Source organism: Ostrinia nubilalis, chromosome 18 (assembly GCF_963855985.1).
Source record: "Ostrinia nubilalis chromosome 18, ilOstNubi1.1, whole genome shotgun sequence".
Taxonomy (NCBI): domain Eukaryota; kingdom Metazoa; phylum Arthropoda; class Insecta; order Lepidoptera; family Crambidae; genus Ostrinia; species Ostrinia nubilalis.
The window spans coordinates 6,446,134-6,590,312 of record NC_087105.1 but is presented as its reverse complement, the minus strand read 5'-3'; the positions used below and the strand labels follow the sequence as shown (position 1 = coordinate 6,590,312).

At 37.1% G+C, this 144,179-nt stretch overlaps 1 protein-coding gene across 1 annotated transcript; it reads left to right on the top strand.

Moving 5' to 3' along the window:
* Positions 1–30,959: 30,959 nt before the first annotated feature.
* LOC135080870 (cell adhesion molecule Dscam2-like) lies at positions 30,960–130,323 on the top strand. The gene is made up of 27 exons (XM_063975598.1): positions 30,960–31,120; positions 39,113–39,154; positions 67,697–67,769; positions 80,311–80,366; positions 83,211–83,316; positions 84,261–84,313; positions 87,875–87,956; positions 93,949–94,046; positions 114,540–114,614; positions 115,380–115,524; positions 116,916–117,253; positions 119,237–119,327; positions 120,241–120,391; positions 120,948–121,112; positions 121,508–121,643; positions 122,395–122,514; positions 122,810–122,974; positions 123,070–123,214; positions 123,721–123,869; positions 124,034–124,244; positions 124,677–124,872; positions 127,336–127,502; positions 127,576–127,658; positions 127,995–128,132; positions 129,326–129,529; positions 129,791–129,920; positions 130,095–130,323. Exons 2-27 carry the CDS (start codon positions 39,124–39,126, stop codon positions 130,321–130,323), a joined length of 3,537 nt encoding a protein of 1,178 aa, XP_063831668.1. The 5' UTR covers positions 30,960–31,120; positions 39,113–39,123.
* Positions 130,324–144,179: the final 13,856 nt, after the last annotated feature.

Here is a 144,179-nt window from a genome sequence, read left to right as displayed (position 1 = left end):
AATTCTTGACAATAAATAGTTTTATTAGCAACTAGCGGCCGCCCGCGACTTCGTACGCGTGGATCCCGTTTTACCCCCTTCATCTATCTTACGCGGTTTAGATTTTTTCGTTCAAATGTTTTTTCCCGTTCACGTGGGAATTTTGCAATATCCTGTTGTAACTAAGCTTTAAGTTTATTAAGATACCTACATGTCAAATTTCAAGCGTCTAACTAAAGCGGTTTAGATTTTTCATACAAAGGGATTTTCCCACGAATTCCAGTTCCCGTGGGAATTAGTTTACTAAAGTACCTACGTGCGAAATTTAAAGCGTCTAACTTAAGCGGTTTAGATTTTTCATACAAAAGGATTTTCCCGCTAATTCCTGTTCCCGTGGGAATTCCTAAGTATACTATAACCTGCCCAGGAGTATGAAGAATAATTGTACCAAGTTTCGTTAAAATCTGTCGAGTAGTTTTTGTTTCTATAAGGAACATACAGACAGACAGACAGACAAAAATTTTACTGATTGCATTTTTGGCATCAGTATCACCCCCTGATAGTTATTTTGAAAATATATTTCATGTACAGAGTTGACCTCTCTACAGATTTATTATAAGTACCTACCTATAGAAGATAGAAAATGGAAATGTACTTCTGTTATGCTAATAACCTCAAAATCTGAAGCATTTTTCCTATTGTAACGAATCTCCCGCTTATCCGTGCTTTAAGTATCTACACTAATATTATAAAGAGGAAAACTTTGTTTGTTTGGTTGTAATGAATAGACTCAAAAACTATTGGACCGTTTTTATTAAATTCTTTCACCATTCGAAAGCTACATTATCCACGAGTAACAGGCTAAATTTTATTTTGGAAAATAATAGGGTTCCGTAAAATATGTAGGTACCTAATGTAGGCCACGCGCGCGAAGCCGCGAGCGAAAAGCTAGTGGAGTATAAGGTGACAATCGTTAAGTAATTTCACATATAAAAATCATTATTTCATTGCTTGGGGGTCTTGGGGCGAACGATGTATGGACGCAGAACAATATCCTTTATTTTCAAATTTAAGCAAAAAGCATTCTGTGGTTATAAAATACCTATGCTTATTTGCACCTAGTTTATCAATCACCATGTTAATTCCATGCTTTCTATCCAGTCGACTGCTCTAACGACAAGGGTGGGCAGTCGTTGAGATGACAGCGCGAAAATCGTCGGCATCCACTAATTATGACCCTTATGTACCACTATATTGACAAAGTTCTCTGTCTTCGTACGCGATATTGGAAATTTGGCATCTACCATCGGCTGATCTGACATTAGGCGTAGTCTGGCTTTGATATTCAATTTTCAACTGTATTACCTTGACAATCAGTTCAAAATTGATTACTAGAAAATTATTTGACAGACGATTTCTACTCTCGACAAATGCATTTGAATTAGCCCACAGGCTACGTAGAAATAATGGCGCGTTTTAATCCAACGGCGCGAATTAATTACTGGTTTATGAAACTGGTTCATGCCTTATTTACTCGTACAGAGCACGTAAAAACGTATGTTAACCAAAACCAGTATATTAACCTAATAACTCATGGACCTCTAAATGGTAGCATGAGACCACGGTAACAATTGATTTCTATTGTGTCTAGATTCTCTGGTACCTACTTGAAGGGCTACTAGTGACTGAGGCTGAGTTGCACCAATTCATTTTAACCGTTTGACCGTAAATTCTACGATAACCGGTGCTTTTTGTATGGAGTTTGACAGATTTTTGACATTTGTCAAAGTTAAAATAAGATGGTGCAACCCAGCATTAGTGTTAATGCTATCTAGTTAGTTACTGAAAATATGGATCGCCTTAAGCACCGATAAGAGTTAACTTAATTGAAATGGATTTAAAATCAGCTTTAACTGTAGTAAACAAACTCGCTGAAAACCCCGAAGTCTAAGTTTAATTAACACTGAAAGAATGCATTATAAAACCCCGGGCGGGAGCGAAGAGGTCCGGCGTTCTTGCTTCGTGGGCTTTTTACTAAGTCGCGCATAGAAACAGATTGTAAGCACTGTGGCTACAACTAATGATACCATGTTTTTAGTTTTGGTAGGAATAATTACAGGTTTTATGATTTCTATTCAATAAACTTGTTTTTAATGACTAGATTTTATTAAGGTCAATTTTTAAGGTTGTGGCTTGGCTTGAAGAATCGAGCATGGTTTGACGTTTATTTATTCTTCTTTGACCGCTTTGGGCGGTGGCGGAGTGGCGTAGCAAAGGAAATTAATATTTTGCTATGTAAATAATGTTATGAATAGTGAGATTTAAATATTTTGTTTCCGTATGATCGTTTTCTGCCCTAATTTAATTTTAGATAGAAACAAAAAAAGATAAAACGTACTTAGATGAGGTGCCTAACGTGTAGAGTCACTACCAAGTGCTTGTTTTTCAAAGAATTTGTACCTACCGTACCCTTACACCGCTTAATTAAGGTCAACGAACCCGGCATGAATGACGGACACTCGAATATGCGTTTTCTCTTTTCATGTCATTCGTTAGCGGTTTTCGGTGTTGTTTTGCTCGGCGGCGAATTTGTTGGTGACATCTTGGATTTGGATAGTTCGCTTTTTCATTTTAAATTTCGTATGTCCAGGATAATGAATAGTCCAAGCAGCGATCGATACGGTTTCTTACGTCATCTAGTTACTAGATGAGGCCACCTTCCCCGAAAAGTAGAGCTAAAATAGGTAAGAAAAATGTTTTTCTGCCGGGGCTCAGCCTGGGGGAAACTGGACAACAAACAAAAAATATTGACGTGGAATATTAATGCAAAAAAGGGATAAATAGAATTATCTTTCCAGACATAACGTCCCTGACAACGATCCACCTCGCCACTTCATAACTATAGGTCTTGCCTAGCTTTCAAAAGAAATCAAATGTAAGAATTTCTATTCGCTAAATTGGAAAAGATAGTCACATTGAAATCTGCATTTTGTAGCGCCATCTTATTGTACTTTTAGATCACTAAGATTCCTTTCGCGAGCACTCAAAGAACTTGCAGTAAAGCAAATCCTCTGAACCATGTCAGCTTTTAAATAAATCAAGCAGTACGACAGTGACAGGGCACTCTGGATATTTCTCTCGGAAGATTGAATTTCATTCGGCCAGTGTATGAATAAATCAAAGGAACACTCCGATACGAACTTAAAACACTGTTTGGACTAGAAACGTAGAAACTGAATGACCCATTTCGCACATTGGTTGGGATTTCGGCTACTATACTACCTACGGCAGAGGTGGCAGGTTCGATTCGACAGTATTTTGAATGTGTAAAAATTGTAATTAAAAAAGTATTAAGATACATAGATAGGTAAGTGTCATATCAGCTGCCTGGGACCCATAGTTGAAACTTTGCTTTATTATGGACTAAATGGGGAAGAATAACCTTTTTTTGTAAAGTTCAAAGCCTAGTTCAGAAATTAAAATTGGAAGTAAAATTATTTTAGTTAATCCCATGTAATTATCTCTATGTAGCTTCTACCTGTTTTTCAAGAGTTAGTATACTTTTACTGTGTGGTTTTATATTTGTTTTAGTTGTTTTTGTTCCCTGAAATAACCCTAGTAAGGAGGTAATAAAAGTCAGCGGCCTCTGTTAGTTGCTCAGCGTGTTCCTGGAACAAGAACCTTTACTTAACCCTGAGAAGCTTGTAGAGTTCGCAAGGTAATGGCAAGAAAACAAAATTGATATCTTAACGTGTCTTTTCAAGCATGTAGTTATATTTTACAGGTAATCATATTTTACAGGTAATGGGATTGGTTACATATGTCATTTAAAAATAAAACGAAAAAAATGTAGTTCAACAAACTTTTAAAACAAAGCGATTGTTAATTTCTATGTGTGTGTAATCCAACCCTGACCAGGCACAAACCTCTACAAGTCAAGGGTCATTATATTAAAAAAATACAGTCTCGGTAAGTAAGTTAAGATAGTTGCTTGATTAATTTAGTTACGGCATCTTTCGAGCACCCCCTGAAAAGTATCCCCAAAATACTTTTAACAATCAATAAACAAACAAGTAAGATTTAACTTCGTCTATCAACAGCTTAAATAATGAAGTTTCTTCTGCTGCTGACGGCGCGGCAGTAACATCTAGACAAATTAAGTGAGAGTGATAAGTGGCTGCTCGGCGGTGATAAAACGCGGCGACTCTGGCGGCCGTAAAACTATTGCGGGCCTGGGAAGGGATTACAGTCCAATACGGACTACTCGAGGTATAAAGAAGAAAAGACGTAAAACGAATCTAAATATACGAGTATACATAACTCAAAGGTGACTAACTGACAGAATGACTATATAACTGACATAGTGATCTATCAACGCACAGCCCAAACCACTTGACGGATTGGGCTGAAATTTGCATGCAGGTAGATGTTATGACGTAGACATCCGCTAAGAAAGGATTTTACGAAACTCCACCCCTAAGGGGGTAAAACGGGATCCACGCGTACGAAGTCGCGGGCAGCCGCTAGTTTAAAATGAGACGTACGATACGAGCTGTGGGAAGCGTAGGTTTTTTAGATGAGGAGTAAGTATAGTGGAATGTTTTAGACTTTAGGCATTTTTAATTAAAGCTAGAGACTGCAATTCGATGCTTGTTGCTCTTTCCCGAACACTATGATCCGGGCCTTTCCAAGGCGAGAGTGAACAAGCACTTACAGGGAACGTAAATGTACCATCCTAGACTGCACCTCGCTTAACATCATAACATCAGGTGCGATTGCGGTCAAATAGGTTCACCTGCCTTAAAAGTTCAATTTTTACTTAAGGCTGTAGATTTTATAAGTGAAACATTATGTTATATCTACTTACTAGAAACTAGATCAACCATGTAACATATTATTATTCTGGTAATAAATATACTCGCATTTGAAATTAAAGAGCGTGGTAACTTTAGCAAGTTTCAACCCAGTTCAACACGGCTTTTCTTTTTTCTACTTTTCCATACAAAGAGAAACTCATGATATTTACAGTCATTATGACTTTAATTTCAACTGCAGGTTACAGTTACAGTTGTGGTTTAAACGATTTCTTTTGTCCGACTCAACAGTTAAAAACTTGCATTTTTGTGCATAAGTCCAGGGCTTTGATTTTTTTTAAATGAAATTTTTGGTAAATAATCTTTTCAGAAAACACAAGCAGCTAGAAAATTTCTAAAATTCAATTGTTATTTTACAACTATTGTTAACGCCTGTATTCACAAACGATGCTTGCTTAAGTGAAGCAGCAAATCGAACGTACAGTGTTGAATAGAGCTCTGTGTGATTAGTTTATATGCATATATGTCACCCTGTGCGTTCACACACACTGTGAGACCTCATAGTAATGTCTAAATCAACGTACTTAGGTATACATACTTACATGCAGACGATTGTTGATATCTGTATTATCGAGAATCACTTTAAAAAACAAATACGAGTACCTACATATTACCAGCAGTTTTTAAGAACCTCAAGAAACTTAAAATACTTAACCATTGTACTTAATGAAAACTTTTGTTCTATATCAGTGAAACTTCATGATATCTTTCCTAACAACCAACGTAAGTGAGATAAGGTTTTTCCTGTTAGAATAAACTTCTGTAATATTTATAACTACTAGAATCAAGAAAGTTCCCATTATTATTATACAGTGTGAGTCACGTTAAAGTGTACATATGAAAATAGATGAAACTAGACCTATTTTTATCGACAAAAAAGAGGTCAAAAATTTTTTGAGATTTTTTTTAATTTTTTATAGAATTTCTTTTCTTCCAATTACTTATTGTAAAGAAAACGTAATAACTTTTAAACCAAGCGGTATATCCTGATAAAATAAAAACAGTAATAATGCTAAATAATAGGCGATACTAAAAAAATACATAAAATACACAAAAAATGCCAACAAATACTAAAAAATGATACTTTTCGAAAAAAATCTGCTTTAAAATTCGTGTTTTTTTGGTTATTTGATAAATTTCTCCAAAAAATGCCCCTATAACAGGTGGTTTTTATTACTTTTTATTATTCTCTATCGTATTATCTTTGTAAAACCAAAAATCGCATGTCTCTATCCCTATCACAACATTTGCTATGAACGTTTGAACAAAGGCCTGCCACAACATTATTCTCCGCTACAGGTAGAGACAATTTTAATTTTAACTAAAATGCTTATTTTTCTTCGAAATCTTTTGTTTTTATTTGAAATCTAACTTGTCTTTATCAAAATTACAAATCGAGAGCCATTTTCAGTTTCGTTGATAACGAAGCTTTGAATGGCGCGCACGGAGAGGCTTAGTTCAAACGATCATTGCAAACGTTGTGATAGGGATAGAGACATGCGATTTTTGGTTTTACGAAGGTAATACGATAGAGAATAATACAAAGTAATAAAAACCACCGGTTATAGGGGCATTTTTTGGAGAAATTTATCAAATAACCAAAAAAACACGAAATTTAAAGCAGATTTTTTTCAAAAAGTATCATTTTTTATTATTTGTTGGCCTTTTTTGTGTATTTTATGTATTTTTTTAGTATTGCCTGTTATTTAGCATTATTACTGTTTTTATTTTATCAGGATATACCGCTTAGTTTAAAAGTTATTACGTTTTCTTTACAATAAGTAATTGGAAGAAAAAAAATTCTATAATTTTTTTTTAAAAAATCTCAAAAAATTTTTGACCTCTTTTTTGTCGATAAAAATAGGTCTAGTTTCATCTATTTTCATATGTCCACTTTAACGTGACTCACACTGTATTTAACCGAACCAAACCAATTACTTTATTTTTATTGGAGCTCGGTCACGATTTCCTTTCTTTTGTTATCGCGTGGTCTCCAGTCTCAAATTCAATAAGTCAACTGGAAGAAATCGCTTCCCCACTCAGGGGACAGGGTAAACAGAATTGTGTGATATCGCGCGGTCAGATTTAGTTTAAGTTTAGACTCGAGCTAGTGTTGTAAGGTTTTTCACTAACAGTTTTACTTAAGTGTCTAAAATAATAATAGGTACCTATTACTGAAGTTAGGTATTACATTTATAATTTTAATTTGGTGATAAAATCCAATTTTGGAGCGTCTCTCGTTGTCGACCAGACACACAATAAGTAATAATTTTAGAATGAATGGTAATTAATTTGTAAATGCTTTATTCTGATTTCATTGGATTTCCAATTTACCATTTGGCAGACAGGCGTTTTAACGAGTAATAAAAAGCCCTTTGAAAATTGTAATAAGAAATATTAATTTGGTCTTTGTTACTTATTACACTTGTACAGCATGTTAAAAATAGCTAATTCAAAGGTCATTTTAGTGCACCAATTCAACTTTTTATACATAACATAGAAAACTCGGAAAGACTTTCAGCTTGTCGATATCTTGTCGATATCGATAGTTTACTACACATCACTACTACTGAATACAACTCGTAAGTGTTTTAGTGCTGGGCGGTAACCGAGGAAAAATGCTTTCGACCCACGACTTATGAGCCTGTTTGTTCCCAGCCAAGTTCCACGAAATAAGCGGCCCTAATAGTTATTTGCGAGGACTGAAACATATAGTTACTGTTTTTTCTTACATTAGTGAACAAAATATGTACTTAGTTATGAGGCTTCCGATGTTCAGTTGCTAAAACACGATAAGCTACTTTTTAGTAAGGGTTCCTTCTCAGGACTAAAAACGGGACTATTTCTACCTCTCGTTCCCACTGTTGTAACTCCTGTGTAGCTATGATCTACAGCTTGACCGTTAAAAATCCAACCAGTAAAGTTCAAGTGTGTCCCGGTTTATATTTTTTTATTAAAGGTTACTCTTTATCTTTGTTTAGCACTGGAGAGAAGTTGAATCTTAACTTCCAATCCCACTCCTCCTATTTTCTTCTGTTGAGAAAAAAATAAAAATGATCTTGGGCAGTCGTCCTACGAAGTACATACTACGTAGGTACCTTTATTTATTGTTGAATAAAATATTTTGCCTGAGCCAGACTGTAGTCATAACAAAACCCCAGCTCACGTCACACCCGACATAAAAGTCACCGTGTCACTGCAGCATTATTTCATTACGCAAATTGAATAGTTAATCCTTTTATTCGAAATGAAATTGAAACATTTAATAAGGGACCACAAACCAAAGGCTATTAATCTCGGACCTTTTAAAGGGCTTTAGATTAAAATCGTAATGAATTAAGTAATTCGAGTGAAGCGACGCGGGAAATGACAAGTGCCTGATTGCGGGGAATGTCCGCATTTAATGGCTTGTGATGAGCAGAGCAGCGCAAGTTAAAAGGGAAAACGGGTAGTGCCCAGGGAAGTATCGGAGTGACTATTAAAGAAGGGCAAAGTGGAACTGAAACTCGTTATAGTAGCCGATGTCTTCCTTGGTATTATGGTCTGGGTTTCTTAAAAGTAAGAGTGGACGAAAACTGGGCGAGGATGTTTTGTATCATCATATGTATATCTGCGCTTATTTATAAATACCGATGAACAGTGAATGTTTTTAGAGCGAACAGGTCATATACAATACTGCATTCGGCACACACGGTAACCGGTATGATGGACAATCTATTTTTATTTTAAAACTTGATCGCCATTACAAAAACTCAAGACATTAATGTTGATAAACATTAATTAACGAATTGTCATGTTTATTTAGCGTTTGCCCATATGGATTACCTTCAGTGCAACTTATTTTGTGTCTATCAAAAATTTATCTTCTTTAAAAAAACTCACTCAAATACATTATTTTAAAGTGTTAAGTGTTGCATCCGCAGCTTGGACGATGTGCCGTAGTCATCATACTTAGTTAGATAGTTACATACACATTTTTTTGTCACATTTGTTCACTGCACAAGCTCGTAGTTGGGCAGAACGTGACAAACAAACGTTGAACATAAAACCTGTTTCAGAATACCCGCTCGGACCAGCCATCCAATTTGGAAGTTGTGCTCTGCTTAGCTACAAAGTTGCATGCCTTGTCGAGAGCTGCCTGATTTTTTATTCGCACGTAAAACGCGACTGTATGTAAGTAGATATGAATGAAGTAAGCTCACATGTAACTTTCTGGTACCACCCAAGTCGATCGACGACCTCATAAAGGTAGCAGGAAGGCGCTGGATGCAGGCCGCCACCAACCGGCCATTGTAGTAATCATTGGCCATTGTAGTATCAATCATGTAGTAATCATCATACAGCCTATGTTCAGCAGTGGACGTCGTATGGCTGAAATGATAATGATGATGACATGCAACTTATAGGTAGGTACTAGTAGACTCTACAGTTTATGCACATTTGCACAATCACTCTTTCTACTACACACGTACACTCTCGCTAACAAGTTATTTTTAGAAACGACACGGTTAAGATTTGCAGAAAGAAAATTTTTATCAAATCAAAAATACTTTATTCATCACTGGTGGCACTATTAATGAACGTCAAAATACAGTAAAAATAAGGTAGTCTTTTAGCGGAACTTTACATGTCTCCTTATCTTTTGGGCCCTACCGGCGCTTCGAGACAAACATATGGCAAGTGCCTATGAAGCCTATTTCTAATGAAATAGGTATTAATTTTATTACCAAACTGCAAGTAAAGTTTACAGCACAAGTTACAATGTGCGTATTTTATCTAGTTTTTAATAAGTATACAGTAGATATTCTTTACCTTCGTTTACTAAAATTAATTTACATGGCGGTGATCCTACTCTATCATAGACTATTGTAGGTAGTAGCAGTTAAATATTCGCTGAAGTTCAAGCTTTTATGATATTACGAGGATTTGGTGTGAATGTAAATACTTATTTGGGGCATAAATCATATTTTGTAATAGGTACGTTTGATGAAGAAGACGTAAAATCTGGGTAATACGAGTATAATAATATGTGAGTGCTTGTTTGACCCTTTGTTCTCATTTGAAAGAAAATCTTATAATAATCAATTTGATACAAAGTCTGCCTTTTACAATGTTTTTCGTAAAATGTAGGTAGGTAAGTATTTACTACGGCAATTTTCAATTTAGCCATTACATTATGTTACGAGTCTAAGGCTGGGTTGCACCATCTTACTTTAACTGTGACAAACGTCAAAAATCTGTCAAACTCCATACAAAAATCACCGGTTATCGTCATAGTTACCATCAAAATTAGGTGGTGCAACCCACCCTAAAAGGTTAAAAGGTGGTCTTAAGTTTCCATATTTGGTTGGATACAAAAACGCATCTCATTATGAAATATTCGCCAAAAGATTTTGTAATAAGTAATTATTATTCATTTCTCAATACAATATGTGCAGTTACGGCGTCAATTAAAAACTATTTTAGCATTAAACATGTGTAGGAATCAGGCGAGTTATAAACGACCTTTCTCTTTCTTTCTTAAGTTTATAGTGCAGTGATAATGTTGAGTTCCCGGCGGCGGGCGGGTTAATAAATAACACCGTAACCGCCGCCCGCCCTCGCGAATAAATCTCATTCTACAGGTAACTAATCCTTTTCAGAAGCTAGATATAATGTTTTCAGGAATTCTTTAAGCTACTTCTCCTATTGTGTAGGATGATAGTGCTCTTCCCACTAGGGAATCAATTCTAGTGTCTGAAGAGCTTATTTCTTTCGTCACTTTTAAGAGAATTCAGTTCTTTACCTGAACTTATTTAGCTGGTTTTACTTTAGATTCTACCTACATTCAGTCCTAATTAAACAACTGAACAAATTCCTGTTAAAATATCATCCTTGGAACTCTTGGAAGCATGTTTTTCATGTTCAAGTACTCGCAGTATGTTGCAAACAATTCATCGCAGCTTTCGTGTGTTTGTTTTAAAAATAAAATTCTCCATAAAAACGTGGCCGCTCAACTGCGAACAGCTTCTCTTGTGCAGACGACAGCACATTAGACTATACAGTTTTGGTGTAAAATCACCCCTATTACGAAGAAATAAGATACTATAGTATTTAAGCTCGATGTGCCCGGTACCCCAGTACCAAGGTATTCCCGGGAGCGAAGCTTAAAACAGAAAATGTTTACTCTTCAAGTAAGTTTGGCTTCTAAAAAGAACTTAGACTAGGAAGATTTAAAATCGTGTTAGGTGCTGTAAAAAACGTAAAAAGCGCTTGGCCAGTTTCAGTGGTAGCGTGTGTTTAATAATGCAGAATTAATCTTTGTTCAAGTTTCAAACATAAAAAACTTATGAGTAGTGAAAATTGAAGCAATTTTTGCGTTCTAAAGTTATTTTATGTTGAAGAGTGTTTTTAAGTAAAACATGTAGACTCAGTGAAAACTTGGAGCTTGCCTCTAATGGATTTCAACCGTATAAATACAGACAAAAACATGGGAAAGTAATCCATTATTCTTAAAGTTATATAAGTTATATTGGCTACTTACTTGTATCAAAATATTGGGCCACAAAGATCAATCTTTGCTTATCAATAATTCAGAACATTAACGAAACATCGAAAGAACACGCTTTATTTACCTTTGTCTTCAAACAAAGTTATTATTTTCGGATGGGAAACGATAAAAGCATATAGAAACCTCCATTCAAAAGATTATTATTTTAAATAGTTGTTCTTGTTCTTATACATATTGCTCTATTATTGTATGGACATTTAAATTTATTAGTACATAGATACTGAAACAGCCATTAAGCTTCACGGTTGAATTACTAAATCGGGGTGTATTGTAATAACTCGTAACTACATAGATATAAAAAATAAAAATAGGAATAGGTACCAAATAGTAATCTAAATTTTTCTGTACTGATATTGGAGGAAATCCTTTAATGTCGGTACAGAAAAATTTAGTTGGCCCTTGATTTACAAATATGTTAATAGCACAATCTATCTTTTGGCATTTCAAGAAACATCTTTAAGAAAAGAGCATTGTTCGTATTTGACTTGTATTTTAGTCGGATGATTTTTCAGATAATCGATGATCCTTACAGTAAGGATAAGATTAAGGTATTTCTGAAAGTATTTCCTAATAAGCACCCCTCAGGCAAACCTATTAGCAAAATGCGGGCCCCACTCCGCGCGATTGCTTCTCGCGCTCCCGAGAAATCATTTGTATTGAATCTCAGAAACACCTTTGACTTTCAAAGGTGTAATAGATTCTCAGAAAATTTCCAATAGAAATACTTTCGATTGGGAAATTCGTTCGAAATTTGAAATAGGTACTTTCAATTAAATTTTTAAATAAGATGCAATTTAATTAGGTTTCACATTTAGAGTTTTAACAATTGGGACAAAAATGAGGGCTGAATAATTAAGAAAGAAACAAGTATGCTTATTGTCCCGAAGCAGTAAACCCTAGTTAAAGTTTATACGTGTACAACCCTACGATAGCGAGGTGTGCATGGGAAAATGAAAGATATTTTACAGGCAATAGCATCATTTATTGAGATTCAAAGCTAAGCTATGTGATGAACCTAGTTGAACCTAGCTGAACCTGGGTGGGCATACATGTGGGAAACGGAACGTTGATGAGTGAGTGAAAGGTTTGAATGAATGAAAGAATGGAATGAATGGATATAAATTCAAATAATCTAAGATGGCGAGACTCTGATTTTTACTGTAAAGACGAGCGTGTGGTTTTTCAAATAAAAGACGATATTTTCCAAAATCAAGTGTTCATATTTCGTTCACAAGATCCCACAACATTTTTGGGGGCTCGTCCGGGATCTCTCAAGAATATTGGCGACGGTATTCCTTGAGCGTGAACGAAAAATACGTGAACAACTTGTGCACGACGACGACGGCCGGCACGTGGCGCGAGTCATCGCGAGATTTTCACCGTGGCTACCAAGAGGACGCTCGATTTTCTGCTGCGACGGGTATCCGGCGACTTCCTTACGATTAAAGACGACGACGACGACGACGAATGCAAGGAGGAACCTGTTTCAAGTCGGAGCAGTGAAACCGACCACGAGGACGACCACGCGCACGACAGTTACGACGATTACGACGATCACCAGACGACGATTAGTAAGCAGACGACGACGCCAAGCAAAATGAATTCAGGTGCAGTAAATCTAATGTTCGTGGAAGAAGCCATTCCGAAATTCTGTGGCACCGACAAAACCTACTCTGTCTCAAGATGGGCGCAGGAGATTGAAGACAATACCGAAATATTCGGATTGACGTCAACACAGCAGCTTCTGATTGCTAGAAGGTCGCTCACTGGCACGGCGGCAACGTGGCTACGATCAGAAAAACCCTTCAAAACCTACGATGACCTGAAAACGGCGCTAACCAGAGAATTTCCAGACACCACGAACACTAAAGAGATCCACGAATTAATGGCGAGTAGAAAGAAGAGGAAGGATGAAAAGTGCTACGATTACATGCTTGACATGAAAGCTATTGGGAAAAAAGGCAAGCTGGCCGATTATGTTGCAATCCAGTACATAATCGAAGGTATAGTAGATTCAGAGTCGAACAAAATCATGCTATACGGAGTCAAGACGTACTCAGAGCTGAAAGAGAAGCTACAGCTGTACGAAGCCTTCAAGGAGAAGTCTCGAAACAACTACGCGGCAAATAGACGTCAAGAAGAGCGAAATAGGAACGCAACACCAAGAAGAGGGCCGAGTGTACGCTGTTTCAACTGTGGCGAGTGGGATCATACATCGAGTGCGTGTCCTCATCGTTCAAAAGGACTCAAGTGTTTCCGTTGTAATTCGTACGGACATATTGCTGCGCAGTGTAATAGCAACGACGTGAACATAAGTGCAAGTGCCAAAGTTAAACGTCCGGCAGGTGGCGCTGATGACGGCGGAAACCGCAGCCATCTTCGTGACGGTCGAGAAATGTCGGCAAAGCAGTATTGCGTATCGACCAATGGCGGCGCGGGCGCGATTGTCTATGACGGAATGACAGCTACAATGACAGATGACAGGAAGATGGCGTCCGGCACCCAAAATTGTGTCGATGTAAACAACAATTTAAAGACTCTAGTTATTCAAGGTTTAACTTTTAAAAGTTTGGTTGATAGTGGTAGTGATGTAAATTTAATAACATGTAAAGTATTTTTCAGTTTAGGAATTACGAAGTTTACCCAAGAAAATGTAACGTTTACTGGGCTCGGAAAGAAACAAGTAAGTTCTTTTGGCAAATTCACTGCACCAATTGAGGTAGACGATCATAAATTTCAATGCTTATTTCACATTATTCCCGATGACGTAATACCCTACGATGTAATTTTAGGGCAAGAGTTCTTGAGAGACGTAATAGTGGTTATGAATAAGGGGTCAATCAAGGTTTTTTCCTCAGCTGAAAGTAACTCTGACGATTGGTTAGGGCAAATATCGTGTGTTGTAGGTTACGAATCCCCATGCTATGCTTCTAACCCACAGGTCAAACAGGAAGTTGATGATTTGGTAAACAGTTATGTCCCAGTGCAATCCAAGGAGGCACCCATCGAGATGAAGATCATACTTAAGGACGACATTCCAGTTGCTCAGCGACCGAGACGATTATCTGTGATGGAGACCAAGGAAGTGGACAACCAAATAGGTGAGTGGCTCAACGATGGGATAATAAGACCTAGTTTTTCAGAATATGCTAGCCCGCTTGTTTTGGTAAAGAAGAAAGATGGTGGGGTAAGAGTTTGCGTAGATTATCGTAAAATTAACAGTAAAATTGTAAAAGATGAATTCCCTTTACCTGTGATAGAGGATCACATCGATAAGTTGGCCCACACTAAAGTATTTAGTAAAATAGATTTAAAAAACGCATTTTTTCATTTGAACATTAGTGAAGACTCAATTAAGTACACATCTTTTGTAACACCATCGGGCCAATACGAATTTTTGAAAGCTCCCTTCGGTTTATCGATATGTCCAAAATATTTCACCCGTTTTATCAATATAATCTTCAGAGACCTCATATCTAAAGGATTTCTTTTAATATTTATCGACGATTTGCTGATTTTATCTGACAGCTATCAGCAGGGATTAGAGCGCTTAAGAGAAGTTTTGAAAGTTGCTAGCGAGTATGGATTGGTAATTAATTGGAAGAAATGTGAGTTACTTACCACTAAAGTCGAGTACTTAGGTCATGTGATTGAGAATGGTCAAGTCACACCAACACCTGACAAGATTAAAGCCGTAGCTAACTACCCCGAACCAAAGACGCTGAAACAATTGCATTCTTTTATAGGACTTACCTCTTATTTCAGGAAGTACATCGAGAACTTCGCATTAATTGCTGCACCACTGACGACGTTACTCCGGAAAGACCAACATTTTGAATTTACTGAAAAGGAAAGAGAAGCATTTCATATCCTGAAACAAAAGTTGTGTGAGAAGCCAGTACTGAAGATCTACAACCCAGAAGCACCAACAGAACTGCATACAGATGCATCAATGCATGCATATGCAGCCATACTAATGCAACTATGCCCAGACGACGGAAAGATGCATCCAGTTTATTATTCCAGCTGCAAGACTACTGACAGTGAGAAGAAGTACACCAGTTACGAGTTGGAAGCATTGGCAGTTGTTCAAGGAGTGAAGAAGTTCCGCAAATACTTGCTTGGGATTCCCTTCAAGATTGTCACCGACTGTGCTGCTTTTGAGATGACCCTAAAGAAGAAAGATCTGGTCACTAGAGTCGCACGCTGGGTACTGCTGCTACAAGAGTATGATTACACAGTGGAGCACCGACCTGGAACTAAAATGAGGCATGTGGACGCATTGAGTAGAGTGCAGTACTTCACAGGAATGATAACAAGACAACTACACGAGCGAATCAAGAGAGCACAAGAAAATGATGAAGGGCTGAAGGCCATCATTGAAGTATCGAAGAAGGAACCTTACTTAGACTATTTTATAGAGAATGACTTACTCTATAAAACACAACAAAAGCTGCTAGTTATACCAAAAGATATGGAAACTGAAATTATCAGCAAAGCACATAGTATTGGACATTTTGGCAAAAGAAAGATGATTGATTACATAAGCAAAGACTACTACATAAAAGACTTGACAAAAAAGATAGAAGACTTTATTTTAACTTGCATACCATGCATTTTAGCTACGAAGAAGGAAGGTAAACAAGAAGGTTTCCTTAATCCTATCCACAAAGAAGGTATACCATTGTCTACATTGCACATAGATCACATAGGACCGTTCACTGAAACAAAGAAGCAGTACAACTACATTTTGACAGTCATCGACGCTTTCACGAAGTTTGTATGGATCTATCCTGTAAAAAGTACGACAACAAAAGAAACTTTAGACAAGCTCAAGATTCACCAGCAATGTTTTGGCAACCCCTCGAGAATTATAAGCGACAGAGGTACCGCCTTTACGAGCAATGACTTCAAGGACTACTGTGACGCAGAGAACATTCAACATGTGACCATCACAACAGGAGTTCCACGAGGAAATGGGCAAGTAGAGAGGGTACATCGAGTAATTGTGTCTGTACTTACCAAACTGTGCATTGAAGAGCCAGGGCATTGGTACAAGCATGTTAGTAAGTTGCAAAGAGCATTAAACTGTACTTACCAGAGAAGTATTTCCACCACCCCATTTGAACTGATGACTGGCACGAAAATGAAGATGAAAGAAGATGCACAGATAATAGAATTGTTGGAAAAAGAAAATCATGAAGAATTTATCAAGCAAAGAGAAGACTTAAGAGATGCTGCGAAGATACAAATTTTGAAAATTCAGGAAGAAAATATGCGAAGCTACAATAGAAAGAGGAAGCAGAGCAAGAAGTATCAGGTAGGAGACCTAGTTGCTATTAAGAGAACCCAGTTTGGTACGCATTCTAAATTAAAGTCCAAGTTTTTAGGACCTTACAAGGTGGTAAGTATCAAGGGTAGGGATCGTTATGATGTCTCAAAGTTGCATAGCATGGTGGAGGGTCCCCACAACACTTCTAGTTCAGCAGACTTTATGAAACCGTGGCCAGAACCTTGATTGATTCTTTTTTTCATATTCGCAGGTATCTTTTTGATTTAACTTAACTTAAACAAGACTTAGAATTATTTTATGTTAAACTAAAGCGTTATTTATATATTTCTCCATAACAACAGTGGTAAGAGTAAAATATCTATGTTTGTATAATTTAATAAAATAGCATAATGATGTGTCAAGTGATACTTATCTTGTAATATTTCTACATTTGATAAAATGTTGTTGTTAGTATTGTATACTGAATTAAAGTCGTTTTCGATTTGAAAGATGGTAATTTACCAAAGTTATTGTATGAACTTACTAATTTTAGTTAATCAAAGTATAATGTAACAGTGCGCAGTAGTAGCACTTGAAAGTAAAGTTTAGTACAATAAGTGTTTAATATTGTATAATTGCATTATAGCTTCATAAGCATTCTGTAATTGTTTTAAGTGTGAAAGACGATGATGAATGACCTGGTATGACTGAGGACAGTCAGCGAGCAGGATGGCCGAATGTGGGAAACGGAACGTTGATGAGTGAGTGAAAGGTTTGAATGAATGAAAGAATGGAATGAATGGATATAAATTCAAATAATCTAAGATGGCGAGACTCTGATTTTTACTGTAAAGACGAGCGTGTGGTTTTTCAAATAAAAGACGATATTTTCCAAAATCAAGTGTTCATATTTCGTTCACAAGATCCCACATACATTTCCAGGAGGTATATAAAGCCAGGAAAAAAACAAATGTTAGCGCGAGCTAAAGGAGCACAGCGCCATCTGTTATCCCAAATAGAAAATAGATTTTACTTACGATTGTTCTTGATGGACTTGCTTTTCACTTGACACTCAAACTTATACATACCGCCCACCAAAAACAATTTACAACATTGTTTTTCCATAAATGTTAAGATTTTGTTCAAAGTTTATTTACAAATTACCCGCCTGACTTTACCTAAATGTTTCCCTAACTTAACTAATGCCGCCCACCGTGAAAAAGTACAATACAATGTTTTGCTTAGATGTAACACCTTAAAATAAGAATAACTATACAACCCATGAACATTTTAACCCAGTATTACATCCGTACCCTTACCAAAAGATCAAATTAAAACCATAACAAACAAAATAATTCCCATACTTGTGAAAATCATAAACTTTACCATAAACAATTACAATACGACTTTCCTTTAAAATATTTACCTACATATAAATACAATTATTTTTCCGTGACAAAGTTCACAACTTGGAAACCGATCCTTTATAAAATTACATTATATTTTGCTCTAAGAGTGACAACCCTCGTGATTTCGTCAACCCTAGATGTTTCAGTGATTTTACCTATTAACAAACGCCCTAAACAAATTGCTCCATAACCTTCGCAACATCTTGGGGTGTCTACCCTACGAGAACTTAAATGAAGAAAATGTACTTACAAAATATAAAAACGAAAGTTGTAAACCAAGCCCGTTCCGCCAAACTAAACTACGGAAAGTCGCGATAAAACCCTGTGCAGTGAAATCAATTTTAGTGTCTCCAAAAGAACTGCACGAGTACCCAGCCCACTACAGTAAGTAACCCATTCTTTATTTATATCAGCACGACCGTGTTCGTACCAATCTAAACCCGTTAACCTAAAGAATCTAACAGTCTTGCCTCTGATAATATTTTCATTTTTGTTACAGATTCCCTTAGCTCCTAAAGATTCACCGATTATCTAAATCATCTTGTATCCGATCCCAGGTAAGTCCGTCCCTGTCCCTTCACTATTTTATTTAAAACTTCATCTTTGTTCTACTTCTACATTTTCTTGATACAAATCCTCCTTTCATTAGTAGTTCATTCATTCCCTTGTAAATTTCTACCGCTTCTTCTACTTTGTCACAACCTGTCATACGATCATCTTTAAATACTGGATCTTTCATCATCAAATCATTTATCATTATCCCATCCTTTCCTTTACATGAACTGTCGCACACAACCCGTACTCGTGTGCTGTCCCTATCTTCCTGTCTTTTTACCGCGTTCCTATACAACTCTTCACATTTCATTTCTTAATCATTCATCCACCTTTCATTCCTTTTCTTTTGTTCGTTCTTCAATTTCCAAACTCTCTTCTTCAAAGTCTCATTATGATCAACCAGTGAATGCATCACTACCATGCTATTCGACTGCTTCTTTAAATCAGTTACTGTACCCGAAATGATCCACCCTAAACTGGTAGCTTGTGCAATTACTCCACCCGGTATACTCTTCCTAAACCCGTCTTGCAGAACCTGCCCGTACACATCCGCGCCTAACAACATGTCGATTTTGTTGGGTGTATGGTATTCAGGATCAGCCAAGATAATCCCTGTTAAGTCTAATCCGTTTAAATCAACAACTTTTTTAATTGGAAGAAAAGCTGTGATTTTACTCAACACGTAAGCCTTAACCGAGATTTTGATTTGAGGATCGACCCGTGATTCCAAGTTGATAGTAACCGTAGAATTTGTGATAACCTTTTTGTTCCCACCCAAACCTGATACAACGTTATTTGCCCTTGGCTTTTTTAATCCCAATAATTGTACCGTTGATTCGGTCACAAATGACGCCTGCGATCCCTGATCTAACAAAGCGCGTACCGATTGCCGTGTCTCGTTGTTAGCCTCAACCTTCACCACAGCTGTAGCTAACAATACCTGTTTACCCGTTTCCGCCGAAAAACAAGAAGTGATGTTTCCCTCCCCACCTACTGCCTGTTCAGTAAGTGTGCAACCGACCACTGCTGCTGACGACCCTTGCTCCCTATCCTCACCTGACCTTCCCGACCTTTCCGTAATTTTGTTTTTTGTTTCAGATGAAGAACCCGCCAGATGCAGCAAAGTGTGATGGAGTCTCCTACAGATTTTGCAACGTGTGTTATTTTTACAATCCCTAGCCAAATGACCCAACCCCAAACAATTGAAGCATAACTAACCGTTTTTGCCGCACAAAATCACGACGATCATCAACACTTACTTTCATGAATTGTGAGCAATAATTTAGTTTATGTTCCTGTCCGCAATAAATACAACTCTGTTTTGAAACATGAAAAGTGTTTAATTTTCCCTGATTATTTTCAACCTGTACATTTCTGTGATATTTATTTGGTTCTATGAATTCTAAAGCCCTGTATCTTTGGGTAATAAAACATTTAAACTGTTCATATGTTGGCAAACAATCGCTACTCACATTACTACTGACATGTAACTCCCATTGTTTTTTAGTTTCCGGATCTAACTTCAACGACAAAATGTGTATTACCAATATATCCCAGTTACTGACATCAATATTTAAATTCCTTAACCCATCCAGACAATCGGTTGTTGTGTCAATCAAATCCTTCAAACCTGAAGATACTTCGTTACTGAGGTTTCTTTGACTCAGCAACCGTTTGATTATACAATTTGACATATACTTTTTATTGTTGAACCGCTCATTTAGCAGAGTCCAGGCGCGCACATAATTATCAGCCGACACTGGAATCTGTCGAATGAGTTGCTCAGCTTCCCCCGTTACATAACCTTTCAAATAATGAAGCTTTTCCACATTACCCAAACTATCATTACAATGAATCAAAGACATGAACATATCTTTGAAAGTTTGCCATTCGGAATATTTTCCTGAGAATTGAGGAATACAGATTTTTGGCCGCTTCACTGTAATTACTATTACCATTACTAGCCGTTACAATTACTGGTTTCCCCGATTCTGATGACACTGGTGGACTCAACTTACTTAATGCAAACCTCAACACACTCTTAAACTCTATGTAAGTGTCCTCCGTGTTTTCATAGATATCCTCATCAGCATAGAGTTTGTAAAGTTCATTGTCAGAGTCGGCTTGCCTTACTATTGCCGCGTGATTATTGATGAAAATTTTCCATTGTTGTTCGAGATTTTCTAACCGAGTCTGACAGTAAGCTTCACTTAACCTCTCCTTTGGAGATTTCTTGAAATTAACTAGTCCCCTTGAAATTTGACTTCTAATATCAGATTGCAATCTTATTAATTCCTCCATTATTGCGCAAAAAGTTAAAGTCCAAAATGTTCCAATAGAATTTACAAAATTATTCTGTCTTAAAAATTTTCACAAAATTATTCTAAGTGTTTGAACTTAATTAAATCCTGATTGAAATCCGGCATGGATTCCCCGTTCCCTCGTTTTTCATAAAATTATTCTAAGTCCTAAACTAAATTCTACAAATTTTTCTAAGTCCCAATTTTCTTCAAATTCTAAGTCCCCGAAGTTAATTGAATTTACTAAGTCCCGTGACACTTGATTCCAAATCTTCAAACACAACACTATTTCCCGTTACATAGATATTTGACCGTACTCACAGTTTTCCCGCACTTTTCACCTCACTACCGAATCCCGCCGGCACCACACCTTCCCGAAGCCGCACGCCGTAACACGTGCTGCTGCTGCAGCGCGCCGTCGCTCCGACTGCGCCGCTGCCGCTGATGATGCAGCGTCTCCTCGTAGACGCCGCTCCGATGTGGGCTGGACCCGATGAACCGACTGCGCCACGTGCAGTCGCCGTAGACACCAGATGGACGGACGACCCGCCGTCGTCGTCCACTACGGTGATGCGCTCCAACCAGGAACGCTGTAACCGGAGAAAGTACTGTTATAGTACATCCGGCTCGAAGGACCATGTACAACCCTACGATAGCGAGGTGTGCATGGGAAAATGAAAGCTATTTTACAGGCAATAGCATCATTTATTGAGATTCAAAGCTAAGCTATGTGATGAACCTAGTTGAACCTAGCTGAACCTGGGTGGGCATACATTTCCAGGAGGTATATAAAGCCAGGAAAAAAACAAATGTTAGCGCGAGCTAAAGGAGCACAGCGCCATCTGTTATCCCAAATAGAAAATAGATTTTACTTACGATTGTTCTTGATGGACTTGCTTTTCACTTGACACTCAAACTTATACAATACGCGGACGTGTAAAGCCTGTTTGCAGAAAATAATAAAATACTTTTATTACTCTTTATTTTATAACCCATTCTGGGCTAAAAATTCGGAGTTTATAAATAAATAAAATAAAAAGTTTTTATTTCGAACAACTCATAGTTCATAGTGTGGTTAGTAAACACACCTTAAATGCTAATGTAATAATAATCATTATCATGTCAGTTTATGTCATACCCATTTCCAAAATATTAATATGTCACGTGCATTAAAAATATTCTTTCAAAAACATTAATATCTGAATAACGTGAAAGCGGGAAATGAGTGCCTTTCACACCATCAATCGAGAGCTTACTTATCCCTTCCGAAAAACACGTTTTCCCCTAATGGTTTCAATTTGACGCAAAGTGTGCTCCCAACAAAATCAGACCGGGAGAGTTCGAGGTCATCGCTCCTGTATTTTCGAACAAAGTGAATAGAAAAAATGTAAGTTTCCGTTACGTCATAGCGTACGGGATAATGCAGTAAGGTAACACTGTAAAAGTCCTTATAGAGTATCCAATAGATTGATGATCAGTGTGTCCAATTTTTGGTCTTGGATTCTTGGAGCAGCTATTTAAAACGGCACTTATACGTCTTCATCCTTATCAATATCAATATGTTATGTTTCTACGTTTGCCAATGTCATGTGAGCTAAGTCATTATTTAGGTACATGACATACCTACGTAGATCTCTTTTGGGTCGTGGTTACGTTGAGACGTCCATGTCGATTGTAGAGGCGGATACAGCTCTCCGCACGATCACCTGCCACCTCTCCCTGGTGGTAGACTACCTGGTCCAGTCACCTCTTTGCCGTTAAAAATACTCTACCTATTTCTTTTATGTTGATACAAACCCCGACCTTGACGCCTGCTTAACTTAAAATGCTTGATAGGTTTCGGCAAAACGTCAAGAAGAATCGATTCCAGATGAATAATGTGGAATACCTTCGGATGCCGGTTACTAACGTAGGTAACATCGAACGTCAGTGATAAACTTTTTCAATTATCACATCAATTCATCATGATGAGTGAAGACTTTTTAAATGAAGCCACTACCAGCTACGAATATACCAGATTCTTAACTTCGTCAGTTTATCAACCACCGATAAATAAATATCCTAGTCCCAAAATAGTACAGCTTGAATATTGTAGATAAAACAAAATCAATCATCATAGATGTTTTAATAAAGGTGATGTCCCAAAATGTATGGAAGCTTGGCCCAGAACCTGTACACCTACGAAAAGAAACTCATAAAATGGAGTCACTATTCCTATATAAATCAAATAGATAGTTTGGCTGTCATGTACACGAAGCTTCTAGAACTAATTCGGCTGTCCCTTGACGGCTCCCGACAGCAATGTCAATACAGCTGGCAGGCCGACGGTCGAATAGGCCATGGCCACACTACCAGTACTGCCACGCAGCCAAGTGTGACCTGTTCCTTATTTACATGGCTACTACTGTAACATTACCTACTGACAGCATACGTGTACTAAAACGAACTGTACCTCTAGTAGGAAAAACTTTCGAGTTCGTTTCGTTGCGTATTCAAAGTGTCATCGAAAAATTTTGTATGAAAAATTAAACAGCGCCCCCTATATTATAGCCGCCCTAGGGGGCGCTGTTTAATTTTTCATACAAAATTTTTCGATGACACTTTGAATACGCAACGAAACGAACTCGAAAGTTTTTCCTACTAGAGGTACTGTCTATGCGTCATTCGTATACGTATCGAAAAAAAGTTCAAAAACTTTCGAAAATGATATGCATCCCACATGTTTGTAAAAATAGCAAAGTAGTTGTTTCAGGCTATTCAATGTGAGAGAAATCTTTTTCCATGACGATTAAGGTACACAAAGAGTAATCGAAACACAACACGGACAAAGGAGAAATATTTATGATGGCAGTCACAAAAGAAATTTCAGGTGAATGAGACATAAAAGATTCAATTTGGCTATCGTGATGAGTGAGTAATAAGATACATTTGTCGGAGGGCCGTTATTTATAACCCGCATTTGTTATGCAGAGTCGATGGCGCGAGATTCGGCTGTCTCTGTTCCATGATTAGAGTTTGTAGCCCCGGGACTGTCTCAACATCCCGGGACTTTTTGGGTCTCAACTTAATTGATGCCTATTTAAATTATGATTAGTTGATTATTATTAAAGTTATTAAATAAAAATGTGTTGCGTATGAAAAATAGCAGACCCGAAAAATAAATAAAAAATAAACTGAAATAACTACAACAATTTGCGATCTGTAAAAACAACCCACATTCGCAATATTTAATATGATTTCACAAAAAATAACCTACGTCGTTTTAGACTTGGGTCATACCTATTCACATTTTTTTATTAAAAGTTTTTGTATATAAATAATACTTTAGATTGATAACCTATTTAATCTAGCGTGCCGTCCAATAAACAGAGAATAATGACTGTGTTCATATTTCTGAATTAATTGGAAATTGGTGGAATGATTTTTCTACGAGAATTGTATTTACATATAAGTATTATTATGTAATATGATGAACAATTTAATAAAATATTGTAGTTGGTTAGTATTACAGGGACGTGTAAAAGTGCTTTTTAAGCCTACTTGCAAAAATAAAATGTTTTATGAGATTTTTTTGAATAATTATTATTTTTAATAACAACATTTCGAAAAGTTTTTTCCGGAAGTTATTTTTAAAATAATGCAATTCCGAGATTGTAACATTTTTTGAACAGCGTGATACTGACATTTACTATTCTTATCTAGAAGATGGATTGGTTTAAATAATATTCTTATCGCTTTACATAGGTAAGGCAGCAAATAAATACTGGATAGAGGTGACAATTAAAACTTGGTCCTGTTATTAATGATTAGTAATTACTTACCTATACCTTTACCCGAGCAGAGTAGGTATATAATTAAGCTTGATCGATTCCTGCAAACTTGACCTGACCTGAAAGTAAGGTAAGGTCATTTGAAGATTCAAAACTTGACTAAAGCAGCTGTATTTCGCATGATTAATTAGACCAATTAATTACCAAATGAAAAACAGACGATGGCGGAGATGAGATGACTATGACTAGTATGACTGTGTTTGTTTTTTTTATGTTACAGGAGGCAAACGAGCAGACGGATCACCTGACTGTTGACCTGTTGACTGGTACAACAATAAAAATTTTCAAAACACGGAAGCTATACAAAAAGTTTTTGTATAAATTTTTAAATGTTAAAGGTAGATATATGGCTACATACATTCGACTTGGATATTCTAGTAAATCAACCACGCGTAGTAGGTACAGAACAAAGCTTTTATATGGAACTTTTGCCCGAAATACGAGAATGTTTGAACAAAAACTATTTCTGCTAGATTGCACAGTGCAATTTATCCGCTCACACCTACTACCTACGTATACATACATACAAAAGTAATAACAAAAAAGTTTATAGTTTTTTGCATGCACGTAATATTGAAAAACTTAGTACGAATAAAATCAAATGTTGGAAGTAGGTAATTGACTTTATATTATTTAATAATAGCGCGTCAAAAAATGACATTAAATGTATGACGGATTGTACAGCGCCCCTAGCGGAAACGTTCAAGAACTAAAATTGTCATACATTTTTTAACGCGCTCACTAGTGAGGACGTTTAATGTAAACTCACACTCAGCCCACTGTTTCATGTAGTCTCACACCAGGTTTTTAGTTAGTTCTCATATCGATACTTTTTGGATATATCCGTACAAGTTTCCCGTCTCTTTTTGTATAATCGAATGAACGCTGAACACGAAATATTCCTGTAACTTATTTGTAGGTCACATAACTCGTTATAATCGCATTAAATCATCTCGCAAATTAATAAACTCGTATCGGAAATCGATGGCGTATGGAGAGGCTTGTAATAAAGTGTTAACTAAGTGGCTTATGTTCGTAGCTATATTTTTTATCGTACATGATTTTTCTTCAGGTTTGTTTGTTTCGCCATTGTAGACGTTATAGTAATTATTATAGGTATGTCATTCTGTCATCTATGCTATTGTTTTTGAAGTTAAAGGTACATTTAATAGAGTAGGGATCTACTACTACTTAGGGATTAATTGAGTTACAAGTAGGTTTTAAGAATGTATTTAATGAGAGGCAGATGTTCTGTAAGTAATTATAATTATTATTTTCTTTGTTATGCGTCATTCCTCATGCAGCACAAGTAATGAATGTCCCAAATGCCGAATATTCCAGTGTGCAAATTGGAATCTAAAATAATCAGGTTTTAATTGGTGCTGCCAAAGGGCTGCAATACCAGACTCGTGCGGTGGCCACACAATGTGCTAGTGCGGGTCTGAAGTGCCATTCGCTATGAAGCCTTTTGGTGCGGTCCGCATTCCAGCAAACAGTCAGCAGTCAAGAATTGAAATCGAACGCCACAGTGGCGAACGTTTGCGTAATTAGCGCATACGAGTACGTTTGGTTTAATGGATGTACAGTCACAAGCACAAAAATGGGTAAAGGCATGTTATTTACTCAGGTACTTATAGGTAGCAAAGATTAAATTACAATGAAAAAGTAAAAATCTTTTTCGTGATCGTGACAAGTATTCGTAAATAATTTCTGTCGTAAAAATCAAACTGCCTAAATACCAATTACCCTAAGCTACAGGGTGACAAACCTAAAAATCAAAATTTGGTCCTTTTTCCCGGAATTCTTTGCACAGAATTCATAGTAAAATTAAAACACTGTAAAACGTGGGATGTTCATTGTACAGCACGTATAAAGCTTTGACGTCAGCAGAACGTGCTGACTAATGTTTTTTCAAAGATCTATGGTAAAATATGGCGAAAACAAAAAGCTATCACTAATCAGTAATCACTGAATTAGTTTGTCAGTCCACGTTAACGTTCTGCGACCCCCAGCCAGCCTCGGCAGTCGTAAATTTGAAATGACACTGTTGACAGCACGCTGCGACCGGTGACCATAAATCTTGTTTATGGTTCATGTAACCTTTCATCAAAAAAGTATATTGACCAGTAAACATGGTTACAAAACTTTTGACGTTTTTGCATCTACTCGTAACTTTACTACACACCGTACGCAGTTATGTTTTAAAGCAGAAAAATCGGAAATCATTTCCCCCAGGATATTTTCGAATGTGAAATTTCGGGTTTATTTTCATATTAACTATCATTTTCGAAGAATTTATGAATGAATTAAAATCATATTTAAGAATGAATTAAGCTTTGGTACCTAAGAAATCTATCCCGATAGACCGACGACTTCCAGATGATAGGCAGGCAGTGGTTGAATTCAAACAGCGGGACATCGTTGGGCTTTCGTTCGGTAGTGGACTGTCCATTAGCTTGACAATCATGAAGAAATCAATTAATTCTTGAGACGCGACAAAGAGTTTCTGTGACATATCAAACACTCAAGCTAAATTTTATTGTGGGCAATAGGGTTTAAAAGGTTTTGACGCCACAGCCTCCTCCTCCCCCATTTTGCCTCCTGTTCAATAAAAAAAAACACCACCGAACCAGTGAATACGCTATGCTATTCTATTGGTAAGTATGTATTTTTGGATGCACTAAATCATCCACTTCCATTACGGTTGCCGCGGCTAATCCTTGAAGGCGTGTTGTCAGCAGTTCCCATCCCGTTGCGCGGTGCATTTAAGAATTTTAAAAAGCTTAATTAAGATAAGCTTGCTAGCGGAATTTTATCTTAATGGAATTGAGATTGCTTAGTGCATAACTTTCAAGAAAGCTTCATATAGGTAAGTTTGTATGTGTTAGAACGTATTGCTGCTACATTTGACATAAATATGAAAATTTTGTTTGAAAAATAACTCAGCCTGGTTATAAAAAAATAGTTTTGTATAAAGTTAAAAACAAACCAAAGTGAATTTAATTATTGTAAACATAAAGATATTTTTTTGAAAATATTAAAACATTTACGTTTAATTTAAATTCGCTTCTATCACAACGGCATAAGATGCCACAATGTTAAGTTTAAGCTGAAATAAAATAAAAAACGACTCACTGCCTACTCAAGTTACTTCATACCGGACCTTCATATCAATATGAAGGTGTCCCATATCTAAATCAATGTTTGCTATTAAGATAGGGATTGTAAGGGTCGAGCCATAGGGTCTCATGGAGGTTACGCCGGATAGTTTCCATATTTCCCCGTGAGCCTCTCCTTCAGGACCCATTTGTTCACGTATACATTTGTCTTGTTGTCTTCTCAATGCTGTAATATTGGCACAATTGTTTATGAGCTTCTACATACGAATATATCATTGTAGTATATACCATGATCGATAGCTTGGCTGTGTTGCTCCCATTACTATTTTTTATTTATCTCTTGGTATTTATAGGTTTAATATTGATAAAAACTAGCACCACAGAATAAATAATAGCACATTAGTACGTTTTATTTTGTACAACAAATTATCAGGATCTTTACGAAGGTAATAACTGAAGTCTAGTTAAAAAAGAGTTTCATGTATTTCCTTTTACATTTTTTTTCTTGTTTTTCCTATGATGCTAAATAGTTAAAAAAATAAATTACTCAGTACAAGACTGTAATCTACCTACCCTAGAATACGTTTCCTTCCAAGTAATTGATGGTGGGTCTAGTTTAGCAGCAAAAAGGTACACTTGTAAGACGTTTGAAAGCGGAGTAATTACTGGTAACAAAACGAAACGGGTAGCAGACAAAAAATAGCAAGCGGACTGGGCGGGCGGCGCCTTCAGAGGGCGCAGTCGGGCGGCGCCCACACTCGGAAGCACGTGTAACTTACAGATATGGCTTCTAAACTGTTGACACGAAATAAGTACGTATGATTTTTTTTTAGAGAGTTATGTTTAGCAGTGGATGTCCTTTGGCTGAAATGATGACGATGATGATGGCGATATTTTGTAGCTTATATTTAAATATTTCAATGGTAAAATTAAACAAATTAACGAAACACAAAATAAACAATAGCAATTTTTTTAATGAAATAAATATACTTAACAATCAATTTTATCTCTTATAGCTAGAGCTATGACTTAGAAGTCATGTTTGAATTCCTGTTTGAATTGAAAAAACCTACTGTTTAATTTTATTTCCTTTCTTATTTTGCATCTTACATGCACGAAGTCAGAATGATGATACCTGCGTATTGTTGAGAACATAATAACTTGTAATTAGTTGGAAATCTGTATTTGTCTTTGAGAAATCTTAGCCGTGTTCACTAGTGGGTAAGTGTGGAAAGTTTTATCACTTCGCTAACTTTGAGAACAGTGGGTATCTAGGTAGGTACCATCGAAATACTCAGAGGATGAATGAAGCCGGATAACGAATTTTTCTTTGAACTGAAGCTTTTGTTGTGGAAAACATTTCTAAACTGCACTAACTTTGTTGAAGTTACTTAGTTAGTATCTTTGCTTTGTTAAAATAATCTTAATTTCGTAGTATTATAGAAGATACTTTGGATGCTTCTACATTTGTTTAAGGAAGGACATTATTTTTTCTCGCATACAATGAAAACTGTGATAAAAAAAGTAGAAAACCTGAAAAATATGTTTGTCGTGCTCTGTTTCCTAGAAACTTTTCTAAGATCATAAGACGTGCATGTTTTCACAAACTTGCGTTTAATGCTTGACAAAAGTTCTAAAATACAGCTAAGTTATTTACAATAATTAAAGACTTACGCATGGTTAGAACTGCAGCGAAAAATTATCTATATAAAATCTGTTTTTGCAGCTTCTATCACACATTGCATAGAGGAATGAATTTAAATACATCCATATTTATTAAGTGCTAACACCAAATTGCAAATGTAGTTACGGAATTGCATTAACCTGTAAAAAGACGTAATAAAAGCAGTTCTAACGCACCGATATATCACGTACCAGGGGTTTATCACAAACTATCTGTAGCGTATTGCGTTTATGTCCCAGGAAGATGGATGGAGATGGATTGCTGCTGTTTCTTTAGATAACGTTTTCTACTAGAACACTCTTCAAACTTTCCAAGTTTTCCTGCTGGTAATAAAAGTTTATTAAAGGTAAGGGATTAAGAAGGTAGAAAAGTTATGAGAAGTAGAATTAAAGCAAAAATTGGTACTAAGACACAAGTTACTTGTGTATTTGTCTTCTAATCGTACTCGATTTTCTCAAAAGCTTCAAAATCAACAAGCGGTAAGTCAGGCATTATCTGGACTGGATTATTTTATTAATACTTAATATCTCTCTAAGTTTCAACTCGTAGTCGTAAAGATAACTAAAGGGAAATTTAAATTAAAAGATATCGACAAATGGATATATCTAAAATAACAATTATTTGTATCACAAAAAGGCGTAAACAAGACCACTTAGTGAAAATGGGAAACTGACTCCGTGATGGATGGCGCCATTAATTATGAACGTTACCAAGTAGAGATAATCCGTATCTATTGGGTACATTTTAATGCGATGAAGGCTTCTAAGCTTTTGTTTTGAGTGTGTCACTAGCAAATCTTCCAATTCCATTGGTAGATTTTTTATTGGGGACATAAAAAAATGTTCTCAATGAAAAAAAAAAGGATTTCATAGAGCGCTCTTATGCGAATTGCGGTAGTCAATATCATCAGATGAAAAGCACTAGAAACACAAATTAGGACTCATCCGTTTCGCCAAAGAGCCAGCCTGCTTTCAGTGCCCACTTCACCGCAATAGCGATCCACCGAAATTGATAAAACCCCAACCGAAAAAATATTACACACAAAAACGAGACTCATAAATCGAAACGAAATATTTCGCGGTGCGGCATTCACAGCATTGCGTTCAACTACACAGCGAAATAGTAGAAAGGAAAGGTATAAAAGCTTTACCCTTTCTAAAACACGTAAATAGAGGTGCGGGGCGTTCGGTTCGAATGGTGGCACACACACACTGCCCGCGCCTCACATACGGCGAATAAACGACGTGAAATGGGAAAAAAGTTAAATATGTATGAGTGCGGGTAAATATATAAATCGGTATATAGAGGCGTTTATGTATTGAGGAAGAGCGCTCGGCAGCCGTCCTCAGTCAGTCGCGCGCGAACCACTGGCCCCGGTGGACCGGCGTCGCTGCCGTCTCGACTCAGATTTGGCGCGATGCATCCCGAAAGTGCAAAAAGTAGTTCAAAAACCATTTAAACTGGAAAAGAACAATGTAGATCCAGTGTTTGTGATATGACTCGAATTTTGATTGTTATTGGAAGTGGTTCGGAAGTTTGTCGAACGCGGTAAGTGTTCAAAACTTTTAAAAAGTTGTTTTAAATAACATAAAACCCACACTATTCGAATACCTTTTATTGAGATTATAAATTGCTCATGTAAATTATTTCTCTCGACACTTTTATGTCGAGGAAATTGACACATGAAAAAGTACACGTTATTTCGTTCTCAAATAACTTTTTGTCGATAAAAAGTAGCGTTTTTTACTTAGAGGGTTTCCCCTGATTTACATTAGATCAGAAATAAATTTAAAATCGTAATATGAGTATTAAAACAACGTGATTCATTTTTATTACTAGGTACTATGTGGTTTAGGCCATAAAGTATTTTACTGATATTTACTCACAAACTACATTAATTTGACTTTAAAATATTCTGTCTGGTTACTCTTTGGTCTTTGTCACTTCTTGTTGTTCCATGGTGGTGTCCAATGACAAGCCGTAAAACCGCGGTATTGTTCCTTGGGCACGTGCGATGTCTTAAAGTTAACACCTGTTTTATCATTCAATTGAGGATTCCCAAACATTAGTTTGTGGTAATTCCAAGTTGTTTATAATTATTTCTTGTACTAAAGAGCTGTAAGAATCAGGTTTAAGGCATCCTAAATGATAAATAAAAAGAAAACAAAATCTTTTGAAAGATAAAGTCTGTAGAATGAATATCGCGAAGTAACTGACTAACTACGCAGATTATTCTAAACAAAAAAGTGAGCTCAATACAGAAATAGACCTTGTACAATGTTATCTCTTGATTTCGCGAAACTTTGATAAATTGACTGACTTATAACTTTGTTTTGGTAAAATCATGCAAATTTTAAACTGATTTAGTGAAACTTACTGAAGTACCTACAAAATGTTTCTGTTTTAGAGTTTCCACAAAAAATACAAAGTTTTATTTTATCGACTAAACTTAAACCAACTATTCAACATTAAGTTTGAGTAACAAAATAACTAGTTAAACGATTTATTTTAACATTTCTACTAAAAATTTTACGTTAAAACGTCTTCTATTTGCGGTCCGTAGACAGTCGTAGCAGCATACCGTAGTTCGTAGCACCAAAATAGCTACGAAGTGCTACGAGCCGGCTCTATTGATTGCTACCGAAATAACATGGCATTCTGAAGTCTTCCCGCTAACATAGGAGATAATATTTCCGCTTATAAGGCAAAACGATATATTGGAGCAATTTGTTTGCCCCGGACGCAATTTTCGCCTGACAGTTAAATTAGTCGAGCCTCAACAAATGAAATGTCTGTTGCTGAAGCCCGAACCTACACCAACATGCTTATTAGGGGAGTTTTTGGGGCGCTTATGTTTCAATTTTAACAAGCCCCCGTTGGTTGCGGAATGATTGTTAAATGAAACATGTGGCATTGCTGAGGAAGTAATGGCCAAGTGAAGGAAATTTTGTGCGCTTGTAATTACATGTTTGAAATAGAGGAATAAACACACGAGTGTTTAAATAAATGAGCAGCCTTCGCCGATTTCAGGTGGAGGTTTTATTTTTTAATGTGTGAAATTCGCCGTTTTAACAAGAGATGGCGTGATCTATACATTAGATTGCGATATGGTTCGGGTTGTTGAAATACACTGTTTATGATTTTGAGATAGCCGGTAAAATACAATCCATTAATAACGGTTCTAAGGATTTTAAAAGGGAATTAACTAATTACATTTATGATAATATTAAATTTGCATCTGCGAACTACGGACGATTCATCGCTGCCACTCTAACTGCACAGTGCACGCGTTTCACAGTGCTGTATATTAAAATATTGCACGTTTTGTCCGAGCTCGCATAATCCGACGACAAATAAAGTCACCTATCTCCTGTGGGACCACGGCATATTGTCTGGATACAATGAGGAGAGTCAGGTGTAAAAATATGTGCATGTTTCAACTCCGCCTGGACAAAGAGTTTTCATTTAACCGCCGTATTTTGTATCGAGCAGGATTTTACCGTAATCCCGTCATTATGCGTCGTGCTTGGTAAATTGTAATATTTATCATATTTTAAGTATTTAACGTAATAATTTGATATAAATCTGAATATCGCTGAATAAATTTAATGTAAGCGCTTTATAATTCACTTATTTTATTGAACAAAATTTTCTTTTAACGTAAACATTAATAATTGAAAAAGAAAATTCAATTTTGTTAATTTAAATGATGCGTTAAAAGATTTAATTTCAAATGTAAGGGCGAATATTAGTGGTATTTTTCTTATAATGTGCAGGTTTAAATAAAACTGAGCAAAAGTATTTTTTCAGACGAAAAAGTTGACGTAAAGTTTACGTTTACGTCGTAAACCAATCTTAAATAAGTTATGAACACAAAGTAATTTTACACTATGTGTGATTCACCTGGAAATAGAACTCTCCTCTGGGTCATCAAAGTTCATCGCTCTGCTCACGAAAGCTTTGTAGAAGAAATTAATATGTTAGTTATTGAAAATGAGTCCTCAGTTACATAAAATAAATAAAAAATAAATATCCTTGGACATTTTACACCGCGCCGCTAGTCCCAAACTAAGCAAAGCTTGTACTATGGGTACTGGACAACGGATATAAACGTACTTAAATACTTTTTTTTTGTAAATACATACATATTATACATAGAAAACACCCAGACCCGTCACAGAAATTAAAATTCATCATTTCAATTTCTGCCCGGCCGGGAATCGAACCCGGGACCTCTCGGCATAGTAGTCCGTTCTGAACCACTACTCCAAACGGCCGACAAATACATAATAATAATAACATGAATAATACGGCGTAACAAATAATACATGAATAATAATTAATATTTTTCCCGATTTTGCCCTTGGCTTCACCCACAGAAATCCTTTATTGCGCGCGTTCCTGATTAAAAAACCGGGATAAACTATCCTTTGTTCTTTCCCGTGACTCAAACTATCTCTATGCCAAATTCCATCAAAATCAGTTCAGTGGTTTAGGCGGGAAAGCGTGACACCCAGACAGAATTACTATCGCATTTATAATATTACTAATTCTAAGGCTTCCTTTGGTTAGTGAAGCAAAATAATTGGTTGAGTTCTTTTAGTGAGGTTTCAAAGTCTTTTCTAAAAGCAAATATACCTACAGGGTATGTAATTATGCTCACATAAATTATGGCTCGTATCACGGCAGACCAGTCACTTAGATTGCCTTTTGTTTCTGGATACCCGGCTTATTGCCACAGCCTGCTTAGCATAATTGAATGTGGTTGCCGCTTAGAGCCTTGTACCTCTAATCTCTGTAAGCTGCGTGATGCACCGGTTAGGGCATTTCTACCTGTCAGGGTATGGAGTACGGTTTTGTAACAAGGCCTTTTAGTATGCTTTATTCATAGTCATTTATCGCATCCTAGGTATGAGTGTAGCTACAGGTGGCAAGATATTTTACAGATTATTATTATAAGTTCGCCGGGTCAGATAATGTAAACACAGCTGACCCGGCGAACTTCATACCTCCTTCTTTGAAAATATTTTATAGCCTATGTTCATCAGCGATAATGTAGAAACCCAAAGGTAAAAGATTTTTTAAATCGGTCCAGTACAAAGAAAGAATTGTTTCAATACAAAGAAACAATCGAATCTTTCCTCTTTATAATATTAGTGGAGATTAAAATAAAATTGAATCTTAACCAGAAACATGATCAAAGTATTGGATTAAAATTGATAACATGTGATAGTACGTAAGTCTGCCTTAAACACACAAGCACTTAATCTTAAGGGTTCCTTTTTTCAAAAGGTGTACTGAACCCTAAAATGTGAGGACAACCGGACAATGGCCGTATTGATTGCCTATGGCAATAAAAAATCTATCGCCGTGCTCCACATATAATAATGGCAATTGTGAGAGTTCTATTCATTTTTATCTATATCTGTATATGTAGTATGATACGAGTAGGTAGTTAGTAGTACTTGTAGCGGAGTTCTGAAGTAGGTAAGAACGTCCTACACATACACTTAAAAAGGATTTACTTACAGTAATATTTTATAGGCAAGGCAAAATATTTTTTTTTACAATATTAGCGTTATGTAATTGACTTGACTAAATAAGATTATAGATAGTAGAATTTTAATTTTCGCAACTAAGGCTGGGTTGCACCATCTTACTTCAACTTTTGCAAACGTCAAAAATCTGTCAAACTCCATACAAAAAGCACCGGTTATCGTTACAGTTACCGTGAAAGTGAGGTGGTGCAACCCAGCATAAGTTTTTGTATTATTAACATTAACGGAAACATGAATACTTAAGCTGAGTTGCACTAACTTAATTTAACGGTAACTATAACTGATGCTTTTTATATGTCGTTTGATAGATTTTTGACGTTTGTTAAACATGGTGCAACCCAGCCTTAGTTATCCAGTACTAAACCTCCACAGGGCTTTAGATAATTGTGCTCATGATACCAACCCAAAAATAGTAAACATTCCTAACGACTGCTATCAACTATTTACATAACACGTTAGGCGTGAACCCAAAATAAATTTTATCGTAACTACCGTTCCAGGCAGATGAATCATTCCCCGAAGATACCCTTCCTTAATATTAAATTTAACGACGTATATTAAGGGAAAATATTCAATATCGGGAATGGACTCCGTGAACGTATTCTAATGAGCCCGACTCTGAGGTTTTATTACAAGTTATTATAATATTCGTACGATTATATTTTATTTCGTCATTATTTTATTCCTTTTCTCCATTTTTTCTACGTACGGGTTATGTGCCATCGAATAACATTCGTTTATTTCGATGTTATCGTGTTCTTTTATTTGGCATCGAAAACGTGACATCGCCATGTTTCAAAATCTTTAACAACGGATTTATAAAAAAAACTAGGTAGGTATTTCACAAAAATTACGCGTAGCTGTATTTTTTAATTATTGAACATCTTCCAAAAGCATAGGGAAATTGCTAACTATGACTTATGTGAGATTCTTATCTAATAATAGAAAATATTTTAACAATGAAAAGAGGGATCTTAAACTAGGTATATTAGGTTTGAAAACAATTGAATTATTCAATCCTACTAAATTAATGATACAAAAAAGTTTCAGAAAAAGTGAAAATATTACTAAACTTAACTTACAAAATTATTTTAAGGCAATAAATCTTACTTGCAAGAGATTGCTAAATTATTCATGTTAAAAGAATTGTTTCCAAAATACACTAGAAAAACCTGAAGTTTTTTAAATAATAAGTTTCCAACCACAGCAGTTAACTGTGAAGTTGTTCATCGCTCTATTATAAGTACAAGAGATGGCCACCACCGGTCCAAGAAGTTCGAGTGGCACGAAACTAAAACTTTGAGGCATTGGACGGTTTTAATTAACTCTCAAATTATCGAGTTCAAATGTTTATTTAACGATAGTAATAAAATCTGAAGTTCGAGTGTAATTAACGATTCGAGTAAGTGCTCACAATGAACTGGCTCGATAACGAATTTTCAATTCTTGAAATAAAGGGTTAATGACTTATTTGCAAACAAAGTGGATATTAAATTTTATGGATTAATTCTTGAGCTTTCAATATTAGGTACGAAAGAGTGAACGATTTACGTGAAAAGTTTTATTAACAATGGGATATCGTTACAAATTACTTTTTGAAACTGAATGAATTAAAGTACATACCTACTTTAAATACTTCTCAGTACGGCTAGCACGAAAAACTTTCGAGTTCAAATCGTTTGCGTACTCGAATCGCCATCAAAAGATTTAGTAAGAAAACTACAACAGCGCCCTTCTGAACGTGTCGTAAAGTGAACTTAGTATGAAATGTGGTTGCACGAAACTTATTCTGAGAATCAAAATTATCACTTTATCGTTTCATTCGAAGATTGAGTATCGAATTTTATCGAATACGCAAACGATTCGAAAACGAAAGTTGTTCATGCTAGAGGTACAGGAGACTTTTTATAGGTATAAACAAATTAACTTTTTCCGAACGAATTAACTTTGTCCGTCTGATTTAGCTCAGTTATGATAGGCAGCTATTTATGATATTTATCCTAACAAAAAAAAAGTATTTTAAAAAAATGAGTACTTCAGGCTTAACTTGAGGTGCTGTCGTCTCTACATACTAGGTCTCAGAAAGTAGTTAAACAATCCATTCGTATGAACTTCTGGTCTGCAAACACTAAAGACATGCCATTTTGTTTGAACTACCCGGAGCTGACTCGGGGACCTTCCATATTAAGCACACAATATCAAAACTAGTGTAACCTGAACAAAACACACCATTTTGGACTCTATTTTTACTGGCATATGGCCACCTAAAACGATTTGTCGCCTAGCAAAACTAGCTAGCGTAACTGTAGTTTTAAGTTCTCTGCTAATTATTTTTAACCGACTCAGCTAAATAGTTTGTGTGGCATTTAATTCTGAGTAATTTTAATTACATAAAACTTAAAGCGCATTAACTTTTATTTGTGAGTACCATGGCTCGCCGTAGATAACACAAAATTCCACTAAAAACATTTTCATTTAAAATATTGCGAAGACACTGTCAAAAAGTTATCAGATCTCATGTAGAGCCAAGCTTCTAACTCTACACGACCTAACTCTATAAGCCCCTAACTTCACAAACTCTACTCCTTAGTCAAAATATGTGACCCGGCCGTTTTACTACCGTGGTAGGCGATGATGAAAAATTTATTCTCTTTACTGTAATACCTATAATAATTCTTGTATAGCCCGACCAGGAACATAAAAACCCTCGCCATGTTGCGGAAAACTAATGGTACTAATTTCTTTTAATGGCAACAGTAACTGAAAACTTCATTGACATGTCACCTTGCATGTCAGTCTATTGCTGTCAAAGTGTAAACAAACTTTATTTTAAATGTGCGCAATTGATTTTGTGAATTAAATTGCTAAAATCTTTTTATAGTCGTGAAAGAAAAGTGGTTCACAATGTGTTAAAGTATTTGTCGAAGAGAAATACTAAGGGTTTGGGCAATATTTTCATTGAATAATGTTTCCGACAAAGGTTGTCAAATTGACTGACATGTTTATCGCATAGTACAGTCCACTATGAAAATTAGCTGTGGTTTGTTTCAACTACCTATTTTAAAAATGTTTGTCACTTTCTAAGTGTTGAATTTTATGGAATTGGGAAAGAAGTACCGAGTTTGAAGCGTTCATGAGCAAACATTGCAGTTGAATATTCAAGTTCTGAATTTGATTATTGATGAATAATAAAATAAATCCTACTAGCTCGATTGATGGTTTCATTTAATTTATTTAAACCAGGTTACCTATAATAATATTTTTTCGTTAATTTATGAAAATATCAAATTAGCCCGTACTAATCCTGAATCCTGATACATAAAGTTAGCCTATTAATTTAACACAGGTACGACTGTACTCAGTGTTGCACTATCAAATGCAATTGACGCACCTCTATGCCAGGGTTTTTATGTTCCTGGTCAGGCTATAGTAACTTGTTTATTATACATGTACAGTCGACAGCACATCAAGTTATAAATTTTTGTTGCAAAATAGCCTGTGTTACAACGAGATAAGATGCCACTGTGTTTAGGTTGATGTGCTGTCGTTCGTACATAAAGTATAATAGCTTAATTATACAATGTTCAGGCTCTTATTGGAATATGTTTGTATGTCTTAGGGTAGATTTGATCAAACAAGAGCAAATATTAATCTCAGAATAAATCGTTAATTATTCGACATTTTGACATATTTCCCATAATACCTACTGAAACTATCAATGTGCTAGTTATATACCACAGAATAATAATAAGTACTACGTTATACTAGGAGTTATAATCGGATAAAAGTTTGGTCGAATCGGGCCTTAATGGTCTATCTATACTCTTTTTCATTTGTTTATTTCTGTTTCTTTATCTCACCTATCACAACTACGAGTACTTAAGGTGCTAGTGAGATCTTTATGTCCGAAGTATTTATCATTATGCCTTCCTTCATACACATCTGCAACCTTATCAAAACTGATTATCATTTTTATTTCCAGATCCGGACAAGATGGTGCCGATTATATTCGCAGTGATATTAGGTGAGTGTCAATTTGATTCACGCTCGCTTGTCTCAGACGGCTCATGCGTGTGAAACGCTTACTTACGCTCATGTAATTCCGTCATATATGTATATAGAAGACGAATATCTAGATGTAATAATTACATCTTGGAATTTCGGTCTTCGAGTTTCATTTACTTGAGTGATTGGCTGGTCTTGTCACTAAATGTAATAAATATTAATTAAGTATATTTATATTGTTTACGTAAATAAAACTGAATTTATGTAGGTAATATAAGAGTAAATAGGCAGAGAAGACGTAAGGAGACTTGTAACAGAGGTGAGTCGTTACAAAGCTGATTTTTCTCTGCACGTTTGATGGTTGACAGTTTCACACAAACTGTGACATGTCGAAAGAGCAACGAATTCACGAAGTTGTTAGCTCGATAAACTTTCATAGGTTCTGAGAAATTGACTTTGATAGAACTCAAACTCTGTCTACAGTGTTCTAAAGCTCGGTCTACAGTGCTAAATATGCAATATTACAAATGGATTTATCAAACCAATATTAAATTTTTGGCGTGAATGTAATAAACATCCATGCATCTACAATCTTTTGCGTTAATAATATACGAGTAAGTTCAGATACTTAGCTTTCATTTAAAACGGGCCGGATATAATGAACCTTATTAAATCTTATACCTTTCACAATCACATTTCAAGATGAAAATGTTCTCAATAATCCAGCAAAAGATCTGTACAGACAATCACAATAAGCTTAACACAGTAGCATCTTATGGTAGTTGGAATAATCGCCATATTGGAACAAAAATGTCAATGACAAAAGGACGGCTGCCGATGACAGAGTAGGGACGGGCAATTATTCCCGCCTCGCGATAATGAGATCACATATCACTTGTAGCCTAATTAAGGTAATGGACATTGTAGCACTGTAGCTATGCAAGTTGGTATTGATATATTAAGGTCAATAAGGCGCTACCCTTGTCCGTTTTTCTTTTGTGTATGACAAAGGAGCCTGAAAGCCTTTCGGCTCGGCATTTATCTAGGTAGGTATTTTTACTCGTATACTAAACAATGAACGCCTCAGATGTCTTATGATTAGAGTTGGACTGTATCGATTAATTACTGAAGCTCCTTGGTTAGATTCACACACATAAGAACATCTCTATTATCAAGTAAATATGACTAGCCATGATTTAGAAGTCGCGTTCAAGAAACTAGGTTCCATTGCCAATCCTATTTACCATTGTTGACACATTAGAACATAATTGTTACAAAATTGCACATAAAGACTGCATTGCTTCGTCGTTTGCAGTATATCCAAGAAAAATAAATAATAACAAGTATTTATAACACGAATGAATGCACAATTCTTTTTTATTTATAGCTAAAAGATAGCGTTGGACAAAAGCTCAAAAGCGTTTCTAAAATCTGAAAACGACTATGCATTTAAATAACAAGACTTAGTTTCAAAGAGATATGAAAATATTATTTGTGAGGAGATTTTCAGTCGTCCACAGTCCGTTGAACAAAAAGAATGAAGAGAGTCGAAAGAAAAAAAAAGATGTGAATGAGGTTTCGTTTGCTCAAGGTATGTAGGTGCTGTAGCCAAGTATTGAGCTTGAAACACTTATGCGTCTTATTATAGGGGCTATTTTAGAACAAAGTGTAGTCCTATGTACCTACTCTTGATTAACCTGTCTCCTACTTTCAGACGCATTTAGGAATCCAAAAGGGGTGTGGTGCAGGACTAATAGGTATAGACAGTACATAGTATTTCATGTTGTTATATCTTTATTTATGAGAATAATGCCCCTTTTCACTATCAATCCCTAATTTTTAAGTGACCCCTATGGGTAACATAATAGAAATTTTGTTTTTATAGGGGTCACTTAAAAATTAGGGATTGATGGTGAAAACGTAACTGTTTAAAGCTGTACATGTACACCGTTTAGGAGGAAATCGTTAATCGTCGATACTTATCTAATTTTAATTTATTGCATTGTCACATTCTTTTTGTCGATGTGTGAGGTAATGTAAAATGTTACATCACCCTAACTACCTCAGAATTCATAACCTACTGATCTCTAAAATTAGGTCTTGCAAATATTGGGTTATTCCGTACCAAACACTTATTTGTTTGCACTCGCCTCCAGCCGTCTGAGGCGCGCGGGTAGTTAACGAGAGGCAGGCAAACACATCCAAGCCCGACTCGAGATTCAATCACAGGATTTAATTCCAGATGGAGGGTTTTTAGACGAAATCGTTTTTTTATTCTGTTTGAAGATTTCGATGGAAACTATGTTAGTCTACGGTTACGTCAGTGGGAAATAGAAATTGTCTTCAAATTGCGTGGGATGTCATTTAATGAATGATGCTTGGGTTAAAGAAATGATGTTGAGGTTACCTGAAGAGACTAGAACATTTTCTCGAGCATTTGTATGTAATGTAACGTTCTTGCGAATGGTACAATATGGTAAAATGTACGACGTTTGGTTCATAAAAGGGTGACACTAGAACATATCATAATATGTTCTAGTTTGTACATGATATGTTAGTATGTTGAGTTTATCTCTTACTATAATTTTTTGTAATTATGTGACACATTAAGGTGACTATAAACTAGAACATTTACTTGTAAGAGATAAAATGCAATGAATGAAACCCTAATAATATATGCAATAAACATATATGACTATGACTAGGACTATGACTAATGAAATGAAAGCCTAAAGTAAAGGAAAAGTAAAAGAAATTAAACATTTCGGTTTTTCAAAGTCGTATTACATCTCCTGTATCTAAGTATACGATGTAATTTACTCGTAGTACCGTAGCAAAGCGAACATGATCTTGAAGAGTTTTCTAAAGCGGAACAAAGAAAGCTTTGCAGAGTACAGAAAATAACAATAACTGACTCATCCTATTCAGTGAATAACTTTGGAAAGGTCAATTTGTATAGCTCGAGAATTTTTAATTATTATTTTAATAAACGAAGAGTGGAGTTTTAAAAATCCCGGAATATTTTTCTTCTGTGTTATTTTAACGTCGAAGCCCGAAATTGCGGGGGCATGGTATTACGTAGAATTCTTGGGAGCACAGAAATGCTACATGACGTAAAAAATTCAGCGGCTCTCTACTAACATGAATAGGATATAGAACGGTCTATGGCAGGAGAGTTGACTTTAGAATAACAATATCATTCAGCCAGTCCAGAATGAATAAGAAAATAGATGTGACAATAGAACATTTGCAAGTTTTCGTATTTGGTTGACCCAATTGGTTAGGTATTAAGACTCTATCTATTCTATTATCAGCTCTTGTGAATTTTAGATAACTCTTAAGCAGTCTATATGAAAATGTTAAGATGGAAGTTATTTTCAGGTGCACAAAGTTAAATTAATATAGTTTTTTATAAATATGATGCGACATGAATATTATAGGAAAGTTTGGATCAACTAATAAGTTGATCTAGCAGATTGTATTATGTCCAAATAACTAAATGAGTTCATACGATAAAAACACTTTAATGTTTCCCGAATCCCAATTTTCCGGGTAATGTTTCCAATTTTACTTGGCCCGAATACCTTATTCAGACTATTACGAGCGTTATTTGTTTTGAATTACCAAATCGTATCAGCGACTTGAAACGGTTACTCTTTCCTACTACAGAATACAAATTTACAGCCGTGTAATAGATAAGTAGTGTGTGTGTTTAAAGCCTAAATTGATATTAATAGCTTGAAGATTTAAGTTAATAAGAAAACGCTCTACCAACATAATGCATAATAACACGAAAATGCTTCTGGCTATTAAAGTGAGAGATATCAGTGCTCAAACAAAGCTCCATAATAACATAATAATAGTTCCGCGGAGGTAAACAGTTTCATTGTCAACAATTAATATAAACCGCCGCCCCGAGTGGCAATTTGTCGCCACTGATCGTTCAGGAGTCGACAAAGCGAGCGATGCCGTGGGCCTTATTGCACCACTTAATAAGGTCCAATTTGCTCTGTAACGATGATCGCGAGGATAGTCTTGCCTGACGGGGGTGTAATTAATCAGAGGTCAGAAGCAGAAGAGTCAGTTCTTGCAAGTGAGGAGCGTGTGTGACGTTGCTTAGGTGTTTATTTTTATTTTTTAATGTATTCTCGAATGTAGAGAATAGGGCCGGTACTTATTTTGAAACGGCGCTAAAGTTTTTAGATCTACATACATAAATCAAGCTAACCACTGCTTCAAGTTTCAATCACGTTTTGGGTGTTTCGTAATTCGTCGACGAAATCGTTTTCAATCAACAACACTTGGGTCTGACTTCTGAATGACTTCTACTGTAATCACATCTAAGGTTGTGCAGAAGTTACTCTGTATCATTGCGTTGGTTTCGCGATGTTTCGTTAAAATCCACTTACAAATTGCCACGGCCAAACATGTGTCACAGTATCCCACAATCTTTCTTTCTGAAAACAGATAAGTTAAGAGAAACTGGGGCGCTCTAGCACCGATGACAAATTATGTCCTCTAGTTTTCTGTTTCTAGGAAAATGGCGGTCGCAGTTTCGTGTTCATCTATTCCGGGCGCTTTGACGGACCAGCTTCCCGTTTCGGACGTGGAGAAATTATTACTGGCTGGGTTGTGGTACATAGAGAAAGCGTAAGCGGGGCGGGTTAGATTTATGTTATAAGGTCGTTTATACACGGCCGTAGCGCGTCTTTAGCAGTTACGTGAGCAAATCGGTATCTCATATGCATTCTTGATGTCTCAGAAACACAATGTAGGTGGGTCATAGCCAAAACAAAACAAAATACATGAGAAACGTTGCAGTTTATTAGAATGTAAAATACTTAGTATGACATGGAAAAGTATTCTCGGATTCCTAATATTTAGTTTTGAAATAGTTGAATAGTCTTTTTGATTAATCGCCACGTGTGATATTCGACTGACAGGCCGCATGGGATTTACGCTACATCGGAAACGATTCTGCCGCACTCCCAACCCGCTCTCGCTTTATGCGTGTGCCATGCTTTAAAACGGCATATTTTAGTGATAATACTAGCTTTTAAAATTGCATTTGGTTTAATTTATAGGTCAAATGTTGCATTTTAGAATCAACCTTCTAATTAAACGAATGAGCAAATCGAGTGAATTTCCACATTGTAAAACTTATGAGATATAAATAACTAAGTTTGACCAATACTTATTACATTTCGTTAGCCCTGAAAAATCGATAAGTACGACTTTCTAAACAACCGTAAATTGTCAAAATTATTGCTTTACTTGGCTAAGTACTAATACAGTTGATTATTATTTCTTTAATTACTTCGTTCCTTTGAAGGAAGCTAGTAAATATCGTCATCAAAATTCCAATTTTCCTCAAACAAAATAATATATCATTTCCAATTATTATAATGTTCCGAGGGGACTAATCGGTTGGGGGGTGAGGCGAAAACAAATTTTGCAACACGTCAAATTCCCCGTTATTCTGAAATATTGCGAAAGTTAATCAATAAACTAATCCGAACTTGGCGTGCTCGCTACCGAGCCGGATCGGGTTAATTTCAGTAATTGACGTGCATAATACTGGACTGATCCAGGACAAGTTTCGCTGAAAGTGGTTTTGGTTAGCTTTGGGATTGGGTGGTACTTTTTCTGCTCGAAATCAATCTACCCTTCGACTCGTGTTGGAAAAAAAAGTTTTGAAAGCACATTGATATGCGTAAAATTGAAGTCTTTCTTACATAAGTCCACTTAAATTGTACGAGTGATAAAGCTTCTGTATAAATACATATAAAAGCAATACTATCGATCTAAATTCGATCATAACATCAAGACCTTGTTGAAGATGGAATCATTAATATTTTAAGAAATCAAAATTAATAATTTTGCTCTAAATTGCTGACCCTAACATAGCAACATCTAGCCAACCTACCTTGGACACTGCCTGCATATCGACGATGAATGGTCAAACTAATCTACATAAGTAGACACTACTTGAGATGACCTGATTTTCTCCCATTTGGGTGAGAAGTCTTAAAGAATATTATTTCTCACGTTACGCTACGTTTTATGGGTACTTTTAAAACCGTAAAAAGTTGATGTTAAACTATCTCCACACGAGAGCAGCATACACGTAATAGTTTTCATATTGTGAGGAAAATATTAAAAATCCTCTGATATTTTTTTTTTATTCAAAATACTTCGTATCTCGTATTTCATATAGGTATCAATTATTTCGTTTATTGTGCCCCTTATTTCAAAGTCAGAGAAAAATCATCACCAGACCCACTAAATTATTTCTCACAATTAAGTTTGGCTTTATAACTAGAAATTGTCTGCAGACCAACTATAATTTTGGATAGCGAAAGCGTATTTAACCGTTGTTCTAAAATAAATTAATGTAGCACCGAACATGTTTCGAAAAGGTTTCGAATTTCACTATCAATCCATTTATCCTACACTAAATTAGTTGTTGCTCGTATAGGTCTGTGCCCCTTAATTATACATACTATCCGTGCGCAGAATAGTAGGGATGTCACATTCAACATCAAAATCAAACTTATTACAAAAACGCTACCAATCGATCAACATGGAAAGCATTGGGGGAGGCCTATGTTCAGCAGTGGACGTCCTATGGCTGAAATGAGAATGATGATGATGATGACAAAAATACTCACATCACGATACAGCTTTCCAATAATTTTATCTTACTTTCAACTATTGAATTTAAATAAATGTTTCCTAGTTAATTCAAGTTCATTAAATCGCGGTGTAAACGACAAACCATGCCATCTAGCGACAAAAGTTATAAACTAAATACGCATTACAACGCACATAAAATACTACTGAAAATCTTTAAGTACAAAATGTATATTTTTAAAACCGTTCAAAAAACTAAATCTGTGTTCTTCCGTAAAATCCGTTTAGTCCAAAATCCATTATTTATTCACATCCCTAATTTGCAGTCTCCTAATTAAGCTTGCAATTAATTTCGTGCAGGTAAGTCTCGAGGATACTTTGTCACCGCTTGACCCCACTCCTGTGTCTGACACCTGATAGACAGATTACAGTAAAGAGTTGGGAAAATATACGACCAACGCAATTTTAATTAACAAGTCGTGTTGAGCTTGAGCACCTGATGAGGTGATGATATGTAAATATCTACTGGTTTAGTTTTAGTTTAAAATACAAAACTAAATATAAATTGTGAGCAGTGGTGGAGGTATAGTGTTCCTGTATTTCATCATCATCAGCCACAGGACGTCCACTGCTGAACATAGGCCTCACCAATGATTTCCACATCGCCCGGTTGGTAATTGCCTGCATCCAGTTTGTAGACCATAGACAATTGTAATAAACCTTTCAAAGTCAAAGTCAAAATTTCTTTATTTGTATAGACTATTAAATAGTGCTTACAAATCGTCAAATATTTTGCTCTTTATGAGCAAATGAGGTTGACTACATTTACTTATTATTAAAATGAAATAAGTACGAATATAGATACTAAACTAAATTATCTAAGTCTAAGGAGTTCTATCGCAAAGAATCACAATTTGATGAGTACGAGAGAAAAAACAGAAAAGAGTAGCTTGAACTGTGGCCTAATGTACTTTTTAAAACTAAACAGAATTAATCTTTCAGTAGTAGTTAGTAACAGATTTATAAAAGCACAATGTTGTTAAGTTATCTCGAAAAGTTTGCCCTCGATACTACTTTAGGAGACTTCCTGAAACAATTGCGCCCTTCAGTCGTATCGAGATAAAATTTCCGACGAAGCCTCTCACGGAGATAAAGCAATTAGAAGCGACACCGACCCTTAAAAGATTCCATTTCAGTAATTTCCGAGTGTGTTACGCTTACACGGAATTTTTGGTCTTTGGATTAAGCGGCGAATTTCTCAAAACCTGCAGATTAATCCATGTTTCTCCGGGTTAAAACTCAATTAAAGTTAATTTTCATACTATAGTAAAATCAATCTTATAATCAATCAATGATATGCTTCTAGTTAGAGACAGTTTCTGGTAGATTTGCCTTGCTGATCATGTAGTAAATACTGACTGACTACAGTAACTAAGTTTATTTTACTACGAGTAACGATACCTATTAGATTACCTCCCCTGTGTTTGTAGGATTTAAGAGGATTTAGAAGTCAAATAGGTGTTATTTACCGGAATTCAGTGTTTGTCTCGAATGAAGTTTGAGGAAACTCTTAAATTAATATTTTAGGTCTTATCTAGTAGAAATAAGGTCGTGTAAAGCGAACAGTCATTCATCCCATTTAAGTTGATGGGCGGCTTTACAGCGTGCTCTTAATGGAAAGATAATAACTGTTTAGTGGAGGCTTAATATTTTGCACCGATACTTGCTATCAAATGACAATCCGAATGGCATTGGAATAAAGCCTGTTAGATTTTGATATCGTACTCTAGTAATTGCTGGCATTAAGTTTTATTGACCTAATTAAGTTTGATTCAGATAGAGTAGAGACAAAACCAGCTATACTGGTTGGAATGTAATTGATTGCCTATAAAGGTACAACTATTTTTTGGACAACAGAATCTAAATTTTATTTATAAATTTTTCGAAACATTTTATAGCACTTTTAGTAAGATACTTTAACTTCATAAATTATAAAAACATAAGTAAAATGTGAAAAGTTCAAATCATGTGAAAATGTGGTGTCATAAAGCTCGTCGCTGAAGTTTCTCTCATAGGCCTCAGCCTCCAACTTAGCGGGCAGCGGGGCGGGAGCGGCGTCGGCGCTGGAGCGGGGCGGGCAACGCAGACCCGTTCTCGAAACAAGCGGGCAGCTCGCGCGGCGCTTTAGCGGCGAAGTGTTGTGTTTGGGGTTGTGTTGTCGAGATATTTGTTTTTATTCGCAAACGAAATGTCTGAACAACGGCGACAATTTTATTTCGATTCAAATTTATTCCTAACGCTCGATTTATTGTGGGCAAAAGAAGGAGTGCGCTGCCCGCTCGTTGCCCGCTCCCTCGCCGCTGCCCGCTCGTTGCCCGCTCCGGCGCCGCTCCCGCGCCGCTGTTTTCGAGAACCGGTCTATTTGATTTTACGCATAAGATCCTGCCGCTCCCGAGCCGCCGCCGCCGCCGCCCCGCTGCCCGCTAAGTTCGAGGCTGAGGCCATAAACTTGTAAGGAGCCATTCACGCTGTGTTTGGTATTAGTAAATATGCTAACCAAGAACAAAATGTTTCAATTAGAACGCGAATAGTTTAGCATAATATCGGTTAAACTTATTTTAGACGAATCTAACTAATAACGGCTTTATGGTATTATTACTCGTAGTTGAACCAGCAAACGTTGTTTTGCACTAAAGATATGAAAACAGTTAACGTCCTTTTCTCAGACCTAGTTAATAAACACAAAATTTCATAAGAATCGGTCAAGCTTCGGAGGAGTTACAAACACTGTGACTCGCCAGTAACGATTATGTACCTATGGTTGATTGGTAATGACAATAAAAACTGAAAAGAAAAAGAAACCTTAGTAATCTACGTAATGTTGAATAACTAAGTACACTATTGAAATGATTTCTGAATCGATACAAATCTCCCTTGCTTCGGGCAGGCTAAAAATAATTTTTCATGAGGATCTACGAGGAACACTCATTGTTAAAACAAAAGAATGATCTATACTATAATCCTCCGTTCTAATTACGGATACTTGTTCCGAAAATTTCAGCGTTCCCGTAAAATTCAGCACTCCATAAAAAGTTGGAAAATTGCGGTCTGAGGTTTATCTTTGGTGAATTGGTTTTTACGATCGCCGTGCTTCCCCGAATATCTTCATTATCTTTTATTGTAAGAGACTGGCACCTGGGCCGAGGCCTCGAGAGCCGTTTCGGAGGGTACGGAGGGCGTTAACAATTATGTAGTGCTCCTCTTTGTTACTTCCCCGTATTAGTATTTTAGAGGTGTGAATGTTTTGTTAGCGATTAGAGAGTTGGGAGCTTTTGAATTCACGATTGGGGCATAATTATGAAGTTGGCAGGCTTGAATAAACCTGATTGTAGTTCCGAAAGATGATTTCAAGCCTTTCAGCTTCTAATCCTATATTGTTGTATAACCGTAGGGCATATGTGATGGATGACTATTATTGACTATATCCATTAAAATATGTAGGCTATGTGCAAATGACTAATATTTCATTGACTCTAGACTATTTTTTATTGATTTTCATTTGTCATAAAAATTGATTTCAATGATTAGGTACACTACTGTAAAAATGCAACAAATATGTAGGTAGCGATTTCGAAGATGCATAAAAAAGATACAATATTTCCGAGTAAAACGTTCCAAGCTACGCTAACGCGTAGCAAATAGCGAAACTTGGAAGAAAAATAAAACGGCCCTATTGAAGATTTATGATATACAGTCGTTTACAAAGTTTTTTCGCTCGGTTGGTGTTTGGCCCTAATTGTCTGGCGTTCGACATTTGTTTTGATCCAAAGAATACGCGGCCTTGAGCTATACCCCAAGCACGAACAACTCTCTTAGGGCTGTGTTACCATAGTCGGATAACTTTTAACTGAATAATAAACATGTAATTTTTTGACATGATTCCCATACTGAAACTGTCAATGTGCCAGTTATACCAGGAGTTATTCTCGCATAAAGTTTGGTCGAATCGAGCCTAAAACGTATAGTAGTCATAGAATTATATCCGTTTGTCACGACAAGTACAGCTCTACGATTGCTTTATTTACGAGAGTTGTTCGTGCTTGGGGTACTGTTGTTTTGGCAGTAAATTTTGTCCAGCCAGCATTACCACGGAATGATTTACGTCGACACCAATTTCGTGTAATTGGGTGACAGCAGATGAAAAAGGATAAGCCTTTAGTTTTCAATTGGGTCTGTGTTGTGGTTGGCACATCTCCATATAATTGCCATTTATTTATAAGCCGCTAACCGAAAGTAGATAGTACAGGCGAGGTTCCTTTAGTGTAGAAAGATCAGTAAAGTTTATTTGTTCAGAGGTTAATGTGATAAAACTTACATCGACTTAAATATGTATATTCGGAACATTTGTAACAGCAACTGTTTCCTAAATTAATTAAATACAAATAATATCTCGGATAAAAGTTTCTAAGTATAATACGTTTATACTACTTAGTCATATATTGTATTGAGCGTAGTCTGCTGCAGATATGTGAGAAAATACATAACATTAACCATGTAGTTTTATGATCAGTTTACTAAACAGCTGTAATTTGAAACTACTACATGTATAACTTCAAAGTACGCACAAGGCTGACCCCATACTGTTTTTATTCAATCCTCTTTACAACCGACTTTATGACATCTTACATGACTCTTGTAACGACCCCTGCCAGAGGCAGTACCCGGGAACGGGCAACAAAACAACTTCCTTATCCCATGAGTCGAATATCACGATATTATGTCTATGATGTGCTAAATAATGAAAATGGAAATGTTAGATTCAGAACGGTATTGTTGTGACCTTATTGACTTAGGTATATGAATTATAAAAGAAGAGATGTCTCTTATTTTTGAAGGAATAAAGTTGACATTGCGTCTAATAGGCCAGTAGAATTAAACACAAAAATTGATTAAATCGGAAATAATTCCTACAAAAGATTTTTTTGCTTTAATGTCTTCATTGGTTGCCCATTAAGACTCTCCTAAGTTTTCGACTTCGACGGAGTTGTGCTTAAGTGGTGGGGGCCCCCGAAAGCGGCGTTTTTTCGGTTTTCCGGTTATACCGCGTAAAGGACTTACCCTATCGAAAAGTGGTCTTCCTGACGGTTAAAGGGCACTTAATCCTGCATTGAATAAGACCAAATTCATATGTTTTGGACAAACCGTTCTCGCGCTAAAGTTCGGCAAAGTAGAAAATATACGTATAATTAATGACCCTCTCCACGTCCAATGGCTTGTTACCCACATGCTTCCAAGCCTTGTAAAGGGTCGCCTTAATCAGTGTAACCCTAACAAGGCTCACGAGTTTGATTCGCTTATCCTTGTTCGTCCCAGCCGTTCCTTAACTGCGGTTGCTGCACCTCTTCCTGACACTCTCCTGAACGACTCTGTGTTACCTAATGTGGCTGCCTCTCTTCCTTGTACCCTCCTGTACGATTGCATTGCTTAGCTATATGCCTGGTCCAAGGTTCGACGCCACAAAATCAACTTTGTACGCGTGAAAATAGTTTAAATACTATTTTCCGTGCTTGCAACATTTTTCTTTACTGCTTCGCCTCTATTAGTCGTAGAGTGATTGTATATATCCTATAGCCTTCTTCAATGTACGAGCTATTTAACACAAAAATAATTATTTCAATCAAACTAGTAATTCTTAAGATTAGCGCGTTCAAACAAACAAACAAAAAACTCTTCAGCGTTTTAATATGAACTTGTTGTTGTTGATTTTTGGCGTCGAACCTTAGACCAGGCATACGGCTAGGCAACGTAGTCATGCAGGAGGATACAAGGAAGAGGGGCAGCCACAGTAGGTAACACAGAGTCATTCAGGTGAGTGCCAGGAAGAGGTGCAGCAACCGCAGTTAAGGAACGGCTGGGACGAACAAGGATAGGCGCATCAAGCTCGTAAGCCTTGATAGGGTTACACTGGTTGAGGTGGCCCTTTTCAAGACTTGGAAGCCTGTGGGTAACAAACCATTGGACGTGGAGAGGGTCATTAATTATACGTATATTTTCTACTTTGCCGAACATTAGCTCGAGAACGGTTTGTCCAAAACATATGAATTTGGTCTTATTCAATGCAGGATTAAGTGCCCTTCAACCGTCATGAAGACCACTTTTTGATAGGGTAAGTCCTTTACGCGGTATAACCGGAAAACCGAAAAAATGCCTCTTTCGGGGGCCCCCACCACTGAAGCACAACTCCGTCGAAGTCGAAAACTTAGGAGAGTCTTAATGGGCAACCAATGAAGCCATTAAAACAATAAAATCTTTTGTAGGAATTATTTCCGATTTAAAAGCTAATTCTACTGGACTATAAAGTTAGTAAACACTTTCTTGACCTTTCTTATCGGTCTCTTTGGTTTTCACACGCCTGTCATTGCCAAGAGCAGACTCCAAGCGATTTTATTACTCTCTAACACAATAAGAGTACCTAACTAGTTGTCGAAGTAAATCACAAAATGTAGGTACGGCACGTTTCGGAATATTTCGATTGAATGCCTAGACGCCTCATTTATGTTACGACTGCCGTCTTCGTGGAAGCAATTAGCTTTTGATCTAAACATGTGTTTCGAAATTCAAACGCGTATGTGACGTTACGTAAAAGAAAATTGGGAAAAATATAGGCAAAAATTCAGCCCAAGAGCACTGTGTATAGCGCTACGAATCCAATTTGGAGGCGCAATAAAAGAACAAGTTGCAGCGGAAATTCGGCCCGTTTTTCCCGGGGACCTCATCACAGCACTGGCTGTACATACATACGGCATATCAAGTTAAACACCGTACCTTATGCAGTTGTAAAAGGGTAAATTTTGGTACAAAATTGTGTAGTCTGATGACGGTACACTGTACAAGGAACAGTACCGCGACACCTTAAGTTATGCCGGTAATACGTCATATGCAAAACAGTTTTACACGAGTCTTGTATAACCTGCTTGAGCAAAGCCCCGAGATTAGCGTCAGTCGTTCTTCCGAGATAGGACAAATGAATTTGTACACAATTTTCGTGAAGTAGACTTGCAGTCTCGTTTTATAAAAAGTATTTTTCTGCTCATATTCTTACGAGCCGAAGCGTAAATAATTAGAATTAACAATAATTAGAATGCATTGGTTATCAGGGTTCCGTAAAATTCTCTTTAAGACTGTTTCGTGTTCCATAGCGTTTTGACTGCCAGATAGGAGTAAAATTAGTTAAAGCCTACTACCAACTGCCATATCGTATAATGAAACTAAAACAAAGGTTATATAATTAACTTTTTAAAAAAATAAAACCGACTTCAAATGCGTGAACACAAAAAAAAACTAAAAATTAAAAATATTGCGTATAAAAAAGTTCAACCCCAATTTTCCACCCTTGGGGGTGAAATATTTTCTTCAAATTCGCATGAAACCACCCTTTTGATAATACCTATTCAACAAAAAAATAATCGTTCAAATTGATTTATAATCGGCGGAGATATTGCGTATAAAAAAGTTCATCCCCAATTTTCCACCCTTGGGGGTTGTTTTTTCTATTATTAAATTTAAATGGGACCACCCTTGAAGTATTACCTATACGCCGAAAAAAGATTTGTTCAAATCGGTTCATAATTGGCGGAGTTATCGCGTAACAAACATAGAAAAAAAAAACATACGGGTCGAATTGAGAACCTCCTCCTTTTTTTTTTTGAAGTCGGTTGAAAATATAAAACATCTGATGCAATGGGATGAAATATATGGAACTCTGCGAACGAGTATAAATCTTACTTGACCGGTTTTTAATCATGCATAGCTAGCAAAAAGACTACGACTTTTTGTTCAGGGAAAAACTATATGGGATTCTCGATAGCGTCTCTTAGAACAAATATTATTTTACGAGCCTCGGGCAAGATAAATAACATCATATTTCTTTATACATAAACACGATTCTCTATAAAAATTATGGGTTATGTATGGAGTATTATTTCATGTTGGACTATCACAAATGACACATTACCCTAATGGATTTTGAAGAAAGGTGTCTTAGACTAAGCTTCAAAATCCACTGAGATTATTTTGTCGTGGAATACGCTGGCAACCGAATCTTGCTCCAAAGATATCTATCTATCTATACTTATAATAAATCTGTAGAGAGGCCAATTCTGTACATGAAATATATTTTCAAAATAACTATCAGGGGGTGATTAGTGATCGATACTGATGCCAAAAATGCAATCAGTAAAATTTTTGTCTGTCTGTCTGTCCGTCTGTATGTTCCTTATAGAAACAAAAACTACTCGACGGATTTTAATGAAACTTGGTAAAATTATTCTTCATACTCCTGGGCAGGTTATAGTATACTTAGGAATTCCCACGAAAAAAAAAACAAGTAATTACCGAAATTCCCACGGGAATGGGAATTAGCGGGAAAATCCTTTTGTATGAAAAATCTAAACCGCTTAAGTTAGACGCTTGAAATTTGGCAAGTAGGTACCTTAATAAACTTAAAGCTTAGTTACAACAAGGAATTTCCGAAATTCCCACGGGAACGGGAGTTATCGGGAAAAAACATTTGTATGAAAAAATCTAAACCGCGTAAGATAGATGAAGGGGGTAAAACGGGATCCACGCGTACGAAGTCGCAGGCGGCCGCTAGTGAATAATAATATCTTTTATGTAGGTTGTTAGAATCGAAGAGATTTAATAGCTCAGGTTTCTAAGAAAACCATTGATATTTTTATGAATAAAATAAGGACTTAGCTGCTTATTTGAATAGCGTTAAATATTATAGATATTAATTCGCCAGACTGTTTCCCATCTACCAAGCAAACCTAAAATCGGATTATGGTTTTGTGAGAGTCTTGCTTTACCTGAAGTAACTGACGGCCGAATACTGAAACGCCATTTAAATATTTGACGGCTTCTCAAATAGTTAAGCAGCTCCTAAACTTACATTTCGCATACTCAAAACAATTATCTGAGCAGTTCTCAATTTGTAAGCACCTCTCAAATTAAGTTGCACTTAAACGCCACTCAAATGAATTTTCGCATACTGAAACGCCATTCAACGCTAAGCATTACTCAAACAACTGTCAAATCGTCTTAAGCAGCTGTTAAATTTGAGAGTGCTTGCCCGGTATCTTAAATCCTATTCTTATACCTTCTTATACCTAAATCGACCTAAATAGTGGTAAATAATGTGTGTCATCGTTATCATTTCTTTCGAGCCTTGAGGAAATACCTAGATCTAATCGCAGGAACGCAATAAGGCTGAACGCTATTGAAAAATATTATTATAATGACATGCAATTCCGAGCGAGGTTCCGCGTCTCTAAAGAAACGGTGTTGTTTCTGGATTCATAATTTGGAAGCTCTTTGAAACCCCTCACCAAACGCCATACAACCAGTGGACCAAATACTTATTATAACCCTACTGTTCTACGCAACGGGAAGTTATGAACGTGTACTAGGTGATATCTTCCACATCTAACAGCCAACTGTGCATCGTATAGTGCACGAAGTAACAACCAAAATAGCTGCTATGAAATCGCTTTACATAAACATGCCTATTTCTGAGGATTAAGGGGACATCGCATAGCAGCATTTCCAAGAGTTGTTGATTTGTCAATTTGATGCTCTGTCAGTCAACAATGATAAATGTCAATTGTGGTTACGTTTCGGTCCACGATCGCCACTTAATAGATTTCAACAATAAAAAGTATCACCTTTAAAATTATTTTTTTAATTAAATAAAAATTGCAAGAATTAATTTTTTTATATGACAAAACGAGATTTATATATAATAGAAACTAAAAATAAACTGTTCTATGTTAAGTTGATTGAGTATATTTCCATAAAAGACAATACATAAACAAACGATGCTGCGTGTAATGGATAAAAAACGCAAAGTTATCATTTGTGTAAATGAAAACATACTTTTTTTGGTAAATGTTGCCATTATGTAAACATTTGAGAGCTGCTTAGCTGATCACGGCTTCAAATCCGTTGAGTGGCGTTTGAGAATACCATTTAAAATTGAAGGATACTTAAATTTAGGAGCCCGTCAGCTGAGTGAAAGATTTGAGTAGCGTTTCAGTATTCGGCCGTGAGTCTAAATACTTTTCTTGAATAAATAAACTCGTATCAGTCTGGAGCTCTCGCATTATTTTTTCATATCTAAATGAGCTGGTCGAGGAAAAGGAAATTTATTTTGCCCGGCCCAAGATATGTTAGTCCGCGCCAAAAGAAATTGTCAATTTTCGTGACAAATAAAGCCGAGCAAGATTCACACCGAACGGTGTGCTTACCATGAGTTTATGTTAGGTGTAGGGTGTAGATTCACACTGAACTAGTGTGTGCTTACCATGAATTTACGCTAGCGAGTGCGTCAAAAACTTCTATGAAGATTAGTTCTTGAAAGTAGCCAGTAAGAACGCTGTACAATTTGTCATGCATTTAATGTCATTTTTATACGCAGTCGCTAGTGAGTACACCTAACGTAAACTCATGGTAAGCACACTACCTATGTAGGTACAGGCGACAGCAAATCAAGTTAAGCACTGCGGGATCTTACGTATGTTGTAATAAGTAATAGATGCTACTTTGCTATATAAATATAATCTGACGTGCTGTCGACTGTACTTAACGATATAATAAGCTAACCTTTCTTTGACGAATGACAGTTTAACTTTCCCCGGGACAAACTTGACCTTCACCGGTTGGGTTTATATTGGCGGCCAAGCTGTAGATCCTGGCTATACAGGAGTTGTAGTGGTGGGAATAGTCCCGTAACCTATCTTTGATTTCAAAGTGAAATAATTTGATGCTGAGACTGTTCGGGCTGGAAGACGTAGCGTGGGCAGGCCTCCTACTAGGTGGACCGACGATCTGGTAAAGGTCGCGGGAGGAGCCTGGATGCGGGCAGCGCAGGACCGTTCATTGTGGAAAACCTTGGGGGAGGCCTTTGTCCAGCAGTGGACGTCATTTGGCTGAAACGACGAGACTGTTCAATCTCCCTTTGAGTAACTTTTTGCTAAATGCATTTATAAAATTGACGGTTTACATTGGCGCGGCCTATAAGACCTCTATTACTCTGAATTATTATAACAGAGAGTCATTCCCGGTAATGAGGTACGCAATAATCTTGTACTTTAGTTTATTACGCTCATGAGAAGACCTCACAATTCAAATCCATCTTAATACCGAATTATCTACCTATTTTATGGTTTGCGTCACGGTTTTCTATAAACATTTAATAATCAAATATTAAATAATATGCTTTACAACAATTTTATGCAGAACAAGGCCGGTATTTGACTGCAAACTGCATCTCATATACCTACTCGTACCAAACATCTGCCTATTGTAAGTGCCTATTCACTCATCGCCTTAAGAAAAATTATCGATATTACTACATAAAATAATTAAAGTTATTAGAAGTAGTTATTGATGCAAAAATACCTAGATACTTACCACTAACAGAAAGCAAAAGCTTTGTCTAAAATTAAAGAAAAGACTCCAACCATCCAACCAAACCTTTTCCAAAATAAATAAGCAATAAGTTCTGATCTTCTAAACGGTATCAATTATTAATTCCACGATTTCCTTTAGTCTCGCGGGGATTGCTCGATTCTGAAATTATGTTTAACGTTGGGGATTTGAGAGAGTAGTGCTGTGTAGGCTATTTTTATTTTGTTCGTTATTTATAGTATTCAGACATTTTCCACACTGGGACTCATAAAAAAACAATGTTTGATTTTATCTTAATTGTGTATTTTAAGTCACTAAAACTCAATAAGACAGCCGGGAAAATTTGGCTTCTTATCGATTAAGCAGTTTCAGAGTTACTTTCGAAAATGCCTAATATTAACCTATAATTAACCTTTTATTAGCCATACCACAGAATAATAATAAGTACTACGTACAGAAGTTTTTCTTCGCGAAGGTATTCAAAAAAATGTATGCTCAATGTCATCAACAATATGGTGTAATTTAGCTTGTCTTAAGAGTCGAGCACCGTTTTGTTGACATACGTCAGTGATCGGTACTGTCTTGATGCCATAGGGCTGACTGCTACAAGAAGCTACTGTGTCGCCATCTAGCGCACCAAACTTGCATTCACTGCTCTTCGCGGCAACGCGCAGCTACATGCGGCCGCCAGTTATATAGTGTAAGAGCTAGCACCTAAATATTTTATAACACACATAACTGTGACAATTTATTTCACGTGGGCGAAGCCAAAAAGCTAGTAAGAAATAAAAATTCAATTCAGTAGGTATTTCAAACCAAATTTTATTACATAAACAAACATTATACTAATTTCATTATGGGCCCTTAGTATGTGAAAACTGCAATTGAAGATATTTCGCACTGTTTTCAATATTATGTATTACAGAACGTATGTGTGATGGGATGATATTTTCGAAAACACGATTAGAAAAAAATTTTCTCGAAAAAAAACATTTACCTCTGGATTTTTTTATAAAAGTTTAATATGACCGTGTTTTACAATAAAATTCCTATAAAATCACAAAGGTATCATGTTTGCCTCTTTGATTTCCTGGCTGTTTTAGATTTCAAAAACCTAAATATATTAATTTATTAACTTTCTGATAAAAATGTGAATGGCTCTTACGATGTCCCCCCCTAAATCAAAATGTCTTTATTTGGTCTATATGCCCATCATCACTACGTAATAATTATAAAAAAAAGTCGCTTTCCTGTCTGTCTGTCCCTATGTATGCTTAGATCTTTAAAACTATGCAACAGATTTTGATACGGTATTTAGGGTTCCGTAGCCAAATGGCAAAAACGGAACCCTTATAGATTCGTCATATAGTCTGTCTGAACATAGAACGTTTTTGTGCACTTTTTAAAATGAGTTAACCAAGTATATGGCTATTAGACTTGCACACGTCCGTCCGTTTTTTGTAGGATTAATATAATTAAGTAACATTTATTTTTTGCATTCGGCTCTTGGTCTAACCCAAACGAAACACGAACAACTAATGAACTAACAATGAACAAAGTTGATAAATTAGTAATATGTAAATAATGAATTTGTTTTACGAGCTGTCCCGGCGTACTTCGTACCGCAAATTAATATAAAGTTGTTTAAGTGATTTATAAAATCGCAATATTAATTTTTGAAAGTAGGGTCATTGTGCTGGTTTTCTATCTAACTTCGGTTTTCGTCCATTTCACTGAGCTGCCATAAACACATGCGTAAAATTTGAATACAAAGTATTGTATTCACAGAAGGCAGTAGCCATCCCGCGCTAGTTTTGTTGCAATCTATAATGCCTAAGCAACAGTTCTACCTAAATGAAAATGTAATTTAAAAAGTAGTGAGTTCCAAAAAATTACGTAAATGCGCGGCCATACACCGGTCACCGGTACATTGCAGAAATCATCGCGCTAGAAAAAAAACGTGCTGACAGGAAAAGTTTTTGGTACGTATGTCTAATTGATAGCATTATAAACACAATTTTAAGTGTTTATTAAACTTCTTCATACAAAATTAAATCTTAGATGACTAAGGGTCATTTTTTTAAAGCATAGCTCAGGTCATTAGCAGGCAAATCAACTCGGAAAGGGATCAACAACGTATCGCCTTTTGTGGCATGGAGGTAATAGTGGAGAGGAAATATAGATCTATACAAAAATTCGACAAATTAATGACAAACAGCTGTTTATCTCTTTCTAACTTACCCCTGGTGATGTATAAAAAAAAATAGATAATGTTTGGTCAGTACTCATTCTGGCAACATTTTCATGTGACGTCACTAACTACCTGACTTGTGCCGAGTAGGTACCTACATACAAGATTTAAGAAAACAACATATTTATAGGCAATCAACTGACAACTACACGCACACACACATACAAATACCTGTCAGCTGATTGCCTATATTGCGGCCATGTTGTTTTCTTAAATCGTGTATGTGTTTATAATGCGTGTAAATGTGTGCGTAATGTACCGAGTACGTTTATTTTAAAGTTACGCCAAGTCGATGAGACATTGATATACGTCAGTGTTTTGCGAGCTGTCATTGCCCTTCGCGCACTGTCATCGGCGAGGCAAGGCGTTTACGTTACGGTGCGGATTGTGTGTGCGTTGCAGTATGGACTTTAGTTGACTGCCTTTATGAGCACTCGAACGACATAAAATAATATGATACATTTATGTAAGGGTATTTTAAGATCACAAAGTTGGCAACTCCGATAGTTGGACGAAAACCAGCGCAAAGACCCTATCCTGTTTGACACCTATAATAATTGACAATAGCTGGCTCGGCGAACTTCGGCAAACTAATGTGTGACGTGAAGTGCCAAATCGCGGAAAATGTCGGAAGAAATACATGAATTTGCATGAATTATCATGAATAACAATAACCACTTATTTACCTCTCAGTGTCTTCAGGCAACTTAAAAAAAGTACATTGTGTGTTTTTATTATTATTTAGGCAGTTAAATACTGCACAGTATTTTTTACACAGTATTTTTTTTTTCCTTAATACAAGAGTACGCGTGCGTCCGTGCGTGTGTCAATGCTCGCTCGTATCTCGTATGTGACGCCTTATCGAATCGCCTCCTGTAGGTGGGCTATCGTGCGTGTTTTGTTTTCGATGTGAACTCGCGGAGATGAACAGGCCTGGCCATACATACAGTAAAGTTACTTTAAGTTTTAAAATTGTAACGCCTTTGGTTTCTAAATAAAATAATTTACGCTGGCAAAATATATGAATAAAAACCCAAGGCTATACAAGCAATTAATTGTATAATTAGGTACTTACTCGCTACCATATTTGATAGTTTGTCGCTTTTTCGTCGGCAGTGGGACAAGTGCCTAAAAGCCCCAAGAATATATCCTAGTACCCGCAGGCCTTTACGGCTCACAAACCGGCCAGTGCTCGGCCGTCGACTCATCACTCTTTTGTGAATTCACTTCCCGGTAACTCATTCGGGAAAATTTATGAGCTCTTCGTTCTTACTGCTTTTAAGAATCAAGAATGTTCTATTTCAAATTTTTTAAGTAAATAAAAATAATAACCAGCCAGCATTAAAAAAAAAGTTCTCTATAGACTTGGAAAAATTATATCCCTTTAAACATGTTGTGTTTCATTTCACTTCTAAAAGTAGGTAGTTTTCTAAAATTACAAACTTGTGAAATATTAAAAACCGACATAAAAAAAATCATTTATTAAGAAATTAAATGTGTTTTTCTTTAAGGATATTTATTAGGCTTTCAAATAACACTAATAATGTTGGCGCACCATGATTGTGTCAGAAGAAAATCTTTAAAGTTCGCGTCGCGGAAGGTGCGATTTATTTGATGTTGACTATAGATAAGATTTGAGGTTGCATGATTGGAAAAGATAGAATATACTTACCGTCATAGAGGAAATAGATAGTACAAATGAGGACATTATTTCTAACAATAACCCCTACGCAGGAGCAATATCAATAAAATGTGGATGTTGCAGATTATTTTTTATTGTTTTTCCTGTTCTATTTCCTCAATAAATAAAACAAAACTGGACCATAGAAGGTAGAAAAATAATATGCAAATGATATTAATAATATTATGTTATTTAGCTCTACATTTTTATACATAGGGTGTCAACAACCGCATAGTTATGATGTTTATTTCATGTCTAAATACGTTTTTCTGCATTTTAGCTATCAAGTCTTACTAAAACTCTTGTATTGGAAAAGTACATTAACATTTAATTTACTTTAACATACTGACTGACACAAATTGAAGCCAGTGGGCCACCGTGGCCGTAAGAAGACAATCCTCAAGCCTATTACTTCGAGTGGGTTCGGCACAATGGGCCACAGACCACTGTGCATAATCGTCCGAGAACAATCGGATGTCTTTTTTCCAGTCGGCGCGATGTAAACAGATGACCGTGGGCGTAGTACGGCTGGGAACAGCCAGGTCATAAGTAAGTTAATAAAAATTTTATTATGTAGGAAATTCTGATGGTAGAATCACTGAGCCCTTCAAACAAAAATAATTTAAAAGCATAATTTTACAACATTTATACTAACTTATAAAAAATATAATAATTTAAATTCATATAAATTATTCAACAATAAGTCTCCATTTAATGAGTTAAACATAACATAAACTTGAAACTTGCTTTTCTCTAAAAATATTTCTAAAACCGCGTAAGAGTGAAAAAGTAAAAAAATATATTCAAATCAGTGAGTTTGTTTCCTAATGAACACTTTCAATGCTTACGTCAATGATCCCAGAATAAAGTGGCAATCTTTTACAACCACACGAGAATGTAAACACATTTCCAAATCGAATCTGTTAATGGCATTGCTTTTATTGGATCACCCGAGACGCGGCTTTTACATTTATTATTTACGTTGTTGTATTTTCGCTACGTTTGCAATTGTACAAATCTGAATCCATTTTTTACATGGTCATGATGGTTATTTGTGAAAAGCTGCAGCGTATTGATAAGTAGGTCACTAGTTACTTTATTTTTTATTGTGTTTTTTGCCTGTAACTGTAGCTCATGGCGGTTTGAGTTATTTTTGTACCATAATCTAGTACCCAAAGCATACAAAGGTACCTTCTAAAATATGTAATACCCTAACTAATGACCAGCTATGCTTAAAATTGGGAATAATCTGTTCTTATAGACAAGTAAGTACTAAATATTTTCGGTACTTTTTATTTCCATTTCAGCAACTCGGAACAGTTGAAAATTCTAACTCTTTAACTTCTAGACCACTGAGCCGTTTAATGGTCACTAGACTGGCTGATCTTATTTCCCTTTTCCGCGAGTTCAAAGCTCTCGCTTCCTAGCGGAGAGGGGGGAAAACAAAAGATGCTCGTTTCCTCGGCTGTACCGACGCGGGGCGAGGGGGGCGACTCTACAATAGAGGCATTGTTTGTGGCCGGTGACAGGAAAAACTCCGACCTCCGTGTTGCTGTGCATTTTTTATTTTTTCCTTTTCCCCCCACAAGCTTTTTCTTTAGCCCGGTAAGCTCCTTTGACCGCGAGACGGAGAAATCAAACTTGTTTTGAGAGCACTACCTCGGGAGATTTCACCGCTCACCGATTCGATTTCCTAATGTTGTTGTGTATGTTTGGTTTTCCCTAAACAAATTATGTGTGGAGATACGCAGCTTTTGCTTGTAGGGGGTATGTTCTATTGACAAATAAGAGAAAGCGTATAGGTATCATTCTGTATCCACAGGCTTCGCGAGGGAGTCTCTACTTTTTATTAAATATGATTTTTTATTAACAAAACCTATAGTATACATTTTTGTAGTCGCCATCGATGAGCATACAGGGCTGGTGAGACATGTTAGATTTAATAGCAACAAGAGATGAAAAGCTTATTTTGCCGAGTATTTGTGCTATGATTTAACTCATATTAAATAACAATCAAATCCCATACAAACAGCGTAATTATCAAATCAGCCGGAGCGTAACTCGTACGGACGGTAAACGCTTGCTCAATTGTATTGCGAAATGGGCGAAGTTCAAGTATTGTTGCGCGCAAACTTATCGAACTCTAATTATGTGGCCGTTCCCAGCTATTTTATACCGGAGTTTAAGTGGAGTTAGTGAAGTATATTACGCATGTGTTTACTCTGAATTTTGTTTACTTTAGGGTATTTTTGGGGAAAGAAAACACAATTATCTGGTTCCCAGAATTGCTTTTAGTAGTGCGGAAATAATTGGCCTTGGCTCCAATTACGTGACGTGCTCGTATATTTTTTGAAACGTAATAACGTGGTACGAGTACTGTCCTTTTGATTACAGAAATAAATTACGAGTGAGTATTAAACGAGCAAAATAATTACCGACGCTATAAAGCCGCTGTTAAGCCTACATACATGACATGTGATGTCCAAGTCCAGTCGAGCATCGCATGACAAATGCTTCTAATGCCCACAATTTCGGTGTTCCATAAAAGTATGCCTCACACACAGAACACACTGCCCGTCAGTGTATCCGGAGGAAGCCCCCTCCCCACCTGACCCTTTCCGGACCCGATTCCCTCTCAGGATTCCTTATTTACCCGTTTTTCCTTATCAACCAGTACCATTCGCAACACATTACTGGCAGCTTTGTTGATGAAATTGAGAATATTAAGCAGGGTCTATAGATGAATATGGGATTAAGGGATTGTTCAGATCATTTCATTTGACTTATTACCTTCAGACATCTTTTGATGATGTCAACACGAAATATTCTTGTGAATACATTTTGAATTGAGCGCACTTGTAAATCAAATTGTAAAGTTCCCAGAACATAACTTTGCAATTGGGCTGGTATTTGATTTTATTTCAATGGATCGAATGAATATGATCTCAGTTGAAGAGGATCAATTGACTTCAATCACTCAATGCAATAAAACAATTTGTATGTGAAATTAAATAAATGTGCTTAAGCCCTTAACAAAGCAATGAGGATTAAAGCTAATGGAAGCTTTAATCCTCCACAAGTAAAAATATTGATTTTTTTTTGTTTTTTGTTTTAAACCTTTCATGCAAGTACTCCGCGGAGTAATAACTATTCTTCAGGAGCTTTGTTTTAGGCTTTACCATAAAACTTAGTCATGAACTAAAGAGATATTTCGCTTTATGAAATAATGTTTCGAGTGCGGCGTGGGAGATTACAATTTGTACAAAGTTTGTTTTCCGCTCGCGTACACTTTTATCTATCCATCCGATAATTATTTTAAATGTTGTTTAAAACATTTTGAATCAGAATTCACTAAGCTTTTTAGAATAGCTTGTAGTATAAACTTGGTTGAGGCTTACATTGGTTATTAGGAATATAAGTACATTTTTAATTGTAAAAAAAAAGATACAAGATTTACCATTCAGTCAATACTTAGTTTTCGTTGTATCATATCATTTTTCTCGAATATGCTCGTGCCAAAGTAGCAATGCTTTTGAAGTTCTTTCCATTTCAACTGGTATATTGTAGGCGCTTTGTACTGCAAGTCGTGAAAGCCCCTCGTCTAGGGCGCATTGTTTAAGCGACACGATAGCTGCTTTTTGACTGCATAATGGTGTCGATAGATCTCCATGGGGGGCAGTAATATTTGTTGATGCTGACGAGAAAGAGGGATATTCGTATATCAATTATTCGTTGAGTTTTGATATGTGAGCAGATTTGAACCTTTCACAGGGTAGTTATTAAAAAAAATGATACATACTCGTAACTTATTAAATCTTATGGTTACACCTAGTAACATTTAAAAAACTCAAGAGTACCGTTGTGAAAACCTTTTATAAAACGTATTTTTTTTATCTACAACGCGGAAGCTCTTGGCCTGTATCTCACCTGATGGTAAGTGACGATCAGGCCAAAGATGGAAGCGAGCTTCACCCGAGTAATATCGTCAATTTTCTCAATTTCAGTATTTTTAGTGTAAAATTGAGCTGTAAAATGTTTTAATGTCGAAAACGTTGAACAAAATACTTACTTTAACATTAAACAGTAAAACTAAGATTTTTTTCTCGTATAGGTATAAGTAATTTGAAAATTCTTTATCTATAAATCACACATCCCTTGTTACGACACTGTCCCCGCGCGTACATTCAAGGCTGCTTTTTAGCTGCATAATGGTGTCGATAAAGCTGTCTGCATTCAATTAACGCCCAACGCTCCAATGCTTAAGGGGAAAATCATTTTAGCGCTACGAAATTGTCGCCAACGTTACGATGTGCATGTAAATAGAAAAACTTTTTGCTGACTTGAAGTAGGTAGGTTACATCTGAAGAAGTGTGAAAAGCTTTTTTGTTACAATCATTGAGCTATTGAAGCTCTACTGAGTGATTTTTAACAATGAATTACGATTTTCAAGCAAATCTCGCTTGATAATCGCAATTCATTGTTTGTTGGAATATAAAAATAACATATTTATAGCCAGCTACATAGCAAAAGCGGTGTTACGTTTACTGTACGAGTATGCGATGTAACATACATAAATATCGCATTTTTATTTGAAGTAGAGCACCTTTAAAACGAACAAAATATATTCGGTGGGCAGCGGAGCCCAAGTAGAGTGTATATCCGGCGGAAATACGTAACGCCTGCCCACCCCCCTCTCTCCCACCACCCGATTTCCAATGGATTCGTTTTTTGCGCCTCTCGTCCCTACTCGCGCGTAACACATCATGTACTTGTAATACAATTTGTTTTATAAATACTTTGTCAGATCGTTGAGTCTGAAATCGCTCGGCAATTCTGTTAAGAATTATGAGCTTGAGATTACATATTTGCTCTTAAGTAGGTGACGTTGGCGTGACTCGCAACGAGGTTCAAATGAGGTTCGGTATGTTTTCAGGTTGATACTGTAATAAATATTAATGCTTTCAAAATGTTTTCAGTTTCTTTATGAATTTGCTTGTTAAACTGGGAGCCTTGCTTAAAGGATGTTACAAATTATTGAAAGGATTTCAATATGAGATTTAGTAATTTTGATAATTGTGGATCGTGAAAATACAAATTACCTACACTTTTACTTAAATGGCTAGACTTGTTCTTCATTAAAACGAGAGATGATAATTTTATTGGTAATTTTTTTCAATAGTCACGGTCAGAAACTCTTACAACTTTAATGCCTATGTCAAAACGTTACCCAAACGTTCTAAGACTAAACTTTCAGGCTGTAAGCATTGTACTGATTTAGCATAGTGGAATTATGCCAAAGACAACATTATACTTCTCGCAGCGAATCCATTATTGCAAGCTTTATCCTGGTTGTCTATTCAGTATTTACATGCATACTAATTGCTCCGAGCCGTGTCCCGACTTGTTGGATTTATTATGGAGTCCTTACTCCTTTGAAGAGATTTTTTTATATAAAACAGCGACGCATTGAATGTACCGTGTTGATATTTTCTTTTGATATGGCAGGAAGGTTTTTTATTTCGTAAGTTACCCCTTTACTGGGATGCCGTGTATTAGGTTGCATTTTATTTATATTTCATTACATTTTTCCATACTGTTGTAATCAAACTGTGAAAGCATGGGACTGTGAAAACATGGCAAACTGGAAGTTGGAAAACTTTTGGTTTAATTTACTTAGGATATTTGTTGATAATAAAATATAGGTACCTAGATATTGTTGTATTCACATAATAATATGTGTCATGTTAACTCTTTTTCTTTTCTTCACCTTAAATAATGGGGCCAATTTGATAAATTTTTAGAATAGGGATAAATTGAATCTTGCCGAAGGATATGGACTGTCTTTTGTCGCTAAATTCTCGAAGAGGGGTGAACCAGGGGATGAAAGGTTTTTAAAGGGATGAAGGGGTTGTATGTTTAAGTATACCTTTAAAGAAATAAACGCGATGTTTCATTACGGAATGCTCGATAAAATGACACGAAAACTGAGAAGCTATATCCTTCGAATATAATAAATGCGAAAGTTTGTATGGATGGATGTATCGATGTTTGTTACTCTTTCACTCAAAAACCACTGAACTGATTTTGATGAAACTTTAAAGTATTATTAGTTATCATCAGAACAACTTAGCCTTCAGAAAAGTATTGTATAATATACCTAAACTTCCAAAGAATTGTTATTTCTGGCTAATGAATTATTATTCTGTATTCTTCTTACAGGTGAAGGGTGGTGTATGTTTTTTAAAACCTTGAATATAAATAATTAATATTGAAAGTTTTGTAATGAGCGTCTGTTTGTATCGGCGCGTTGTGTTTGGCAAAATTGCGATTTTGACATAACGCATATCATGATGTGCATACGTCATAACGCGGCGATACAACCTTCATTCGAAAATCGCTACTGTTGTATCCACTTTGTACCTGTTATCTTTAATTTAACTCTTCCCAAAACCACACGCGTGTAACTGGAGGTTCTCTCTCGTGCCCACGTCAATAATTGGAGCGTTGTTCATGTGTTTTTTTATTTGCAGCGCTGCTTTCGCCGGGGCCGCATTGTTCGTGCTTGCCGGAGCCCCCCGACGCCCCCACGACCCACGTAAAGCGGTTCGTATTTTTCATTGTTGCTTTAAAGCCTTATAGGTTTTGCTTTATTTATGCCCTTTATAACTCCCGTGGAAGATAAATGCCCGCGAGGCGATGTTCTGTTTTTGTCACGGTTTAATGGTTTCGCTATACCAGAGCGCGATAGCAGCTAAATAGAACAAACTCGTTTGCCGAGGCTAATGCGGTCGTTTTTACTTTTGTTTAGAGTAGAAATGATTGTATTTATTTTATGGAACAAAAGCTGTAAGATGGTCGTGATTTGTTTTGAGATCAATTCTGTAGTTAGTTATTTATTCCCCAGTTTTCAATTTGATTCAGTAACTCGGTATTTGATTTGCCATATACCTCGACTCTAAATCTTTTGGCATACCTCTGACATGGGTGCGTTACGAGGTCACTGGACTGTGGCGTGATTTTTCGCGTGTTTTGTGGTGAAACATAGATACACGTTTGGTTGTCGTGCCACCCTCGTCACGTTGCACCCACACAAGTATGCCAGAGATTTTGATGACCGGTTTAAGCGTTTTCTAATAGTAACCTAAAGTCTAGTTGACTATTTAATAAAAGTAGCTACTTTATCTAGCTAGATAAGGATTAACACGCAGGAAGTATCGTATCCACAAGCTACACAGTCAACAGTTTAGACACGCGGAGATAATGATTTACAGCGGGTAGTTTATACGTGTCGACGTCCAGTGCCTTATCGAGCTTCCGTACTCGCCAGTTCGATGCGTCAGCGTGTATACATGACACGGTTGAATTCTTGCGTGGGGGGTGCAACAATATCATATTTAGCTGGACAGTGTTGCGTCTTGTATAGTTGTAGTAAGTGAGCTTTGCAACAAAAATGAATAATGATGAGCTGGCGACTGTAAAGCCTTATCACGTACCTATCAGTTTTGTGAAAACAATGCTAATTCATTAGTAACTGTGATGTGACATCACTGTTTTATCAGCACTATTTTAAATTCACAATTTTAGAAAATACTAAAAAAAAACCTACGTCCGAATTAAATAGAAATGTTGTTTTAGTGCTACTAATCTTTTCAACAGACACTCAATAACGTAAAAATTACCATGTAGCCGTTGTGCTTTGGGCCCTAAGCCTACAATCTGGGTCTCGTAGGCTACAGCAAAATATCTGTCGTAGTCAATTTAGGTGATCTTTAAAGCTACGACACTAGTTGACTACGAGGCTACAAATGTACTACGAACGTTGTAGTGTCTGCTACGAGGCGAATCAATTTTATTTTATTTTATTTATTTATTTGGGTAAAAAAACAGTATTGAAGTACAGTAGCAAATAAATAGTAATAATATACCAATATTATCTAAATTCAACACCAGCATCATTTACCACAGTTTAGAAATCCAATCCAATGCATAAAGTAACAACGTGTATTGTATACCTACAACACCATTTGTAACCTGTCACATAAAATTATGGAGGTGGTTTGTTCAGTCCTTTAATAATAATAATAATAATAATAAATACACTTTATTGCACACCAAGCAAATAACATAACAGAAGAAAAGGAACACACAAGGTACAATTAGGCGGTCTTATCGCTATGAAGCGATCTCTTCCAGACAACCTATGGTGAGGACAGTTACTTGAAACAAATATGAAGGGGAAGGCGGTGTCGACACTAAAGAAATAAATTATAATAAAAGGCATACAATTTAAACCAAAATAATACATACAAATAATACACAAAATATATTAATATACATATATATACATATATAAATATAAATTATAATATATACTTACGTCCTTTATACTACTCTGTCACTGTAGGTACTTTAGTATTATAAAATACAAAAACGATTGAGTTTGACATTGTTCATTTTGAGAAGGAAAGAAGACTTAGGCTGAGTTGCACCACTTTATTTTAACCGTAACAATAACCGGTGCTTTTTGTATGGAGTTTGACAGATTTGTGACGTTTGTCAAAGTTAAAGTAAGATGGTGCAACTCAGCCTTATTATGTAACGTTTTAATTTATTTTCATGACCGTAACGTAGGCGTTATATTTTAGGTAACCCAAGTAGACAAATTATATGACATGACTGACATTAACCTAACAAGGGGCATCATATAATTTATTATACCTTACACTCTAGGGCTCATACGTAACGTCACGTTTTTGTAAGAGGATACAATACTTTTTGTAGGATAAGTATATTTTGATGACGGTCATTTCGGTAGTATTTTTCTTTCCATAAGGTCATTAATCATATTAAAATTGTCCTTTCGAATGATATGCAGGCCAGGTACAGACGATCACAATTCAAGCTAAATACTATAGGACCTTATTTAATTGTAATAAGAGCGACTTTGCCACGAAAATATACAGTCTGATAGGCTGTCGATATACAATGCTGCTTCTGGTACCGTCTACATCTACAAAATTCCCAGTTAATTGATCTGTATCGCATTTAATTGATATCTGTTGGTCCAATAGAATTCCGGGAATTAGGACCTCAACTCAACAAACGGCTTAACTGAATGTGTGGGCATTTATCTCGTTTACTCAGCATGGAAAGCCGATAAAAGAAAGAGATGGATAGACTCGATATTGAAATCCTTTTATAGAGTACCGTCACAGGTCGTATCAGTCGGATCTATCGCCAAAGCCGGTTAGGTAAATCCAATTAAGAGGAATTGAAAAACTGTATTTTTAATGGCGTCCACGTCCCGAAACCATTAACATGGTCAAACAGTTCCACGAGTATTTAGTTTCCTAAGTAGGGTAGCTTTTGAAGTTAGATCTGAGAGAGGGGTGACTCTATGGATAGGTATGAGTAAATAGAAAACGTTCAGACTTTTCTAATTACAGTGCAGTTTTGAAACAATATGCTTTTTGGTAAGCTGTTTGAAGTGTTGTTCTTTACTATGTTATAGTGTTGTGTTTTGTATATTATGTACTTAATCTCGTCATTCAATTTCTGTCTTACATATAATAATATACTTCACACGAGAATTATTTTAGAAAATATTAAACACAATGCACAATTTATTTCGAATTAATTTAATAAAATACTTTGTATTGACTTTGAGCTTATATGGGAATAGAGGATTTAACTGAGGCTTGCTTCATATTTGAACGATTGTAATATGGAATCGTTTGGCGGTAGGTTATAACATTCTAAACCATCAATATTCAGGAAAGGGCGATGCATTTTGGAGCTCCGGTTTGGACTGGATTTTATGTAGGGTAAACATAGTTAAAATACGCGTTCGCCGCGTGTGGTTCCCTGCTGCAGTTGAAAGATTAATGGCTATTGATACTGTTTGGCTGCCGATGTGTTCGGTTGGCAAGTGGTGGTAATATAGAGGTTAGAAATGATGTTATAGCGTACAGATTTGGGAATCCAATGGTACAGTTTTAGCGACATGTTACCATAGCGTACAGAGCTTAACCTACAATGTTTATGTTTTAGCGACAACGATTGGCGTCCGGTGGTTTGCGACTCTCGTACCCGACTACAAAACCAGCTGCTGTTGCAATATCGAATCCTGCCTACGGGCACATTTATAGAGCGTTTTACGAACACGATCCTTTTGGTCATTGGTAGTTAATTACGACACATTCGATCGTTCGTTCATTTCAGCCGAAAGACGTCCACTGCTGGACAAAGGCCTCCCCCAAGGATTTCCACAAAGACCGGTCCTGCGCCGCTCGCATTACGACACATAAGTCAGTTAAAATATTTATTTCGTAAACAGGGTATTTTACAGAAATTGAAAAATAGGTATACTTTGTGTTAACTGGAGCTTTATAATTTCTTTAAATCGACAAATGAGTATCTGAAATCTAACAGATTTTGTTTGACCTAAATCGCTGTTTTCAACCAGATTTTCATGAACTAATTTCAACTGTCCTAAATTTATCGGCAATTCATTTTAATAAAGCCCATAACTACCTACGATGTATAAAATTTCAAGGGCCTAAGAGTAGGCGCACACCGTTGATTTTTCTTTCGCCGATAGTTTAGTCGGGTTGGGCTCTCAGTGCGCACACTGATTCAACTGAACAGTTGAATCGGGCGTGGGTGCGCAGACCGTCGATTTAAAATCGGGCCGATTGCTTCATTCGATAGAAAGCTTTTGAAAAGATCAGTCGCGTGGAATGTTTCCCAGAAATATTATAATTTAACTAACTCATGCCTGCGGCTTCACCTGCATGAAATTCAGTTTGATACAACAAAGAAAATAAGTACGAAAAATCGGCCAGTGTGCGCGCGCGTAGTGGACCGTCGTACTGATCAAGCTATCGACCGATAGTTGGACGATACTTTAGTTGGAAGGCAGTTGGGAATCGCATTCAACTATTTAGTCGGCCAAATCGAATCGGCGTAGTGTGCGCACTCCCATACTTGCCCATACTGATCAACTGCCCGACTAAACTATCGGCCGACGAAACATCAACGGTGTGCGCCTACTCTTATACATTAAACACGCGTCTGATTTTCGAAGTGGTTCATTCAATGTTGGTTTAGAGAAGACTGAAATACCATTTGATTATTTTTTCACTGCCTACTATCTACAATAGACAGACAATACATAACGCAAATAGGCAGGGGCAGTAATTTACGCGAACACGAACGGTGTATCCATCGTATTCGTAGACCACAGCTGCGTCGCTGAATAAATATGAGAGTCCATTTGGTGGTCTGTGATAAATTTGTCTGTGTAGGTAGACCTACAGCTCACTGGGAAGGTTTTTCGATTGCAAAACTTTATTTATTTATTTAAAAAATCAATACTTAATACTTTTAATAAGTATAAAAGCGAAAGATCACTGACTGTTTGACTGGCTGACTCACTCACTTCACTCATCACGAAATCTCAGAAACTAGAAGTGCTACTAGTCTCAAATTTTGCATGGGGGTTCCTTTTAGAACGTAGGTGCTCACTATGATGGGATTTTGCAAAATTCAACCCCTAAGGGGGTAAAACGGGATCCACGCGTACGAAGTCGCGGGCGGCCACTAGTTAAAAATAAATTGTGAAATAATGAGCAACGCAATTGACATTACACATTTCCAAAATGAGAGTGATTACATTAAACTGCTTTAAAATTATGTAATTATGTACTTTTAATATGCGCTATAACCGATTTTCCGTTGATGTGAGGGATGTTTTAAATTATTATCAATTAATGCGTTTAAAATTAATAGATGGATGGCATAATAATAAACTCAACACAGATTATCAGACACGAAAATGAGTAATACAAATTATAACGATTTGTCATCAGAATATACCTAATGTTTAGTTAGTAACCTATTGTCATCGATTGGTTACATAGGAAAAACATACACAATAGTTAACTGTTAATTGATTCGGTACTCAGAATTCAGAATCACTTATGCCGATATTGGCAAACTCGGTCACAGGTGCTAATAAATAAATATGTATGAGGATCAGGGCGTGGTAGCTCTCGCAGAACGTCATCCATCATCACACATTATCGTACAGAAGTTGATATCCTTTGTAACATATTGACTTACAAAACTTACGTATATTCTTTTCGATTTTTGTGTGAGTAAAATAAAGATTTATTAAAATATTAAACCAACAATGCGATAAGTGGCCTACTCGTTGTGGTGTTTTGTGAGTCGATAAAATTAGAAAGTTCAAATTGCAAATTATATAGGTATGTACTACATATAAATATACTCAACATCAAATAAACCGCACCTTCCGCGACGCGAACTTTAACGATTTTCTTCTGACACAATCATGGTACCCCAACAATATTGGTGTTATTTGAAAGCTCAATAAATATTCTTAAAGAAAAACACATTTAATTTCTTAATAAATGATTAACATATACCATAAATGTGACTTGAAAAAATACCTCACTTTGGGCCCACCTATGGGATCAATTAGACCAATTTTTATGGTTATAAAACCAAATAATGATCTCACGTGTCCTCTTTAACAGATGGATAGCGATTAATCCCAACTTAACAGTTTTATAGCCATAAAAGTTGGCTCAAGCGTAACTACCTATTTTTTGAAGAAGTGACTCTGGATCCTTCTAAAGACACATTTTTGGGGTAAAAACCTTTCCTTTAATGAAATGAAGGTTAGAACTAGGCTTTTAAATGGTGCCAATATTGGTGGGAAGTGGGGATGCATACGTTTGAAAATGCTTGTCGCGGGAGGTGCGATTTATTTGATGTCGAGTGTATTTACAAGTTAATGTGGGATAAAGTAGTACATTATAATGAGAAAGTCTTCTCCAGAAGCTAGATTTTTTACAATACCAATTTTGCTATTTACTTAAAAATATGCTTTTAGGTCTTCTATTAATCTATTTTATTCATTGCGTAAGAAAACAAATTTTACTGACATCAAAGCTTTGTTTGAACTTATTATCGTTGAGAAGTTATTTGTTTGGTTATTAATATTTAAAGCTGAGGTTTCTAAATGGAAAATCGATTTAGTTGCGTAATTGCAGTACCTATATTGGATTAGGGGATGTGTTTATGTATAAGTAAGCGCGTTTAATTTGTATTAGTAATAATCTACGGATCCCAGCGCCATCTCCAACGCCATCAATCAAAATCTGTCGATGTATCGTTGAAGTGTCGCGCTAGGACACGACAAGAGATATGATAAATGAATTTTAATATTCAAAGAATTTGGTGAGAGAATCTTGGCCAACTTTTCTTCTTTGTTATACTATTTTGCTTTCAGTTGAACCATGTTGCAGTCGTTGATGTAGGCAAATGTCTCTAGTACCTACGTGGTACTGCCTGCCGTAATAGGTTCTTTTTTTTTCCAAAAATGTAGTACGATATCCGGTAATGAAATAAAGTAAATAAGAGATACAGAGAGAGAACATGTCAAGGCAAAGTTAGTATCTATCTAATATGTATTTTGTAATAAAAAATAGTTTATGTAGAGCTTGCTAAGTGGCTCTATCGCAATTTTTCTACCTTACTAACATAAATAAAGGTAATCTATTTTAAATCTATCGTTCTTTATTGTATTGTTACTTACTCGTATGCTACTCTATACTCAAGAAATACCTATCGTAAGACTAAATAAGATTTTAAAGGTTAAACTGTGACTGCGTAACACAATATCTGTGTAATGAGGCACGTACTCGTAGGTAGAACCAAACGCGAATATACAGTGTGAGTCACGTTAAAGTGTACATATGAAAATAGATAAAACTAGACCTGTTTTTATCGACAAAAAAGAGGTCAAAAAATTTTTGAGATTTTTTTTTAATTTTTTATAGATTTTTTTTTCTTCCAATTACTTATTGTAAAGAAAACGTAATAACTTTTAAACTAAGTGGTATATCCTAATAAAATAAAAACCGTAATAATGCTAAATAACAGGCAATACTAAAAAAATACATAAAATACACAAAAAAGGCCAAAAAATAATAAAAAATTATACTTTTTGAAAAAAATCTACGTAAAAATTCGTGTTTTTTTGGTTATTTGATAAATTTCTCCAAAAACTGCCCCTATAACTGGTGGTTGTTTTTACTTTGTATTATTCTCTATTGTATTACCTTTGTAAAACCAAAAATCGCATGTCTCTATCCCTATCACAACATTTGCTATGATCGTTTGAACAAAGGCCTGCCACAACATTATTCTCCGCTACAGGTAGAGACAATTTTAATTTTCACTAAAACGTTTATTTTACTTCGAAATCTTTTGTTTTTATTTGAAATCTAACTTGTCTTTATCAAAATTACAAATCTAAAGCCATTTTCAGTTTTGTTGTTAACGAAGCGTTGAATGGCGCGCTCGGAGAGGCTTAGTTCAAACGATCATTGCAAACGTTGTGATAGGGATAGAGACATGCGATTTTTGGTTTTACGAAGGTAATACGATAGAAAATAATACAAAGTAATAAAAACCACCAGTTATAGGGGCATTTTTTGGAGAAATTTATCAAATAACCAAAAAAACACGAATTTTTAAGCAGATTTTTTTCAAAAATTATCATTTTTTATTATTTGTTGGCCTTTTTTGTGTATTTTATGTATTTTTTAGTATTGCCTGTTATTTAGAATTAATACTGTTTTTATTTTATCGGGATATACCGCTTAGTTTAAAAGTTATAAAGTTTTCTTTACAATAAGTAATTGGAAGAACAAAAATTCTATAAAAAATTAAAAAAAAATCTCAAAAAATTTTTGACCTCTTTTTTGTCGATAAAAATAGGTCTAGTTTCATCTATTTTCATATGTACACTTTAACGTGACTCACACTGTATTTGCGTGAATCATTTAATCCCAATTACATTCAAATCCTTTTATTAAAAAGGTCGTCATTTCACCAGCCTTTTCAATATTTTAACGCTCCAATTTTAAAAATAAGAGCTTCATACATTTCAAAGCCCAAATAGCTCGGCTAAACCAATCGTACAGCTTCCATCGCTACCGGTCTCGTATTTTATTCCACGGAACTGTTTCCAATCGAATGGCGTAATTTTTCGTCAAATTGTGGCTGCCGTTGGATATTCCGGCCCGCCGCATCAATCACCCTGTCGATACGTGACGCGCCCAGACTTAGAGGCACCGACTGTGAAATTTTAGCTATATTTTTAATACTGTGCATAATGTATGGTGTCATTTTTAACGCCTGACAAATAGATGTGTGAAATATTGAATAGTTTAAGGCCAATTTAGCTGTGACTAATAATTCAAACTGATGAAGCGTAGAAGAATGTTGCGATAAAATTGAAAATTTTATTTTTATTTTTATACATAGTCTCGCTTCCAGCTAGAATGCCACAAACGAATATTTTATACACTTTACGCCTATCTTACAGGTTTTAATGTTGATAAAATATAGGTATTATGTGTTATTTCTAATTTCAAAACGTTGCAGTTGTAGGTAACTGATTATCCATTAATATAAAGAATACCATGTTTTGTTAAGTTTAGCATATGGGTACTTGACATTTTTAGCAGTTCATAAAATTATAATTAATTTTGAAATTAGTCCGTACGATAAACAGTTACTTACTTACTATATTTTCCTATGTATCTATTCGCTAACCCATTTTAAAATAAGTGACTATAGAAAATTGGGAAATTGCGCATTGTTCCCGACATCTGACCTATTTTCAAATTAACATGTGTCTATTCCGTGACATCAAAAGCCTAGGGCTTTTCAGAAAAACAATATTTTAGCTCACAACAAAGGTTACTTTGCAAAAATCAATTTTCCGTTTCCATAGTTTTCAATCCAATTATTCTATGCATATGAGCCGGCGTCAGGCAGATGGAGATGGAGGCAAATGTCTCTAGTACCTACGTGGTACTGCCTGCCGTAATAGGTTCTTTTTTTTTCCAAAAATGTAGTACGATATCCGGTAATGAAATAAAGTAAATAAGAGATACAGAGAGAGAACATGTCAAGGCAAAGTTAGTATCTATCTAATATGTATTTTGTAATAAAAAATAGTTTATGTAGAGCTTGCTAAGTGGCTCTATCGCAATTTTTCTACCTTACTAACATAAATAAAGGTAATCTATTTTAAATCTATCGTTCTTTATTGTATTGTTACTTACTCGTATGCTACTCTATACTCAAGAAATACCTATCGTAAGACTAAATAAGATTTTAAAGGTTAAACTGTGACTGCGTAACACAATATCTGTGTAATGAGGCACGTACTCGTAGGTAGAACCAAACGCGAATATATTTGCGTGAATCATTTAATCCCAATTACATTCAAATCCTTTTATTAAAAAGGTCGTCATTTCACCAGCCTTTTCAATATTTTAACGCTCCAATTTTAAAAATAAGAGCTTCATACATTTCAAAGCCCAAATAGCTCGGCTAAACCAATCGTACAGCTTCCATCGCTACCGGTCTCGTATTTTATTCCACGGAACTGTTTCCAATCGAATGGCGTAATTTTTCGTCAAATTGTGGCTGCCGTTGGATATTCCGGCCCGCCGCATCAATCACCCTGTCGATACGTGACGCGCCCAGACTTAGAGGCACCGACTGTGAAATTTTAGCTATATTTTTAATACTGTGCATAATGTATGGTGTCATTTTTAACGCCTGACAAATAGATGTGTGAAATATTGAATAGTTTAAGGCCAATTTAGCTGTGACTAATAATTCAAACTGATGAAGCGTAGAAGAATGTTGCGATAAAATTGAAAATTTTATTTTTATTTTTATACATAGTCTCGCTTCCAGCTAGAATGCCACAAACGAATATTTTATACACTTTACGCCTATCTTACAGGTTTTAATGTTGATAAAATATAGGTATTATGTGTTATTTCTAATTTCAAAACGTTGCAGTTGTAGGTAACTGATTATCCATTAATATAAAGAATACCATGTTTTGTTAAGTTTAGCATATGGGTACTTGACATTTTTAGCAGTTCATAAAATTATAATTAATTTTGAAATTAGTCCGTACGATAAACAGTTACTTACTTACTATATTTTCCTATGTATCTATTCGCTAACCCATTTTAAAATAAGTGACTATAGAAAATTGGGAAATTGCGCATTGTTCCCGACATCTGACCTATTTTCAAATTAACATGTGTCTATTCCGTGACATCAAAAGCCTAGGGCTTTTCAGAAAAACAATATTTTAGCTCACAACAAAGGTTACTTTGCAAAAATCAATTTTCCGTTTCCATAGTTTTCAATCCAATTATTCTATGCATATGAGCCGGCGTCAGGCAGATGGAGATTTATATTTTAGCAGGAAGCCAGTAGTTAATGCAATAAACAATTTTGAAATGATTACAGAATTTAATTTATTAATGTTTTGTTACCGTGTAGTTTACACGTTTCTATGAGTATCTATGTGGCTATAACAAGGATAGTCGCTCCCATCATTATTGTAAAATCGACAGCTTCATTTGCAAATTGTTATTCAAACACAGTTACCTATTTTTCATTTTGTGTGTCCCGTCCGGGAATCGAACTCAAGACTCTCTGACTCTTTAAATAATGTCAATAAACTATATATTTAATGAGCAATCGTGATTCAATTTATCTTTAGGTATTCTCCTCTTTTGTTACTAAATTAAGTAGTAGGTACTGCTTAGCAGCTTTTACCTCACAGAATACTATGTTTAGGTAGCTCACATTCAGTAAGGCTAAGATATCGTCAATAAACATCTGTTTGCCGATATCAGCAGATTGCCTTAGGTGTTGTTTATTAAGGAACACATATGTTTGCCGCCGCTGATTGAGCGTGTTACTCAGTCGAACGGATTGCACTTAGCTGAAGATGTGGCAGAAATTAGATTTCCTTGCAGCTCTCATAGCGGGGCTAATTGTATTCCACTCTGTCTACGGTATTGCTAATGGTGTGTAATAAAACAAATAAGTGGCTGGGTTGCACCATCTTACTTTGACTTTAACAAACGTCAAAAATCTGTCAAACTCCATACAAAATACGCTGATTATCGTTATAGTTACGGTTAAAGTTAGGTGGTGCAACTCAGCCTTAATATGTTTTCTAGACTAAGTAGGTTGTTGATCGCTAAGAACCTCCTACGCTTTTAATTAATTAAGGATAATGTCGTAGTCTGTAAATACGTTAAGTTTACTTATTTTTAAACCCACTTACTTTTATTCTCTTTCTCTAAAAAGATGTTTAACTAATTGTAGTCCAAACCTTTGTGAATATAACATAGATCGGTGATAATATACAGTCCTACGTACTTATTCTTTACTAAAGTATACACGCGTGCTATTTCAGATAAGCATTCAACGTACCTACTTTGACAAAAAGCTTACCTACTTGTGCGCTACATCACGCGCTTCAATAAATCGAATATTCCTTAGCAGCGAGGCTGACGCTACCCGAGAATTTCGTTTAAATGTAATATAATAAACATAAGTGTATACGCGCCTGAAAACGCGCCGAAAAACCAAAACCCGAAAGAACCTTAGAAAGGATAGTGAATTTTAAACAATGTTTCCATTAGTTAACTTGACACACACAATAGTGCTTGAAAGGAACTCAAAGTGCATCTACATTTTCTTAAATAAAACCTTTTTATTGACAAAAGCGTTGCGAAAGATCTAAAATGAGGTGCTGTGTCTAAGTAAGCGAGGTCTGAGCTCTATTGCTATGGGAATAGGTGTTAGTATCGGGGCAAGTTTGTGGCATAATTTGAGTATCGCACGTAGATTGAGGAGTGGAGTGTGTGAGGCCGGGCATTGTCTGCCGCGAGAATGTATTGTAGTCGGGAAGGGCACTTGCCGGTACTTTGTCGGCCGTGTGAATTGAACCTGTGTTGCTTCTATGTAGAATAATACAAAATTCTACGTCTTTATAAAGCCTTGATGTATGTAAAGCACACACTTCGAGTGCTCGTAGTTCTATTCCGGTGAAGGGTGCGTCTCGTGCATTGTATTTTTTCGTAAGAGGGCATAAATTTTGTTACGGTAAAATATGTTTGCAAGATTATTTACGTTGTGATGCTTTAGATGTTTGTAATTTATGCACTGCTTTAGGAATGAAATAGTATTTATTTACAGCAAGTTTTTTTCTCTACAGATGTCGGCGAAGCAGCTCCATCGATCACACCCATGAGCACGAAGAGGGAGCGAATTGTAAGTTTGTCCAACAAATAATAACTTAATATAACGTGAGTCGAATCGCGAAAAGGCGTAACTAACAAATTGGCGATATTGAGTTAAACACACCATGTTATTTAAAACATTCATTTTATAACCTCACATAGATCGTACTGAATTCTTTGGTAAAACAAATACTGGCTGTATTGACAGTTAAAGAGGGTCGAAATGCACATTTTCCATACTTAAAATTATCTTTAAATGTCGCTACTGTAAAATTGATAAAAATCAGTTACGTCTTTTCGTGATTCGACTCACGATAGTAGGTATTACTGTACTTTGGACTATATATAATTATTTAGAACTAGCTGACCCGGCGAACTTCGTACCGCCTTAGCGTAGAGATTTTCTTTATATTTTTTTCCGTAAAAACCTTGTACAGAGTATTAGAAAACTACAAAAGAAAAATCAGCCAAATCGGTCAAGCCGTTTTCATGTTATGTCGTGACAACGGAAAACGGGTTTCATTTTTATATATATAGATGAAAAAAAATAGTAACACTATTTCAAACGTTATCCAATATTTCTCTTTTTTTAAAATAAATATCACAGTGTCAATTTCATCGGGATTGCTACTACATTATGTAGTTATTAATTTTAAATTGGCTCTCGGTATATATGACATGATATCACAAAAAAAACACGCACATTTAACATTTTCAGTTGAGGCAATTAAAAACCAATTTCGCCTGAAAAAATAACAATCTCCCTCGTTTTTTGTCCAAAATACACTATCCTACATAGAGAAACAATTTTTAGTCAGTAAAATGAAAAATAACACTAGTAATTATTGGCAGTTAAAAACCGGGAAAATGACAAAAATATCTGGAATAGCTTACAAACACAATCACAAAAGAATATTTACCTAATCAACCTCGTTGAATAATGATTTCAATCGAGAAAATTAATTGAAAGCAATTTGTGTTTGTAAAAATGCCAATCCTCGCTTTGCTGTGTAGCGTTTTTCTTTTGTCTCCAAAACAGCGTGATGAAAAAAAAAACTATTATTGACAGCTGAAAGAGCGGGAAAACGCAAAAAAGGTTCAATACAGGCGAAAACAAATTGAAAAATTGTGATTGCTTACGTTCACGGGCGCTTTGTGTGAAGTGCGCTCAGCACGCAACAACATGGAAATTAAAGCGTGTTTTATACGTATTCGTTGCGAACGTATCTCATTATGTATGTACGATGGAAATAAATTGGGGCTGACTATTTGTCGAACACTTGGTTGCGAACGTTCCCGATCCGCTTCGATTCAATTTGGCCCAAATTTAATTGCAATCGAATTGGTTGGGCGGAACGAAAGCCTCTTGTGGAGATTATCCTTGTAGCTAAAAAGGTTTGGCACCTAATTAATTTTGATTTCCACTTAAACAGAAATCCAATAATACAGTCTTTTTTATAATAATTCACACAAACGAAATGAAATAAATAGGTACTCCGTCAAATAAATATATTTTCTATTTTGCTGAATACTTATTCTGATTTTTCATTTTATAATAACTACCTCAAGGTCTGGTGCTACGACCATTAATATTATTTTTCACTGGCGCTTGAAAATCGGAGCAGACGTTACAGGCAATAAGGGTTCCTAGGTTGCTTCTACATGAAGTGGCAGGTTAATTTGGGAACTGTGCTGGTCTGACGAACAAGTTTTCGTATGATAAATAGTGGTCAAAGTTGTATTTTCTCTTGCAAATACAATGTAATAAGAAAAACATGCCTACAAACGAATTGATAACTTTGTTCTTTTTTATAGTCAGTTAATGAAACACACTTGATTTTATTGAATTACGAAGTTATATTTTTGTTGTATGTATTCTTTATATCAAAGACACAATCGAATATTTATTATATCAGAAATAAGTTTTCTCAAAACAATATTACTGAATAAGAACAGACTTAAGCTACGAAACGAATACATTGTATGAAAAGTTGCGTACAAATACTTATCCAGTCTTTGTTTTATGAAATCTTTCGATCTTAGGTAATGATTTTAATCAGAAAACTTAACAACATTATTAAAGTACTTATAAGTTTCCATGAATCCGAAACTCAATAACAAGTTCATACATCAAAGATATCTCATTACATCGATTCAGCTCGTGATACTCTACGGTGACTGGCGAATATGAAAACTTTAATCCATCGCAGTATGTGGTGTGACAGGCCGGTGATGAGGGTGGGCAACTCGCTATAGATGCCCGCTGACAGCTGAATTACCACCAACTCGATATTACACTTTGATTTTTCGACAGGACCATAGGCTGGACGTATACGAGTATAGGTACACATCGTCCGCCCGTCATTCTGAACAAAGGAAATGTCGCTATACAATCGCGTTAAAAATAACCTATCTGTGAAGTGAGGTGGAAATGATGAATGAGCAGATATTGGGGAGTAAAAACTCGTTAATAATAACGTATGTAATCCGGTTTGAAATTAAAAAAAATATAATAAATTCTACCACCATAGTTAAAACAACTTTGTAAGCACAGGTTCTGGTAAATTATTCGTCAATTTTGTATAGTTTCACAATTCGGTCGTCTGCAGGATTTGTAAAATTTGTATAAGATTTGGATGCATTCCCAATTCTCTCTATAGTCTAATACAAATCTTTCAAGCCCTGAGCATGCCCCAAGCACGCTCGTAGCAATGGAAATACCTTAACTAAGCGAAGGTAAACTACTCGGCTTACAAAATGGAGATGGCATAAGAATAGTACCAGTGCCTTCGCTTTTGCATTATTTATGTACTAGACTGACGTTCTGTCCTCTGTGTTAATTTATGTAAGGTCTAAATCTGTATTTCCTTTTCAGGGGCCAAAACCCACACAGCCTGGTCCGTGTCAAAAGCAGGCCCGAAAATGTATACGCCCTGCAAATGTTATGAGAAGACGGATAGAAAAACACTCAACATCTTCAGGTAATCAGATCAGCTGTTGTTAGATATTTATTAAGACTTTTTTGTTGCACTGTTGGGCTATGTTTGTCATCTATGACGACTCGAGATGATGTCAGTAGTTAGGGTAGAAGTACTTAGTAATAAAATTACTTATTTGAAGTAAGTGACGACTGCTCGTACAGACAATTAAGTACGTTTACTTACTGACTACAGTATTTTCACCAACAATGCGCAGACATTTGTCATTTTCAGACTTAAGTACATAGTACAAATAATAAAGGAACTAAATTAATTAGATGCGTCTATTTTTTCCATAAGATAACACATAAAAAATTCCGTTTCAAAAAACTAATTTTATAAAGTGTCATCATATCCATCCTCCTACGTAAAATAGACAGTCGCTTTATACTGCTCTAAAAGAATTGGCATGAAAAGCTCGTTTGATATTGTTATTAAATCTGCGACTGCAAAGGGTAAAGAGCATATTTGACTCAGCAGTTTTCAGAAGGCATTGCATCGCAGAGCAATACTTTCGTGCTTTATTTGAGTGGATTTATATTTTTGCAGTTAAGCCTTTCTCGTAAAGTATAACGGATGAGAATGAAAGAATATATGAATGGATGGTAACCCTCCGGTTATAAATTCGATCCTAGTCAATACTATGAATGAAATTGTATAATTAAGTTTCTTTTTGTCCGTTGATGTTCTTTCTGTCAAAAAAAATGTTGTTGTAGAGTTTTAAATAATATTTTTACTCGTATCTTTTTTTAGCACACGTTAATTACTAATTACATACCCACAACGTATACTTCCACCATTTATGATGCCACTATTTTCATCCTATTTTAGTTAGAGAAACACAGAATAATGTAACTAAAATATGAGAAAGATACTTTTTCCGATTACGTGTAACCCGCTCTGGATGTGTTGTTATTATTTTAAATAAACCAAGTTTTTATTTACAGCGCAAGTTCCCCAGTTAACGTCAGCGAAGATGTATCGGCGCGTGAGACCGCGGGTGAGTCCTACAACTTGGCTTTAATACCGCTATATCATCATCACGCCTCATTCTCGGATGCAGACGATATATGAAGCTGTCTCGGTGAAAATTATGTTCTTCTTTACGGACTTTTTGAAATACGACTACCCGTAAGTCAGGGTTGTTTCACGGAATAGTGACGTAACCATAACAGATTCGACTCAGGAATTCAAGGGATTTTTTGTTGTATCTCGAAAACAGACTCGGCTTTATCTTAAGCTAATAAATTTTTATCACAAAGAAATGACCCGCTCACAACAAAGGCTCGAACAAAACTAGCTTCAGTACAGCGTCCGTTTCTTTAAATATTTTCCCAAAAGGTGACGCTAAGGCAAATAATGAAAAACGTGCCATCTTTGTGTTCATTTCTCATTTGTTCTGGCGAGACAGCGAGCGGAGACAAAGTGGGTTGGAATTGCGGGATCTAATGCCACGGGCGGGTCTGTCCATTGTGCTGATGCGGCACAAACAAGATGTTTTATGAAGCACATTACGGCTATGGGCCGAATTAGGCCGGTAATTTGTCGTGTTGCGGCGGCACATTCGGCTGTCGACGACGCCTGTTTGTGCCACCCCGATTTCATTACCGCAAAAGTTGTATTGTGGTTATTTAAACGTAATGAAAATAGGACAGTGTAATAGCACATGTTTTGTTAACGTCGAAACACAAAATAGGATATTTTATTGGTATTGCTATTCATAACGATCAAAAGGTTGGCCTTAATAATGATAAAGTATTAGTGAGATCTCTAAAATGGTCCACATTTTCTTTTGATGTTATTATGTTGAACGTAATATTGAAGCACGTTCTTTTGATACGAAATAATAAATTACTAGACAGGTTTAATAGGTGTAACGAGTTGTTTTCGAAGCACAGTACAACAACGGGTCGAATTAGGCCACCGATTTGTGTTTGCGGCGGCACATTCGGGTGTCGCCGTTGTTGAGCCGCTGCCACTCTCGGCACTGCCGCTCGGGTTCCATTACCATTACGCTCCCCGCAAAAGTCGATTTGCGGTCATTTGTAACGCTAATTCAATGTTATTTAACATTAGGTACTTGTGGAAAATACAGGCGAAAAGAAAATGTGATTTTATCAGCCATGATATTCTATGCTTTATATCTATGCAGTATAGAATCGAAAGTAGTTGAAATCGGAATCGTGTTAGTTACAGCTTTTACATAGCCGATGCGCTGAGTTGCACTGTGAAATACTCGTATTTCCATCAGAAAATTAAACAATAATACTGTTAAAGTAGAGCAGCATAAGTAATAAATTTGATTTAATCATACAATGCGTGGGACATAACAAAACATCGCAAACGTAATATCTTGCACTGCACCCGCGGGACAAGCGAGCGGCAGCACGTTATAAAACAATTACGTAACACAAAACATACAAAATTTTCTCGCTCCGCACTTTGAAAGAAAAACACAAATGTGCAAGCATTCCAGTTTTGTCTGTTTATGAGTTTCCCTAGTTCTCAAAGGGAGAGATATTGCGCTCGGTCTCGTATTTGAGGAACAAGACTGTAATTCCCGGAGGTTTTGTCTTGCGGCAACACATCGCACAAATGGAAAGATGCCGACATTCAAAGCGGGTTGGTGCATTTTTAAATTCCCCCACAGTGGCCGGTCCGTTCGCGGCAAAAACTCATGTGGGTTTGCCAACTAATGGACTTTTTAAATGCGTCCCTTTTTATTCGTGTGGGAGTTTATTTACATTGGGCGCTGCAGTACCTACTCAGCAGCCAAGTATTCCGATCACGCGGTTCTAGTTTCGCTCGTAGTAGATTCTGTTGCGATTAGTTTTAATTTCGCGGGACAGTAAAACTATTTCGTACTACGCTGCGCCAGAGCGCCACTGAGATTTATTGTTTAACTTTTTTCTTTAGCGGGACTTAAGTATTCCGAAATCGCTTAGTGTGTTTTTAAAAGCACTATTTTCACATTACATTGGAAAGGGTTTTGTGGCTTTGTTTTGCTAGTTTCGTTTCATTTGCACACTAATGTAATGTGAGACCAAAGTAAAACAATGATTTAATCTACTCAACATGTAATGTGGCTCGCTCCCCTAAATTAGGTTTTCGTGGAAATCAATTATCTTGATTACTGTAACTTGATATAATTACTCTGCTATACCTATCCCTGTTATAATAATTTTAAATAAACAGAAAGCCGACTCTGCAAGTTTTAATGTACAACATCTACCAATTTTTATGTTCCTTATTTAAAAGGTAGACATTAATCCAGATGAATTAAATAACTCCTGTAATTTACATTATGAAAATCCTCACAGACAAAGCCACGAGTAGGAACTAGTTAGACAATAAAGCACAAAACAAACCGCGCGGGCATATAACTCAACGCATCTAATATTTTATTCAGCCCGCCGGATTTACCTCATTTGTAATTACCAGATGTATTTTTATGAGCATTATAATTGCGGTCTAAAAGGTTCCTTTTAAATAGTCCCGATTGTATATTCAAGAACAACGGCTGCGCCGCTCGCAAAGCTTTGTGGATGAGACATTGCGATTCATTCGCGCATTTAAAAGCAAGACAGTAATTTCACAGGCCTTTGTCTAGGCCGGAGCGACGGCTTACAGGAAAATATGCGCATTCAGAATGGATTTTTATCGTTTTTCAAGTGGCGGGCATTAGTTGCGACTTGCGTGGAATCCATTCGTTTGCTTATGTTATGTTGATTCAGCTTTTGCGTTGGGCGCTGGATTTTTGGGTATGGAAAGTAGGGTGTGGTAAAAAATATTGGTAAAGAAATGCTATTCCTTTTTTATTTTTCAACAATTAATGTAGTCAGGAAAAGTTGTAAATAAAAGATAAGGAGGGCTAATGTGAACCAATTTATAATGTAGGTGTTTGAGCTCATTATGAGTACCACAGACTTAGTAGGTAGTTCGAATAGCGTAGTCAAGCCCAAAAGAATGCTAAACAAAGTTACCATCGTGAAAATATGTTCATGAGTAGATTCTTTATACATCTATTTCAGCTTCGATAAATGTTAAATACCAATTTATCGATTACATACTGTTACAAACAAGGTTTATAGCAACTACACGGGTTGTTTGAACGCCAGCTGACCTGCTGCGTGTGCAGATTGCTGAAACTAATTGGCCCTCGCGCTGCCGTTGTTTTATTTCACGTTACGGACCAAATAGTTTATGCACCGTGTGACCTTATTCGCATGAGGCGCATGACTAGGTCACTGTACTCTTGGAAAGTTCGCAGTATTGATTTTATTGCGCGCGCCCGAAAATATAAATGGATGCTGGTTCCATCCCGCGTAGAAGTGCCCGCTGATTTATGTTGGCACTCCTGAATAAGTATCGACTACCGGTACACCGGACCCACACATTCGATTACTTAGCAAATGAATCCTTTTCAAACACTCGGACAAAGCTAACGGGCGTGGCGGCGATCCCTAATCGAATTAGACTAATTCGATGATTGTTTATCGATGATGTTAGATCATTTAATTGAATTGGCCGTTTGATTGGAACTACTTTATCTGGTTCGCAGGTTTCATCAGGCTAAAGGAGGAGCGGCGAGGGTTCATCTGTGAAACTTTGTTGAAGTGCGAGCCGATACACTCGGGACAAAAGTGAGTATGTCATCCACTTACATTACATCTACTATGTAACATAGATACAATCGATTTGATGGAAAAACATAGTGTAATGTTGTTCGATGTTTTGATAAAATATGAAAATGCAAGTACCGAGGTGGGTATAAAATTTATTTTCTCTGATTATTCCAGTAAAGAAACTTATTTACAAGTACGGTAAGATATGGACGAATCCCAGTATATAAAGCTATAGAATTTGCTATCAGCTTGTAGATAAAAACGTTGCCTTTGTAATTAGCCCTAAAATCCACAATTTCAAAGGTGTTTCGTAAATCCGCGCCCGACAGCAAAATGGAAAAAATATCGCAAAAAAGGCTTTTTAAACGAGATAAAGTTTATCCAACTCAACAATTTGTCGTAAAGGGAATCTCAGACAGTCATAACATCGAATTTACCGACATTGTGTTTGCGGGCGGAGGTTTGATATTGGACTTTAGGGGCAAGGTGTAGGTTCCAAAATGGGTTAGTGTGAAGCCGTCGCGACATCCTCGTTATGTAATTACTTTAGACGGCGGGGCGACGACCTCGACTTTGACCCACTTCTGACTCTAATTTTCGCGTCTCACCCGTTAGACAACTTTATCTATCTAAATAGCTTTCTGTTGTTGCTTTTGAAAAACAAACAGTGCTGTTGTTGTTTTAATGTAAGGATTTCAGAGTTTACTGAAATCTTTACTACAAATCTGTACAGTAAAGTGCCTATACTTAAGCCTGAACACTTTCTTGTATATAAAATAAATTGTTCCTGAACTAAGCAGTTAGTCTAATAGACATTAAGGATTAACAATACATGCAGATAATTATTTATTGTAAATGCCAGTGATCCAACTGAAAGCGTTAAATTAAATGACTTCAGTTGTAATAATGCTCATGCTTCTAACATTTGTCCCCTTTGAGAATCGAACCTGCAACCAGTAATAAACAGTCAAACACAAATAACAATGCAAAAGTAATTTTCTTTCTACGTAATAGCGAAGTATATTTAAGTCAGATTAGTTGGTTTACGTTGGTGAATACAATCATAATCCTGCGATTATCTAGCATTGCTGTAATGAAACCGTTTTGTGATTTATGTCTTATTTACTTTTGCCCTTTACGTTAAATCCGAAGGGCTTTAGTAGAATTTAAATAAAACAATGGTAGGTTTTTGGGCCGCCGGTTGTCGTAATGTTTATATTTTCTGAACATCTGCCTACTCTAAAAGTTTGGCTGTAATGTTTTCTTTCCATTACCTATGATTTGGGGTATCTCAAAAGGGTTGAATAAAACAACAAGCCCTAAAAAAGGTTGTATTATCATAATCGACTATTTTCTAGGTATGATTGCCTTTGTGGGTTTTAAAAGCAACTTATTCTGGACTTTGAGGAGAAAATTTCTAATTTTTCTATCGAGTTCTGCCTTGTGGTGGTCATGAATAAAGTATGGCTGTAATAAAATATTTATAGGCTCACAAATTCAGCGTGAAAACTGACATGTACAGTATTTTATATACAACTAACTTTTGTTCGTGTTTTCAATCTGACACAAAAACATATTATGTTTAGCGCGTTCCGCATTTAATATTTGAATACAAAACCTACCTTGATTAATAATGAAACTGAAACATCTAAGATTTTAGATTGAAACTATATTAAAAATGCCCGCGGCTTCACCCGCGTGAAATTTAGTGTCACAGATCGGCATAAATTATAGCCTATATGTTAATCTGGGTTACAAACAATAATACTGTAAAGTTTCAACAAAATCCGTTCAGTAGTTTTTGTGTGAAAGCGTAACAAACATCCAGACATCCTGACATCCAAACTTACGCATTTAAAATATTAGTAGGATTATCTAAACAAGTTTTGTAATTAGTCATGCAAAGCAGAACATGTGGTCAGAAAAATCTTTTTGTACGCTTATTTCAGAGAAATTCTTCGGAAATCTATGAATACGTTTATATACCCTTGGTCTAGTGTAGTAGTGGCGATAAGAGCTGATACCATTAGTTTCCATTTCGTCCGGACACTTCAGCCGATTATAGAAAGATATCTCTTTACCAAAGTGCTCGGTTGCACAGCGGATAACCACAAACTCTTACAAGAGCTCTTCCCGAATTGGATTTTACAGTTCATTTCGTGTTGAATTGAATGCGAAATATTCACAATTGCGAGAAGAACATTTCACTGGGTTAGGTTTTGTTCCACTTATGGAAGAATTTCAATATGAGTAGTCAAATGGTCCCTCTGAAATCTTTGAATAGTGATGTGTAATCTTAAGTCAGATGGTCGACGAGAGTGTCTAAGTATAACTTACTTGTGATTAGTCTTAATTTTAGTGTTATTACATTGCGATTCTTTCATAATTTTGTGACGGTCACTTGAATCTGTGTTTCGCATTCCATTTCACCTATGGTAGTGGGTTCAATCCTCGCAGCGGGTAAATGTTAGTATGAGTAACGCGAGAAGGTAATAAAATTCTAATGCTATGTTATATTATTAACTAGCGGCCGCCTGCGACTTCGTACGCGTGGATCCCGTTTTACCCCCTTCATCTATCTTACGCGGTTTAGATTTTTTCATACAAATGTTTTTTCCCGCTAACTCCCGTTCCCGTGGGAATTTTGCAATATCCTGTTGTAACTAAGCTTTAAGTTTACTAAGGTACCTGCATGCCAGATTTCAAGCGTCTAACTTAAGCGGTTTAGATTTTTCATACAAAAGGATTTTCCCGCTTATTCCCGTTCCCGTGGGAATCCCTAAGTATCCTATAACCTGTCCAGGAGTATGAAGAATAATTGTACCAAGTTTCGTTAAAATCCGTCGAGTACTTTTTGTTTCTATAAAGAACATACAGACAGACAGATAGACAGACAGACAGACAAAAATTTTACTGATTGCATTTTTGGCATCAGTATCGATCACTAATCACCCCCTGATAGTTATTTAGAAAATATATTTCATGTACAGAATTGACCTCTCTACAGATTTATTATAAGTATAGATAAGTTGTCATAACTCATAAGCTATAATAGGTATATGCTTTTTATGTGGCTTGATAATAAAAGAAAGATACTTATTCAAAACATTTGAATTGAAATTATAACTCTAAATTTATCTATCTGTAGAAATAGAATAATAGAATAATAGAAAGTTTGATACTTCTATCGTTTTTCTTTGTTTTCCAACCCAGAATTCAGCGAAAGCCTGTTTAAACATTCACCGCACTGAAAATGGACGTAGAAAAATAATAAATAAACATTAAAGTTTTCATAAACAACAAGGATAAGTCGGAAACTTGTGTTTTTCCGTAATAGGCAGTTAAACTGCCGGCGCTAAGTATGTTAATGCGGAAACTTGGCCGACTCTCCCACTCCGATATGGTGAAGTTCGGATGGGTCCAGGAAATTTTTTACCGTGATTTTACACTAAATAAACGATAGAAAAGAGTTCGCACTTTGCTGTAAAAAGGTTGGAGCTCCGGACTAATGTAGGTTAAATCATTCATCGACTGAACTTGAGCAGTATAAAATGTGTGTTTAATGTTTCATAAATATTACCAATAAAGAACGCGATAATTATTCAAGATGCCTATCTATTACATACTTAATACATAGTATAAGGATGTACACCTTAATATCAAGCTTAACACTATGTAGTTGTAACAATTAGGTACCTAACTATACGAAATTGGCATGTGTTGCATATTCATTCGCCTCAGTATTTTCATGAAAGTTTTAAGTTACTAATGGAGTACCTCCATCCGTAATGTGTATAAAATTCAAAATGGGTTTTTTATTTCACACAGAAAATGCATTATAGCATCCATTTGTAATCTGAATATGAAACAAATTTGAAAGTGCTGACGCATGTACGCAATCTATAGCCAACTTTCATCAGTAAAAAACCGGGATTTTTGTTTCAAACTGAATTTACATACGAACATTCTACTAGAACGTAATTGGTCGCTTCTGACGTATCTATTAAAAAAAGATCAGTCAGTTCTGAGCGGAGCCTGTAAAACTTTTTTTGCCTTGCAATGATTTATTTATATTCACTTAGCTGAACTCCTACAAATATGAACGTGAATTTGGGTGGATGAGTGGATGTTACGCAAAGACTTTAGTTAGTCGAACTTTCAAATAATTCTCATTACAATATTTGATGCTATAAAATCGTTCTTTTAACAATTTGCCATTTAACTATGCTACTAATATCTTAATTCAGAGAAACAACAAAATTTGCCAGCTATCTCTATAATTCGGTACGACTAACTTATATTAGCTACGACTTGTTTTGAAATGTCTGGCTGTTCTCGTTGGTCTGGTACCTGTCCCAACAGGCGAGAACACCAAACTGGCAAATTACAGCCTTTAAAGTCAAATAATTAATAAATTGAAACGTTTTCTTTGAGTACAGTGCCCTTTATGAAATACAAATTAAATCCTGTCACCGTACGACGAACCTATGTTGATTCGGATTCCCTTAAAATGTAGCCTTTTTGATCGTACACAAGTAGCCACTTTGTAAAGGTGTACCTTTGACTGTAATTAACGTTCAATAACACAACAGGCTGATTGGCAAAGATCAAATGGCACTGTGAGTCCATGTTTGGAAGAGATTTGTGATTTCTTAAGGTGAGTATAGACTAAAGCATTTTTATGCAAAAAGAGATTTGTGATTTCTTAAGGTGAGTATAGACTAAAGCATTTTTATGCAAGTAATGTATGTAGAAATGTGTAATGTTGGATAGTCATAATTGGCCTACAAAATCTACTAAAAACATTATTATCACAGATTGATATTGTGCTGTGTACTATTCTTAAATAAATAAATAAAACATACATGCGATTGTTGTCGTTATTACTACCTACAATTTACTCAAAGTTTTTTGGATATTTTTTACAAACAAGGCGCCAATATAGTTCCAGTGTAATGTTGTTGAATTTTTCGTCAGTTCTAGCTGGTATGCTGAATAATTCTAGAGTCACAGTTATCCCGTAAGAGGGGGACAAATGGACGGGAGCGTCGGTGAGCAAAGCCTCTTAAACAGGATGCTCAGCCACTTAGGGCCTGGCGACCTAAAGCCGGCAGATTAGCTCGCTAGTACGTACAGGTGATAGATGGGGTGTTGTGAGATTGACAAATAACAAACAAGTGAACAACTAGTTAAAATTTAGTTACGTAATGTAGTCTACACACCAAACCCGTTGACCCGCCGAGGTGAGGCGACTTGTCAAAAGTCATACGAAAGTACAAGTTGTTGACATGATCCTTTTGAAATAAAGCCGGCGACACGTCACCAGGCTGTCGGCGGGTTTGTGTGTAGTCCTTAAACGGTAAGCCCAGGATGGGCTGACTGTGGCCTTATACAAAAATTTCTAAACGGAATTCAAAGCCTTTGCCCCACTGTGGATCAACATACGTTAAACAAACAAAGGAACAACGGACGACTTCACATCAGTCATATAAGCTGCAATATAAAACCACTTAGACATAGCTCCCAAATAGTAATGTGAATTTATGTCCTACAAAATAATAAATAGTACCAACTAAAATACGTGCCTAATGTTGCAACTGCATTATGGCCGTCTCCTTGGCCGCATGACACTGGCCACTAAGAAAAATGTAATTTTTTCTCGATGACCAATATCGTTTTTCTTTTGTTTTTATTTTCTCGCTCGGCTCTCGATTTCTGTAAAACACTAGTCTTTGTAAATAATGTAAGTAGGGATATTAAAATTTACGTTTGTACCCCGTTAATCGATTTACTCTAACTAAGATAACCCGAAGGACTTAAACACGCAAAATTTAGGCCCTTCAAATCACTACACATAATATACCTTACTTTTAGCTATTAAAATGGTGTTCACAGTCTTGTGTATTTCAAAAATGGTATTTCGTAACACAGTCCCGTATCGGACAAAGCGACTATCCGTCAGATTCTGTGAGATTGCCCGGGGATGGATACATTTATCTTTTTTTTTCAGGGACAACTTCGCCCTCGTGTTTCGCAATGGCCGACAAAATCGAAAGTTTGGATGTGACGTCCTGGAGAGTTTCCAATTGCCAGAACAGAAAACACATGGTACGTATTTTTAATAGCTTTTTTTTTATTTTAAACCCAAAGACGTCTGCTAATGCAAAAAGGCTTCCTCCAATTTGTTACTAGCTTACACTGGTAACTTTTAAAAGTTACTTAAACACACTTTATGAATATTTTAAATATAAACAAATTAAATAAAAATAATAAAATGATATATTACATAGCTATACTTTATTTAAAATGTTAAAAAGATTTTTATTATATTGATGATAATAATTTACTCGTATGTAAAAATTCATAGAGCTCAATTAACGTGTAGCTAAAATGAATTTAAATAGGTTGTAAATGAAGAATTCGTCTATTCGAGTGTAAATTCGATCTCAAGTGATGTTTCGTAATTTAAAGTTTTTCTCTGCTGTATTTTTATTTTCTTAATATTGAATATAATGACGACATCTTATGAGAACTCATTTAAAATGTTTCTTATCAGACCAACGCTGAGTGATTATTCTGGAATCCTCAAAACGTTTACGTTATATTATTAATGTTTTATAGACGAGCGGTCGCGTGAGATAACAATATTCGTGTTCTTACACAAAAGAACTTAATTTTCTTTTATGAGAACGGAAATAATCCTGGAAATACATTTCTGAGTCCTTTCCATTTCTGCTCAAGAACGTTAATGTGGGAACCGCAGTGTAGGATAATGTTACCTAATGCGAGCATTTTTTTAAATTCCATTAAACACAGGTTGTAATGGTTACTTATTTTTACAGAGCATTCGTAGGTGTAGTAGTACGAGTACCTAATACACGTACAATTTATTACCTAATAGGTATTTAGTTCACTCATTGCATTTGTCACGATTATGACGTAACTCGCTGATTTATTGATGACATGGTGCAATGAACATTTATGACTATGACTATGACTATGACTATTTTCCCGATGTGCTTATGTCACCAATAGCCTTATAGTTTACAGCCTATGTTCTGTATTAATCTACATTCTAGCGAGTAGTTTTTCTTTAATAATATCAAATTTAAGGCCATGTTTCCCCCTTCAATATCGCCACATAATCACATCCAGCTATGTGCAACAAGCTTTACGAATATACAACATTTTTTATAAGATCTAAGTAAGAAGACTTCGTTATATCTCCCTCCTTCATCCAGTACAAAACTGAAATAGAGTATCCTTTCAAGCTATGTAAAAGCTTAAGTTAGGTCGGAAATACAGTAGCAGCTCCATAATAAGACAGGCAATAAATATGAAGGTTAGTTCCAGCGCTGAGATATTTCGTTCCCGACCACACCGACCTCGTATGTTTTTATTTCCTGTCTTTATAGAAGATGTAGTAGGTACAAGTAGGTACATTATTTAGTTTCAGAGTTGTGTAGGTATGTTATTAGATATAGGTACTCTAAAGTTCCATTATATTTTAAGAAAAAAATACAATATTAACGCGATGTAAACTTCATTCAGAGAGCACAATTTTCTGAATTTGTTTGAAAGCATTAAAAATAGTGTACGCTATGTAATATTTGATAACATAGGTATTCCGCAAAAAAAGTGTTTAGATTACGCGAAAAAGATGAATCCCATGTCTCTGGCACTGAATAAAGAAATGAATTTGGTAAAAATATTGCGAGTCATATTATTATTTCACACTAATTTACAGTTTTTTTTTAATATTTACTAGAAAATATTAATGTGATGTTACAAAAATGTGTAGGTACACAAAACACGAGTGTAACTCGGCAAGTATTTTTCAGATAAAATATGTTTTTCACCGACCTCAAAGTATAAATCCGAAATTGTTTGCGAGAGTTTATCCCGCGGAAAAATACAAAACATTTCACAAACAGTGAAATGATTGCAAATTAATGATGACAAATCGCAACGCGGGGCTTGTACGTACAGTAAAATAATCAATAAGCAAATTGCAATTCAGTCACGTATTTCATTTCGTCAGTCATTTATTTTTCATTAATACCGTTATCAATAACATGTTTTGATTTTTCAGTAAAACATAATGTTGATTCGATTGAGATGAATCTGTTTACTTATTGAAACGAATTTCACTGGAAATTTTTGGATTCTACATTCGTTCTATATCGAAGGTACCTATCCTAATATAGTATCTATGGGTACTGATGTTAATCCAGTGATCAGAGTATTCGCCTTCCTCGACTTGCCTTTGATTCTCTTTTGTTATAAAAGAACAATCACTAAGGTTACACCACCTAACTTTGACAGTAAGGGAGAGTCCTGTAATTTGGACCAGTTTTTTTCAATCCCATTTTACGCATAGTTTTCTTTTGTTTTTGCTAATGTCCATGGTATATAATAAAAGAGAAATTATTCAACTTGTTATTTCATAGGTATTAATCAACATGATTTTTGTATATTTAGCACAAATCAACAAAATACGAGTTCAGAGCTTCGGTCCAATTTAGCCAACCGGTTCGATAATTTGTACCACATGGTTACTAAATTGGATTTCAATAAATTTCAAGCCTATAAAAAAACCATGGCAAAATATTATACGATACATTCATAACAAATTAGGTAACGAAAAGGAACAGTTGTTAATAACATAGACAATCGATATTGTTTTACACGTTATCACGATTTTGAGTACAAGTTTTGTAATTCGAATTATCGTAACGCACACTTGTACCTATTCTACTCTGCCAGTCTTTTGTTTTCATTTATTGTTAGTCATACATAACTATGCTATTATAACTTCAAAATATGATTTAATAAAAAATTTTCAAAAATCCTTTGGTAAAATTCCATTCAACTTGATGTGGTACAATTTAACCGACTAGGTGATAGTGCTTTTAAAAAATCGGTAAAAAATATAGCTTATAAATACCGAAAAATGTTTCAAATAATTGTGATCTACACTAATTTACGCTTCTAATTAATAAAGTAGAAACACTGTGTGATTTAATTTAACAAAATTACAAACTAAACATGAATTCTCAAAAGTTACTTGAAAACAATGAAAAAAATCTTTTCAAAATAAAACACACGTGTTATATGTCACAGCAAAAACCATATGGCCAATATTCATTGAATTTAGTTGTGTATCGCTGAGTGTTGCAATTACAAACATTCAATAAATACTTTACGAAATATGAGGGTGGTACAATTTACCCGGCGGTACAATTCGGTATATTGTACTCTCCCCTAACTAACGATAACCGGTGTTTTTTGTATGGAATTTGACAGATTTTTGACGTTGTCAAAGTTAAAGCAAGATGGTGCAACCCAGCCTTAGTGTAATGGTTTCCTTTTAGATATAACATTGCTTGGTTTGAATCAGTCCGATTTTTTAAGGAATAACGAATTCGTCTTCGGAGGCTTATGACCTCCATAGATAGAATCCACACGACAGATTAGAAGATTAAAGTGAAACCAGATCACTGAACTTTATGAGTTATAAATGTGGTTATAAACATTTAAATGGGCTGAAGTAACGCTAAGCTGTAAATTATAATTCCATTGCTCTACCTCAAATAAATAATGTTGTTACTAAAATATTTCGGCACCATTTTCCTGGGATTTGATGTAGGTAAATAATTTATTAGATCCAAGAAAGAGGAAAGTGTTGCGTAAGATCCGTCTTGGGCGATAAAATATTCACGCAACGCATTTAGTTATGAAAATATACTTACACTTCCACCACAGCCACAATATAATAAGTATAACATTAGGTGCTTACTTTGATCGCTATGTTAACAACCTTATCGGTTCGTTAATTCTGTAATTATAATAGCTACGAGTAAAATTAACCTACCTATTATATCAAAACAGTTCGGCCTCTCTAGACAAAATGACATTCTTGACAGTTTTCATTCCGCAATCACTTCACTTATGGCCGTTTTCACCATCAATCCCTAATGTTTAAGTGACCCCCTTGAAAACAAAATTCATATTATGTGTTACCATAGGGGTCACTTAAAAATTAGGGATTGATGGTGAAAACGAGCATTAGGCTGTCTCACCACCTAACTTTAACTTTGACAAACGTCAAAAATTTATCAAACTCCATACAAAAAGCACCGGTTATCGTTATAGTTACCATGAAAGTTAGGTGGTGCAACACAGCCTTACTATTTTTTGTACGAAACTTACTTTTTGTACAAATAAGAGCTATTTCGCTTCGCCTTCATGACAGGGCAGGGCGCGTAATATCGAATGGGTTTCTCACTGAAAACCAATGTCAGGATATCAGATTTAAATGTCCCATCAGATTAGAGTGGGTGCCCTTTTGTCACATACTTTTTGTTGCTTATTTTTGTCTTCATTTGTATGTATTTATACTTATACGAGTACTCGTGCAAAAAAAAGGTTAAGGAACTTGAAACCCTACATCATATTACTGCCTCAGTTGTTTTGCTATTAGATTACCGTCTATATAACTTAATTTGTGACGAGGAACTCATTTAATTAGAAAGATCTTTCTCACGTATTTTCTCAGAACTGTAATTGAGAGGCATAGGTAATTAACAACGTATCGTCATATTCGCACCGTTTGCCAGTTGCGTGATATCATGTATGCCTTAGATATTACATCTTATTAGATTACGAGACACTGAAACGTTATTGATCTATTTCTTTATCGATTTGCTACAACCCTAAGTTATTTAAAACTTCCTTATTAAGAACTTGTTAAAAGTAGAGGGTGAACTTGTTAATAGAAGTAGCCCTTATAACTATTTCATGTACTCAATAGAAGATCGCGAAGTCACGTGACTTATCGAAGACGACCTTTTAAAAGGATCCTGTGTAACGCTCCTTGACCGAGCGCGAAATTCACTCACTTTAACAGCATACGGAATCGCTGACCCAAGCCGTTTCCCATTTGATATAAAATAATGAATGGACTTCATAAAACGAACATTCTTACCATAAAATACTTTTTATCCGCAGATGGCTGAAATGGTTTCCCTCTAGCCACCAAGAAACAAATACACTCGCGAGCAAAAGTATGGAATCACTTACATGAAGTTGTTTCCACGCAATCTTGTGTACTAACGAATTTGTTAGGAACAAAAAAAGTGGCACCATTTTAAAGATTAAACTTTTATCTTTAAATTGATACCAAATTCATTTAAATCACACCAGTATTTAAAAAGATATCCCGGCTGATGTGAAGAAGTAACGAAAAAGACATGTATGAACTGTTTGATACGTCGCGAGTTGCGGCCTATTACCCCCTATAAAAGCACGCGTTTTCGGATTTTTGCTTTCACACGTTGATTCATACACATCTCCGCTTCTTTTGACACTTTACCTGGGATTCTACACCTTCAGAAGCAGCACGAATCGTTGCACTATTGCAAGAAGGGCTCAGCCAGCGGGCTGTCGCACGTCAGCGCCACATAAGCTAGTGCTGGGTTTCGAAAGTTTTAAGACGCTTTCGGGAGACTGGTGGCTTTATCCCGAGACCAAGTTCTGAACAGCGCCGGCGCACATCGCAGAGGGAAGACCGTTTTTTCATGTCAACCTCTCTATGAAATCGTCATTTGACTGGAATCGACGTCCAGTAAGAGCTCAGAAATGTTCGTAGGATAGCTGTTAGCGAGTAGACAGTTTGTCTAAGACATAAGCAATAGAATTTAACTCCAAAAAGGCCTGCCACAGGCTCGAAACTGACGGCAGGTCACCAATAAGCACGCTTTCAATTTGCTCGTACACATCTCGATGTTAAGTCGAGCAAGCCACCCCCATAAGCCACTGTTTCAGCGAACCAGCACTGCACAAATCGCTCCTCAGGCCGCCTATAAACCCGACCTCTTCGACTGCTGCCCTGCAAACACAGTTTGCATTCATCGGAGAACAGAACTCGCATCCATTACTCGCCTTCCCATCGAGATGTGTACGAGCAAATTGAAAGGGTGCTTATCGGTGACCTGCCGTCAGTTTCGAGCCTGTGGCAGGCCTTTTTGGAGTCAAATTCTATTGCTTATATCTTAGACGAACTGTCCACTCGCTAACAGCTATCTTACGAACATTTCTGAGCTCTTGATGGACATCGATTCCAGTCAAATGACGATTTCATAGAGAGGTTGACATGAAAAAACGGTCTTCCCTCTGCGATGTGCACCGGCGCTGTTCAGAACCTGGTCTCGGGATAAGGCCACTAGTCTCCCGAAAGCGTCTTGAAACTTTCGAAACCCAGGACTGGCTTATGTGGCGCTGACGTGCGACAGCCCGCTGGCTGAGCCTTTCTTGCAATAGTGCAACGATTTGTGCTGCTTCTGAAGGTGTAGAATCCCAGGTAAAGTGTCAAAAGAAGCGGAGATGTGTATGAATCAACGTGTGAAAGCAAAAATCTAAAAACGCATGCTTTTATAGGGGGTAAATAGACCGCAACTCGCGACGTATCAAACAGTTCATACATGTCTTTTTCGTTACTTCTTCACATCAGCCGGGATATCTTTTTAAATACTGGTGTGATTTAAATGAATTTGGTATCAATTTAAAGATAAAAGTTTAATCTTTAAAATGGTGCCACTTTTTTTGTTACTAACAAATTCGTTAGTACACAAGTTCGCGTGGAAACAACTTCATGTAAGTGATTCCATAGTTTTGCTCGCGAGTGTATATTGCGATTTGCTCCTTCATTTTCTCGCAAGGTATTTTATTGCTTTGGGGTCTCTCATAAATTCCGTACTCACTCAAAGAGAAAAATAAGGTCTAGTCGCCTCGGAAGAAATTGGTGCGAAAATTTCTTATTAGTTTATTCTTATCACATAGTCCCTGGGGTCATTTTGACTTCATACGTAGTATTCTCTCGTTTGATTCGGTTATTTTCATAGCATTTCGTGTTTTTGTAGCAGAAAATCTGGGCACGAAGTTAATATATTTGTAGGTACGGTATAATACGAAAGTAATTAAGTACCTACTGGAAACTGAGGTATTTATTACGCTTTATTATGTTTCCGAAACTTCTTATTTCTTTAAGCATAGCACTAACTAATTGTATTTTTAAAAGAAATTCGAATCAAATTGAATATCAGATAAGTAAGGAAATCGACATGTATCCAAATCCTAATACCAAAGACATCTTTTACATATCTTTCCCTGATTAAAGACGCAGGCTCAAAGGCATGGCGAATTTCCCACGAGGCCACCTGTGCCTCCAACTGCCAATGTGTATAGATCACATTGAGGGAAGAGTATACTAAAATAAGATTTTCGTTCAATGTGACCTAGTTAAACATATTATTATTATATTGATCTTTGTTTTAAAATATCTATATTTTTAGTATTATATTTGAATAATAATGAACATTTTGATGTGATGGGCAATTATAATATGTAAAATGAGAACATGTCGTAATAAGTACTTCAAAAAAATTAAGAAGATAATATTTTATAGGGAAAGGGGGCGAGGTTCGTTATGGAATCATAGGCTCTCAAGTATGAATACCCAAGAATTTAAGACTGATAGTTTTTTTTATAAATTAAAAAATCACTAGTTTCTTTACTTGAGTTTCAATCTGGCTTTGTTTGTCTAGATTTCATTTCAGTAGGAGCCATTTTGGTTCAATAAATTATGTATGTAATTTAAATTGTGTAAAACGTCTGTTTGAACCAAATAAACCATTTTTCTTTCTTTTTCTTTCTTAATAGCGAATACTACAAAGTTTTTCCATGTTTTTTCAATAAACGAAAGTGAAATTAATAGTTTTGATTTGCTATGGACATGGCAGATGTATAATTTACACAGTTGGAATCACTAAGTTATTAGTTTCAGGGCCTCAGGCATTAAATTATTCTGATTGGGGAAACTTGTCGGACCTAAATAGAAGCAATCAGAAGCAGTGAAAGGCGCGCTAGTCGATGTTCGACAAACAATCTAATAACTAACAATAATTTATAGCTATGTTATTTTGCAAAATATTATGGAAAGCCGAGAATGAGTTTTTGTTTTTTAACTTCTTAAAGTTACTACTAACTTATGATCATTGTGCCTACCATGAGTTTACGTTAGGTGTGCTCGCTAGTGACTGCGTAAAAAAATGACATTTAAATGTATGACATATTGTGCAGCGCCCCTAGCGGCTACTTTCAAGAAATAAAATCTTCATATAATTTTTTGACGTAAGTATTTGTTAGCGAGCTCACCTAACGTAAACTCATGGTAGGCACACATCTCAAAGCGCTAGTACGAGTTAAAATAGGATTTAACTTTTGATAAGGAACTTACCATTTATAAGCATAAGATTATGTAGCACAGTAAAATTGTATCAAATTTTCGTCATGCGAACATGCGGTGCCAGGTTCATTCATAAGTAATTTATTTATCTCCGGGTAGGATAATGAGTATTTTATAGAGTAGCTTTTGGCCCAAATTGCCGCTTGCGTTTATTTTGGTCGAAATGAGAAGGATTATTGCAAAACAGTTAATACACTTTTGCCACAAAAAGATCTCAAATTAAGAATTAACAAATTGGAAACTTTATAAAATAAGTTTGCAACGAAAAGACAGCTCTGATTGTCTCTATTATCAAGAAATAAAAACATTTTTCATATAGAGATTATGTAATAAACAAACAAAATTATGTCTTTATTCAAAACGAACAAACAGGGCAAAGTACCAATTTCCACGTATGTGAAGGACACGTCATGTTCCCAGAAATCAAATCAATCGTATTTTGCGACCCCACCATACTTTGCCAATTGCAGGAAAAGTCTGGAATCTGAATCATAATTTTTGTTTAATTTCCGTTGCTTGTTTGTTAGCAAATGTCAATATAAATAAAAAAGAAAAACAACCTTACATATTATGGTAAATATACTAGAACTTGACATAGTACCGTAACCGTGACTCTATAATGGAATGAATGTTGTCCTTAAAACAATAGATTTGTTGACAGGATTTAAAATGGCATTTTGGATGGACTGGATGTAAATCCATTTGCTTTAAATTAATCAGTAAGTACATTAACAAGACATGTGTAAGATTAAGGTTCTCAACCCGAGAGCATAAGTAATTTGATTTAAAATTCACAGAGAACGTAACGAGTGAAATATATGAGGTACATTATTGCAAACCACTTAGTGAAATGTATGACTTAACGGTTCCATCAACGTAGGTACCTACTTAATTAATATTAAACAAAAACAGGCAGGGCTCTCATGTTTCATGGTATAATTTAGCAAATCTTAGTGTAAGACGTAGTAAAATAGATATAATTGCTAGGTAGGTAAGTATCTCTGAACTTGCAAGAACATGATTTTTCCACCCTACTACTATATGAATTATTTAATGTAGAAGAGGGATAATTTAGTAGCACATAGTCCTATATATGAAGGTGGCCGTAGTAAAATAAGATTATCTTCCCCCTTTGATTGAAAGGGAAGGATAAGCAAGGACCCTTTGTTCTCACTATTCAATTCGTAGATGAACAACATAAGAATCGAATAAATCATATTGACATCTCACAAATCGATGCAGTTATATCCCATTATTATTTTACCTACAATCAAAACACTAATATGAATTTTACTAGGTATCCCAGTAATTTAGTGCTCAAACAATACAGATTGTGCAATGATAACGTTGTTACGTGGGAAATTCAACTCGGTAATTAAATATTTGAAATAAACATGCTAAATACAGGCAGCTTTATTTGTCGTGTGCTAGTGTTGTAGATACGTCAGTAGGTACAAAATAGAGGTACAAAATAGAGTTACAAGTGAGATTCAGGGTAATTTGGTAACTAGAAATTGAGAGAACCAAAAAGATAACCTACCTTTCCCCAATTTTTTTGGCGATAATTAACTTCTGTAAACAAAAAAGCTATTTAAGTTCCTCTAAGTTAACCTATAACAAAACCGATAAAAGTAATTAACATTTAAAGTTTTTCTATTTGATCGAATAGTAAAGTTAGCCATGAAGGTGATTTATTTTCGGAATAGCTAACTAAAATGGTTTGTAATTGAACTATTAATTTTTAGGTGTCAGTGGTAGACATTTTTCTTCTTAATTGTAGTAAAAAAGATAATTATTATTTTGAAATATACCTAAATCACGGATTGTTTTTTAGAAAAGTCAACAAAACTTTACTAGTAGGTAACCAATTGTGTGATTGTGTAATGTTTTCCTCAAGTAAGTCACGATCAACCTCTACTACTTAGTAGGTACGTGATTAAGCAAAATAATGTTTTCCTAGAGTAAGTCACGGTTAAATCGGAGCTGAATTTGCATCCTGCCGACTGCTTCAATAACATTTAAAGCCGATAGAATGTTCGTGGCATGCATAGCTCGTAACTATTTCATGTAATGGTCAGTTAAACCTTAATTGTTTGATAGAGGCCTTTGAACGTAAGGCCTCAGCCTCGAACTTAGCGGGCAGCGGGGCGGCGGCGGCGGCGGCGCGGGAGCGGGGCGCGCAACGCAGACCCGTTCTCGAAACCAGCAGGCAGCTCGCGCGGCGCTTTAGCGGCGAAGTGTTGTGTTCGGGGTTGTGTTGTCGAGATATTTGTTTTTATTCGCAAACGAAATGTCTGAACAACGGCGACAATTTTATTTCGATTCAAATTTATTCCTAACGCTCGATTTATTGTGGGCAAAAGAAGGAGTGCGCTGCCCGCTCGTTACCCGCTCCCTCGCCGCTGCCCGCTCGTTGCCCGCTCCGGCGCCTGTTTTCGAGAACCGGTCTATTTGATTTCACGCATAAGATCCTGCCGCTGCCGCGCCGCCGCCGCTCCCGCCCCGCTGCCCGCTAAGTTCGAGGCTGAGGCCTTAGTGATTAAATGCAATATTAACTAATATAATATTAACTTAATATGGATAGTTATTTTGTTACCGCACAAAAGATAAACATTAACTAGATTAACATTGCCCATTATTCCCCAAAGTCTCAACTTTTAAGTAAAAAATAGCGGAAGTAAAACTACCTACCTTCAGTTTTTTGTTAGGTACGTACTTACTGTAAATTAATTGCTGAAACAATTTTGATGAATTTTGGCATAGAGTTAAATAAGCCTAAGAATTGGCCCATACCATTGTTTCAAAACTGTTGGCAAGGAAAAGTGTATGATGAAACACTTTTGTTTGGATTTTACAACCAAAATACGCAAGAGACTAAACAGCCATCATACACAAAGCATTTTACATGGGATACTATCAAAAGGTGTACATTTGACTATCAGTGGATTCAGCCGTGTACAATAGATTACAACGGTGCCGGTTATAACCGACCAGCGGCATATTGCAGATCAATACGCAAACAGAGCGAGCCTCTCGAAATTTGTGATTTGTGCGCCGTGTGGCTCACATGTGACCTACAAACGGCCCGATCGACTCGCGGATCTTTTATGCACTGACAGACCAATCCGCGTAGGGCTGCCTCTAGGGCATACGGGCATTTTAGGACAGCCCAATCTACAATATTTAGTAAGGACTATACGATATACCGACTAAAATAAATAAATAAATAAATAAATAAACCTTTATTGTCACCATAACAAAAAAAATACAACTTTAACACAGCTTAACAATTAAAATTAAGGTGACAAGGGCATCCGGCTCAGCGTAAGCTGTACGGCACTAGGTCCATGCAGCGCTGGTTTTCAGCCGGTGCCAGTCTCCTGCACAGTAATACAGCGTACATAGGTAGGTGCAGTGATATAAAAAAGAGAAACAAGATTAAAATAAAAAACCACACATTTTTCATCACCAGTCACTAAGCCTCTCCCACACCGTCACACCGTCAGCTCGTTTAAAACAAAATAAAAAACAAAGGAAGAATCATTACCTATATGCGACTTCGTTCAAAATTAATTGTTTTTGAATAAGCGATTCCTTCATGGAAGCTTTAAAACTTAGCAAACAATCTTTGCTTCGCATGGGTGGGGGAAGATTGTTCCAGATCTTTGATGCCGCATATTTAAAAGAACCTTTAAAGCCTTGTGTCCTGTGTATGGGTATACACAATTTATCTCCCACTCTGCCACGAGTGTTCAGACCATGTGCGTTCTTTGTCCACTCAAGTTTCTCGTAGAGGTAATGAGGTGTATGACTTTTGACAATTTTATGCATAAGAGTCATAAAATGTAATTCTCGTCGTGCTGACATCTTAAGAACCCGTTCCTTATTAAGGTAAGGTGTAACATGAGAACGTTTTGGTATTTGGAAGCAGAATCTAGCGCAAGCGTTTTGAACACGCTGAATGGCCTTCTCAGTCACAACCAGAATGCGAGGGTGATAGACTACGTCACAGTAGTTGAACTGGGAAAGAATTAAGGAGTCTACCAGTATAATCCTAATCCGTACGGCCAAAAAGTCTCTAATGTGGTATAACATTTTGAGGCGATAGAACGCGCCACGAATCTTAGCACTAACGTGCTCGACGAACCTCATCTCTGAGTCCAACATTAGACCCAGATTCCTTGCGACATTTACGCGTTCCAACCTCTCATCATTAATAAGGATAGCCGGATTATTTTGACATATTTGCCTACACTGATGTCTCGAACCTAAGACCATAAATTTTGATTTCGTGGGGTTGAGTACTAAATTGTTTTTAGCTGCCCATTTAAAGATGCTGACCAGATCCTCATTGAGTTTTAATTCGGCTTCTCTGATGTCAGTTGGTTTAAAAGATGTGTAAATCTGAGTATCATCAGCATAGAGATGCAGCTTTGAATGTTGCACACAATTCAGCAAGTCCGCCGTAAAGATGATGAAGAGAATTGGACTCAGAATTGAGCCCTGTGGTGTACCTCTTTCCACTTGTTCAATATTTGACCTGATCAAAAGTCCATTTTTGTCCTCCAACTCAACAAACTGCCTCCTATTTGTCAAGTATGAGTGGAACCAGTCACATGCAGGCACCGAAATACCGTAAAACCTGAGTTTGGCAAGTAGTAGTTCAGCACTCAGACAGTCGAAAGCTCGAGAAAAGTCCAAGAGCACCAGAAAACTACCCATTCCCAAATCGGAAGCCGAGATGATATCATCAGTGAGTTGTAATAGCGCTGTAGCCGTACTATGACCCTTGCGGAACCCGGACTGGACCGATGGTAAAATTTTTTCTTGCTCTAAATATTTAGTCATCTGTTTGCATACTACCCTCTCTATAATTTTGGATAAAACAGGTAATATACTAATTGGCCGCAAATCCTTATATTCCTGCACTGAAGATCCTTTTGCTATGGGTTTTATTTTGGCCAGCTTCCATGGCTCAGGAAACACTCCAGTAGTGATTGATTTATTAATTACATGGGTAATAAAAGGCAATGTAACTGGAAGAGTCATACGTAACATGTGAACTGATATTGTATCATGACCAGCAGCACCTGTTTTTATACCAGTTATAGTATTTTTCACTTCTATTTCAGAACAAGTACTTATATTGAAAATACCTTCACCGAATTTATTTCTCTGGAAGAACGTCATAGTGTCCTGATCAACGTCAGAATTTCCCGGTACATTCAAGAAGAACCTATTTATCTCGTCAGGTTTGTGTAGGTCACCTGGGATTATTACCGAGCTCTCATCTCCCAATAGAGAATTACTCTTTAAATTTTTCCACATTTCATTTGGATTATTCCTGTTTTTATTCACATAGTAAGTGAAAAATGCAGCCTTTTCCCGTCTCAAGGTACTGGTAACCAAATTTTTTAATGTCCTATAATACTCCCATTTAGAGTCCTCCCCTGTCTTACGAGCCCTGGTCAGAGCTTTATCTCGCAGTGTCATCATTTTCTTAATGTTGTGAGTTATCCAAGGACAATTTTTATTTGCATTTGATTTTTTGTAACGCAGTGGTGCATGTTTATCGAATAAAATTGTGATAAGCTCATTGAATTTGCTAACCATCGCATTTACATCTCCACAATCATAAATATCTGTCCAGGGTAGGTCGTGGAGATCAGTTATAAACGAGCGTTCATCTATACCTGCCAGAGAACGGGCCAATACATATCTGGAAACGGGCCTAGGTTTACATATCCTCAGTTCTGTCATTACTAAAGCATGGTCACTGAGTTGAGGATTGTGATGTACAGTACAATTTTGGACCAGAGGTGGACTATCCGTAATTACAAGATCTATAAGAGTGGAAGAAGCATCATTTACTCGGGTAGGTTCCCCAACTATCTGTGTCAAGTTATGTCCAATAAAGAATTCTTTTAAATCTTCCGTTTGTCTTCCACGTCCCAAAAAGTCAATGTTAAAATCCGTTAGAATAAAAATGTGTTTACAGGATCTGAATGCGTTAACCGACTCACCCAAATCCTCCAAAGCTGTTTTATATGGAATCGATTCTGGTCGGTAGGCCGTGCCTATTGCTATTTTCCCAACACCTGGTAGTCTTAACTCTAACCACATTTGTTCCAGGCTCGATGCCGGATGGGATCGGATTCTTATTTGTAGGTCTTTTTTGATGAAGAAACCAACTCCTCCACCCCTAGCACCTCCCGACCTTGACTTGTGTTTCAAGGAGTAGTCTGGTAAGACTATGGTAAACTTATCTTCTCCTTCCTTGAGCCAGGTTTCATTTAGTGCCAGAACATCAGGCTTATGCATATCAACACACGCAAATAATTCATCCCTCCCCGTATTAAGTGAACGTACATTTAGTAGTCCCAATTTTAAATTATAATGCCTCTTACGAGTCATTGGCTTGACGGTAGAGGAGGAAAATGAGACAGATTGTGTTAAATTTCACCCAGTAGTAGAAATAAAAAAAATAATAAAAAAACAAAGATTTTACTATTCTTTAGTGTTTCTGTGTGATGAGAGATGCATGCCAAAATGAATACATACAAAAAGATAAAAAAGTCACAAAACATCTAGTAACATTATTATCTATAATAGGTACCTATCTATTTAAAAGAGGCTAACAGACCCGATAATGCCCTGAAACATTTGGACACTGGAAACAAAATAAAATAAAATATATCTATGATTAGTCAAACAATAACTTTGTAAATATTTTGTAAATTAAATAACACATAGCAATTTTGAAAGTTTCGTTTTTAAGTAGCTTTAAGTCTTTTGTAAGTAGAAAAAAACTTTTAATACAACGTTATCTCAAAAAATAAAATCCTAATAACTTCCCTAAATATATTCAAACAATATTTAAAATTAAGTTTATGATGCCGCCATAAAGTTTAGTTAATCAAATTGGTAAACATTTTACATTAATTTAAACAGTCATTGAAGTAATATGAACTATGTAATAACATTATTATAACTCATTGAAAGTAGGTAGGTACTTTAGTTCCAGTGTCTTCCTTCAGAAATTCATTTTTAGAAATTAGTTGTGGCGTTACATTCATAATAGCTACTCGTAGGTACTTAGCAATCTCCACTTACATAATATTATGTAGTTCGAGCACTAAAAAGAAATAACTCCAGTATGTACCAGTAATTACCCCTAAAACACAAAAAAAAATGAAATAAATAAATCTACCTATTCATTTAGTACGTGTACTTATACTAGTTTCATTTTCATTAAATATCTGGTTTAAATCTTGGATGGTTGAAATTCGATGAACATTTTCGCCTTCACTTCTCCTGGCTAATATTTGACCATTCTTTGTCCAGACATACTTCCACTGCAATCGCCGCGCCTCTTCCTTCGCTTGATGAAACAAATTCTTATTTAAACTAATCTTCATGTCAGCATTATCATTCAACGACTGTGCTGTGATTTGTGCGCCGTGTGGCTCACATGTGACCTGTAAACGGCCTGATCGACTAGCGGATCTTTTATGCACTGACAGACCAATCCGAATAGGGCTGTCTCTGATACATACTGGTATTATAAGACAGTCACGGGTATTTTAAGATAGTCCAATCCACAATATTTAGTAAGGAGTATGGAAGATACGATATATCTACTAATCTTCATGTCATCATTATCCTTTCATGACTATACTAAGTACTTAACATATTGTATTCCAACTCTAAACTTCTATATTAGAGTCTTTTAGGGTACTCTGAAATAATAATAATGAATGGGTTCTATACAAAGGCGTGCAAAAGTTTTAGGCGTGGGCAGTCAGGTGCTTACTCAAATCACTGAATATAACACCGAATACCTACCTACTTCGGTCGAGTATTTTTGTTACTGTTTAATTGCCCATAATGTATCGCATGCTTCAGCTATGTATTACTGTTGTAATATAATAGTTTAACTACTACTAGGTAACTAATTTAAAACGAAATTCATACATTTTTAATTTAATGAGATTGTTGCGAATATCTCTTTCATCATAATTCTATGCTATTTAAGCTAGCCACCCACCTCAACTCAGCGGCTCGGAACATCGTAAAAGCTATTTAATAGCCTTCGGCGAAAACGATACGAAAGTACATGCCCATCGACCCTTCACAGTATAGGGCTTTCTTATTCGCGGCCTACAATGCCCTCTATAGAAAAAGACATTTTACACGCAAGTTAACGATCCCAGCTTTTTAAATCAGGTCAATACTTGGGGCGCGTGTAAAAGGGCACTAAAGCCAATAATGTGACTGGACTGGTCATAGACTGAAAGATCTTGGGCCTTATACTTTGAATAGGACTTTACGAGATACTTTTAGAGGTATACACGGTGGGATATAGCATTCCATTAAAAAGTAGGATAAGGAAATAACATGAAATAATGTGGTTGCAGTTTTATTTCCCATCGTTTTGTTTTCTGACTTGATTCTGATTTCCGTTAAAGTTATCGTTAATAGCAGGTGCAACTGAACGTGAAGTATGACTTGACAGTCTTAATCATAAAGCTCTCATGTTGCGCTACGATAGCTAAAGATTTAGCGAACGTAGCGCTGAACATTAATTCTAATGAAAGTATTATTTATTTCATTTCATATGGTTTTTATAAGCAAGAATACGAGGCGCAAAGCTTTTGGTAACATAATAAAACCCACTAGCAGAAGCCTCTAGATGATTTTGTGTATGAATATAGGAATGAATTAGTTACTTTATTTACTTTTTAACATGATGTTAAAGGTGGAAACATAATGGGTCAATATCATAGGTGTAGCTCGACAGTATAAAATCCTTATTGGTTATTGTCTATCTTTGCACTTCAATGAATAAAACAAAATACCTACTTCCATTTCCTTGAAATAAAAGTTGGCAACCCTTCCGTTGCAATGTTTGTCTATGCCTGAGCGTGTTGCAATCAGCGCGACTGTAAAATATTTACCGTTGTTAAAAATTCAGCGCCCACGTGTTATAGAGGAAAATGTTTCGGACTACCAGCGCTTCTGCTTTGTAAGTTGTTCTGTTTGTTCGTTGAAGTTCTGCAACTATGCTAGTTAAATGCTTTAAGCCAGTGCAGACAAAGTATGAGCTGTAAAAAGTTGCTGTGTAGTTTTCGTATTTTATTGTTTTATCCAAAATAAAATATTCTAGCTACGAACTAAATATTCTCAATTTAATACGAGACTGAGTACGCGAAATTTGAAGTAAAGACGACAACATAATTATTATTAATATCAGATCACCACCAGTACCTACGAGTATCTAATTGTAATTTCAAAATAGCCCCTACTACAACTATTACATAATTATCATTATGTAATAGAAAGAGTGTAGCAGAGTTTCGATTGACGTTTTGTCCTCTGTAAGCCCCTGACAAACATATCCACTGCATTATTTGGTGTATTTTTCACATGACTACATAACTCACCGATTTCAAATTGTATGTATTGTAAGTTCACTTTCTCACGCCCATGCTCGTGGTTGAAAACATCTGTGAGTTCTAAGCCTTAAACTTCTACACCTACCCGTAGTACAGGAGCATAGAGCGTCGGATCTAATTTGATCATTGATTCGTACGAACGGAACGAACAAGTCTGGTCTTGGTTTTTTTGCCGCATCCCGTATGTACGGCAAGCTGAACAGAATTTCAATTGGGACTAGAATGTGCTCAATGTCATTGTTCCTAGCAAAAAGCAAGAAGTCTACGTGCTTTCTTTGTGACATTCGTATGTTTTTGCTTCGGCTGTGTTCTAAAGCAGCAAATTCACCTTTTCCAAAGAGATATATGAAGAAATTGATAATAAATAGTTTAGTAATTACATTTTCTAACAATGATACTAGACATTTAACGAACCCCAAATTAAACAATTTGTACCTTAATGTAATTGTACACTACAGCCATGAGATAATGAATGTTGATACTTAAATACTCTTAGATACAAATTAACTTTCGTTATGTCTCCAAAACACCCAGATATACAAGAATTTACTTCTAGAAGAATTCGAAGTCGAAGCATAGAACTACATTGCCAGAAGGCTATTAAAATATAACCTACAGCGTCGGCAAATCAGACTAAATATGTTGTTGCAAAATCGGACACGTTCCAACTACATAAGAATCACAGTATTTATATTTTTATTATACGTGAACTAAATATTAAAAGTTCACACTAGTCAAGATCTCCTACATTTTCCAATAACGTTCTAAAAATAGCTTAATTAACAAAAACTTCTTAAAAGTGTTGATCACAGACCTAGAAATCAATTTTTCGAGTCCATTTTGGGATAGCCAAGTGCGGTTGCCTCCGAAAGGAAACTTCCTAAATTGGAATAGTTCCCGGGTTATTTCGCGTTGGCATCCATCTTTGGGGGGTGGAAGGGATGCCGATACTGGAAAGGGTTTTGTGGGTTTTTTCATATGTCAATACCCATCTCGCGGAGTGTCTGTTTTATTACTCCAATATCACGATATTTGACAACATAAGTATTGCGTAGGTAAAACATTTTATCATTTGTTTGGATTTGGGCATATAAATGTCGAAACAATTTCAACAGGAAATGTTGGAATTTAATTAGAATACTTTTAGAAGCAATGTATAGCATTGAAGATCTATGAAACGCTTAAATAGATTTAATATCATGTTTCAGTAAAGATTAGGTTATTCTCTACTAAAGTACAGAGTATGGTACATCAAGCAAAACACTGTGGCATTTTATGAACTTTGTAAGTAAGTAATTTTATTAACTTTGTTTGTAACTAAGTAATTTTAGAACAAATAAGTTAGTGCTGTCTACTGTACATTATAGTTAGTTCTGTTTATGTAATACATAGAACAGCGTAAAAGAATATGAGAATACAGAGATAACTTTTTGTCTATTTTCTTTTCACGACTCTCTGTGATTAATCACGAACAGTATTAAATTTCCCTCACGTCATCACTCTCACGTGAAACGAAAATGCGTTATTAAAATTTTCCAGGATTAATACCTTATGTTTTCCCGTTGCTTTTACCAGTGAAATGCTTAATTAACAGCGCACACATGTTGTTTACTGCGAAAAAGATAAGCCGGAGCTATCAAGGGCTCAACTTATCTCGCCGATCCAGGATTCTGCATGGCTGTAAATTTTTTGCCGGCTTTTACGATTTACAGCGTTATAAATTCTGAACGAATGCGGATAGTAAAACGAAAAGCTGAGTGAATTTTTCAACGAGACCTCAATTTCGTGTTGGTACCTACTCCTACTATGTATGTACTACATAGTACGGTATGTGCAGCGCAATTTTATTGCCACTCGTAAAATACCTAGCTCATGGCGTTTTTCATACTACTCGGTATAAAAGCTTTGGTGTACGATAGAGCAGATATTTTCAGTGAATACGGTGCCTCTTCAGGCTTGTAATGGTTGGTTGCTTTGATGGAAACCTATTCAGGTTAAATTAGGGATTTATATATGTCGTAATTTAAATTAAATGTGGGTAATAATCGAATAGATTTAATGATATTTCGTACATACGGAAGCGCTAAGTTCATTAACATGACATTTGTTATGTTTTTCATGTCCATTTATGGTTTCATTTATACTTAAACTACTGAACCAATCTGAAGAATTTTGGATCACGGACAAAGTTGGAGTTGGACTACTTTATGTTAAAACGGCTATTTTTTGTAAAAAAAAAGACTTTGAAGATTAAATAAAAGATTTTAAAGAAAGAGAATATCTTTTAAATAAGATAAATATTTTATGCCTTTTGTAAGAAATAAAAAGTCGTAGATATAAAATTCTTTAGGTTTTACGACTGATTTTTAGAGGGTCTCGCGATAAGCATTCTGTGACAAACCTAAATCCATGCGGGTGTAATCTCGAGCAGAAGTTATTCTACTATAAAACATTCATCGCCACCTCAACAATACTGTATGGAAGATTAATTTAATGTGTGATGCGTATATTAAAACCACATACTACTTGTCTCTCAAAAGTCGTAATCTTTAGTACCGACGCCATCGCATTTAGTTAAACACTGAGGCATCGTAGTGTGAAAGAACTTTAAACATACTTTTAGATAAAAATCTCATAAAACGTGATAAACTAGCCTAAGTCTTACGCTAGTTACAATAAATTCCTAATACTTTCTTGAATGTTTCCATATTCATATTAATATTTTGAGATGGTGACATCATCTGTACACGAGCCTTTAATCACATAAATTAAATTCCTTTTCTCCACATGTAGGTAATGTAAAAATCCTTACAATTTATTTAATTCGGCGTGTATTTCCAGTTATGTGGTGCTCATTAGGGAAGAAAACGGGCGCCTTCCGGTCGTTCAAACGAAAGCGTTTAAAACGGTCTTCAGGTGAGCGTACTTCCTTTTTGCTATGTTTATTTAGTTCAGAGTTTTTCGAAGTGTTATTTTTTGTTGGATTACAAGAAATAATATTACATTAACTATCGCCCGTATTCACAAACATTACTATGAGGTCTCACAATGCGCGTAGACGCACAGGGTGACACATGAATCAATCACAGAGCTCTATTCAACGCTGTGTGTTCGATTTGCTGCTTCACTTAAGCAAGCATCGTTTGTGAGAACGGGTGTATGAATAATGAGTAAATATCTAAATGTAGTTGAGTTAAAATGTTAACAGAGCTGTAAAATTTATTGCGTCCATTACGAGTGTACGTACAGTGTCGAGAAATGCATGTGTGTTTCGATTAAAGTTGGGCGCCTCTTTGACACGATATTCATTTATTTTTTGTTTTCTGTTTCTGCTTTATAATGTTTGTTGTATCCTATAAAAATGAATGTTTTATCGGTCAAAGAACCAGTTTCATAATTGATTGTAATCACTTATTAATGAGGGCCTAGTGTGAGTTTACATCAAACGCGCTCATTAGTGAGCGCGTAAAAAATACATTAAATGTATGACGGATTGTACAGCACCCCTAGCGGAAACGTTCAAGAACTAAAATTTTCATACATTTTTTTAACGCGCTCACTAGTGAGGACGTTTGATGTAAACTCACACTCAGCCCACTGGTATCCGTTTCTGTATGGTAAGTATTAGTACCACATCTATCAGTCCATCAAACGGATTGAAAATCAAAGTTTTCCTGACAGACTCCCGGCCTGAACTAGTGTACACTTTCATCGAGCAAGCTGTACAGCCAGGTGCACAGGTGGCGCTCAAGTGCTCCGTGGTGGGAGAGCCGCCACCTCGCTTCAGGTGGAACCTGGACGGACTGCCGATACCAGCTCATCATGGGTGAGATTTATAAATAAATAATAATAAAAAATATTCAGACAAAGACAGTCCATATTTTGTTAGTAACAATTTGATCTTAAAAACTATGTTAGTAGGGTTAGTCACAATGTTATTAGTTTAGTTCAGTGGTTCTTAAACATTTCAGTCATGAGGGGCCATTTTACCAAATATCTGTCTTGTCAGGGACCACCTCATAATCGGTCAAAACCAGTTTGAGTGCAAAAACCAGTTTAAAATGGTTTTGACCAAGGTGTGCAAGTGCACATCGTGGACCACTTGGAATGCCTCCAGGGACCACCAGTGGTCCGCGGACCACCGGTTAAGAACCACTGGTTTAGTTAATGCGAGGAAAATTTTCACCAATCTTGTTAGACTATCACAAACTTTATTAGGAAAGGTGATTTTAACACTCAGTTTCTAAATAGCGAATTTAAGATTCTAGAGAACAAATAAATTGTCACGGCATTTATAGATTTGCCCAAAGTTGCATTTCACTAACATTGAAGATTCAATCGTTCAAGAAGTTCTCTCTGGCTCGCGAGCAGATAGATTTAATGCAAGATCAACATCTATAGTCGGTCGGTCTTCAGTTAGAGCTGTATAAATAGATTTGCGACGCTCTACATTTTACCCTAAAATGTGGAAAAGGAAATAGAATCATTAGTAATATTCGTTCAAACTTAGTTGAAATGATGATGATTTTTGTGTTTATTTATTTTATTTTATTTATTTATTTATTCATGAATAGAACGGTCGGTAGTACCAATTACACTATTCAAACAAGACTTAACTTAAATTAAACCACTGCCAATCTAACTCACTCTTTTTATAAACTAAGATAAATAAATAATTTAAATGAACAGCAAAACCTGATAATGATGTTGCTTCATCTGATAATGGCCTGTACTGCAAAAATACAACGGGCGTTAACGTTTTTCTCTCTGTCAGAATGCACAGTAATGTTGAACATAGCTTTAAAAGAATAAATAAGCTCTAAAACATTTCGCGTTGTAAAAACCGAGCGGGCCGACATTAGATGTGTGTAAAATGTGCACAGAAACGGGTTTGCTTGCCAACTGTCGGTATTTCGCCCTGTCTTGCCACACAACGGTGTTTGAGTGCCAAATCGAGATGGATGATATAACAATACGAAGCACATTACACGATTTTAAGCCCATGCTATGTGCAGACATAAATTTTGTTTTATCTCCGAATAAGAATTTTAGATCAGATAAATTCTTTCTTTTTTTACTGCTTGCTTTATTTACGAGATTGAGCAAGACGTTGAATTTGATATAATGCGGACTTGTTAATATCATTCTACAAGTAAAGCGTTTTGCATTTGTCATAGTTGATTCAGCAAGACAATTAAAGTGTTTTATTGTCTACAGTGCCATCATAACCGAGGGCCGTGAAAGTGGCCCAGCTGGCGTGGGTGCAAGCGGCAACTACGTGCTGTCTACGCTGTCACTTACCAGTGCGCGCGTCGAACACGGCGGCAGATACGAGTGCCGTGCCACCAACGTGCACGGGTCCATCGCGCACGCTGCTAGGCTCAATGTTTATGGTATGCGATATAGTATAGGGCCGAGAGTGGGCGCCAGTGGTAACTACGTGCTATCTACGCTGTCACTTAGCAGCGCACGTGTCGAAAACGGCGGCAGATACGAGTGCCGCGCCACCAACGTGCACGGGTCCATCGCGCACGCTGCTAGGCTCAATGTTTATGGTATGCGTTATAGTATAGGGCCGAGAGTGGGCGCCAGTGGTAACTACGTGCTATCTACGCTGTCACTTAGCAGCGCGCGCGTCGAGCACGGCGGCAGATACGAGTGCCGCGCCACCAACGTGCACGGGTCCATCGCGCACGCTGCCAGGCTCAATGTTTATGGTATGCGTTATAGTATAGGGCTGAAAATGGGTGCCAGCGGCAACTACGTGCTGTCTACGCTGTCACTTACCAGTGCGCGCGTCGAGCACGGCGGCAGGTACGAGTTCCGCGCCACAAACGTACACGGGTCCATCGCGCACGCTGCCAGGCTCAATGTTTACGGTACGCATCATAACCGAAGGCTGAGAGTGGGTGCAAGCGGCAACTACGTGCTGTCTACGCTGTCACTTAGCAGCGCGCGTGTTGAAAACGGCGGCAGATACGAGTGTCGCGCCACCAACGTGTACGGGTCCATCGCGCACGCTGCCAGGCTCAATGTTTACGGTATGCGTTATAGCAGAGGGCTGGGAGAGGCGTGGGTGTCAGCGGCAACTACGTGCTGTCTACGCAGTCACTTAGCAGCGCGCGCGTCGAGTACGGTGGCAGGTACGAGTGCCGCGCCACCAACGTGCACGGGTCCATCGCGCACGCTGCCAGGCTCAATGTTTGCGGTATGCGTTATAACAGAGGGCTGGGAGAAGCGTAGGTGCCAGCGGCAACTACGCGCTGTCTACGCTGTCACTCTGCAGTGTCAGCGTCGAGCACGGTAGTAGATACGAGTTCCGAGCCACCAATGTGCACGGGTCCATCGCTAACGCTGCCAGGCTCAATGTTTACGGTATGCGTTATAACTAAGGGCTGGGAGAGGCGTGGGCGCCAGCGGCAACTAAGTGCTGTCTACGCTGTCACATACGAGTGCCACGCCTCCAACGTGCACGGGTCCATCGCGCACGCTGCCAGGCTCAATGTTTACGGTATGCTTTATAGCTGAGGGCCTAAGAGTTTGCCTAAGTTTAAGCTACCACGATGCAAGGTGTAACTACGGTTTCTCCTACCTCTTATCCATCCCCTTCGTCCGGTTCCATCGATCGGAAACAATAGTTTTTGAGTTATTGCATAGAAAAATTACAACAGCAACAGTGATTACATTTCCTAAAATGTACTGATGGGGCTCAGAATGCGTAGCAAACTTGTTACTAAACGTGGTTCGGATTGAGCACAGCCAGCGTTACGATTGGCGTGCAAATAAGGCCCATATGAGTGGCGCGCTGCTACGCGGCTACGAGCTACGAGGCTACGAACTACGAATCGCGTGTGCTACGAATACTACTCATCGGTTATAGCAAGCTTTGTAAATGAGCTAACTAAATCGACGATTGTTAAATGGTTTTGACGTTTTTGTGTGAACTATTCTGTTATAGATCTAGTGCTATGATTTCAACATTGTATGTATTTAAAGTGAATTATATTTAAATATACATATGCAGTTACAGTCTAATTATTACTATATTGTTATTTTCATACTTTATCACTTAGATAGTACATGAAATATGCCCCATTGCCCCTACAATATATTTTATCAATACCAGCAGGGCGCGGTCAGATTTGGCTCATGTTCAATGTGTCAATATCTGAATTTATGATGCTGAAAATGTATTATGAATATTATGGTCTGCTGTAATTTAAATAAAACCACGTGATTATTTGGATTACCTTACCTCATTATGGTTCGTAATTAATTGTTGCAATCGTTAATCAAAGCAATGCAGTGGTTAGTAGCTAAAGTGAAAAAAGGTGCCACAATAAAATGTATATTAAAAATTTAAGATGAGAATACACGTGATTACCATACCAATATAGGTATTGTATTTTAGGCCTAGTCAGTCCCATAAATTGAATCAGTCAATTTGGGCATGCTCTATCTATCTTGGTTGGACTCTAAATTCCCTGAAAATGTAATTTAAAACTTTATTTTATTACAAGTTAGGATCTTATTTCTAGGTCCACCTTACATCAGAGCATTGGCGCCTGTGAAAGCGGTTGCCGGGTCTGAGGTGACCATTTGGTGCCCCTACTACGGATTCCCTGTTGAGTAAGAAACTTTTAGATTGTATGTTTTTTTTATTTCATTAAAAAAATGATTTTACTATAGAATGTTCACGCACACGCTGTATTTCAGGTAACTTGAAGTAAGTAATTTAAATATTAACCTTTTTGTACACTAATTAAAAAGTTATTAACAAAGCTAAATCACGACAATCATTATTCTCGTAAGACAAACAAAACCCAAAAGATTGAACAGAGTTTTCATTACGGCCAAACTATTATAATACCCACTCTAAATAGACAGTTTCTGAAAAATTCAGTCTAAAAATTAATTTTGTTTAATTTATAAATTTGATTCCAAAGAAATAAGTTTTCCGACCATCAATTTCTTTCGTAACATGAAAATAACATTACTTTTATAACTTCGTGAAGGACGCGCGGAAAGTTACACACTTTCCCAAACAAAGTTGCTAACCATGTTATTTTTTATGTAAAAGTCAGGGCAACTTTCTGTATTTCTTAATATACGAATAAACTTTTAATACATTACTTCTGGTATTGTATTCGGTCTAAATTATTGACTCGTATCATATGTTTTTATGGTTTTCATGTCTCATAAAAATACATTGCTACCTTATTTGTTATTCTATTGCCTGTTTTTTTGCAATAGTAGATATAAGAGTATAGTTTCTTGCCTTAAAATAACAGAAAACATAGGTTAGGTATGACGTTACAAAATACGAAAATTATACAACTTTTTTTTATTGTGACTTTAGCGACGAATTATAAGTTAAAGGGGGATTTTTACATCGTTAAGATATGAATGATTACATGTTAACAATAATTTTATTGTTATGACAATGGGTTTTTAAATTGACTCTTAAGATATTAAATTTTATTTTATTAAAAGATCTATTTTGCCACCTTAATTAACCAACTAAGTACCAAATCCGTACCAGGTCAGTGAAATGGGAAGGAGGTGCCGGGGCGGACTCTCGCTACCAGCAGATGGGCGGTCAGCTGACCATCCACAACGTCGACCGGAATAGGGACAAGGGCACGTGGACCTGTTCCGTCCTGACCCCTGGGGGAGAATTGGCGAAGAGAGAAGTTAGTGGTTATTTGTTGTATATTTCAAGTATAAAAAAACATGTTAAGCGAGACTGAGGTAGACGTTAGTTTACAGCAGATAGACGGAGAGTGAATAATTTACAAGTTTACAACGTATGGAGAGAGACATGATTTTGTTCGGTCCTCATACTTGGGAGACCTACAGACCTACCTACCTCGGAGGACATGCTCGTATACTTCTTATGAATGATGGATCAACTTACCCCTTTATTATCTGCTTTGGACCTATTTACGTTATATTTTATGTCTGTTGAGGCCGCACATTACCGGACTCCTTGCGCGACACTGGCCACCAAGAAAAACTTCATTATTTTTTCGACGACCAATATTTTGCCAATATCGATATTCTTTTGTTTTTCTCTCGCTCCCAACTCTTATTTTTTAACGTATGCATTTTCACGACTCTTTGTTAATATTTAACAACAAGTTTTAGGCTTGTCGAGCCACTTTAATGGCCTAAATTACTCCGTATAAGGCTTATTAAGTAAAAAGAAAACTATCCTAAATCTATAGCTACTTGATCTTGCCCTAACAGGTCCAAATAACAGTGGTGTCCCCCCCGGTTCTATCTCCCGTGGTGTTCCCCCCCGGCCTGAGGGCAGGGGATCGGGCGCAGCTGACCTGCAGCGTCACTTCAGGGGATATGCCCGTCTACTTCTCGTGGCTCAAAGATCAGATGCCCATTTCTAGTGTTCTTCAAGTAAGTGTCAGTTAAGATGTTGTTAAGCTAGATTTAATTAAGAAGTTTGATGTGAGTTAACTGAAATTATACGAGTAATACATTTGGAACTACTGTTATCTCATAGTTGAAGCATTATGTCGCGAAAACTAGCGATATTTTTAGTGCTAAGATTTATCAGCTAAGCGATTTATTAGAGCATTCAAATTATTAGGTCTGCCACCTATCACATGAAAAAAAAATCCCAAAGAATAGGTGTTAACTCAAAAGTAGACAGGTATTGTCGTAGTAAAATTATTTAAGCTAAATACTATCAACATCAATCTACTTAATGCTTTAGTAGTTTAATCTTTTAATCATTGAATAAAATTCTAATTGAAGTTTTCGGTCTATAAAAGGCATTTGTGTGCGTCTAGGTGGAAGAGCGAGGCGCAGAATTTTACAGCATGTTGATCTTCAAAACCCTGACCGCGGCCCACAGCGGTATCTACACATGCGTGGTAACGAACACAGCCGGCAAGGCCAATACTTCCGCCGAGTTAGCCATCAAAGGTGAGTCACTAAAATCTAATTTACCGACTCTTTGGTCACATAAAATAATTACGTTTTCCTTCTTTCTTTTTTCGCAAAATGTATTTGGGGCCGGATACGAAAAGCAATAAAGACCGTTCCTTATATTTTGTGACGGGGAGGTAATAAAGAAATCAATTTATTTAGTAACTGGGCCGAAATATATTAAGTTCGTTAAAGTCCCTGCTTAGTTTGTTTATAACGTGGTCCAGATATTTATGATTGGGTAATCTTATTTACCTATGTATAATTGAAATTAGATTCAGCTTATTTTTAAAATTTTCAGTAACTTCTAGAACAATAATATCACGCAAACACGTGTCCCTAAAATACTGTGAATCTTCAGATGACTCTATCTGACATCTTAATACCTACCTAAATACATAGAAGTCAGACTGCTTGCAACGTCAATTTGTAGAAATAGGTCACTTAACAAGATGTCAGACGACGTCGCACGCCGTCTAGCGACACGAATAGCAGCGCCATTTCTTCCCAAGTGAATCCATGTGCATCTGTGGCGGGTAATCAAATCTTTGTAAGCTGACTTTGACCTAGTTACTTCCTAGTGGTGCAGCGTCCTATTGAATGAAAAACAAACATTTAGGTAAGAAGTTGAATGAAAATGCAACGAAATCGTATCAGAGAGCCGAATGATGGAGTCGGAAGATTACTATTATAAGGAGAGCTCGTGAAAACTGAACTTTGCTCGTTTAACTTTAGTTTATTTTTTCAGTGCCACCATACTGGCAAATTGAGCCGAGCGATGCATCAGTGCTGCTTAACGGATCACTCACGGTGAGCTGCGAGGCGCGCGGGCATCCATCTCCGGCTATTTATTGGACCAAATTTTCAGGTAGATCACTGGGAACGGACACAGAAACTAATTAACGACGTTGATTAACTTTGGAATTACCTATTTACTAAAGTAGATACAAGCACCTTTATGGTTAAGCACCTGGATTTACGTTAATTGAACCTTATTACTAGCATGTTGAATGTATGATTTAGGTACATATTGTGTATTTATCATTGAGTACTTACTTACGTAAACATTTAAGAATCATCTTCATAATCTTATAGCTACTTTCAATATTTCATTATACTACAGAACGAAGTTTACAATTTCAACAAGCCTTTAAATTTTGTAGGGACTACAGAGACGAGTCTAGGTGGAGTGTCTGACCCAGTGGTCCTTAGCAACGGGTCATTGAGGCTGGAGACCGCTCGAGCTGAGCATTCGGGGAAGTACCGGTGCAGGGCTGATAATGGAGTGGCCCCGGCGCTGTCGAAGACTCTCAATATTCATGTCAATGGTAAGTTGTAGTTTCCATAATATGTTTTTGTAAGGGTCGGATCGAAATATCCTGCATTTTTCCTAATATCTTGTTTTCCAACTTCTTTAATACAGAACCAGCAAGATTTGAGACACCATCTGCAAACGTGACAGCCAAGCTGGGAGAAACGGTTCGTTTGGCCTGTGTGGCACGCGGAGACACTCCTCTCTCTACCACTTGGAGTCACTCAGGGAGGGCTTTGCCCAATTCAGATTACCGGTAGGTACAGCTAGGTACATAGGCAGGTACCGTAGAATTTACCGTTTGAAGCCACGATAGCCGAACGGTGAAGGGGTCGGACTGGCCGACTCGTGATCCGGGGAACGCGGGTTCGGTCCCCGCCGCCGCTCTTGGTGAGCTCACTCGTGACACAAGCATATTTAGCTTAGTACGAGGGGCTAACGGGAGTATTAGTAATTTGTGTAATAACAAATTACTAATAATCTTTAAAAAAAAAATTCAGCTATTGTAGTCACTGCTGGATCCAGAGGGAGAAAAGTGGCTCCAAAGAAAAGACCGGTCTTTGAAAATGTAGTGAAGGAGCACAATGTGAGAGCTCTATGATGTGGATCTTGTGCAAAAATGTTTAAATGTTTTACTTTTCTTTATTTCTTTCTATGAGGCAATATAAGAATTTAGACCTTACCTTGTATGGGACATTTATACAACTGCCAAATTATCAGAAACTCAATAAATAAACGCAATTACAAAATATTGTCCTATAGAATGAGCATATCAGAAACGCGGAGTGCCGAGGGTCTGAGGAGTGAGCTCGTTGTGGAGCGCGCGGATCGCCGGGACTCCGGAGTGTACCGTTGCCAAGCCTCCAACCCTTACGGGCGGTCCGATCACTTCGTCCATTTGGCTGTGCAAGGTAATTTTCTACATGATATGGGCAATTCTGCATGATATGGTCGGGAAATTTTAAATTATTACAAATCGTATCAAGCGCAAATTGAACAAAAATCAAAAGTCTTTATTCCAACACATTCTTCAAAGTTAATTCTAGCAAGATATTCCATGAAAAATTTTCTTCAGAACCACCGGAGCCACCGGCGAATTTCCGCGTCCTCGAGACCTCCTCTCGTTCAGTGAGGCTGCAATGGCGGCGGCCTTACGATGGAAACTCCCCAGTGCTAGGCTACGTGGTGCAGTATAGAAAGCACGACTCTAGCAGCGCCGACTCCTGGAGAGACGCTGATACTCACAACGTGTCAGTCTCAGCACACTCCATTGACTCCTACACTGAGTGAGTATTTTGTGTCAATGAATTTGATAGTGATTAGAGTCCTAGGAAACCTCCCCTCGGTCTCATTCCAATGAAGGCGGCTATGATGGAAACTCCCTGGTGCTGGATTTCGAAGTTCAATACAGATAACATGATTCTTCCTCATCTTGATTCATCTTCCTCAGATTTCAGCCATATGACGTCCATTGCTGCATATGATGGGCCACCCCAAGTCACAGTCATTATCTGGAATATTCTAAGTACTATATCTTTATATGTGGCAATTTTCGATTGGAGTACTTTGATGCAGGTTAGGTACTAGGTTCCAGTCACATATCTCAGCATTTCAGCCATAGGACGTCCATTGCTGAACATAGGCCTCCTCCAAGACGTATTATGTATACCTTTTCTGTGTCAATCATTGAGACTAGCTCTATCCTACATCGTAAACAGAACTGAAGGAGCAACAATCACGGGCCTGGAGCCAGCGACGGCCTATTTAGTCCGGGCGCGCACGGTCACGGCGCAGTTCGCGTCGGCTCACACCCGGGCGCTGCTCGCGCTGACGCTGCACGAGCCGCCTGCGCGCGCGCCGCTCAGTCTAAGGGCGTCTGCGCCGAGGCCGTCTACTATTGAACTTGCTTGGCAGGTTAGATTTATGTTTTTTTTTTTTTTTTTTATGTTTTGTTAGACTACACACTTTTGTTGAAAAATCGCCCCTATTACAACTACATCCGCTTATACCTCTTACCTTCATTTTCTAGAATTTAAACTATTTTGATTATTATTTCTGAATTGCAATAAAGAATTAAATAGATTTTTTCCAAAAAATGGGAATTAGACATCTCTTATGTATTTTATTGTTGTAGTCTGAAAGAAAAACAAAATTAACTTACACATGTGTTAATAAATAGGTAATAGCTGTTGTTAATCCCATTTGAATCGATGATTTGGTAACAGAAAGCAACTATCGGCTTACACATTCAATACTCGTATTCGTATGATATTGCATGTGGATGGAAATTTCCGCCGTCGGCAATCACCAGGATATCTGCGTTAGTTCCTGTGTCTAACGGAAAATAACTACGAGTATAGTTCTATACACTCATGTTTGAGCTTATGTTGTTGGATAGATGCGCAGTAAGTAACAACTTGTAAATGAAACAATCAACTTTACATCGTTAATAACTTTTATTTTATTTCGTTTATACGGTGCCTTGCTAGGTACTTAATCTTACATCCTATAGCACTGTAGCTTTAAACTTAGGAAACCGTAGAAATCAGACAATAAGGTAAGTGCCCCCTACTTCGGTATATTAAGGCTCTTACGACTTTAACAATTTATTTAAAAATAACCAAGCATGATATCAGTATGAAAGTTTTTGTATGCTAAACTTCGGTCTTTTGACAGTAACTTAATACATAAATTATAGTTATATTGTTTGAACTTTTTTTAATATTAATTGTTCTGCGGACCTCTTGTTTGGATCCTGTTTCGTGATAAAATTTTGCTCTGTTTCCAAGTTCGTGAACTCATGTCCCCTATTTTGGGATAAGGTTTTATGCATCGAGTTAGGATATTTTAATAATGATTATGGGTTTAATAAATTTAAAAACGATAATATAAATTTAGAATAAAAGAATTATGTGAAATTGACGATATTACTTACCTGAAATATTCATGAGAAATAATGTTAGTCTGTTTAGCTAGGTACGCACCTTCGTATAAAATTTTGATTTGTTAATTCTAACAATATGTGAAAATATTTATATAACCATCAGAAATGTGGGGCGGCCTTAACCCCTCCCCCCTCCCCCCTACCCTTCGTACCCATAAAATTTTGATTTTTAATTTCTAACGATTTATGAAAATATTTATACAAGTCATTAGAAATGTGGGGGGGGGACTAACCCCCTTCCCCCTAATCCCCCCACCCCTGGAACTGCTTCAAGTGAGGGTAGCCCCCCCCCCCTCTGAAAATAACCCCATATACGCGAATGAGTCATAATAAAAAGTAATTATTTAATTAATTACTTAGGTAGGTAAGTATTAAAAACTAAAAAATATGTCGATTTCTTTGATGTTATGTGTCATACAAGTACCTAACACTATACATTTATATATCACGAACTTGGGAAAAAGTAACAATAATACGGTTCCTTGTTTCGTGATACTGATTATTCCAAATTACCCAAGTAAAATTCATGGATTATTGTCAAATTGTGTCAATTAACTATTATCTATCCCATATAAAATACAAATAAACCAAGATAAATAAAACAAATCGAATTAAAACCAAAATTACGCTGGTAGTACTTATGCTAATTTATCTTAAAATTGGTCATTTATGTGAACTTCAAACTCGTGTCATATAAATTCTAGTGAACGAAACATATACCGAATTTAGATCATGAGAAACTTAAATAAATGTATTATTTGTTTCATAACTTACATTTCAATTATCATAAATAATTATTTAAAAACCAAGCATCAAAACATTATCCATAATATCCTTGATTCGGTAGTATCACGAAACAGGGGACATCCGAAAAATAATATGTACGCTATTTCGTGAGTCAATTAATCGCAATTTTAAAGGAATTCTACGTTTTCATATAACTTTTTTCTAAGCCAAATCAATTGTCAAGGAACACATGAAACCACTAATACAAGTTTTATGCAAATGGACGTTCCTTCGCCTTTATATAAGCTTAAGATGTTGAAGCGCTAACCTTACGGTGAGAGCAACATTTGCACGCCACACGGCTGTTTTTGGCTCTCTGAGAGTTTGAAGCTTCGTATTGCTCTCATTTTTGGCGCCACAATGTTGGTACTTGGTTTATTAGATAGCTTAATTAATAGAGTTTTTGTAGTTATAAAGAATTTTTATAAATAATATTCCATTTGCTTATTATTTGAGCTAGAAAAAAAACTTACGAACTTACGTACTATCACGAACTAGTAGCCGTTTACCTTATCAGGTATATTCTTGTCTTAAAAATAAAATTCATAGAAAAATAAACCCATGTAGCTTGCTCACTTCTGTTCCTAGATTAATTATTTAAGTGCAATGGCCTAGGAAGCAATGTTTAGTTACCGCCAATTCCATAGGCTCCACCATCGTCATCATGGAACGGGGAACTGCTGGGCTACACAGTATGGTGGTGGGCGTCTGCCGACGGAACCTTGGCAGGAGGGTCCAACGTCGGCATGGAGTTTGCCACCGTAAGGGGACTCATAAACAAATACACTATTGAGAGCCTGGAACACTATACGAGGTACGTGAAGTTAGGTACTGAATTTATTATAATTATTGTAGGTATTTATTATTATTATTATCTTTGTACTAAGGTACTCTGTGAGTGTCCGAGCCTTTAATAGCGCTGGCGCTGGTCCGGCAACTGCTCCTGTGAACACGCTGACACAAGAGAGTGGTGAGTTTATGTCATTTTATACTAAACTACTTAATTAAGTTACCTTGTTATTTACCTGATATCTGATTCTCATTTATTTTATTGATTTTCAAAGTACTAAAATCTTACACCAAAATGAAAACTTGCTTAGTTCAGAGCTAGAATAAATATTTTTAAGGAGTTTTGTCCTGTTTGATGATACAAAAGAACAGGTTGGAACTTAACTTTAACAGACTACAAGACCAAACGAATTATTTTTGAACCATAACACAAAGGAAAAAGTATAAAAATATGGTAGGAATACCCACTACCTTATAAAATATAGTTAAGGAGGTAATAAGAATATTTCCCTACCAGTCCCATCAGAGGGTCCTCGGGCTGTACGGTGTCGCGCGGTATCTCCTCAAAGCCTGAAGGTGGAGTGGTCGCCACCGCCGGCGCACGCGCACCACGGCGCTTTGCTCGGCTACAAGCTGCTCTACCGCCCGGAACACAGTGAGTACGGGTTCAGTTATGTTCTTTTATACTATTGTGTAAGTATCGCGTACTAGATTACAACCAAAGCGTGACCAAAGTGTCTTAAAATTACCCAAAAGAATTACTTAGATGGCGCGATTTCTGTATATACAAGGTATTAGGTAAATGGGTATATGAGCCGACACTAGCCCATGTTAACATGGGCATATCATCATTTTAATTTTTTTAATTTTCATACAAAATAAATTTTATAAAATTCGATTTGTATGAAAATTAAAATAATTAAAATGAAGATATCAATTTTCTGACTTCACCATACCATTTATATGCCCATGGGCTAGGCTAGTGTCGGATCAATTTACCTAACACCCTGTATATTTTTTCGAATTTTTGGGAGTGGTTTTTAAGATTTGATTTACCCATTCCGGGATACCCTTTGCGTATTAGAGAAAAAAAGCAACGGTTGGAATGATCCTATAACCACCTCTCGTAATGGTAACCTTTTGTTACATAATCATTTGAGTTGGTTGTAACTGTCAACATTCCCAATTTCGTAACTAAATAAATGAAAGGGTCATGTAATTTCAAAGTTTTCGAATCAATCTCTTTCATATTAATAATGGAAAGGTCAAACATAAAGTTCAGCACTAAAATAGTATTCGGAATCGATTACCAATTCCAAGTTGAGTGATGGCAGTTGTTTGCCTGCAGCGCTGAGTGGTTGGAGAGCAATGGAGGACGGGTCTAAGTTAGAACAAGAAGCGAGCGTGCTAAGTTTCGTATTTGCCTCAACTTCTGCTATATGGAGTTTAAAACCATTATGTCAGACGTAACTTTAACTTTCGCCAATTCCTATTGGAATGATGGTCATCATTTTAAACCTCAATTATAAACAAACACGTGTAGGAACCTTGATCGATGAGGCAATATAATTACGTTTTCTTGGTAATAAAGGCTATTATTATTATAATGATAAGAGTCTCAATAGATAAAACTGTCTGATCTGTTTCTATAATATGGAGTCTATGGGACAGACCCTACATATTCTCTGTCAATACTTTCCTCATCCTATTTATTTTAAGGTCCGTCATATTATTAAGTACTTAGGAGTAATTTGGAGCATAAATTCTATTCCAAGAAAACATTCGTTAATCATAATTCAGTCATTGTAACCAATTCCAAGCTGAGTGATGGCAGTTGTTTGTCGGCAGCGACTGAGTGGCTGGAGTGGGAAGTGCGGGGTAGTGGCACGGTGACAGCGGGCGCGGGCGCAGAAGTGAAGCGGGTAGCGGGCGTGGAAACGCTCCTGCTCGCACTGAGACCGCACACGAACTACACAATACAAGCGCTAGCGTATACTGCAGCGGGCGACGGCGTGCCCGCTCATCCTATACATTGTACCACGCAGCAAGATGGTGAGTTTTAAATGCAGCTAAGCTCGGCAGACTTGGTAGTTGATAGGATTCTGTGAAAGTATGCTTTAAGGTTGTGTACTTATGTTGTATGTGATAAGGTTTAATAGCTTAATAAGAACATCATGAATGATAACGTGTAAATGTCGTTGTATAAATTATGATGATATTACGTTTTATAGGTTCATATTTTTTGTGTTTCCTATTACATATTACAATTCTTTGAACATGTCCAGTAGGTAAATAAAACCAATATTCCCATAGCACCAGGACCACCAGCCGCTGTGAAAGTGGTGGCAACATCAATCACTTCTCTTGCCGTGAGCTGGCTGCCCCCCAGTCGGCCTAACGGACCGATTCTTTACTACACAGTCTTCTATCGAGAGCTTGGCAGGTAATTACCATCTATAGCGGAAGTAATCCCACCCCTGCAACGTCTGTTTAGCCTGGATCTACAGTTTGATCTTTGAGTATGAGTTCGAAATACAATATGGAGTCCTACTAATCAAAATTTTTGTCTTGAAGTTCCTTGAATCATAAGTTGACCGATATTTATAATGCCATCTAGGGACCGCCCGCCTCAAACCACGACCATTCAAGCCGAGGATGGCGACGCATCCGTAGGCTTGGGAGGGTCGACGGAGCTGAGGTCCCTGTCTGAGGGCTCCACGTACGAGGCGTGGGTCGCCGCGCACTCCGCAGCGGGAGAAGGCGAACCCTCGGCCCCGCAGCCTACAACTATTACGTCAAGAGGTAATAAGAAATTACATTATTCTTTGTCTATGTGTCTTTTGTAAAAAAAACTACATGTCTTTTTTTAAACGAAGTTAGTTTATTGAAAATGAAATTAGAAATATCAAGCAAGTTATTATTCCAACATGCCCTAAATATACGACCCATATAAACTGGCCTTAATGAAAGTAAATGTAATTTAATATTTGGTTTATTAAAAGATAATATACCTACTCGTATGTTTGAGAAATAAAAAAAAAGAGTTTTCTTTCTTTGCTCTGTTTTATTTACCTAAAAATAGAGGCAGCTGGTAGAGAAAAAGGAATAACATTTGTATATTAAAACGAAATTAATACTCGATTCGAAAATTGGCTCCTACTTTATGTACCTATCCCTGAATGTTTTTCCTAGCGGGTGCCAAGTTGCTATCGTTTGGAGTGTGGGCGCGGGTACAGTGCGGGCACTCGCTTCGCCTGGCGTGCGCGTGGCGCGGCGACCCGGCGCCCAGGGCTAGGTGGCTGCGGGGCGACCGGCCTGTCACACACGATCCTAGGACGCATCTAACGCCACACGGTCATCTTGCGATACACGGTGAGTCCTAGTTGTAAGATCCTGATGGGTCTTGGATATGTAAGTGTACTAGTTTACTCTTTTCCCAGCGTCAACCCAGCACCCAGGGCTAGGTGGCTGCGAGGCATCCTTATATCACACGACCTAGGGAGTATCTAACGCCAAACGAATGGTCATTTTGCGCTTGATTTGCAGCTGGACCACACCACGCGTATGCGGTGACAGTCGATTAATTAAATTAAACTTCGTTCAGTAATACGTAATACGCATCTAAAACTCACTGAAGTCAAGAGGCTTACAAGTAGGTGGCGGTTGCTGCTGACTCGCGGCGTTGCTCTACAACGCATAGCAATCGTGACACTAAAAACCAGTTTAACACGCGATCCCTCCATCCAGAAGTGGACGCCTCCACGAGCGGCAACTACACGTGTTCCGCGCGCAGCTCGTTCGGCTCGGAGGAGGTGACGTACCGCGTGGAGTGCGCGGCCCCGCCCGCTGCGCCTGCGATGCAGTTAGACCACGCTGCGCATCTGCAGAAACAGCGACCTAATTGAATAGATCAGTTAATGAGCTTAAAGACGATCACTGAAGTGCGTGTGCGGCTTTATTCTAAAACGCTTCGTAACAATTATTATGGATATTTGTCTGTCAGTCACAATAAAATCAGTATAACACGCGCCCCCTCCATCCAGAAGTGGACGCATCCACCAGCGGCAACTACACGTGTTCCGCGCGCAACTCGTTCGGCTCGGAGGAGGTGACGTACCGCGTGGAGGAAACAGCGACCTAATTGAATAGATCTGTTAATGAGCATGAATACGCTCACTTAAGTGCGTGTGCGGCTTTATTCTAAAACGCTTCGTAACAATTATTATGGATATTTGTCTGACAAAGTCACAATAAAACCAGTTTAACACGCGCCCCCTCCATCCAGAAGTGGACGCATCCACCAGCGGCAACTACACGTGTTCCGCGCGCAACTCGTTCGGCTCGGAGGAGGTGACGTACCGCGTGGAGTGCGCGGCCCCGCCCGCAGCGCCTGCGATGCAGTTAGACCACGCTGCGCATAAAGAGGCGCGTCTCACTTGGAGGACCACGCACCATCCTGCTGCGCCGCCGCATGGTAAGGAGACCACTATTTGATTACCTTTATTTTCAACCGACTTCAAAAAAGGAGGAGGTTCTCAATTCGACCCGTATTTTTTTTTTTTTTTTTTTTTCTATGTTTGTTACGCGATAACTCCGCCAATTATGAACCGATTTGAACAAATCTTTTTTCGGCGTATAGGTAATACCTCAAGGGTGGTCCCATTTAAATTTAATAATAAAAAAACAACCCCCAAGGGTGGAAAATTGGGGATGAACTTTTTTATACGCAATATCTCCGCCGATTATAAACCAATTTGAACGATTATTTTTTTGTTGAATAGGTATTATCAAAAGGGTGGTTTCATGCGAATTTGAAGAAAATATTTCACCCCCAAGGGTGGAAAATTGGGGATGAACTTTTTTATACGCAATATCTCCGCCGATTATGAACCAATTTTTTTTGGTCTCAGTGTACTGCCTACCTTCAGTGGTAACATCAAGGTAATAATTAGTTAACTAAAAAGCAAGAAATAAGTAAAATTTTATAAAAAAAAATAAAACCGACTCCAAAAAACCTACACTAAAACGTAGAAAAATAATTACTAATTACCTACTTATTTATTAGGACGAATTATTAATATTTATGTAGGTATACCATGATTGATACTTCTGGAGTCGGTGCCAAGATTATGAAACATGTAAAGTTTGCCTGCACCGACTCCAAAAGTATCAATCATAGTATACCTACAATCTACATAAATATTAATAATTCGTCCTAATAAATAAGTAGGTAATTAGTAATTATTTTTCTACGTTTTAGTGTAGGTTTTTTGGAGTCGGTTTTATTTTTTTTTGAATGTAAGTAGGTATTGGGTTGTCTACCTATTTACAAAATTGCAGTATTAATGACGAGGCACGTAGCTTAGTTTGTATATCATAATATCTTTAGATGTCTGCTCAACGTGGATGAAAAAAATCATTAATAATGTTTTTAAATGTAAATTCTTGATAAAAAGAGGTTTCACAATCTGGTGCCCAGATTATGAGTGTGAAAATTGTAGGCAGACTAGGTACTTAACTGCCTCACTGACCACGTTCTCGTAGCGCACTCTAATATACTCCATAACCTTATATTGTCGCCTATCCCAGTCCAGCAGATGAAACTCCCGCATGTTCGTATCTAAAGTGGTCACAAATTCAGGCATTGAAAATCAACCTAATAGGTTTTACAATCTGGTGGGTGCGAGTCCGCGACGACTCAGGCGAGGGCATCGAGCCAGCCAGCCTGAGAGATGAAGAGCGCAGGTTAGAAGCAGGGGGCGAAGCGGCCAGCGTAGTATTACGCGCGCTAGCTTGTGGCGCCACCTATTCAGTGCGAGCCGTGGCGCACTCCCGCGCAGGCCCCTCGCCATCCTCCGTGCCTCTGCTGGTTAGGACGAAACCACCAGGTGAGCAAGTATGCTGTTATACTTTTTAGACCTAGACCACTGGAGCGGAGAGGAGAAAAGCGGAGTGGACTTGAGCAAAAAAGCAGCGTAATATTGACACTGCACTACTCCGCTTCTGACCTCGTCCCTCCAGGGTCTTTTAGCGCTCTAGTTTCTTGTCTAATATTATTCATTCATAGATTTTCCCCACTGCCTTAGCTACCCACCATATAAAATATATTTAAATTGTAATAGTGAAACGTTGTATTGCTCTTAAACCTACAAAATTAAGATGACTATTAAATACCTACCGAGCGATCTGGACAGTAAAAATTAAACTATTACGACAGTGTTAGTATGGGAGGGTGGAGGAGAGGATATCCAAGAGGAGGGTGCCGAAGCAGCAGTCTGGAGCAACAGCAGCGCCCTCGCAATTGACGCTCGGCGCGCTGTCCGCTGCGGAGCGCGCCTGGTCCGCCTCCAGTGGCGGAGGGTGGATGCAGGAGGCACTGGCTCATGGAGAGACGCTGACCTCACGTCGCTGCATCATCACCGAGAGGTAAGATTTTAAATGAAGCAGGACCTGGGTATGGGTGGTTCTTGTGTATAAATAGGGCTAATAGTGAAGATTCCTAAGAGGAGGGCGCCAAAGCAGCAGTCTGGAGCAACAGCAGCGCCCTCGCAATTGACGCTCGGCGCGCTGTCCGCTGCGGAGCGCGCCTGGTCCGCCTCCAGTGGCGGAGAGTGGATGCAGGAGGCACTGGCTCATGGAGAGACGCTGACCTCACGTCGCTGCATCATCACCGAGAGGTAAGATTTTAAATGAAGCAGGACCTGGGTATGGGTGGTTCTTGTGTATAAATAGGGCTAATAGTGAAGATTCCTAAGAGGAGGGCGCCAAAGCAGCAGTCTGGAGCAACAGCAGCGCCCTCGCAATTGACGCTCGGCGCGCTGTCCGCTGCGGAGCGCGCCTGGTCCGCCTCCAGTGGAGGAGGGTGGATGCAGGAGGCACTGGCTCATGGAGAGACGCTGACCTCACGTCGCTGCATCATCACCGAGAGGTAAGATTTTAAATGAAGCAGGACCTGGGTATGGGTGGTTCTTGTGTATAAATAGGGCTAATAGTGAAGATTCCCAAGAGGAGGGTGCCGAAGCAGCAGCAGCGCCCTCGCTAAAGACGCTCGGCGCGCTGTTCGCTGCGGGGCGCGCCTGGTCCGCCTCCAGTGGCGGAGGGTGGATGCAGGAGGAACTGGCTCTTGGAGGGACGCTGACCTCACGTCGCTGCATCATCATCAAGAGGTAAGCTTTTAAATGAAGCAGGGCCAGGGCTATTGGTGGTTCTTTTGTGTAAATAAGGCTAATAGTGAAGATTCCCAAGAGGAGGGTGCCGAAGCAGCAGTCTGGAGCAACAGCAGCGCCCTCGCAATTGACGCTCGGCGCGCTGTCCGCTGCGGGGCGCGCCTGGTCCGCCTCCAGTGGCGGAGGGTGGACGCAGGAGGCACTGGCTCATGGAGAGACGCTGATCTGACGTCGCTACATCATCATCGAGAGGTAAGATTTTAAATGAAGCAGGACCTGGGTATGGGTGGTTCTTGTGAATAGTGAAGATTCCCAAGAGGAGGGCACCGAAGCAGCAGTCTGGAGCAACAGCAGCGCTCTCGCTATCGACGCTCGGCGCGCTGTCCGCTGCGGGGCGCGCCTGTTCTGCCTCCAGTGGCGGAGGGTGGATGCAGGAGGAACTGGCTCTTGGAGGGACGCTGACCTCACGTCGCTGCATCATCACCGAGAGGTAACATTTTAAATGAAGCAGGGCCTGGGTATCGATGGTTCTTGTGTATAAATAGGGCTAATAGTGAAGATTCCTAAGAGGAAGGCGCCAAAGCAGCAGTCTGGAGCAACAGCAGCGCCCTTGTCATAGACGCTCGGCGCGCTGTCCGCTACGGAGCGCGCCTGGTCCGCCTCCAGAGGCGGAGGGTGGACGCAGGAGGCACTGGCTCATGGAGAGACGCTGATCTGACGTCGCTTCATCATCATCGAGAGGTAAGATTTTAAATGAAGCAGGGCCTGGGTATGGGTGGTTCTTGTGTATAAATAGGGCTAATAGTGAAGATTCCCAAGAGGAGGGTGCCGAAGCAGCAGTCTGGAGCAACAGCAGCACCCTCGCAATTGACGCTCGGCGCGCTGTCCGCTGCGGAGCGCGCCTGGTCCTCCTCCAGTGGCGGAGGGTGGACGCAGGAGTAACTAGCTCTTGGAGGGACGCTGACCTCACGTCGCTGCATCATCATCATCAACATCAAGAGGTAAGCTTTTAAATGAAGCAGGGCCTGGGAATGGGTGGTTCTTATATGTATAAATAGGCCTAATAGTGGAGATTCCCAAAAGGATCAAGATAGAAGATGTTTTAGCAGCAGCCGCGAGCATCAAAAGTCCTTAGCCGTAGACCTTAGCATCTGATGAATCCGCCTTCAACTGTTAAAAAAAGTTGCTTGTTGAGTTAAGGAGGTTTTGACGTTTCGTTTGGAAAAACGTTAATCTTTTATTATCACTCTTCATCATCATCGAAAGGTACGTCTGAAGGTAGATCAATCAACAGTAGCATCTTTGCCACATAATATTATAAATTTAACTGGGATTTTATTAAAGTTGATAACTGTATTCCAAAACTTCGTTCATATTTTCAGCCAAACTTTGAAGCAAGCAGGCTTCGACCATGGCGCTTGCATTCCGAAATTTAAAAGCCTCGCAGGCACTCAAAATTACGGAAAATATTTTATTCCATTTCATTCCAAAAGAGAAGGAATGCCTCAATTAAGCGCGATCCACATTCCGATCCCACAAAAACAAGGCGCAAATTGAAACCTTTATTACAATCCCATACGAATTTGTGCCAGCGGTAGCTACGCAACTTTTTTGTGTAAATTAATCAGTAAGTTGGTACCTGAAAAGTTTCTCAGAGGCAAAATTTGCGAGGGTGGCACCAGAGTCCGACGGTAGGGACCTCTTTATGAATTTCTTATTTGCGTAAATAATCGTCTGGGAGTTGGGTTTAGCCTAAATTGATAAACTGGCCGTGTTTTCGTAATAGCAAGCGTAAATTATCAAATTACAAGGGTTATAAATTGTTTCTATTATTTAAATAGTAGCCTACCTAATTTGTCATTTTGTGATATCCCTTTAAATTGTGATTTAGACAGCAATAATTTTCTTATTTAAGTATTGCTCTGCTAAGTATGCTCTATTGAAAGACTTAACTGAAAATGGCATAACATAATATTTATGTTATTTAACGATTTAATGCATGCTACTTGTGAAACAAGTCAGCAATTTTAACGAACTACAACTGGCAATGCAAACATATTTTCGACTATCGATCCCGTGAGATTTTACACTTTTTTCTCTAAAATGAACAATCTTGATGAGTTCTATCGCTGAATGTGTATCCATTTTATTAATTTTCACGATTTCAATCAAAATATTGTTAAGCTGCTCTTCTTTTAAGATCAAATTACAATTCCCAAGTCGACAGATATACGCAAAAAGATAAACCAACCGAATTTAGAGATGGCGCGCGGACACAACCGCTGGGAATTGCTATTATGAAATTATTCATATCCCAATTGAATGAGAATTATTAGAGAGTAGCCACTGAACTGTGCCAACCTATTTAGTTGTTTGTTTATAGTTTCAAGTTGTTTTTCTATTAGGTTTTGATCGGAGGGCTGACAGCCGGGGCCTGGTACGGGTTGAGGCTTTGGACAGCCACGGAGTCAGCTCGACACCAAGCTGTGTTATATGCAGCTACTACAACGCATTCTGGAGGTAATAATATGCTGATAATTAAAACTAGCAATAGCTATCTAGCAAGTATGAAGATGTTTTTAGCAGAGAATAATTATTTTGAGTCACAGAATTGCTGCGTTTGCAGCGATAACATTGTTCTCAATGAGGATCAGTACTGTTGTAGAAAATTCAATAAAACTAGTATCTACGTTAATCTTTAAGACATAAGAAAGATATATCTTTTTGAATTATCCAAATCGGACCATTACTTACGAAGATATTAAGTAATAAACATAGGCCGTTTTTGCCGCTAAAAGTCAACGTACGCAGGGCCGCGTGACGTCATTATATCCGAATCGAGCGCAGCCGGCGTACTATTGGGATGGAAAATATTTTTTTCCAGCTAAACTATCAGTTTTAGAAAAAAACTTTAAATAACATTTATTCATCAAAATAAAGTAACCTATCGACCAGTAATTTTTTAAAATAAAAATTGTGAAAAATAGGTATCGCTATGTCCAAAAACCACATTTTCATAGGATTGATGCAATGCGGAGACGCGGTTGGGGTGAGTGTAACTTAATGATTGTTTGTATTGAACATAATAATACATAATATGATGCTAATACCCAATTTCTGGCCTGGGGGGGGGAGGGGGGGGGGAGATAAGTCATACCCAGCTTATAGCCTGGGGGGAGGGGGGGAGAGGCAAGTCATACCCAGTTTCTGGCCTAGGGGGGGGGGGGGGGGTTAGTCATACCCAGCTTCTGGCCGAGGGGGAGTTATACCTAGCTTATGCTTATGGACTGGGGGGAGGGGCTAGCCTTACCCAGCTTCTGGCCTGGGGGGAGGGGGGGGGGGGGGGGTCAAGTCATAACCAGTTTCTGGTTCTGGCCTAGGGGGGGGGGGAGGGGGTAAGTCATACCCAGCTTCTGGCCTAGGGGGAGTCATACCCAGCTTATGCTTATGGCCTTGGGGGAGGGGCAAGCCTTACCCAGCTTCTGGCCTGGGGGGAGAGGGAGGGGTCAAGTCATACCCAGTTTCGGGCCTGGGGGGGGGGGGGGGTAAATCATACCCAACTTCTGGTCGAGGGGGAAGTCATGCCCAGCTTATGACCTGGGGAGAGGAGGGGGGCGGGGGAGTCATACCCAGCTTCTAGGCTAAGATTAAATAGATTTCCAGGAGGGAGCAGCTGTCCTTTCCTGCAGCAGCTGGTCCGCCCATGGGAACGGCGAATAGATAGGTAGGTACGTAGGTTTAACAGGTAGGTATTGCGTGTACATCGAAATGATCTGCATAGCAATGTCTTGTAGCCTAGGCAGAGTGTATCTGGCTCAGCTATACCTTATTGTTAGAAGTAAATAAATTAATACATACATTTTTATATTTTACTTGGAAGAAGATATGACTCTAACAAGACTTATGAACACTTTATTTGAATAAATCGCCAAATATACCACCGCGGAGACCCCAATCGCGTCTCTGCGTTCCATTGAATCGTATGAGCGTATGGATTTTTTGCGTTATTTTTCACAATTTCTATTTTTAAAAATAACCTATCTATAGCTTACTTTATTCTGATGAATAAATGTCATTACAAGTTTTTCTCTCAAACTGATAGTTTGGCTAGAAAAAAATATTTTCTATCCACGCAGTACGCCGGCAGCGTTCGGATCGGATATAGTGACGTCATCGTCCCCGCGCCGGGCGGTCAGTGAACTTTTTTAGTAATTTGGCCATAACTTCGTTAATTTTTGTCGTAGAACAAAAAATTTTGGACTGTGTATTAAGAGCGTTTACGCCGTTTGGCGCAAAAACAGTACTTTTTCAACTCGTTACAATCATTAACCAGTAATACTACAAATATGTTATAGGCATAAATAGTTAGGCAATTTCGTCGTCTAAATAGTTAATTGAGAAAATATTGCGATTAGTTTAGTATTTAAGAATTCTATCAAGATAAGTCCACACAGGTTTTGTAAATTTCCACTTTAGCGTCAGTTTACAAGCTGAAATTTTTATAAAAATACTGTGAAAACGATTTAACAAACATTTATATCCTATAGCATAGATCCTTGGGCAAATAGTTATCTGAGAAAATTTTTAGATTTAAGCATTTTACAATAAGAAATCACAAATTTAAAGAACGTGAAATACCCAAAAATCAAAGTGATTTTTTCACCAATTTTCTTCCTTTATTCAACATAAAAATAGCTTAATATAATAAAACAACATCTTCTTTAAAATATTTACTTTGAAACGATATTTAATTCATTGTTATTGTTTTGCTATAAACATTTGAAAACTATTAAAAAACGCCGCGCGCGAATCATTTCCAATGATGCCCCTTGAAACGCCGCGCTTCGCGTAAACGCTCTTAAGGATTTCTTAGCCCTATAAATCTGCATTCACAGCTAAAAATCGAAATGATCCTCATTGCAATGAATAAAAACAATAATAGAAATAAACACAAAAGTATTTTAATTATTATTATTTTTTACTTTTTAGCAAAGTCCATTAGAAAGATAAAGAAAACTAGGTAACGATCACGTGCCAAAGAATATCGATCTTAATTTCTCAAAGTTGAAGACCAATCAAATTAATTATTTATCAAACCTCGCCAGTCATTTTTAGACAACAGTTGATAGCGACTGCAGTAATCTCCATCTGAACAGAACGCCTCCGCCGGCCGGTCGCCTTCCAATCGGAGGGGGGTCCGATCACAACTGTTGGGGGCAGCGCGGACGCCGAGCGAGTGTTGGGCGCGGTGTCTGTGGCCTTTGCTGCACTGGCTGCTATAGCCGTCACGGCGCTGCTAGTCGTGTTGTTGGCTAAGAGGAGGTAAGTGTTAGATACTTAAAAACAATTATTCATAATTTAAATGGCATCTGGCGCTTTAGTCATAATAGAAATAGGTACTTGTCTTCTAGAAGTTATGCTTCGAGAACCCTGCGGCTACATCTACTCCTTTAAGTCTCCAATGAGTTGTGAATAATTGTCAGTGTCTCTTAGCTTGTCTCTCTTTTATTTGCATGCTAAGAAGCATCGAGTTCCTTTTTGTCTATTTGGAACCACAAAGTGATCCATGATCCCAGTTCGAGTGTAACAAAATTTTAGACTGGGACTATTCCTACTACTTTTATTACCACTGTTTTTTTCCTAAGTATCAAAAGACACAACAAATGAGGGCCAAGTTTTGTCTCAAGAAAACTTAAACATAACAAGACATATTTTCACCTAGCACTCTCTGGCCTTGCGGAGGCAACTTGGAGGAGGAGACGCGGCGTTGCAGTCACTCCGTAGCCAGCACCGACAAGTCCGTGTGCCCTGAACAGCAGAACATAAGGAACTGCCAGCACGACTACAAGCATGACAAGCTGTCGCCGGCCTCTGGTATCGAAAGTTTGTCTATCACATGTTTTTATACTTATACTAAGAAATAGCTATAAATATCGCTTTAAAACTTAACCCCTAGTTATAGAAAATTTTGCTCCTAATATGAACACTGTTTTGTGTAATTAATCTTAGATCAATATTTCAGAGACAGTAAAAATACATATAGAAGCTAAAAGTATGTCCTTATTGCATCACATGGAACTGCTTACCAGTAATTTTTAATCATAATGTTGCAACCGATATAATAATAATCATTTTATTTCATGAAAATATCCATTTGTCCAAAATGCGCTTCAACTTTTTTAACATCCCTGAAATCTTAGGAAATTATACTCATTAGACCTTTACACTCCAGGAAGGGCGATGTTGTGTGTCTACACAGCTAGGTATTTTCGAAGAACTTAACTAATAAAATGGGGTTTTACACAGACGTATACGAGATAAGCCCCTATGCAACGTTTGCGGTGGGCGGAGAAGCAACAGCCGCAACCCTGGACCACACGCTGCAGTTCAGGACTTTCGGCCACCGCGACAACGACGCGCCGCCGCACCGGCCCTGCAGAAAGCACCCTCAGAGGCACCGTGAGAGGGCTGAAGGCAAGTTTGAGGATATGACCATATTTTTAACGCATTCACTGTCCGCTAACGAAATATAACAAAAATGTGTAGGTGCCTACAAGTGTCATACTTTAGGGTTTGCTTAAAAACCATAAAGCATGTTTCATTTTGTCCTTAATTCCTCGAAAATATAGACCACGCAATCATTTTACTCGTATCCACAAATAATTCAGATTTATTTTAGAACACATCGTTATTGACGCGGTTATTGTTTTATTTGTTACCTACCTTATAATATCTACACATTTCAATATGATTTAATGTGATAATTTTTGTTTAAAGAATAGATAGATAAATTAATTTATTGTATCAGTTGAGAAACACCACTCGGAGTGCGAGTTGCAACAGCTGAGCCGCTACGAGAAGGTGCGCCCGCGCCACTGCGCCGCGACTTCTTACTGCGTGCCGCTCTCTCATCACGGTAAATGTTTATTTTTATACTTTTTAGACTAGCTTTTAAAACAGATTGGCTAAGCAAGCTCGTTAAATAATATAAAACAAAGATCGGTGACGTTCAAATGGTTACTAATAAATAAGTATTAGTAAACCTACACGGAGCAGTTGTTCATTAATGTTCACACGAAAACCACTTTCATTCTATTCTATGTCTACCTAAATTAATTACTGAAAAGTACAATTTTTATAACATACCCACACATTTAGTCACCGTCTTATATTATTTATTCCGCCATACCTACAATAAACTTAACCAAGGACATAACAATTATTTTAATTTGAAAAGTAGTCATCATTACCATTACACGTGTTAGTCACCTAACAAACATTGGATTGGAAACATAAAAATGGACAATGATTAGGTGGCGGCAGCGGTAGCGGCGGCGGAGGCGGCAGCGGGGGCGGGTTCTCAGAAGTGTACGCTGGTGATTCCAGCGCAGAGTCAGGCCCCGGCTCGCTCTCTCCGCGGACTCACCACGAGCACAGCTAGCGGTCAACCGCTCACAGTCGAACCACATCCGACGGCACCCAATGAAATGTCAAACTTTAGGCTTGTATTCTAAAACGATGTTGTATAAAGGTGCTATTCCAAAGTAGACTGCTTAACCGCTTGAGTCCCAGACGGCATTAATTAATGTCATAACAATTGATTATCTATTGTGTCTAGATTCGCGGATCTTGAAGGATTAAAGCAGCTACATTTAAACCAGTCGTGCCATCGGCAGCTGCTATCGGCAACCCGCTTTGGATTCGCATCTTTCTTTATTAAGAAACGAATCAAGCCTATGAGTGAACTTAATATTGATTTTTATTGACATGCATGAAAATGTGCACGAGTATGAGCGTTATTTTAGAATACAAACCTTTATGTAATCTTTAAATTTTATTATGATTGTGACGTCATAGGAACTATTCCAGGAATTGTATTCTGAAGCAGCTTACTCATTCAATTTCTTCCTTTCAGCAAGTTCACTTCCTAAAAACACTGTTAAGGTTTATTTCATGGACAGTACGAGGCACAAAATACCTAGATGTTGAAAGTCTAATAAGTATCAGTTTTATTGTGATAACAAAATCCAATACACACGTCAAGATTCGCGCCTAGAACAATGTATGTGTCCAAAAGATAATCCCACACGTAATCAGGGAAAACTTTCCGAGTGGCAAACTTTATGTGTAACAAATAACTCGCGATTAGGGTCTTCATAAAACTATTTGAGTACAACACTTAGGTTTTATTAGTTCTGACATCGCTTTTAGATAACTCTTGTGTTGCTTCTTTCCTATACCACTCAAGATAATGGCGAACTTTGCCCCATAAAGGTACTGAATGTACCCATAAAGGTTGCTTATAGCTGAAATGACACAAAATCGGAATGTGGCAATCACTTTGCATAAAATATTGATTTGATACGATATCTGAATGTGAAAAATAATAAAATAATGTATTACTAAAATACATTTCAAATAATACTTACTTATGCTTACCTACCAAAAAATAACCGTGTGTTATTCATGAGTTGTTTTGACAGTTTGTAAAATATTCCAAATTGCCAATTAGGGACTTTACCTACCCATTTGCGTTCTATTTTCATCAAATTAACGAAGGTAAATAACAAATTGATATAATCAATAAATGAAGGTAAAATATCAGTTTCATGATGTGAGATCCTGTTTCGACAACAACCACAAACCACACCCTACGATTTTATCTCCCGGATATTTCAGGTGTTGTTTAGCGACATTGACCCATTTGCCTCTGGTGCATCCAAGACTTCAGAGACATTATTTACATCACCAATTCACCATAGTAGCACGACGCTCTCTAACATAATAAATACGTACCAAATGCAAATGGGAAACATAACGACGTTAGCCAATGTGTCATTATTGTCTTTAATTCCTGAAATTTGTACCTAAGTAGGTACATAGCAAAAAACCTATACGACTGTCCCTGTCGGTGAAAAACTGGGCCTCTACAATACATGTTTGTGTGGAATGGCCTAATTCCACCGGCCATTATGTACAGTACATGTACGGATATTTACATGCTCGTTTTGCGGCGGAAACCGAATTTTGGATCATTGAGTTCGCTGCCCGTTATTAATTCGGTTATAGCCTATAAAATAAATTAATTCTCCGTCAGGTATCAACGAATTTTGCATGCGGAAATTATCGTACAAGCGACAGTACATAAACCTGCCAACATTGCAGTTTCCTGCTGGATTTTGAACTATTTGAACCTTTTTTACGTGCAGTAAAGTTAATAAACCAACCTTTTTGGTATTCTAATAAAAAGTTCAATGTTCATTGGGGAAATTATTAATTTCTGTGTTCAATCTATGATTTGCCGTTTAAAGCATGCGTACCTATGTGTAGGTTTGTTGTGGGTCATGCAAGAAAAAAAAATAGTTGTAAAACTATTTTTAAGTTTTAACGCTAAGATTAGATAAGTACTACCATTATTTATTCTGAGACTGGATTTATTTAATTTACTCAGTAAACAGGCAGATACCATTCTGGACATTAATTAAACTGGTTTGAACAGACGTCGGCACGTCAATTTAAACACTATGGCATTTTAT

Coding starts and splice junctions, on each gene's coding strand:
- LOC135080870 (XM_063975598.1), top strand. CDS start 39,124: ATGGTGCCGATTATATTCGCAGTGATATTAG. Junction 121,113..121,507: donor CCATTTCTAGTGTTCTTCAA/GTAAGTGTCAGT, acceptor GTGTGCGTCTAG/GTGGAAGAGCGAGGCGCAGA. Junction 129,530..129,790: donor TTGTACCACGCAGCAAGATG/GTGAGTTTTAAA, acceptor ATATTCCCATAG/CACCAGGACCACCAGCCGCT.